The 144,179-nt window shown below is 44.9% G+C and overlaps 2 protein-coding genes across 3 annotated transcripts; one reads left to right on the top strand and one right to left on the bottom strand.

Annotated features, from left to right (window-relative positions):
* The first annotated feature begins 28,303 nt into the window (after positions 1-28,303).
* Positions 28,304-49,501, top strand: MSH6 (mutS homolog 6). The gene is made up of 10 exons (XM_066595525.1): positions 28,304-28,570; positions 30,967-31,169; positions 31,531-31,694; positions 32,834-35,354; positions 37,680-37,945; positions 40,106-40,223; positions 41,886-41,975; positions 43,540-43,694; positions 43,770-43,969; positions 49,341-49,501. The coding sequence occupies exons 1-10, from the start codon at positions 28,377-28,379 to the stop codon at positions 49,411-49,413; spliced, it is 3,984 nt and encodes a 1,327-aa protein (XP_066451622.1). The 5' UTR covers positions 28,304-28,376; the 3' UTR covers positions 49,414-49,501.
* Positions 49,468-140,954, bottom strand: FBXO11 (F-box protein 11). 2 transcript variants are annotated; one of them, XM_066595526.1, is made up of 23 exons: positions 140,600-140,954; positions 90,016-90,140; positions 82,548-82,629; positions 78,211-78,355; positions 74,835-74,964; positions 73,021-73,104; positions 72,814-72,946; positions 71,442-71,548; positions 68,592-68,703; positions 68,385-68,491; positions 68,166-68,303; positions 60,450-60,667; positions 57,574-57,659; positions 57,399-57,493; positions 56,989-57,111; positions 55,250-55,335; positions 55,077-55,153; positions 54,856-54,999; positions 54,530-54,640; positions 53,553-53,660; positions 52,741-52,849; positions 50,935-51,033; positions 49,468-50,845 (listed from the first exon to the last, which is right to left on the bottom strand). In XM_066595526.1, the coding sequence occupies exons 1-23, from the start codon at positions 140,688-140,690 to the stop codon at positions 50,716-50,718; spliced, it is 2,640 nt and encodes an 879-aa protein (XP_066451623.1). In that variant the 5' UTR covers positions 140,691-140,954; the 3' UTR covers positions 49,468-50,715. The 2 variants fall into 2 exon arrangements, 1 of the variants encoding a protein (XP_066451623.1); XR_010791162.1 differs by lacking the exon at positions 52,741-52,849 and having other exon boundaries at positions 50,707-50,845.
* Between the last annotated feature and the right edge of the window lie 3,225 nt (positions 140,955-144,179).

Genomic DNA, 144,179 nt, shown 5'->3' with positions numbered 1-144,179 from the left:
TGTGCCCTATGGGCAGAAGCAGGGGGCGGGAGCACGTGTGTGCCCAATGAGTAGAAGTGAGTAACCAGAGGAGAAAAGGTCATGGTGTCTGCCATGTGTACGGCAGGGACCCCAGGAGTAACGGCAGCAGAGACAGAGCGGAGCTCATAACAGCAAGACAGCAGTGTGTAGTGAACACAGATGAGTGGTGCACCCTGAGAAAACAAATATGTAAAAATAGTTATCCATGGATGCGTAATTAAAAATGTATATAAAATTTGACCCAGAGTGGGCATAACATTTTTTATGATTTTAACCCTTTCCAATCCACTGTCTGACGACATTTTGATTGAAGCCTATACAGCTCTGATGTTGGAAGATGTCCGGCAGGGTATTCTTACTGTATGTTACTGGCCACTCTGTTGTCGGGGGCCTCTCCAGCATGTTCCATACCGCAGTACTGGCTCTAGCCAGCTGATGGCGCCCATTGTATAATGGCAGAAAGAGAAAACCCTCTAGGAAACGCTGAATCTAAAATTGGATTGCAAAGGGTTAAAGTGATAAACCAGAAAACATTGGGTGCCCATTGTGTGACCACCTACACCCTAACATACTACTTGACCATGTACAACACCAACAATATGGATGGTGTGTGGTCTCTTTATTGCAGGGCCTGTTGGAATCCATTGGTTCATCCACTCGCTGATCTTGGATCATTTCAATCACAACTGATCTTTACCACATTTAGCAAAAACAATAGATTGCTGCAGAACCTAAGTAGAGGTGCCACACAATGTGAAGGAAATACCGCCATGCAGAGCATGAGAAAACCAAACCCAACTTGTTCCATTCCACCATTGATGCAGGGGGCATTGCTCTGATATGTAAATAGTAGCCAGAAAGGTCAGTTTATCCTGAGATCTATGGCATTTATGACCCCCAGAAGAGGGATTAACGTCCCAAAGGCATCACACATAGAAAATAATAAATGATGACGCTCTTAATTTACAGAACTACCCCCCCCCCCCCCCCCCGCCTGTATCAGACTTATATTCTGTGGTTTACACTGACCTGCATGTATATAATGAGCATCATTACCAGAGAACCAACATTTTTAAAGTGTTTTATTTGTGCTTTATGGATGATGCACACATTCGTTAAACATGACAATAATTGCTGTGTTTATGGAGACTTTCCAAACAGCAAATGGTAATGTCTCCCTTATGTTTACTCCCACACTGAAAGAAGAGCACGTCGCTGCCACATTACTATCAGCCCTTTCATTTACACAAATCGTAGTCAGATCCAAGATGATCTACAGAAAATCGTTAAAATAATGCGACATTATAAGTAATATTTTAAAGTCAACAAAAATGTAATTGCTATCATAAAAGATCCAATGTTAGCAATGAATATTAATATGAACAATATTAATACTTATGGCATTAAAATAACCAGTTCTAGCCCATAGAGATGTGGTTCATTTTGAAAGGCTTCCTAAGAGTCCAAAATATTGCAATACTGGTTGGATGAGGAGCATTCTCAGTCTATGGTCACCCAAAACTGCTGTTCCCTATTATCAGCTATGTCAGGCTGTGGAGAGGCGGACTGACAGAAAGTGGATAGAAATGTCCGACCCCATGATAAAAAAATAAAATAAACTTGTTATTTGTATAGCACCAACTTTTTATGCAGCCCTTTTTAAGTAATTTATTTATTACCCCCCGTCAAGCTGGGTACTCGTTTTACCGACCTCGGAAGGATGAAAGGCTGAGTTAACATTGAGTTGGCTACCTGAGCCATGCGAAGATTGAACTCGCAGCCTTCAGGTCATGGGCGAGAGCAGAGGCGTAACTTGAAGCTCCTGGGCCCCGGTGCAAAATCTGAAACAGGGCCCCCTAAGGCTCTTGGGCCCGGGTGCAACCGCATCCCCTGCACCCCCTATAGTTACGCCCCTGGGCGAGAGCTTAGAACTGCATTTTTGCTGCCTTAGCACTCTGTGCCACATGGAGCTCCACAATCACTTCTTCATAACACATATAAATCCATAGGATGTGGTGTTTTTTACCTGCCCTCTTGTATCAGTATACTAGTAAGTATATGGCCGCTTTCTGTGATTTTTTTTGCCTGCTCAATGTAGGATTCACTAATTTGTGGTGCCCAGAAACAGAAATGGACACAGTATTCCAGATGAGGACTGATCAAAAAGAGTACAGGGGAATAATTACCTCACATGATCTAGAGTCTATGCTTCTCTTAATACATTCCAGAATTGTGCTTGCCTTTTTTGCTATTGCATCATATTGTTGACTCATGTTCAGTCTGTGATCTAACCCTATACCCGTCTTTCTCACATGTGCTGCTGCTTAGCTCAGTTCTTGCCATTCTGTATGTGCTTTTTTCATTTTTCTTGCCCAGATGTAGGACTTTTCATTTCTCTTTTTTTAAATACCAATGTTAGTTGCCAACCACTGTTTAAGTTTGTCCAGATCTTTTCAAATCCTCTCTTCTCTAGTGTTAGCCATCCCTTTCTAACTTATTGTTGGTGGCAAACTTGATCAGTTTTTTCCTCAATTCCCTCCTCTAGATCATTTATAAAAATGTTGAACAACACTAAGCCTTGTGGTACCCCACTTGAGACATTCTTCCACATGGATGTGTAGCGATTTATGACCAATGGCTAAGTATTATCACTTAGCCATTTGTGAATCCACGTAACAGTTGCCTTGTTGACACCATATTTGGTCATTTTTTAAAATAAGGATGTTATAAGATACTTTTCCAAATGCTTTATTAAAAGCAAGATATACTGTATCTCCCGCATTTCACTGATCAATCCAGTCAGTGATTCTGTCATAGACGGAAACTAGATTAGTCTTGCATGACTTGTTTGTTACAAACCCATGCTGGCTTAAATATATGCTGTTTAATAATTTGTTCAAAGATCTTTCCCGGTATAGAAGTCAGGCTCACAGGCCTGTAGTTTCCTGGATCCGCCTTCTTCCCTTTCTTGAAGATAGGGACAACATTAGCCCTTTTCCAATCTTCTGAGACTTCTCCTATTCTCCAGGAATTTTCAAAGATTACAGCGAGTGGTTGAGCAATTACATTTGCTGCTTTCTTTAGTATCCTAGGATGTAATTCATCTGGACCTTGAGACTTGAATTCATGTATATTATTTAAGTGTTCGCTCACCATCTCTCTGCTTACAGATAGCATGCATTCTTTTATTCCTCAATAGCACAGCGAAGATCAGCTGATGTTACATCTACTTTTTGAAAGCGTATTAATTAATCCAAAATTTAGTGGTCGTGGTTTAATCCTGCTGATGGGTTCATTTTGAACTATATTTTTGAGATGTGTCCACTGGGCAGGTCCCTTCTGTCTTCTCCCTGCCCAGCATAGCTTGATTGACAGGTCTCTCCCTATACACAAATAGCAAGAGATCCATCAATGAAGCTTAAGGTGCATTTACAAACACAGATGATCGCTCAAAATTCGTCAGAAACTGACAGTTTTTTAGCAATCATTTTGCATAGGTACTAATAGGCTAAGTCAGCCCTTTAGTACTTCATTGCATGTGTTTAGAGAACAGCTGGTGGTCTGTTCTCTGAATACTTCGCTATCGTTCTCCAGCGGGACAGTGGCTATTAACAGCTGTTAAAGAATGTTATCAGCAATTATCAGCGCTGCCCACAGAAAACACAGCATGCGGTCCATCTTATCTTATCATCCTGAGGTACAAGGATTTCATGCGGACCTGAAGTCAGCGATGGACGAAAAGTACACGGTAAGTGCACGATGGGCACACATTTACACACAACGATTATCGTTCAAAAGGTGGCTTTTGAGTGAATTTTGAGTGATAATCGTTGTATATAAAAGGGCCTTTAGTCTGGCAAGAAGAAGCCAGAAAGAAGCCATCCAGCAAACTCTTCTTCCCTAGCCTGGCACCGAGAACCAGACTCCTTTCTCCAAGTAAAACATACTTTAATGGAATCAGGACACCTGCTGCTATATCATGCTGTCTGTGATAAGGGCAGCATAAGTGTGTTGATAGGTTGCCTTTAAGGTTCTGTAAAGCAAGGGCCAGTTACAATAAGGCAACATTCAGACCACTTTATAGAGTACCTACACTTTTACTTCTTGAGCGTTCGTGCTTCATCAGCGATTTTCAGCTCCTTCCGGCAGCTGAAGATGGCCTCATATAGCCTCGCTATTTGAGACCACCTTCAGCTCCCGGAAGGAGCCAAAAGCAGCCCACAGAGTGGGAGGGCCCCGAAGTGAAAGTGCAGGTACTCTTTAAGAAAAGTTTCTATTAGGTGCTCTTTCTAAATCATATCAACAGGTGTTGACTATTTTGGGGTGCATTATGTGGTCATAGACATACCGTGGTCAGGATAGGTGTTATCTCTTGGCCAATCAAACTGTATTTCATATATTTCTCTGTATTCACTTTATATTCATTTGTTAAATAGTAAAAACTGTCTCCACTGAGCGTAAACTATGCTGTACAAGAAATGACAAGTTCTATTCTTCCAAAGAAAAGCTATTCCATGTGAACTTATTACTACTTAATATAGCATCGTGTGCACTTGCTTGGAAGAAAGCACAGACGAATCGCCATACTATGTTCCACTGCTGTTATTACAGTATATCCCTTCAAGGGCACCGATGCTGATTCAGGAGAGAAGATGATGGAAGGCTACGTCCAAGATAATGCACAATGCTAAATTCTCCATTACATTAATTACTGCACAGGGAACATTGCTGGTCTTAGGTTAGATAGCACCCTGTGCTAAATTTTAGGCAGGTAGTCTGCCTGTATTCCGCTTCAGCAGAAAGTAGCAAGATGTCTGCATTCCCACACCAGAACAGCTCAGTGAATAAATACTGTACCTGCCCTTGCTCATAGCATAAATACAGCACCAGAACCAAGCTCATAACATAAATACAGCACCAAAGCCAAACTCATATCATGAATACAGTACCAAAGCAATCTCAGAACATAAATACAGCATGGACTAACCTCAGTACACAGATACAATTCCAGGACCAAGCTCAGTAAAAAAAAAATACACTAGCCAGACTATGAGGTTATGTTGTGAGGGAACTCATGGACTAACAGCAGTATGTTGGAACATCAGAGGGGAAGAGAAAGAGTCAGGTGGATGATGATTCATGTAGCTCCACAAGGTGCTGCAATGCAGAGGAATAAGATCATCTGGCTAGACAGATCTAAGGAGGCGATCACTACTGACCTACATTTGCCTGGTGTACTCCCCTCTTCCTCCTACAAGGTGGTAGCCACCAGGCAGGTGTAGGCTGACAGCAGCATTTAAATGTCCTAAAAGGCTCCTCCCCAATAAAAATGAAATTGTGAAATGCCGTCCAGGTATCATGTCTAAAGGTCCTCAGGGTTGCCATGGATGTTTGGCTATTAATAGAACACCTGATTAAAATATAGTATAATGCAATTCTATAATATTGCAGTATACTGTATAAACAATCACAAGTTCAAGTCACTTATGGGGACAAAAAATAAGTAAAATGAAGATTTTTTTAATTATTATTAAAACAAATTCTAAGTTAAAAAATACCCTTTTCCCAGTTTTCACATCAAAAATGAAAAGAAAAAAATAATAAAAATTTTTGTGTGGCCCAGAGGATCTTCTCCTCCCTTCAGTTCCATAGGGCCATTTTACACAGCCCGTAAAAATTATTCAGATGCCCGCATGCAGAAGGAATCTGCCCGATTATCATTCAGTATAAATGCATGCCTCAATTGAACGACGAAAGAGAATATGTTTGCTTTTCGTTTGTCGTTTAGTTACAGCATGCAGAAAACTGATTGATGGATCGCTATGTGTAAACAGGCAGTTGTTTATTTATGAACAACTGCCTGTTTATTGTGAGTGGAAGCGGGCTGGAATGGTCCCCGGCCCACTGTCGCTCCATTCACTGAGCGATGCTTATTCCTGTGTAAAAGCAAAGGTTTGTCACTGGGACAACTTGACAGGCATCTGCGACCAACAAGACCTCCCATATAAAAGGGTCCATAGAAGGCTAACATTGTTACTTAAAGGGGTTTTCCAGGGAAATAGTACTGATGACTAGAGATGAGCGAGTATACTCGCTAAGGCACATTACTCGAGCGAGTAGTGCCTTAGCTGAGTACCTGCCCGCTCGTCTCTAAAGATTCGGGGGCCGGCGGGGAGTGGCGGGGAGGAACGGAGGGGAGCTCCCTCTCTCCCCCCCCTGCTACCCCCGCTCCCCGCCGCAACTCACCTGTCACCAGCGCAGGCCCCCGAATCTTTAGAGACGAGCGGGGAGATACTCGGCTAAGGCACTACGCGCTCGAGTAATGTGCCTTAGCGAGTATACTCACTCATCTCTACTGATGACCTATTATCAGGATAGGTCATCAATAGTTGATCGTCAGAGATCCGTTGCTCGGGACCCCAACTGATCAATTGAGTGGGCACATGCCGTCAGAGACATCAATGAGAGCTGTGCCTGCAGTTACAAGCGCTGGCCACTACATGGAAGTCAGCGCGACCTCTGTGAAATTGCGGCACTGACAGCATGCACTTGCTCAGCTGATCGGTCGGGGTCCCGAGCGACAGACCCCAGCTGATCATCTATTGATGACCTATCCTGATGATAGGTCATCAATAGTATTCCCCTGAAAACCCCTTTAAATGCGCTTCTACAAATCTTCCTGAGAGAGCTTGGAGAATAAGACCAGCTGATAAAATTTCAATTACATGCAGTGGAATAATTGTACTTGTGATAACACTGAACAGAAATAAAATGTGTCTCAGATGGCACATCTGTCCTTGACATGACATGAGCAACCAGAATCAGTTTGGCTGCGATACTGTATATAAAATTCTATATTTGTAACCAGTCACCAAAGTGGAGTATAATAATGTTACACTATAGGATACTACCACAATACATCTGCTAAACTGTATTCCACCCATCAGGGGTGGAAAATGCCTCAATTCCTATGTGAGCCTTTACAAGTCAAGTGACTAATTTGTGAATAATAATAAGTGAACCCTTTGGAATTACATGGATTACTGCATTGATTACTAATACAATGTGGTCTGATTGTTTTAGACAGTTATAGACAAATGTAATCTAACCCATTATTGAGCACATTAACTAAACATCCTCAGTGCACGGAGAAAAGGTAAGTGAACCCTTGAATTTAGTAATCTGTGCATCCCCTTCAGTAGCAATCACCTCCACCAAACATATCCTGTAGCTGCAAATAAGACTCTTATTGTACTGTTGTATCTTGTCTCCACTGGAAGAATGGGTGGAGACAAGCTGCATGCCCACAAGCAACGCCCATAACTTGATTGGCTGGGCCGGAGAATCTGCTGGTCTGTGCTCCTAGCTCTACTGTCATAATTTCCCCGGCGACCTTCCCTGCCGGCGTCAGCGCTGTAATTTCCCCCTCCGCTGCATTTCCCTGCTGTCACTGCCCCCGATGCTCTGCCTTTTTCTCCCATACCTGCTCTGCCAAAGTCAGTCACCTGCTGTCAGTCTCCCCACTGGCGTCGTATAATGCTTGCAATATGTGATGGCACTGAGGAGACTGACAGTGCAGGAGCCGGGAAGGGGACAACGAAGAGCGGCGGAGTGTCACTGGCCCTGGTGTTCTGCCTTCTTCTTATCCCGTTTCTGCTCCGGCGCAGTCTAGTGCAGAAGTCGGTAAGGACACAAGGGAGAGGGGTCATGGAGTCAGTGCACGACGAAGTGGGAGGAGACATAATGGAAACCTATTCTCTGGCCCAGCCAATCATGTTGTGGGCATTGCTTGTTGGCATGCAGCTTGTCTCCACTCATTCTTCTGGTGGAGACAAGTTACAACAGCACCGATTCATACAAGGTTGAGGAACTTTGTAAGATTTCTCCCTGTAAATGCATTTTGGTTCCTCAATATAGTATTTCTGGGATGCCTTGCACGCACAACCCTTTTCAGATCATGCCACAACATCTCAATAGGGTAAAGGTCAGGACTCAGACTTGGTCATTCCATAACACAAATCATCATTGTTGTCAACCATTCTTTAGTTAATTTACTTGTGTGCTTTGGGTCATTGTCTTGTTGCATCACCCAACGTCTCTTCAGCTTGAGGTCATGGATTGCTGCCCTTACAATCTCCTGTAAATTATTTTGATCCACCATAGAATTCATTGTTCTCTCAATGATTACAAGGTGTCCAGGCCCAGATACATCAAACCAGCCCCAGACCATGATGTTTCCTCGACTGTGCTTCACAGTTGGGGTGCGGTTTTGGTGTGCAATGTTCTTTTTTGTCCCAATATAGCCTTTTGCAGTTGAACTAAAAACTTTTGTCTTATCTGTCCACAGAATATTTTCCCGGAAGCATTGTGTAATACATATAAAGTGGCACTCTGCAAACTTAATACCAGACACAACTTTTTTTTTTGGAGAGCAGCGGCTTCCTTCATGTTTGTCTTTCCATGGACAGTGTTTTATTAGTAGTAGACATATGATCAGAGGTTTTTGCAGTTTGTAGAATGTAGGTCTTTTGTAGAGATGAGCGAACGTACTCGTCCGAGCTTGATGCTCGGGCGAATATTAGCGTGTTCGGGATGCTCGTTACTCGTAACGAGTACCACGCGGTGTTCGGGTTACTTTCACTTTCATCTCTGAGACGTTAGCGCGCTTTTCTGGCCAATTGAAAGACAGGGAAGGCATTACAAATTCCCCCTGTGACGTTCAAGCCCTATACCACCCCCCTGCTGTGAGTGGCTGGGGAGATCAGATGTCACCCGAGTATAAAAATCGGCCCCTCCCGCGGCTCGCCACACATGCCTTGTGAGTTAGCTGAGGGAAAGTCCAGTTGTATTGGAGTTGCTGTAGGGAGAGTGTTTGTAGTGAGTGTAGGCTTCAAGAACCCCAACGGTCCTTCTTAGGGCCACATCTACCCGTGTGCAGGCTGCTGTTAGCTGTGTTGCATATTTATTTTTTTTCTCAAAATCGGCTGTGCAGAGCATTGCACCCTGCATTGATACTACAGGGACAGAATTGTGTAGGCAGGGCCAGAAGACATATATTATTGATTGAATATAGTCAGTGGGCCTTTTCTTTAAAAAAAAAAGGGAAAAAAGTATATTTGGCCTGCCTCTGACACTCCTAAGGGCTCTGGGTACGTGTGTGCTGCGTGGAGAACGTAAAAAAATCAGACGCAGCCAGCTACGTTTTACAGCAGGCTTGCGCCACTTTCTTTCCTGCCTGTGAAATTCCTTGCTCTGCTCTAGTTAATAACTCTGCAACACTAAAGTTCTGTGACACATTTGCAGGGGCACAACACAGTTATTAAACTTATTATTCATTGAATAGACGCAGTGGGCCTTTCCTTTTAAAAAAATGGGAAAAAAGTATATTTGGCCTGCAGGCTTGCGCCAATTTCTTTCCTACCTGGGAAATCAAATCACGTGGACGTGGACGCGGCCGAGGACGCGGAGGCCCAAGTCAGGGTGTGGGCACAGGCCGAGCTCCTGATCCAGGTGTATCGCAGCCGACTGCTGCGCGATTAGGAGAGAGGCACGTTTCTGGCGTCCCCACATTCATCGCACAATTCATGGGTCCACGCGGGAGACCTTTATTAGAAAATGAGCAGTGTGAGCAGGTCCTGTCGTGGATGGCAGAAAGTGCTTCGAGCAACCTATCGTCCACCCACAGTTCTGCGCCGTCCACTGCTGCAAATCCGAATCCTCTGTCTGCTGCTCCTCCTTCCTCCCAGCCTCCTCACTCCACTCCAATGACACATGCTCAGCAGCGGGAAGACTCCCAGGAACTGTTCTCGGGCCCCTGCTCAGATTGGGCAGCAGTGGTTCCTCTCCCACCAGAGGAGTTTATCGTCACTGATGCACAACCATTGCAAAGTTCCCGGGGTCCGGGGGATGAGGCTGGGGACTTCCGCCAACTGTCTCAAGACCTTTCTGTCGGTGAGGAGGACGATGACGATGAGACACAGTTGTCTTGCAGTCAGGTAGTAGTGAGGGCAGTAAGTCCGAGGGAGGAGCGCACAGAGGATTCGGAGGAAGAGCAGCAGGACGATGAGGTGACTGACCCCACCTGGTTTGCAACGCCTACTCAGGACAGGTCTTCAGAGGGGGAGGCAAGCGCAGCAGCAGGGCAGGTTGCAAGAGGCAGTGTGGTGGCCAGGGGTAGAGGCAGGGCCAGACCGAATAATCCACCAACTGTTTCCCTCGCGCCATGCCACCCTAGAGAGGCCAAGGTGCTCTAAGGTCTGGCAGTTTTTCACAGAGACGCCTGACGACCGACGAACAGTGGTGTGCAACCTTTGTCGCGCCAAGATCAGCCGGGGAGCCACCACCAACAGCCTCACCACCACCAGCATGCGCAGACATATGATGGCCAAGCACCCCACAAGGTGGGACGAAGGCCGTTCACCGCCTCCGGTTTGCACCGCTGCCTCTCCCCCTGTGCCCCAACCTGCCACTGAGATACAACCCCCCTCTCAGGACACAGGCACTACCGTCTCATGGCCTGCACCCACACCCTCACCTCCGCTGTCCTCGGCCCCATCCACCAGTGTCTGTCAGCGCACCGTCCAGACGTCGCTAGCGCAACTGTTGGAGCGCAAGCGCAAATACGCCACCACGCACCCGCACGCTCAAGCGTTAACCGTCCACATAGCCAAATTAATCAGCCTTGAGATGCTGCCGTATAGGGTTGTGGAAACGGAGTCCTTCAAAAGTATGATGGAGGCGGCAGCCCCGCGCTACTCAGTTCCCAGTCGCCACTACTTTTCCCGATGTGCCGTCCCAGCCCTGCACGACCACGTCTCCCGCAACATTGTACGCGCCCTCACCAACGCGGTTACTGCCAAGGTCCACTTAACAACGGACACGTGGACAAGCACAGGCGGCCAGGGCCACTACATCTCCCTGACGGCACATTGGGTGAATTTAGTGGAGGCTGGGACAGAGTCAGAGCCTGGGACCGCTCACGTCCTACCCACCCCCAGAATTGCGGGCCTCAGCTCGGTGCTGGTATCTGCGGCGGTGTATGCTTCCTCCACTAAAGCACCCTCCTCCTCCTCCTCCTCCTCCTCCGCAACCTCTGTCTCGCAATCAAGATGTGTCAGCAGCAGCACGACGCCAGCAGTCGGTGTCGCGCGGCGTGGCAGCACAGCGGTGGGCAAGCGTCAGCAGGCCGTGCTGAAACTACTCAGCTTAGGAGATAAGAGGCACACGGCCCACGAACTGCTGCAGGGTCTGACAGAGCAGACCGACCGCTGGCTTGCGCCGCTGAGCCTCCAACCGGGCATGGTCGTGTGTGACAACGGCCGTAACCTGGTGGCGGCTCTGCAGCTCGGCAGCCTCACGCACGTGCCATGCCTGGCCCACGTCTTTAATTTGGTGGTTCAGCGCTTTCTGAAAAGCTACCCACGCTTGTCAGACCTGCTCGTAAAGGTGCGCCGGCTCAGCGCACATTTCCGCAAGTCCCACACGGACGCTGCCACCCTGCGCACCCTGCAACATCGCTTTAATCTGCCAGTGCACCGACTGCTGTGCGACGTGCACACACGGTGGAACTCTACGCTCCACATGTTGGTCAGGCTCTAAGAGCAGCGTAGAGCTATAGTGGAATACCAACTCCAACATGGGCGGCGCAGTGGGAGTCAGCCTCCTCAATTATTTTCTGAAGAGTGGGCCTGGTTGGCAGACATCTGCCAGGTCCTTGGAAACTTTGAGCAGTGTACATAGGGGGTGAGTGGCGATGCTGCAATCATTAGCGTCACCATTCCTCTGCTATGCATCTTGAGAAGTTCCCTGCAAAGCATAAAGGCAGATGCTTTGCGCTCGGAAACGGAGGCGGGGGAAGACAGTATGTCGCTGGATAGTCAGAGCACCCTCCTGTCTATATCTCAGCGCATTCAGGAGGAGGAGGAGGAGCATGAGGAGGATGAGGAGGAGGGGGAAGAGACAGCTTGGCCCACTGCTGACGGTGCCCCTGCTGCTTGCCTGTCATCCTTTCAGCATGTATGGCCTGAGGAGGAGGAGGAGGAGGAGGATCCTGAAAGTGATCTTCCTAGTGAAGACAGCCATGTGTTGCGTACAGGTACCCTGGCACACATGGCTGACTTCATGTTAGGATGCCTTTCTCGTGACCCTCGCGTTACACGCATTCTGGCCACTACGGATTACTGGGTGTACACACTGCTCGACCCACGCTATAAGGAGAACCTTCCCACTCTCATTCCCGAAGAGGAAAGGGGTTCGAGAGGTTTGCTATACCACAGGACCCTGGCGGACAAGCTGATGGTAAAATTCCCATCCGACAGCGCTAGTGGCAGAAGGCGCAGTTCCGAGGGCCAGGTAGCAGGGGAGGTGCGGAGATCGAGCAGCATGTACAGCCCAGGCAGTGCAACAGTCTTTAAGGGCCTGGACAGCTTTATGGCTCCCCACCAAGACTGTGTCACCGCTCCCCAGTCAAGGCTGAGTCGGCGGGTGCACTGTAAAAGGATGGTGAGGGAGTACGTAGCCAATCGCACGACCGTCCTCCGTGACGCCTCTGCCACCTACAACTGCTGGGTGTCGAAGCTGGACACGTGGCCTGAACTAGCGCTGTATGCCCTGGAGGTGCTTGCTTGTCCTGCGGCTAGCGTCTTGTCGGAGAGGGTGTTTAGTGCGGCTGGGGGAATCATCACAGATAAGCGTACCCGCCTGTCAACCGACAGTGCCGACAGGCTTACACTCATCAAGATGAACAAAGCCTGGATTTCCCCAGACTTCTCTTCTCCACCAGCGGACAGCAGCGATACCTAAGCAATACGTAGGCTGCACCCGCGGATGGAAGCATCGTTCTCAATCACCATCCAAAACGGGGACATTTCTGCTTCATCAATCTGTCTATAATATTCCTCCTCCTCCTCCTGCTCCTCCTCCTGAAACCTCACGTAATCACGCTGAACGGGCAATTTTTCTTAGGGCCACAAGGCTCACTCATATAATTTTTCTAAAAAAATTTTATACGTTTCAATGCTCTTAAAAGCGTTGGAACTTTAACTTGAAACAATTTTTCGCTAAACTGGGCTGCCTCCAGGCCTAGTTACCACTTAAGCCACATTAACCAAAGCGATTAATGGGTTTCACCTGCCATCTTGGTTGGGCATGGCCAATTTTTACTGAGGTACATTAGTACTGTTGGTACACCAATTTTTTTGGGCCCTCACCTACAGTGTAATCATAGCAATTTCTATGTTCTTCGCCTGCACTCATGGTACAGAAAGGTGTGTGGGGTTGGCCTACACTTTAGCTACATAAATGTAACTTGGGCCTTGGCTATACTGCAGCTACTGAAATGGAACTAAGACTGCGCTCCCACTATACTGCTGCTTCGGAATTGTTCCTGGGGCCTGTGTAGGCTGCTATAATTACTTAAATGGAACTTAGACTATGCTCCTGCTATACTGCTGCTTCGGAATTGTTACTGGGGCCTGTCTTGAGTGCTACTATTACTGAAATGGAACGGAGACTGCGCTCCCACTATACTGCTGCTTCGGAATTGTTACTGGTGCCTGTCTTGAGTGCTACTATTACTGAAATGGAACGAAGACTGCGCTCCCACTATACTGCTGCTTCGGAATTGTTACTGGGGCCTGTCTTGAGTGCTACTATTACTGAAATGGAACTAATACTGTGCTCCCCCTATAATGCTGCTAGTGATATGTTAGTGGGGCCTGTCCCTAATGCTACGGCTGAAATGTTACGAATTATGGGCTCTGCCTATACCGCTGCTAATGGTATGTCTCTGGGGTGTGGAAACAGAGGCTTCCCAAAGACATGATGGCGGCAAGGCCATTTCCCACCAACGCGGTTACTGTTAAGGTGCATATAACCACGGACACGTGGAGAGGACACGTAGTGCCTCAAAAACATCCCCCGCCACGGCCCACTTAATCCTGGCCACATTCCGAAAACCAACAAAATAAAACCGCGCTACTAGGTCCGCAGTCACCACCACATTACCACCAACGCGGTTACTGTTAAGGTGCATATAACCACGGACACGTGGAGAGGACACATAGTGCCTCAAAAACATCCCCCTCCTCCTCCAACAATGAAAACATTCTTGGCAAATGCCTTTGCATTGGTTCGTCTGGTGGCAGTCCAAGAATTTCACCTTTACCGACACAACAAGAGAGCCCCCCCCACCATCCCCCCGCCACGGCCCACTTAATCCTGGCCACATTCCGAAAACCAACAAAATAAAACCGCGCTACTAGGTCCGCAGTCACCACCACATTACCACCAACGCGGTTACTGTTAAGGTGCATATAACCACGGACACGTGGAGAGGACACGTAGTGCCTCAAAAACATCCCCCGCCACGGCTAGCTTAGTCCTGGCCACATTCCGAAAACCAACAAAATAAAACCGCGCTACTAGGTCCGCAGTCACCACCACATTACCACCAACGCGGTTACTGTTAAGGTACATATTACCAGTCTGACTGGGGCATGCAGACACCTTGACAGAATGAATAGTGTGTGGCACATAGGTTCCCCATTGCTATGCCCACGTGTGCAGCTCCTGATGGCGGTGGCACAGGATTATATTTCTCGTTGCTTCTGTACAGCATTGTGGGCTATCGCCCCACCACTTTTAAAGAGGGTCGCTGCCTAGCCGTGCCAACCCTCTGCAGTGTGTGCCTGCAGTTCCTCCTCACGGCAGACGCACTTATAAATAGACATGAGGGTGGTGTGGCATGAGGGCAGCTGAAGGCTGCGCAGGGACAGTTTGGTGTGCGCTGTGGACACTGCGTCGTGCAGGGGGGAGGGGGGTTGGGCAGCATGTAACCCAGGAGAAGTGGCAGCAGAGTGTCATGCAGGCAGTGATTGTGCTTTGTTGTAGGTAGTGTGGTGCTTAGCTAAGGTATGCCATGCTAATGAGGGCTTTTCAGAAGTAAAAGTTGTTGGGAGGGGGGGCCCCACTCTTGCCGGTATTGTGGCTTAATAGTGAGACCTGTGAACTTGAGATGCAGCCCAACATGTAGCCCCTCGCCTGTCCTATCCGTTGCTGTGTCGTTCCCATCACTTTCTTGAATTGCCCAGATTTTCACACATGGAAACCTTAGCGAGCATTGGCGAAATACAAAAATGCTCGGGTCGCCCATTGACTTCAATGGGGTTCGTTATTCGAAACGAACCCTCGAGCATTGCGAAAATTTCGTCCCGAGTAACGAGCACCCGAGCATTTTGGTGCTCGCTCATCTCTAGTCTTTTGCTGTTACCCTTGGGTTGTCTCTTACCTCTGTCAGGCTGACCGTTGTGCTCTTCACAGACACCAATTCCTTGGGAGAGTAGCAGCAGTCCTTTGGTAATGTTTATATAGCCTGTCCCACTTTCATGTATCTCTAAAACACGTCTTCTGTGGTCTTCTCAAAGCATTAATCAACAATGCATTTCAGACCCAAAATGTACAGGCTGTTGAAAGGTGAACATTCACTTTAAAGAGGTTGTCTAGTTGTCAAATAACCTATTGAAGTATTCAAGTGTGTTTATAGAGCAAAGCCACAAATCTGGGACCTCCATGAATTAGCTAAAGCAGAGGGAGTTCTAAAAAGAATGTCTATCTCTCAGGAGTTAGTGCATTACTAATACAGTCCATTGATTTAAATGGGTACTATGTAAAACCCAATTTCCCCTGTGGCGATACTGAAGTAATTGAACACTTGCTGCCAAATTCCTAAATGGACTGCAGCTTGTAGAGTATGAAATGTGATCTAGCATTAGTAACCAAATGTGCAGAGGTGTGAGATAGTCCAGAGCTATAGATTATATTGTGGTCTCGCAACATACAATATAAATTGGTTCCAGGACAAACACTATGTTGAAAATACTGTATGTTGAAACCATAATTCTATGGAAAATTGCTAATTGGTTCCAAAGCATCCAAAATGTCAACCAAAAGTGCTACAAAATGCAAATTAAAGAAAATTTGGCAGATAAATAATAAAGATAAATCAAGTCCTTCCGTATAATAGTGGAAAGAGCTGCTGAAAGATATAGATGACTTTCTGTTAGGGCTTGCTCCTGGGATCTGTCGTTCTACATGTTTTCCCAGCAGCTCAACCTCACAGGTATAGTTGATTGTGCTGGCTGGGTGTGGGTTGCTTCAGTGAGCCAATCTCTCAGGTCTGTTGCTTGTATATACCAGCTCCTTTGTCAGTGTCTGCTGGTTTTCCTCTTGCAGTGAGAGTAGTCTTGTGTTCCTGCTTCTTTTAGGCCTTCTAATCTATCTGTGCTGGCATAGTCGCTAGTTCTATTTCTGTTTCTGTATCTGTATATTTGTCTGTGTGTCTCTGTGCTGGGTCTGTTTAAGGCCTTCTGATCTGTCTGTGCTGGCATTGTCATCAGTTCTGATTCTGTATATGTGTATTGTTGCTCTGTGTTGCTGTGGGCTGTGTCCTGTGCGGCTTTGATCATTTTCCATCTGGGGCTGGTTAGGTCCTTGGGTTCCGGTGCGGGGCCGTCCCTATTGGGGCAGTCACCCTGCTTGTGGGGAGGTATCCGGGAGTTAGTTGAGTTGCCTTGTTGGAGTGGAGACCACTAGGTGGCGAGGACCCTTGAAGTGGGCTCGCGGCTTGGGTGACTTGGCCAATCCACAAGCTAGTTTCTTGTATTTTATAGCAATTTTGTCTGTTTGTTCGTGCGGGTATGCTGGTGGGTGTTTTGGGTGTTTGGCAGTCTGTCTTGCTTCTGTCTGTCCGCAAGTATGTAATCTGTCGATATTCCTGTATCTGGGTTCTGTCGGTATTCCTGTACCTGAGTTCTGTCAGTATTCCTGAACCTGAGTTCTGTCGGTGTTCCTGTATCTGAGTTCTGTCGGTATTCATGTATCTGAGTTTGTTCTCAATTCCTGGCTACAGTCCCTCTACCTGAGGAGTCAGCTGCCTACCACTCCAGGACAGGTCTCAGCCTGGTTGGTTGGTCCAGTGGATCCACATTCCATAAATCTGTAACAATATTCTGAGGCCGTGGATCCCATTGTTCTCCTCTGAGAAAGACGTAACACTTTCTATGTAGAGGACAGGAGCTTCTTCAGGATCCCATAGATTACACAGTGTACCAGAAAAATAACATGGAACTGACCTCACCTTGTGTCCAAAGGAGCAGTTCATCCTGGTGCTGATAAAGAGCAGTACAGGACATGTGGTAACGCACTCTACTGTACGACGTGCAAAAGAAGTGCAATACCCCAAAGTGTCAGGTTACGCCCCACACATGTAGCGGAGCTGTGAATCGAATAGCTAAGTACAAATGTTTCATGGCTTCTGCCAGCCCTGTCGACCTAAGGTGCAAGATCCAGGAGTAGATAGCAGAAAGTGAAGGGCTTCACTACAATGCACACCAGGTAGTGTTCTTTGACTGATTTTGTTCACTTTTTTGCCTTTTCTATCCAGCCCAGACCACCATGAAGACTTCTTCCTACAAGTTTTGGCATTGCTTGTTTTCTACAAACTGAGAGACACGTCATGGCTGGAACAAGTCTTCATGGTGGTCTGGGCTAGAAAAGGCAGAGAAAGTGAAGGACTTCATTCAGAGAATGTTACCGCTTTGGTGTGTGCTGAAGTGAAGCCCTTCACTTTCTACGATCTTTGCACTGTAGTGTAGAGAGGCACCACTAGACAGCCAATCAGTGCAGGCACTTCAGTAACCCTGGGGTTTTTCCAATGCCTGTGCTGATGCGCTGAATTCTCCAGCAGTGTCCATGTGCGTCATATCTGGGCTGTCTGTGGAACTGCATGTTGAATGAGATTTCAAGTTACAATGATCCAGGAAAGTCGATTGTATGTTAAAAGCATTGCATCCTAAGGCCGTTGTAACTCAAGGGATCGCTGTATAGTTAAAACTCTTCACAGCTGTAGAGCGAAATCTCTACAGAAATATTTATTGTAGCAAATATGTTATTTTTCTGTAGGAGCAGCAGAATGTGAGGAGGTAAGTAAAGGTACTGCAAGGGCTTTCATTTACTGTTTTGCTGATGTTTGGGAACATTGAATAATGCATTTGTTATATGCTTGGATTTGATTGGGTGCAGTAAAACATTGGCTGAGCTTGTGCTGCACAAAGCTATTCGCAGTTTCTAAAAAAAAAAAACATCTGTAGTCGCTTCTGTTTTATTTCGTTTCCGTAAAATAGACTTTTCTACCGCTCACAGAACGTCTACATTCATTTATTCTGTCTGGTAGCTTTCAATAGTACGCTTGCTATGAATATGGCTCTCACAGTTATTATCTACACATTTAGCTTCCAGTCAAAACTAACTTTTATTATGTCATTACATAAACAGTTGCAAGAAAAAGTAAGTGAATCCCCTGGAATCGCACAGATTTCTACATTGTTTATCTACGTTACAAATATAGGCAAACTGTTGTATTCTTCACGTCTTTTATAGAGCACATTGAGTAATCATGCACAGTGCAGGGAGGAAAAGTAAGTGAACCTCTATGTTAATTACTTTTCCAAGAGCTAATTGGCAAAAGGTGTTTCAACTTGGGCTTTGCTCATTAAATAAAGGCATACAAAGTCTGGTTTTTGTCATTTGTTTTGCTGCTATTACACAGCAGTATTTGTCCCCTGCAAAATGCAGTTGACACCTGCAGTCAACATGGCTGAGCCAATGTTTTGCAGAAGAGAAACGCTCTTGTAAAAGCCCCCTTAGGGTTAGGTTTTCCTAAAGCTGGCCATACATTTTAGATGATGATTGTCTGTGGAGCCATTCAAGACATGTTCTAGAGTCTTCGTGGAGCACACTGCTGAAAAATGCCCTACAGGCTTTCAGGAGAGTGCTACTACAAATTTTGCAGGCTGCTATCCTTTCAGGTCCTTAGTATCTGTGGCTTTCTCAGCTACCCTGGCCCTTCTGCCTGATCTCACTCCATCTGCAGTTAGAATTGTGAACTGTCTGGACACTGTTGGAAGAAATAAAGTTTGTATTCAAGCACCAGAGTTGTTGGAGGTGCAGTATGTCTGATCCTCCCAGCACCATTGAAATCCTCCACCCTCGTAAGAACTCCACCCGACCCTACATATTTAATGTGGCGCCACGAACAGGATGGAAACATGCAGCAATGTGAGGACCTGGCACCCCAGATAACCATCTCCAGGAAAAGCCCAGCCCACTGCTACCCTATTTGAGCTGACCTGGAACCATCTGACTGCAGCAAGAGGGCTAGAAATCAGCGCCAGGAAAAAAAATGGAGTGGGCCTGGCAACAACTATCCAACTATCCACCCTTATACATTGCAGAAACCATAGCCACGGTTGGCTGACAAAATATTACATGGAGAAGGAGTTCAGCTTCATCCATGGCTACTGGCAGGGTAATGTCATATTTGTCTGCTGGATATTGGTGGCCTGGGATGTACTACATAACCATGTATGATAGGATGTGATATGACATATCACACAATGTGATATATTTCTTTCCCATGCATAATTAGAACACTGAAGCACTTACGCAGCAGGGCCTTTAGTTTGCAATATAACCAGAAGACAGCAATGCAGTATTAGGAGAGCCTGATAAAACACTATTACCTTGTTCAAGTAAAAGAAATAAATCCTCATTATGATGTAACACAGCAATAGGCATAATTAGGCTCTATAAGTTCAAGCGCAGTGCACAGACTGGCATTATGACAGCTGAATGAATCAATAACATTATGTTCCCACAGTGTTACGACTGTAATATAGAATATTAGAAAAGAAGAGAGCAACAGATTCTTTAGTTTTAGGGAGACCTCTTGTGGCAGCTGTGAGAACTGCTTTTCCGAGGACACAATATAGCATTAGCGGGGCATATTCACATCTCTTTATTACAGCTGCATGTAGATGCTATATATTTAGTACCAAGAATAAGACTAGATCACAATTGTATAAAGAGAAAGCCATAGCACAGAGGTGTGAATAAGAGTGGCTATACCCATTAGATATATATTGGCTATAACGTGCTGATTTTGGTAGGTTCAGCTAATCATTTGGATGGCCACCATGTAATACTACAATTAGCTTGGAGGAGAATACATGCAAGTGCATCTGCGTGCACCGCCCTATAGGCAGCGCAGATGCCAAGTGAAGAAATCAGTGGCCACAGACTCAGCAGTGGCTGCCACCACCGGCTGGGTGAGTGAAATGCCTGTTGGGTTACTGCCGGACCGGAGGCCAATAAAGGATACACTACTATGGAGGTTACTATTACTATTGGGGCCTCTACATGGGTCACTGTTACTACTGGATCACTGTGGGGAACACTATTACTATGGGAGTCACTATTATTACCAGGTCCACTATGTGGTTCACTATACTGGGGCCAATATTACTATTGGGGTCACTATGGAAGTCACTATTACTACTAGGGTCAGTATGGGGGTCACTATTACTACTGGAGCCATTATGGGGGACACCATTACTACGGGTGCCATTATGTGGGACATTATTACAACGGGAGCCACTATATGGTCACTATTCTCACTGGGGCCCAGATTGATGGAGGCTGCAGTGATGGTTGACCTTCTGGAAGTTTCCTGCACACAGGATCTTTGGAGCTCAGCTAGAGTGACTATAGGGTTCTTAAGGCCTATTCAGACACAACGATTATTGCTCAAAATTCGCTCATCTTCCATGTTTTGAGCGATAATTGTTGTGTCTAAATGCGCGGCCGTCATGCACTTTTCGTGCACTTTTCACTAATCGCTGACTTTTAGCTTGCGCTGTGTGCTGAGTTCTCAGTGGGATACAACTGATACTATTGTTTCAGCTGGTATCCCGCTCGGAGAACAAATCACAAGTATGCAGAAGACAAGCACTCCAGCTGTCTTCTGCATACCCCGCCCTGAGCGCTCAGCTGTATACCAGTTTTGCGCTCTGAGAAGAAAACAGCTGTATACAGAAGACAAGCAGCCATGCTTGTCTTCTGTTTACCCCACTCAGAGCGCTCATCTGTATAACAGCTGTGCTCTCCGAAAAGAGAGCAGCTGTATACAGAAGATACCGGTTCCGCTTGTCTCCTGTATACAGCGTGACCCTTCATTCACACACTAATAAGCTGTTAAGTAGCTAATTAGCTACTTAACAGCTTATGCAAAGTAAACGCTCAGAACTGTCACTCAAACTGCCGTTTGAGCGAATTTTGCGTGATCATCTTGCCATGTAATGCACACAATGATTATCGCTCAAAAGATGGAAGATGAGCGAATTTTGAGTGATAAATGTTGTGTCTAAATGGGCCTTTAGTCACCTCTCTTACCAGGACAATTATTTGCAGCCTTCTCTAGATCTGTGCCTCCACACAATTCTGTCTTTGAGCTCTGCAGGCAGTTCTTTCCTCCTCATGGCTTGGTTTTGGCTCTGATATGCATTGTAAGCTGTGAGACCTTATATAGACAGGGGCGTAACTATAGAGGATGCAGGGGATGCGGTTGCACCCGGGTCCAGGAGCCTTAGGGGCCCATAAGGCCTCTCTTCTCCATATAGGGAGCCCAGTACTATGATTAAAGCATTATAGTTGGGGGGCCCTGTTACAGATTTTGCATTGGAGCCCAGGAGCTTCAAGTTACGTCTCTGGGTATATCTTTTAAAATTATGTCCAATCAACTGAATTTACCACAAGTGGACTCCAATCAGGGTGCAGAAATATCTTCTAAGATGATCAAGAGAAATGGGAGGCCCCCAGAGCCAAAGGGTCTGTATATTTAGAGTATGTCAATGTGAAATGTTAGTTTTTAACCCTCTGCAATCCAATTTTGGATTCAGGGTTTCCTAGGGGGCTTTCTCTTTCTGCCATTATACAATGGTGCCATCTGCTGGCTAGACCCAGTGCTGCGGTATGGGACATGCTGGAGAGGCCCCCGACAATAGAGCAGCCAGTAATATACAGTAAGAATACCCTGCCGGACGTCTTCCAACATCGCAGCTGTACAGCCTTCAAGCAGAATGTCTTCAGACGTCAGACAGTGGATTGGAAAGGGTTAATTTTTAAAAATTTACAAAGCCTTCTAACATTCTGTTTTCACTTTGTCATTATGGGGTATTGAGTGCAGAATGATGGGGGAAAACTTTTTTTTTTTTTAATTTGCAGAAGGCCACAATATAACAAAATGTAAAAAAAGTGAAAGGGTCTGAAGACGTTCAGAATGCATTGGATGATGTATGCATCACATGGGACCTAATCATATTGTAAGTTGAATGTCTTTTCTGCGCTCTTTACTGACTGGAGATCACTGTATTATGTGTGTCTTGCTAGGGGGCTACATCAATGCTGACCTTAGAACTTGCACACCTGTTCTTCTGCATGGCTCCATGTACAGAAGATCTTTAACCACATTGAAACTGTTGCACCCCATATAGAAAGTCTGTGCTATTTCTATTTCCCGTGGTCACAAACCATAACACATTGTGGCATGTGTATGCAAATTAAGGGTTTACATTTATTTCATAAAGTTGGTGTTCAGAAAAGGAAATAGTCCGCCAGATCGCTAGGCTGGGTGTCATTGGTATCTTTTCACATTGCTTTTAAAGGGGTATCTGCTTCCTGAAATATTGATGGCCAATCGTTAGAATGGGCAAGCAATATTAGATTGGTGTGGGTCTGACTCCCAGTACCGCTGCCAGTCAGCTATCTGAAAGTAGCCTGGTCACACAAGTGGCGTCAATACGTTATTATCACATAACAACGCAGGCAATTTTAAAACATTGCAACTTTCAACAATATAAGGCTGCATTCCCACGAACGTATATCGGCTCGGTTTTCATATACGTTGTCCTCGTTTGCAGGGGGGGAGGATGGAAGAGCCAGGAGCAGGAACTGAGCTCCCGCCCCCTCTCTGCCTCCTCTCCGCCCCTCTACACTATTTGCAAGGAAAGGGGGTGGGGCGGGGCTAAATTACGCAAATTAGCCCCGCCCCCATCCCGCCTCTCCCCATTGCAAATAGTGCAGAGGGGCGGAGAGGAGGCAGAGAGGGGGCGGGAGCTCAGTGCCTGCTCCTGGCTCTTCCATCCTCCCCGACTGTGCATGAGGAGGACGTATATCGGCTCGGTGTGAAAACCGAGCCGATATACGTTCGTGGGAATGCACCCTAAGGGAAAGGGACTTGTTATTTGTATAGCGCCAACTTATTCCACAGCGCTTTCAGGTAATTTATGTATTACCCCCCAGCAAGCTGGGTATTCATTTTACCAACCTTGGAAAGATGGAAGGCTGAGTTAACCTTGAGCTGGCTACCTGAACCTTGCAGGGATTAAACTCGCAACCTTCAGGTCATGAGCGACAGTTTAGGAGTGTATGCTGCTGCCTTAACACTCTGCGCCGCACCAGGAATATATTGCAGTGTTGCTGAGCTATCTAATTCTATTGTGCCAGTGTGATCATCGAATAGAGAATTAGTTCAAATATTAACCTATTTGTACATTTGCAGGCTTCTGTACATTCAAGCACTGGTTAAGGGTGGAAATGCTGCAGTTTTTCGGCATCCGCAAATTCTGCAGCATTACTGCTTCCAAACCATTGTTGCGGATTTTGACTTGGTCAGCTGTGTATTTGCAGCTGATTTTGGCAAGCACAGCCTCTGCTCAACTCCCAATTCTTCACATTATTAGTTCTGACTTCAACCTGGCCATCAGTGATCGCAGCGTCACTTACCGTACTAGAGGCCGCCGGGTACCGGGTGAAAGGCTTTTGAATTGGGATGTGAGGGGGGGCGCTGTATCTGATGAAATCAGCTGCAGATTCGCAACTGATTTCAAGTCAAAACCTCCAATAGTGTTGATTTTTCATCTGTTTTGGGTAGGGAAATTCCGCAGCATTTCCGCCCCGTGTGAACATACCTTAAAAGATTTTTCCCACTATGACATTAGTGGATAAAAGTAAGATCACTGGGGGTCTAGCTTCTGGGACCCTTGGCAATACCGAGATCTCTGTGTTTCGTCTCCTCCATACGAATGGAACAGTGGTGCGCATATGTGCACTCCAGCCAATTTAAGGGATGGAAGAAGACTGCAGAGGGATTGTAATGGCCCTTAGGGCTCATTCACAAAGGTGTATGCTATTTCTGTCCTTCAACAATGTGCCACTTTCACTGTGCGTATGTGTTTTTGCTGCGTATGTGCGTTTTTTTACATTCATATCATATCCATGAGTCGTACTTTTTTCACACTAGCAAAAAAAAACCCATGAGGGCTCAAGTAATGTAGTTTTATCACAGCCTACAAAAAACGGTGCAATACAAAAAAAAACCAAAAACGTAGTGAATACAGATGCTAATGTGTGCTCACTGCGCAATTTTACGCAACCACAGACTTGATTGAGGGCAATTCTGGTCCGTGAATATGGTTCAAAATAGTGCACACTGCGATTTTTTACGGAGAACACCAGTCTGTGCAAAAAAGCCCGTCCGAATACACCATTTAAATTCAGTGGGTCCGTGTGCTGTCCGGATTCAGTCAGTAAAAGTACTGAACACCGACAGAAAATACGCCTGTGTGAATGGGCCCTAAGCATAAGGCTTATTCCGACATGCGTATATATCGGCCAGTTTTCACGCCCGGTTGATATACGCTGACCCTTTCTGCAGGGGGAGGAGGTGGGCTGGGAGCAGTGCACTGAGCTCCCGCTCACCTTTCCGCCCCTCGTCACTGTTTGTAATGGGAGGGGCGGGACAGGGCAGAGCACTATTGCAAATAGTGGTGAGGGGTGGAGAGGGGGCGATAGCTTAGTGGACTAGCTCCCGTCCCGCCTCCTCCCCCTGCAGAGAGAGATAGAGTATATCGGCCGGGCGTGAAAACCCGGCCGATATACACACGGCGGAATAAGCCCTAAAGTTAACAGCGAAAGCAGTAATGAAACAAAGAGCAAAAAAAAACAAAAAACACTTAAATGGATCGTATTGCTTCTTCCTATTAGAGGGTGAAAGTGATTGCACAATAGACTGCAATACTGAAGTGCTGCAGTGTATTTTACAAGTGTCCAATAACGGTAACGTCCCCTAGTAACATTGAAGAGAAAATGGAAAAATTGTTTAGTAACGTCTTCGAAAAAATATAAAAGAAAACCAATAAGTTCAAAAAACCCTTTTCCCCCATTTTTTACACAAAAAAATAATGTAGTTGCTATTGCTGTAAAAGTCGAAACTGTTAACATCTTATTTATCCCACATGGTGAATGCGATAATAAAAAAAAAGAATTCACAGCACCAGAATTGCTGTTTTTTGGACACCATGCCTCTCAAAAAAATTGAACAAAAAGTGATGAAAAAGTCATATGTACCCCAAAATTACTAACACAAACCCATGCGAAGCACCACAGATGAAAAAATAAAGTTATGCGGTTCACAATATGGAGGCAGAGCAGACTTTTTATAAGGTTTAGGGTGACTACCCACTACAGTTTTTTTTTCCCTGCGAAATTCGCAGTATTTTTTTTTCTGCAGGGGTCTAAGGGACTTGTAATGTTAAAATCGTGATTGCGCAAAATCGTGATTTCGCAGTAAATTGCGATTTTGCGCAATTGCGATTTTAACATTACAAGTCCAAAAGACCCGTGCAGAAAAAAAAAACGCTGCGAATTTCGCAGGGAAAAAAAACTGTAGTGGGTAGTCACCCTTATAGTAAAACATAACAAAGGCTATATATAATCGGTAGCACCGTGATCGTACTGATTTGCAGAAGAAGGGTGAATGCACACAGTGGGATTTAAATTGCGGAATCGGAGCTGGCGACCGCCTCCAGATTCCGCAGCAAATACCGCACATGCAATGCAAAAGTGATTCTTCATGCACACGGGAAGAACCAATTGCGGTTTCCTCTTGCAGATAAAAAAATCGCAGAATGGTCCGTTTTCCTGCGGATTCCGCAGGGACGGCTTCACTGGATGCCGTATGACCTGCGGCCCTGTGGAATTCCATAGCCAAATCCGTAGGTCTAACTGTGGATTTTCATATGGAATTGCAGGCAGGCTTTACGCCATTTTGAATTCTGCCTCCGTAAATTTTGGTGCAGAATTAACCACAGCCTGCGGTGCGTTGCGCGGCCTGGTGTATTCCATACTGTGTGAAAGGTCCCTACAACGCACGGACTGTGCGGCCATCTTCACATGGGCCGTAAATACTGTGGAATTTCTGGCGGTGGAATTTCTATGGAACATGGGGTGAAAAGTTTTCTGCGACAGCAATCTTTTTGCGAAACCCTGCAAATTCTAAAGCCGCGGCAATGTCTGTTCGTGCTGCGCATTTCTGCTGCAGAATTCAACCTTTGAAATACAAGGGTTAAATCTCACAATAGATCCGCAAGAAAAAACATGCCAAATCCGCACCGTTTAGGTGACCATCTGACCAGTGCGGTTTTCCAGCGTAATTGTTGCAGTGGAAAGCCTGCAGAAATTAGGTTACATGTGAAGGCGCCTCGGGATAAGTTCACACGGACGTATTTGCGTGCGCAAAATTTACACACGCAATATGCAGAAAAATAGAACCCATTGATTTTAATGGGTTCATTCACACGCGGGTATTTTTCTGCGCATCTTCTAATTTTCTGCGCATTTGCACACAAAAAAATCCCCGTAGAAGGTCATTGTGGCGTGCGCAAACGCACGTGCGATACACTAGGAGATGTGTGATACACTGTGTAACTCCACTGGGAAGAGAACACATCTGGAACTCATTAGACTAATTAGTAGAGATGAGCGAGCGTACTCGGCCACGCCCCTTTTTTGCCCGAGTCCCGCGATTTTCGTACTTCCGTACTCGGGCGAAAAGATTCGGGGGGCGCCGTGGGTGAGTGGGGGGTTGCAGCGGGGAGCGGTGCTCGATGGAGTAATTACTCGAAACGAGTACGTTCGCTCATCTCTACTAATTAGCCATTTCAATCGATTTGTCTTTGTTTGCTGCACAAAATTGAACATGCCTTGCGGGCGCAAAAAGTACAGTCAAATACGCCGATGTGTGCGCAAAAAAGTGTCATTCATTCCGCAACAGTGCTACGCTTATGTGCGTGCAAATACGCATATGATTGTGTGAAGGGGGCCTAGGGCAGGCTTCACATGGGCGAGAATATCGCACGAGATTTGCGCGTAGCGAGACACAGACATCTTGCACGAATAGGAACCCCATTGTTTTGAATGGGATCATACACACAAGTGAGGTTTTCCTGAAACCAATCGCGGCATATCGCCCATGTGAAGTTAGTCTAGGGCTGGGTTCACACGGGGTGGATTTACCGCGGAATTTCCGTGCAAACATTTCGCCTGCAATCTTAAGCCTGAGGCTAAACAGCAAAGAGGACGGGATTTCCAAGCCGCGCTAAAACTGGCATGCCGCGCGGAATTCAAAGCCGTGGCATGTCAATTGTATCGCCGTTTCCACGGCGGGCTCTCTTTTCCCTATGGGGAGAGATGGCCGCTGCGGAATAAGCCACTTCCAAAACCCGCGCCAAATATCTCGGGACTTCAGCTGTGGAAATTTCGTGGAATTGCTGTGCGGTCCCGCTGGGGGCATTTTGTGAGATTTCCACCCCGTGTGAACCCAGCCTGAGAGCATGTTTACAGCGCAGAACGCGATGTGGATTTCTCTATGCAGATTCCTCCCATAAAAACAACAGCAGAAATCCCCGCGGATCTCTGAAAGCGTGAAATTAGGCAAGTGGCATTACCGATGCGGATTCCACGTGGCTACGATGTAGTATCTGCCTCAAGAGGTGACATCACGCGATTTTTTTCTACGTAAGAATTTGAAATTAACATGCGGAATAATTTTGCGCCGTATAGACCGTATAGATTCTCTTTGTATAATAACGGTACGTGATTTCCGCTGCGAAACTCCACCCTGCGTGCGTATAATAAATGCTGCGGATTATACGTGTGGAAAATCCGTAACATTTACACGCCTTGTGGATAACCTTATAGCTCTTGGAAGGACGAAGGGGTAAAAAAAAACCTAAATTGTCACCAAAAGCGGTTGTGATGGGAAGGCCAAATGATACAAACTGTATCGCACAAAACAAGCTTAAGTCCAAGAATATGAGTCGGAAAATAAAGAGTTTGGGCTTTTTTGGAACGACTCAATTAAAAAAAAGTCTGTCAGAAAAAGGCGCTAAATTCGAATCACGTGACTTCTATTCCCCACAGACTTGGCTTTCACAACAAACCCCTCCGGTCGCCATGACAACTCCTCAGCGCTACACGTGCTCTCCACGGCCACGCCCCTCCGGCCGCTGATTGGCTGTGCGGCGCGCGTACTTCCGACGAGTGACGTCACTCGCTGAGAGAAGGATTTTTCCCGCCAGCTGTGTCCCGCGTTGCTGAGTGCGGACGGTGGTCGCGCCATCACCATGTCCCGGCAGAGCTCGCTCTTCAGCTTCTTCTCCAAGTCTCCCCCGGCTACCAGCAGCAGGAAGAGCGGCGCTTCCTCCTCCACGTCCCCCACCGAGGCTGACCTGCCCCCCAGCAGCGGACGTAAGTCCGACTCTCCTCCCAAAGAGTCCGCGAAGCATGGAGGGAAGACCCCCAGAGCCGCCACCCCGAGGTATACGGCCCCTGCGAGCGCTACAAGCACCAGCAGTCATGCTCTGCGGTCCTACAGATATCACGTGGTATAGACTGGGCATGCTGGGAGTTGTAGTTCACTGCCCCCAATAGGATTCAGAGCCCATCGGTGTGAGGAGACCTTACAGGTGCTTCTGGGCTGTTAACCCCTTGCTGTATTGATGACCACCCTTGGGATCGCCGGTGATCACCTGATCTCACCACAGCGCAGTTGGAGCGCCACTGATTTTGATGGGAGCGAAGTCTTCTATTACACTTTAGACTGCGACTGCTGATACGGACGTCCGGCCCCCGCTGCAGTGAGGTCAGGTGATCGCCAGCGGTCAGCTATCAATCAACACTTTCTAATGCTAATTATCAATACTGCAAGGGGTTAAATGTCTGCAGTGTCCCTTAAAGGGTTAATCCCATTCCAGCCAGTACCTGTCTACATGCAGCGGCCATCGGATTATGGAAACGGCAGAGCGCGTTGTGCTACCGTGTCTGTAATCCCAGCCGCTGCTTGCTGTGATGTACAAACAGCGGTGATGGGGGGAGGGGTGGATTCACGTCTGCATCAGTATAAATGGTTATCCTTACCTCCTTAGTATTTACCTAAAAAAAAAAAAAAAAAGCTACTGATGAGTATACAATCCGGAGGATGAGCTGTGATCGCCTCTATTATAGCTGTGTGACAGGAGCCTCAGTAACTGGCAGGAGTATCTATGTTCTCTAGGCAGCTTCTGTGGCAGGTCCATGTAACAGAATCACACAGACTGAGAAACTGACTAGTATCAGACATGGTAACCCCAAGCAGATCTGAGCTGCTCACATGACCATCTGGTAACCCCAAGCAACTGAGATCACATGACCATCTGAGAAGCTTGAGACAGAGAAATAACTAGCGTGCGCATATATATATATATTACACACCTGGGGGGGGGGGGGGTGGATACATCATGAAAACCAAACATGAGTGGCCTTTTAACCCTTTGCAATCCAATTTTGGATTCAAGGTTTCCTAGGTGGGTTTCACTTTCTGCCATTATACAATGGTGCCATCTGCTGGCTAGAGCCAGTACTGCGGTATGGGACATGCTGGAGAAGCCCCCGACAACAGAGCAGCCAGTAATATACAGTAAGAATACCCTGTTGAACGTCTTCCGACATCGGAGCTGTACAGCCTTCAATCAGAATGTCTTCAGACGTCAGACAGTGGATTGGAAAGGGTTAAGAGTCTTCAGAACAAAAAAATGTATATTTACCATATGTTATGAAAGTACATATATGCTTAAAATCATGTCTGTTTTAGGTTTTCATGTGTGTTTGATGTAGATGCTAAACGTAAATCTAAAAAACCGTGACCAGCCCCTTGCATGTCTGTCTGCTCCTGCCGCAGCGGGGTTGCGGTACTTTTACACGGAGCGTCTGTCGGGCCGCTGAAGCGCCTGCTCTACCGTCTGTCCAAAGGTGATCACTTCTGTACTCACGCAGGAGTGATGATGGTTCACTGAGTGGTGGCCCCGCGCAGATCTCTTCCGGCTGCCCGCCTCCTTCATAGACTAACACCTGCTGTTTACACGGACGATAGGCGCCAGATTTTTCTGCCTGCAGACAATGAGTGACAAAAGATAAACCGGCGAATTATTACCGCCCTTGTTCTTACCCTGAACGATTACCGCAGTGATGATGGTTCTGTGTAAAAGGGCCGTTGGATGTCATATACAGCTGCCGTCTGTTGTGGACGGTCAGCTGGGAGCGTTTTTTTTTGTTTTTTTACATCATTAAAAAAGGTTTGTTTTTGCTTTTTGTTTTTTAAATAGGGGCCTGAAAAACTGTACGGCTCATTTTGAATCGTCTTCAATGCATAACATATGGATTAAGGCCATGAGCTCCGTGGAATCGGCGCCAAATCTGTGCTGCAGTCTATACAGCACAGTTTTGTTTTTTTATTTTTTCCAAGTGCGGAGAACAGAAGTGACCCGTAACATCTTCATATGAAATTTTGCGCAGTTTTCCACTCGAGCGGAGTCCTGTGTGAACGCTTCCTTACACGTGAAGTCTGCATTTGGCCAACTTGTGCAGATTTGCTCCATTGAATAGGACTTAATCAGAGCGGGAATCCATGGCAGGCAGAACTCCGAGGCCCAGCCGCAAATTAAACTGTCGGTTCAGCATCTGACAAATGGCTGTCAGCGATTGCTTAGCGTCTCGTCTCGCTGCTCTCAGAGGCTCCCTCCGCAAATTTGACAGGAAGAATAGCCTAGCGTGCAGCTCTGTGCAAACGCCAGTATAAGGCAATGGCGGTGTTCCTTGTATGACTACCAAGGAGACAGAACTGCAGATTTCTTTCTTCTTGCGGCTTTTAAGACTTAAAATTTCTTTTTTCTTTCACAGCGTTGTGTGTGAATTTTCGCCAGGAGATGTTGTTTGGGCCAAGATGCCGGGTCACCCGTGGTGGCCCTCCTTGGTGTACAACCATCCAAAAGACGACACGCACCTCAGAGGAAGGGGAAAGTCACTCCATGTTCATGTACAGTTTTTTGATGAACCTCCATCCCGAGGATGGGTGGGAGCAAAATATGTGAAAAGTTATACAGGTACGTACTTAACTTGGGGGAGGGGGGGGGGTAGGAAATGTGATAGGTGGGAATTAGATACACTTCTATGGCTTCCATGTTGCAGCCCCCGTTCATCCGGATCTGTGACGTGTTTCCATCGCTCCTGTTCATTCTTATGAATGTTTGCTGCACATCCAACTCTGTCGCTGGGAGACGGAACTTTGGTTCACAAGGTTCTTGCGAACAGATGGTGTCCCGGAGAATCGTCGATTTTTGTTTACTTGAATTTTTCTTTTAATGGACTTTTGCGTCCTTCGGGGTTTATTCATTGACTCCTCTTTAATATTATCAAGCTGTTTTCTTGGCATGCTGTAATTTCAGCTTTTCCTTTTTTTTTAAGGTTCAACAGCCGCAGAAGCCCGGAAGGGAGGTGCGTTTTTCAGCACCAGGACAGAGATCGCCAGAGCCATGAAAATGGCAGATGAGGCAATGACAAGTGACAAAGAGAAGAGGCTGTCTCTGGCGGTGTGCGCTGAGCCTTCTGATTCAGAGGAGGAAATGGAGGTAAGTTGCACAGTGGTTCCTCAAGCAGCTGCGCTGAACAGACGTGCTACTTTTGGTTCACTTATAAGCAAATCCAAAATGTTGCATCTACTTTTTAGATTTACTGTTTAAAAAATGCATTGGGGAGTTGCTTATATAGCGCCTCCCTAATGGAATGACTCTGGTTAAGTTCAGTGCAATCGTACGTGCCTCGAACAGCCGTAACACTAAACCCATCTGCCTAATATTCTGTAGATGTTTTGTGTCGCCAAAACTGCTTTCACCCATTGAGACATGGACTCCACGATACTTCTGAAGGTGTCTTTGGGGTATCTGACTGCTAGTTGTGAGGTTTGGCCTCCATGGTTTAGTCTTGTTTTTCCAGCACATCCCATAGGTGCTCCATCAGAGTGATATTTGGGGAAACTTTGAGACCAAGTCATCATCTTGAACTGTTGTGTGCCTCCTCCACTCCTTAAGAGATTTTGCAGTTTGGTAGGAGGCATTATCCTGCTGAGAGGCCACTTCCATTAGGGAATACGTCCAATATTGAGGTAGGTTGGAGCAGGTCAAATTAACATCACATGAATGCCAGGAACCAAGGTTATCCAGCACAACCTTGCCCAGAGCAGCATTTGCTTCTCATAGTTTATCCTGATGCAATCTCTTCCCCAGTTAAAGGGGTTTTCAGCTGATGGACGGGGGTTTGCCACTCAGGACCATCGTCCATCAGCTGATTATCTGGTCTGCTGTCCAATGCTGCGGGCAGGACGTAGTGATCAGAGGGGGAAGTCGGAATGCCAATTTCGCTCCCATTGTTATACCAGTAACAAGATAATCTATATTATACACACAATCGGCCAGAACACAGAAACCAACAGTGAAGTGACACGTGGTTTTGGTGTTATGATCAGTTGTGTGTATATATGCTCAGTGATAACACTGAACCTGTAATGTTTCAATAACACAAGTTATTTTTGTTTGTAAAGACTATATAGTAGCATCGGCTTGTAAGTCTTTTATAATGGTGGCTGTATGCATAGCTGTTGAGATGTTCTAAATATATATCTTACAATATGGACTTCATTATTACTAAGGAGGTTGTTGGCTCTTGAAGGCATCAGCTCACACTTACGACATCTTTTTGTTTCATTAATCAGGTAGAAGAAAGTTCTGTAAGCGATGAACCGAATCCTGAGCAAAAAAACGGTAGGCCGCTGCGTGAGGCTAAAAGTAACGGAAAAGCCAAGAAGAGGAGAATTATGGTTGAACCGGACAGCGATGAAGGCTCTGATGATGAGTTCAAGCCAGACGCTAAAGATTGTGCAAGCAGTGACGAGGACAGCAGTGGCGTCGATGAGGCAAAAGCGTCTTCAGCAGAGTCTGAAACCGAAGAGGACAGCCCAGTCAAGGTCCCTGTTAAGCGCAAGCGAGGAAGTGCATCAAAGCCTCCTGTTAAGAATCTGCAAAATCTTCTTCCAGACACTCCAAAAAGAACAGTCAACGTGTCTGCAGAAGCAAAGTTAAAGCTGTCATCGTTTTCTGCCCCTGAAGCCTTTGAATCACAGTCAAACACCGGTGGCGCTGCTAGCGTTTCCGTGTGGGATCATGAAAAGCTTGAGTGGCTTCAAGATGGGAGACGGAAAGATGCAAAACGAAAGAAGCAGGATGACGCAGATTATGACCCCGGCAGTCTGTATGTTCCAGATGACTTCCTCAATAAATGTACTCCAGGAATGAGGAAGTGGTGGCAGCTGAAATCTCAGCACTTTGACACCGTCATATTTTATAAAGTTGGGAAGTTCTATGAACTTTACCACATGGACGCTGTTATCGGGGTGAATGAGTTGGGCCTCATGTTCATGAAAGGCACGTGGGCCCACTCTGGATTCCCAGAGATTGCATTTGGCCGTTTCTCAGATGTTCTCGTTCAGAAGGGATATAAAGTAGCCCGGGTAGAGCAGACCGAAACGCCAGAGATGATGGAAGCACGTTGCAAGTCCATGTCTCATCCAACGAAGTTTGATAAGGTCGTGAGAAGAGAAATATGTAGGATCATTACCAAAGGAACTCAGACCTACAGCGTGTTGGATGGAAGTCCTTCAGAGAGTCATAGTAAATACTTGCTGTGCTTGAAGGAAAAAATTAACAATTCCTCTGGGCAGCAGAGAATATATGGTGTCTGCTTTGTGGACACTTCAGTAGGAAAATTCTACGTTGGCCAATTTCACGATGACCGCCATTGTTCGAGGTTTAGGACCTTGGTTGCACACTATCCCCCAGTACAGATCTTGTTTGAGAAATGCAATCCATCACTGGATACGAAGAAAGTTCTTAAAAGTTGCCTTTCCAGTTCGATTCAGGAGGGGTTAAGTCCTCACTCTCAGTTCTGGGATGCTTCCAAAACACTAAAGGTTTTGGCTGAAGAAGGCTATTTTGTGAAAGACTCCAAGGAAGACAAAAAGAATGGTGACACATTACCCCCCGTTCTAAAAGCCATGATCTCTGCCAGTGACTCTTTAGGACTTACAGCTGGGGAGAAGTATGAGCTCGCTCTTTCGGCTCTGGGGGGTTGCGTGTTCTATCTCAAAAAATGTCTCATCGATCAAGAGCTGCTCTCCATGGCAAATTTCAACGAGTATGTTCCTGTCGATGTTGAAAGTACCCAAACCTCAGCCAGTTTCTTTGCTAAAACAAGCCAGCGAATGGTTCTCGATGGCGTTACACTAACGAACCTAGAGCTGCTTCAGAATGGGACAAACGGTTCCACCGAAGGGACTCTACTCGAAAAATTAGACACTTGCTTCACTCCTTTTGGCAAGCGTCTGTTAAAGCAGTGGCTTTGCGCTCCACTATGCAACCCGTTCTCCATCAACGATCGGCTTAATGCGGTTGAAGATCTCATGGTTATTCCGGGAAAAGTGTCTGAGGTTGGGGAGCTGCTGAAAAAACTTCCGGATCTCGAAAGACTTCTAAGCAAAATTCATAGTATCGGCTCACCACTCAAAAGCCAAAACCACCCAGACAGCAGAGCCGTCATGTACGAGGAGACCACCTACAGCAAGAAGAAGATAGCTGATTTCCTTTCGGCTCTGGAGGGTTTTAAGGTGATGCGTGAAGTCATAATGATAATGGAAGATGCATTCGATGATTTCAAGTCCAATATTCTCAAACAGGTAGTCGGCCTTAAAGATCAAAATCCCAAAGGGCGCTTTCCGGATCTGTCTGTTGAGTTAAAACGCTGGGATACTTCATTTGACCATGAGAAGGCTAGAAAAACAGGTGTGATCACTCCTAAAGCTGGTTTTGATCCAGATTACGATGAAGCCCTGAGAGACATTAAGACGGAAGAGCAGAATCTGTCTGGTTATTTGGAGAAGCAGCGGAAGAGGCTCGGGTGCAAGAGCATAGCGTATTGGGGAACCGCCAAGAACCGTTACCAAATGGAAATCCCAGAAAGCGTCGCCGAACGCAACTTACCGGAGGAGTATGAGTTAAAATCTACAAAGAAGGGCTTTAAACGTTATTGGACGAAGGCGATAGAGAATATGTTTGGCGACCTGGTAAATGCGGAAGAGCGCAGAGATGCAGCCCTGAAAGACTGCATGAGGCGGCTGTTTTATAACTTTGATAAAAACTGCAAAGAGTGGCAAACGGCGGTGGAGTGCATTGCTGTATTGGGTAGGTACCTTCCTTCTATACGGGCCATTTTACGCTACTGTTTTTGCTTTCTGTCTTGCAGTTTCGTTGTGGGTATAGCAAAACGGAAAGAAACCGCTTGCCTTCCTGCCGATTGAAATACATTGACTGTGAAGACATTCGGTTTCAATCCATTTCTCAATTTTATGTCTATTCCAATTTTTTTTTTTTTTTTATAAACTTTGTCAATGGGAGATGAGAAACAAGAGGGGAAGGGAAAAGCAAATGGTTGGATGCTTTCTGTTCATTTTTGTGTTATGCAGTTATAGGTTTATGAAACGGGATCTGTCTAAAACGCTAGTGTGAACTTGGCCTGATTGTGTTTACAGCTAGAATTCATGCCGGATCAGTAGTAATGGGTGAAACGGGTTAGAGAACAGGTTAAAAGTAGCTTTATAGTGCTGGTATACAGCTTCATGGTTGTGGGTAATGCATGTGTTCTACGGCTAACTGCTTGGCTGCACCTGCTACTGGAAACAATGGCAAGTCCAGATGTAGCCCAGCAATTAACGGTAAAATTCAGACACCCTTAGGCCTCATGTCCACGGGGAAAATCAGGCCCGCTACGGATTCTCCATGGAGAATCCGTAGCGGGTCCCTCCTGCCCCACGGACATGAGCGCTTAAAATAAGAATTAACTCACCCGCAGCAGACCGGGCAGGTCTTCTCCTCTTCACGGCCGGATCTTCTTTCTTTGGGCGGATGTGCTCGGCACGCCGGCTGCGTGCCGTGCGTAAGGGCCGGGCACATCTGCCCGGCCGAAGAAAGAAGATCCGGCCGTGAAGAAGAGAAGATCTTTCCGGTCCGCTGCGGGTAAGTTAATTCTTATTTTAGGTCTCCAGCGGATCCGGACGGCTTCCATAGGCTTCAATAGAAGCCTGCGGGAGACCCGCATGAAAATGGAGCATGGTCCAATTTTTTTATGCTCCCTTTTTTTTTAAATTCCCTTTTATTGACCATCCGCGGGTATTTATCTACCCGCGGGTGGTCAATGCATCCCTATGGGATGCGGATCCGCATGCGGGTGATCCGCTGCGGATTCTAAATCTTATTTTGCCCGTGGACATGAGGCCTAAAACTTGGCCCAGTCCCATCCTATGTACTAAATAAACTAACCTGGAACAGGTAAGTAGACTGTAGTGTTTTGAAATAAACCTATTTTGAAGAAATACTCCAGTGGAGCTTGGCGTCACGGACGTTCAGCCGCGCTGGCCTCCTACCCTGGATCAACTGCAGTGACAGATCTCTCTATACAAACAGGAAATGAGCTGTCGCTCTAACCAATCGGGATGAGGAGATGGTTGTGTTAAAGGGCCACTTTGGTGACAACACATTTTTGCATCTCTGACCCCCTCACTTGATTGCCTGTCACACCCTGGAGGTTTCTGTATTCCAGCTACTTTCCTGCAGTTTAACCCTTCCTTATCAGCCACCATCTTGATGCTGAAATATTTCACTTTCACATCTATCCCATGATGCATCAGCACAGTCATATAACTTTTCTGTAGGGGGAGTGGGGTCAAAATAATTACTGTTAGCTTCTCTATTCTTCTAAACGCGTTACAGACCTTAAGTATACAATCAGGAGGATGAGTTCGGATTCTCCTCTATTATACCTGTGTGATTCTAATCCGTAACTGTGGGAGGAATGACTGTGTCCCCCTGCAGGCATGTCCATGTAATTGCATCACACAGACTGAAAGATTTGCATGACCATCTGTGGGGGGGAGGAAGAGGTATTTCTCTCAAACTTCCAGCCTAAGCAAGGGAACAGTAGGGGGGGATAGTTACTCTTGCGCTTTAACCCAGGAGGAGTGCTAATCGCTCACTAAATGGAGGCGGAGCACGCCAGAGATTTCTTCCAGCCAGCTGCAGTCGTTCATAGACTAACGACTGTTTAAATGGGCAACAGTTGCTTGATTTTACATACCAAGTCACCCCGACAAGTGAGCGATTCTTACCCACTTGCTGTTTCGGGTCTTGTGCTTACACAGGATGTACGTCACCCTGAATTTTGAGCTGCTATTCGGGTGACTATCTGCCCTTGTAGAAGTACCCTTACACAGGGAGATGTGCAACCAGCCAGTGAGCATTTGTGGTGCAATTTGCTATAAACTGTCTTATTTAGAAAAGTAAATATTTTTTAATAACAAAAACCCCCAAAAACCTTGCACTTCTCAGTTTCCAGTACTTTTCCAATTTCCAGATAACTGAAAATGATAAAAGGCTGAACATCATATATTCATATAAACGCTGAGTATAAGTTGAATTAAAGCGCTCACTCGATATGACGGGTTTGTGTTGCAGATGTCCTCATCTGTTTGGCGCAGTACAGCCGTGGTGGTGATGGACCAGTTTGCAGGCCTGACGTATTGTTGCCTGATGGCACTGCACCATTTTTGGAGCTCCGCGGGTCCCGTCATCCTTGCATTACCAAAACGTTTTTTGGCGATGACTTCATACCTAATGATATTGTAATTGGTTGCGAGGATGGGGAGGTTGAGGACAGCAGTGCCCACTGTGTGCTTGTCACAGGCCCAAACATGGGTGGGAAGTCAACTCTGCTAAGACAGGTAAGATTTGTTATGTTTGACTTTAAAGCAAGCCAGAAACAAAGATGGCTGCACTAGCCTCTGACTACCTGATGGACACTGTGTATTAGTATGCATCATTAGTCTAAGACATTACACCTGCTTGGATTAACCAGCCAGTCGGAGCAGTATGTAGGGACTTGCACTACCAATGCATACTAATGTACATCATGTAGTTGGAGAAGCTGTACGGCCCTCTGTTTGTCCAGGCCTGGAGGGTCACTTTATAGGACCGATCTGACCGCTTTTAAAGTTACTGTTTGCTCCTCGTCGGATGCGTTTTCTTGTCAGCGGTGCAGAAATAACATTTTGTGCGCAAATGTTAACACTACAACAGTCATGGGAGTCCTTTATGACTCCTTCAGCAGTTCAGAGGCAATACAGTAAAAAGATCAGAGTCTCTAGTGTTGAACAGATGAGTTGAGGCGATGAACTATAAAGTCGGTGTGAATCTACACTAGGGTAGGAAAATCCAACGAAGTATAGTCATGGGTTAGAGTAGCCGGGGACAGGAGTTCTCTGCCAACCTTGTGAGGTTTTCCCGTGCAGCAATGCAAAGTATACAAAGAATGATGTGATCAAGGAAACGCATCCAGTGAAAGGGGATCATATGGATGTAAACCTCTCATTAGCAATAGGGGTTAGAGGAGGATGTCAAGAATTTTCTAATGAAGAGGCATTGCAGCTGACTACAAAGCTGGCGCTGCAACTAAACCATCTGAACGCACAGCTTGATGTTCCTTCATGTGGATGGGCTATAACAGCAGATAACCAGTTCTGGCACCATTGCGGTCTAAAAGAAACTGGCAAAACTCCAGAAACCTCGTGCAAACCTTGTGTGACCGAGCCGTGGAAAAGCAGCGCCTGGTCGGATGGATCCAGGTTTCTGTTGCATCAATGCTTATGATGGAAAGGTCAAATTTGTCACAAGCAGCATGAATTGATGAACTTTTGCTGTTGGGTGTCAACAGGTCAGGCTGGTGGAGTAATGGTGTGGGGAATGTTTTCTTGGCACTTCCTGGGTCCTCTTCTATCTCTGGATGGATCCCACGACAACTTGTTGCGGTTCTGAAAACAAAAGGAGGTCCATCATGCTACTAAATGTCTGTCTAGTAATGTGGCCATTCAGTGTACATGGCAGAGGCAAGGTATAGTAACCATCAGCATCCTGGAATCCTGCTTATATGGTGACGGAGAACCCACTCTTTGTGTTAACTACTTAAATGCCACAGTTGCAAACCCAGCATTTAAAGGGTTTCAGTGAGCAACATGCTAGTATTGTGGCAGATCTCAGTTGTAATATATATAGCTTTAAAGGACCGATCTGACTATGCTATAGCTGACATCGGCTGCTGATGGCTGGGGATCAGCACTTTACGATGCGTAAGAAGTATTCCCTATCAGTACCACGAAGCACAATACAGAAGAGGGTAGAGTTGGGAATGGCTGCTCATTCAATTTCCAATAAGACGTGGTAGATTTTGCTGCTAGAACAATACTACTTTGTCATCTTGGTGAGATGCAGCGAGCTGTAAGTCAGTGGGTGCAATCGTCTTGTAGTGCAAGGGCATATCCCAAAATGGGGAAACTTATTATGATAACTGACTGCGCAGAATTCAGAAGCTTGTCGGGTCATGGGGGTTTTCCACTCATAGTATTGATGGCCTATTCTTGGGGTAGGTTGATCTGGGGTCCAACATAAGCACTGCAATACACAGAGGTTGGAGCGGAAGTTGCTGCTCCAACACCCACGTAGTGGCCAGCGCTTGTAACTGCAGACACAGTTCTCCTTAATTTTAATGAGCACTACAGCTGCAGTTACAAGCATCAGCCATTACACTGGATCAGAGTGGGCATCTGCCATACCACTATGTAGCGGCACTCAATCAGCTGAGGTCCTGAGTAGTGAACCCCACCCTAGCTGGAGAATAGGTCATCAATAGTATTTGAGTATTGTTTTTTCCAGTGTGGAGTCACTGGGGACGGACCAGTCAAATAAAGAGCGATCAATGGGGTTTTATCCTGCGTCCACGCATTATAGACCAGAGCCAGTGTGATGCCTCCTCTCCGCTAGTAAATCCTGTAAACGTGTTATGTTTTTACCAGGCGCTAATTGTACTGAAGTGTAAAGTTTTGTTTCAGGCTGGTCTGGTGGTGGTTATGGCCCAGCTGGGCTGCTACGTACCTGCAGAAGTATGTAAGCTGACTCCTGTGGATCGGGTGTTTACAAGGCTGGGAGCATCGGATAGAATCATGGCAGGTAATCACATGCTACATTATATGAAGATCAGTGGCTTGTATGTAGAAGAGAGCGGTGAGCAGAAAACCCATGCAGAGCGCAGTCCACATAAGGATCTGTTGCAGAAATGCCTCGGCGCCTTCGTCAAATTCATTTATAACAAATAGTGAATTCTGTGGTGAAAATACGCATGCAGATTTTGGGGTGGATTCACTCCATGATGTATGATCGGACCCCAATAGATCAGGACTAGAGATGAGCGAACATACTCGCTAAGGACAATTACTCGAGCGAGTCTTGTCCTTAGCGAGTACCTGCCCGCTCAAGAGAAAAGGTTCGGCTGCCGGCGCGGGTGAGAGGTGAGTTGCGGCATTGAGCAGGGGGGGGGGGGGGAGAGAGAGAGATCTCCCCCGCTGCTCCCTGCCCGCCACTGGCAGCCGACTCTTGTCTTCCGAGCGGGCAGGTACTCGCTAAGGGCAATGCTCGATCAATTGCCCTTAGCGAGAATGCTCACTCATCTCCAATCAGGACCCTGAATGCAGGACACCACTTATCTTACAAATCCTAGGTTATTTGGAATTAGGTTTGTGTAAAGCCCTTTAACACGGGTTGATATAATTCGGATTTTGACTTGATCACCGGATGATCTTAAGTGTAAAGACTGCCAGCGACTGACTGATGAATGATAATTTGTTTGCTTATTCGACATTCAGATCATGCAAGCATAAAAATAGAACAGGCGGTCTTTCATCTAGGTGCTGCTGCCGGTTTACTGGGGTTGGGGGGCAGGTGATGGAGTGACCTCTGCCCCGCTCCGCCTCCTCCATTCATTGAGCAATCATTGCTCATGTGTAGAAGCATTTCTAGCGGGGACAGTTGTCGTGTGCCAGTTGTCTCATGTAGAAGGGCTTTCATGGTTTATCCACACAAACCATTTTCATGCGTGGCTTCTGTCTGATGGTGAGGACAGCACATGAAAGGAACCCATTACTTTGGGTTAATTTACATGAGGGATTTCTCTCTCGGACTAATGGCCCATTTACACACAACGATTATTGCTTAAGTTTTTCAAACTAATGAATTTAAGTGATGATCATGCAGTGTAAATGCGGGGAAAAAAAAAATCACTGTTTGCAAGTCGTTATGGTTGACTTTCAGTCAGGATAAAAACTCTTGTTCCGTGTCAATGCTTCACATAGAAGCGCTCAGCGAGAAGCCTGCGATCCAGCAGCAAACTCTGCCTGTGTAAAGGCTCTGCACGAGCGCTACTGACCATGTTGGTGACATCGGCGTTTGTGCAGTCCTTCAGCTGGCTGTCATCCCGTGTAAAAAGGCCATTAGAGTCCGATATCGAAAAATCACAGCATGTCCTATTTTTGGGTGACTCGCTCAAAAATTGCCTATTCTAAAATCGCACTCACATGTCGTGTGTTTTTGCTTACGACTGTACAGCGATGGGTTTTGTTTTGTTTTTTTTACAAACACTGAAATATATTGCAATCACAGAAAAAGTGAGTTTGATGTAGGACAGATTTTCACGGACCTACATCACACTCGCCTATGTGGAATACATTCTTATCCTGAGAACTGGAGCCCAGGGAACTACTGCCTAGACTGAAGGGGCCCGATGTCAAATGCTCTTTACCTTATTCTAGATATTATACTTTTAACTTCTTTTCATAGGTGAAAGTACTTTCTTTGTGGAATTGAGTGAGACCTCAAGTATACTGCAACACGCGACAGAACATTCCCTCGTGCTCCTGGATGAACTTGGTATGTTACAGGCGGGACGCAGCAGAGTAAGGCTGGTTCCTCACCGGGCAGAATCCCAGCGGAAATTTTGCTGTCTTCCCGCAGTCAAAAAAACACGATATTTCCGCCGTGAAAGGGCTGCTTCAAAACCTGCAGCACTTAGCCGTGGGTTTTGGAGCTGCTTGGCCACATGCTTTTCATTGTGGCCGGCGCTCCCATAGAGAGCAGCACAGCCGCAACGGGGAAAAAAAATAGATATGCTGTAGCCGGGGAATCTTGTCCACATGGCTCGCTAACGCCAGGATTGGTGGCCGCTGCGAAATTCAGCACAGAATTTCCGCGGCAAATGTGCCCTGTGTAAACCCAGCCTTAGGCTCTGATCCTAGCGGGGAAGATTTTTCAGGAGACTGGTGCATATGCAGTGTGCCAAGTTGGTTTGATGTTTTGTGCACCTCACTAGAGTTTAGCGGTGCTCCCCCTCACCTCCTCCAGAGGCTCCCCGGCTTCTGGTTTGCAGTGGCCTCACCTGACCAGGCCCCTGGGAACCGAAAGGTAGGAAGCTTTCGGAGGAGGTGAGGGGCAGCGCTGCGTAGCATGAAATCTGCTGTGGCTACATGGCGGATTTCCAGTCCAAATCCTCACCAATTGACTGCTTGGATTCAGAAATGCTGCGTAATTTCTGCTGCGAATATTAAACAGCAGTTCTGCCACATGTAAACATACCCCAAGTCAGCTTGAGCAATGGTGACCTCTGTCAGGGCCTCAGGAGCAATGGTAGTACTACAGGGGCCGATATAGGGGACACTATTACTAATCAGGAAAGAAGAGGGGCAGCAGATATTGTGCAAACAATTTAAAAGTCAATTTTATGCCTCTATGTTAAAATCAGCAGCGACGGTTCAACTTTCCAGTCTTGCTGCCACTCTTCTTTCTTGATTATTGGGACTATCTAGACAGAAGTATGGCTTTGGCAGAAGGATACAAGGGCCTCAGCAATTGTTTTGCTTGAAATTGGTGTGCTGCTAGCTATGCAGATTGGAGATGTATCACTATTACTAATGATAGCACCCCCTAAAATCCATAAACTTACCTGCTGCTTTTCTTCTTGGCGCTGCTGCGGGGACGGAAGTGTGTGCACCCAGACTCCGCCTTGCTCCTTCTCTCCCCTTGCAGAACCAAGGAGTATCCCGGTTGCACACACTGCTGTCAGTGTGTTAACCGGGATCAGCACCGCCGAGTGATTGCCAACTGGGGACCTGCGGCACAATCGTGGTGAGTGTACGTGCCATAGTTTCACCACCATGGCATATAGATCATGACCTCCCCCTATGCAGGTTGATGATAAAAATAAATTCCCTAAGTCCACTTTCACCCGGTCCACCAAACATGCCGCAGTGCAAGGCTTTCTGTAGTCAGTCTCTATTTCCTGTTTCATTCGCACCGATATGATCGCTGCCCACAGAAGTGACCACATGTTGCTCCTTGAAGATGCAGGAAGTACAGCAATTACAAAGCCTTGGAAGCAGTAAGCCCTTCTAATTATTTGGGGACTTTTCTGTGCTGATCCGGTCACTATCTTTCCTAGGTAGGGGCACGGCTACATTTGACGGCACCGCTATAGCCAGTGCGGTGGTTAAAGAGCTCTCTCAAAGCATTAAATGCCGGACTTTGTTTTCTACACACTACCATTCGCTGGTGGAGGACTACTCCCGCACGACGGCAGTTCGCCTCGGCCATATGGTAAGTTACAGCTACTGATGGGGAAGGGGTCCAGAATCTGTAACCTTGTTCTAATCGTATCGCTCTCTCGCTCAGGCTTGTATGGTTGAAAATGAATGCGAGGATCCCAGCCAGGAGACAATCACTTTCCTTTACAAGTTTATAAAGGGAGCTTGTCCAAAAAGCTATGGCTTCAATGCAGCAAGACTCGCTAACATTCCTGATGAGATTATTCAGACTGGACATAAGAAAGCGCAGGAGTTTGAAAGAAATACACTGTCTATGAAGATATTCAGGTAGGTTCCCTCTGCTGCTTCTAGATAAAAGCTTTGAGGTCTTAAAGCGTCCCTCCGATCCTGGACAAAGATGGCTGCACTGCTTCTTTGACTACCTGATGTACATTGCATTCGTGTAAGACGCTACAACAGCTTTAATTAACCAGTCCTGTCCCTATGACAAGTATGTAGTGTCTTATCAATGTATGGCCATCTTCTTCTCCACGGCCAAATGGTCGCTCTAAAGGGGATTATCCACTTCTGAACTATTGGTAACCAATGCTCGCCCTAGCAGTAGTTGATTGGTGGGGGGTTTGCTGTTCAGTGTATGAAGCAAACAGCTTTGTATACACTGGGTTGGTAGTGCAGGTGCTGATCCTAGTCAAATTAAATGGGAACATTCCCTGTAATACCGACCCAGACCACTCCCAAGTGTATGGAGCTGCTTTGTACATAGTGTCCTGGCGAGCAGCAGTGCCAGACTGTAGACCACCACTGATCAACGATCAAGTCACAATCTCTGGCTAGCCCATCATAGTACATAAGGCTGAAAAAAAGAGGTAGAAGCCAATATTCCCCATTTTTAAGGTGAAAAAGAAAAAAAATCCCTTCCTGGCTTCGCTACTAACTTCAGAAGGGTTGTTGAGCCAGGGATTATACCGAGTGCCAGAGCCAGCAGTAGTTTAAAAGTGGACAACACCTTTAAAGGTTCTCTATGAAAAAATATCAGACGATGCGAAGCGTTTTCATGGCAAAACAGCCTTGCATCACTTTTGGGGGTGCAGGGATCCTCCGGTGTGGCCGTCACAGCCGTGGCAGAGGATCATGGAGTTTCTCCCATTGCTTTCAGTGGGGCCAGCAATGTTGTAACTTGCACTATTGAAGACATTGGGTGGGGCAATATGAGGTCACACAGCTAGATAGGACATGCCTTGATTGGTTCCCTGCGGGAAAACATCGCTCATGTGTATGACCCCATTCACATCTCACAATGCACAAATCTCATGTAATTTTATCACCTGTGTGAAGCTGGCCTAACGAGGCCTGGATCATGTACTGGTTTTAATGTAACATGACAGTGGCCCTATTGTATGCAGCATGTATACATAAGAGAATGACAGGCTTGTTTACTATGCACGTTGTACTAATCCAACTTTGAGCAGATTATCTCAGTCATGTCTTTTGCAAGGAAGTGGTCTGTCTCGCCTGAACAAAGTGCCTTGAGGTGAAGGACTCTATATGGCCAGTTGATTTCAATGGGGATTGGGGAATCCTTGATTTCTCCTGAATAAATCTAGTCTCTGGAAAAGGTTGTTTTTAGCTGAAACACAACTTTTTTTTGGGAAGGGGTCACAATACATGAATGCAACATTTACTACATAACAATCACTTACTAGAAGACTTTCTTTACACTTAATATTCTGAACACTTTGGAAAGCGGGGCCCAGGGGCTCAGTCACACAGGTGTACGCAATTCTAAACTTTGAAGTGCAGTGTTTCCACTGCATGTGGTCGTTTTTCACATGTGCCAAAACCGCAAGACCAAATTGAAGTCTTTTCTCACACTGTCTTCTGGCAATAGCAATAAAAAGTGAGGTGCATACAACATCCATATTCCCTGCACATTGTTACTCACCATAGCCTTACATGGGCTACTGTGGTCCTTGCATACAGACCAGAATGGAAGATCCTATAATTGTACATGCATAAAATATGCACATATAAATATACCACTTTAATTCAGGTGCTCCCTATTTAATAGGGACTATGTACAGGAAACTTGTGTACATGAGCTCTTAGGGCTCATGGGCAGGGTTGAATTGTGGATGAGCTGCAGTTCAAGCCGCCCATAGGGTAAGTAATGTCTTCTTGCCTCGGTAAAGGTGGGATTCCACAGCGGGCTCCCGCCCACAGAATCCGACCTGTCCGTGGACATGAGACCTTAAGCTGACTTACAGCGGAAAGCCAACCTCCCAACCTGCACTGTTTGTTGGAGGACTTATGTATTGGTGTGGAATTTACAGCTTCAATTAAGAGGTCATTTCCACAGCAGAAACAGTGTTAAATAGACATCCTGGGGCATTGAATTCTGCCTGTCAGCTGCCACCGCACGTAGAGATGATTTTCAAAATTTACGTTGCAGCTACTTCAGATGCTATGAAGCTTCTGTGGGCAGAGTCCACATGGGCATTTCAGAGCAAAGCCGCCCCATCTGCATTCCACTAAGAGTGTGCCCCAGGGACTTCAACCCCCTAAAACTTAGTCTTTCTGCTGCAGCTCTGCATAGAGGTTTAGCCCCATCTTTGGAATTTGACATGCAGATTTTGCCCATTGACAGGGCTAGATCTATGCCAAAGACCGTTTGTAGAGGGTGAAATGTGTGCTCTATAAACCATACAATATGGCCCAGTGTCTATGGGTGGATTTTTGGTGCAAAATCCCGAGCAGGCTTGCTATAATAAAATGATTCTTGACGTCCGTGATCGGAAACCGATTGCAGTTTCCACTCAGTTAAAAAAAGAAGAAAAAAAAAAAAGCAGCATGTGCCATTTTGCTGTGGTTGACATATGGACTGGTTTCATTGAAGTCAAATGTTAATTGCAGACGGGCAATAGATTCTGCAGGAAAAGCAGAATTAAAAAAAAACAATCTGTACTGTGCATGTGCGCCGGCGAGCCAGACAGCTCATCTGCAGTAGAGAAAAAAGACAGGTACGTCTCGATGCTGCTAGCAGGGTCTGACCCGCCTGTGGACAGGAGTCCTAAGGGTGGTATTAAAGTGCCCTTAGCTCTTTGAGGTAATAGAGCCAGTTGTCAGGCTCTATCTGTGCTTGCAGGTTCAGCCTGGTAGTTGTCAGGAAAATGCTAATATGGTAGGAACTGAACGCAAGTACGGCTTACATCTGTTTACAAGTTACTGGAGCAAGATATAAGCATTTGGGTTTTTTTGTAATCCTTCTCCCCTGGGGGTATAAGGGCAGCATAACTAAAACTATGTGCAAATAAAAAAAAAAGGACCAAGATCTGACTTTACAGAACACAAACCTTGATAACATTTCCCTTGTGGGCCAGAGCTACACAAGCATAGGACAGGGTCTCCTTTCCATGACGGTGGGAGGTCAGCTTGGAGTATTTACTGGCTGTAGGACACCTGCCTGAGTTTCACTAATGGATGAAAGCAAAAAGGTATGGTTCACCAAGTGCACACTAAGGCCTTATGCATACGGCAGTGATAGGCTCCGTCATGGCACCTTCCCAAAGACTCCATACATGCCTCCGGATCCGCTGTGTGAAGTTCCTTGTGACGCTCCAGCGGGCATGCGCAGTACAGCGTCATGACAGTGGGCAGGGTCCATAATCACGCTATACTTCCACTGTGCTACAGCGGAAGTAGAGTGTGACGGGCGGCTTCCATTGACTATACTGGTAGCAATCTGCTTGCATACCCTCGCCAAGTAGGTCATGCTGTGGAATTCCGCAGCATGTACATTGAGCTATTAGGTTCAATAAAACTGAATAGCTCAATGCCTAAAAGTAACAGTGTGGACAGATCACATAATACAGTGGATGAAATCATTGACCTTGGAGGGGGCAAGCTGTCACCTTTCATGTAAATTTTGGGGAGGGAGCATACAAGTGCTGAAATATCCACTAGCCTGTTACACCATGAACTGGCTTTCTGTAATAAAGGACAAGTTCATAAAGCCTTCACAGTAGAAAAAAAATCCACCATGTGATAGTTTGTGCAAACCTTCCCCCCCCCCCCCCTCCCAAAAAAAACTTTTAAATGCCCTCAATGTGAACTCTACTTTGCAGTAAAAATTTGTTTACATAATTTGCATTAATGGCAAAAAGTCACTGCCATGACAAAACTGCTAAAAAAAAGTGCTGCTCTTATCAGCGTTGGGCTGGGTCACAGCTGAGAACTGTTTGAATGAGTCCTACACATGGGTGACTATTTCCCGCATAGCCCAGTGATGTGGGAAGCACACCAGGGCCTGTTCTATCTTCCTGTGTGCTCTTGCATCGCAGCCCCACCGTTTTCATTGGGGCCGGTGGAACTACGCAATCCTCTCCCGCCGTCCTGACAGCCGCGGCAGGGGTTCCATCCAGAAGTGATGCAGGGCTGTTTTCACATGAAACCGCCTCACATTCATAGGGCTTCCATGTGGTGGAAAGTGTGATATCGGGCTACAATTCAGACCTTGCACTCGCCTGTGGGGCTAGCGGTAGGCTGTAATTATACTGGCGGGAAAATTGTGAGTTTTGTATGTTGCAAGACTCACTCGGATGAAGGTAAATAGGCGATTTACCTTTCGCAACAATGCTGGGAGGTTGAAAAAACAAAATGCAGGAATCACTCCTTTTCAAATGGGTGAAGGGGGAAAAAATAAAAAACCCTCACCCTCGCATGTGAGAATGTTTTAATGTTTCCTATTAATACACGTGAATTCATGTTAAAAAAAAACACTACATATTCAGTTTTTTTTTCCCACAAATCATATCTGCATACAAAATTACAAGCGCAATCTCAGCCTTGGCCCAATTTTATTTATTCCTACATACACTGAAATCTGAGAACAATGACACGCAGGCTTCTGGTTGAGACTCTAGTTCATCCACGGCTGCCAATAGCTGCACTATCTTGCCAACCTTATCGACAAGACTGCATGCACTTTCACTGGGCAGCATCTCACCCACAAGCCGGTGAGAACGCAGCTTAATAGTCAAAGGATTTCCCACAAGGATACTACTTGTGCTTAGCTCTCCTCAGGATAGGGCATTAGTATTATGGAAAACCACTTTAACAGTTATGCCCATAAGTGTATGTTCACAACCCCCATAGCAGATTTCACCCTTGCAGTATTGGAGTGCTGTAGCTTTGCAGAACTGTGACAGCATCTGCACCCTGCAAGAACCTTCGCTATGGGCAGGACTTCCAAGTCTCACAAGGGGGTTGAGTTGCTTTACAGTTAACACTCCTGCCACAGCAGGGGGTGTATATGACCAGCAGTTATTATTTACCACTGCTCCAGGTCCCGATTTCAGTCTACCTTGTCCCCCCACAAGGCATTGCTCACATTATCAGCACCGGTAATTGTTGCAGTGTGTATTAGGTGGTTAAAGAACTGCTGCAGCCATCATGGAAGACTGGAACTGACTGCATCAGAAGAACTTGGGTCCCACCCCCCTCTTCTGTGGTTCTGGGACAATTTGTCTGTAGGTTTGTTTTTTTTAATAAGTTTCAAGTATAGACTATATAGCCAATAACTGCTTTGCAAAACAAACTCTGTAGTGTTTGCCTGTCTGCGCCCCTCGCTGTAGCAACTGTTCATCTAAACTGCCCCAATATACTTCTATAACGACGCTGTCTTTTTTTTTCTGCCATGCAGGGAACTCTTCGGCTTACTGGAACGAGGCACCGTGGCCGGCCGAGAAGTCAGCAAGCTAGTAGCAATGATTTAATAACTTGTACAACGGTGGTTTTTGGTGTTTATTCACAAGGCTGGTTTTCACACGTTATGATCTAATAAACTTTATTTTTTAAAAATGACCATATTTCCATTTTCTTTCCTAGGAAATTAAACCCCTTTTTTAATTCATACCTACCCTCTACATAATGGTTATTGAATACTCCACAATATATTAAGTCTAGATGTTATGGTACATGCATACACTTTCAGGCTGTTTTTGATTACCCACTGTCACCAATACATATAAATGGGGAGAGAACCAAACAGAAAAAAAAAAATTAAAAACAAAAAGCTATGAAACTTTATATATGCTTGTCTCAGCTTCATCAAGCAGGAAATCTCTCAAATTCCCAGCAGTGTACAAGTTCCAGGCTGTTCAAACAAAAAATGAACAGTAACATACAGGAGCGCTCGGAGGAGACTACAGTAAACTTTAAACCAAAGTCAACACCCATCACTTTCCTGGTGAGAGAGTGATAGAAGCTTTTAAACATGGAGCTTTAGAAACTCCTCACACAAAACTGTCCTCTTCCGGGGGGGAGATATGGACATGAAAACTGTTGCGGGGAAGGTACGAAAGGAAACATTCTAACTTTTTCAAAAGGATACCAGAAAAATTGCTGGATTAAGATTAGTGTTTTCCTCTTTCATAGAAAGAACATAGATACTGGGACATGAGTACAGTTTACAGCAATGCTATGGTGTGCTAACAAAACAGGACACTTTCAAGTACAATAAATTTTGCTTGAAATTAAAAAATAAAAAAAAAACTACATGAGATTAAAGCATTAAAATATCTCAATCTGAATACGTGTTAAAAAAAAAAATCAAAAGAAATGCAGAAGTGCTAGCTCACATTTTACCATGTTACAAAAAGCAATTGGTACCCATGTCCGTGTGTACGGCCGCAGCGGCGACTGCTGCCTGTCTACAGAATAGGACTACTGCACATCAGGGCGCCTGCTAGGAGTAAAAACACCAGCAGGAGGCGGCCTCTATACAAAACAGTAGCTTCTTTATTCTTCACTTCTGTCCTTCTGAAAGTTTTTTTTTTTTTTCTTTTTTTGAAGTTAATGCTTAAAGGAAAAAAAATGCCCAGTTCTTTCTTGCATCCTGAGTCAACATATTGCCTCATCCTCAGCTCTACTTCCTTTTTGGCAGGTTGAATATCATAGTTACATCGTGGTTTTTTTCCAGAAATGGGCAATTTTTTTGTTTAGCTTTTTTTGATTTTTCCAAAAGAAAAACTCTTTAAACAGTTCTGTTAGAATGGCAGGACTTCCCCTTCTTAAGTTCAGTTGTGTTGCAAAGTATTAGATTCTATAGGAGGAGCAGAGTCATATAATGTGTCTGTGTCATGTGTGGGCTCTCCGGCTAATGTGCAAGGATTAGACAGTGTTCCGGCACCACAGTCACAGAAGAACCTGCAGGGAGGAGGCAAACAGAAACCAAGTATTAATGACCCACTGCGACACTTGATACACACACACGGATGAAGGCAACGCGGACTTACCTATCGTGTCTAATAAACTCTACATCATGGCCTTGGTGACATTTCTTAATGCAGTTCACACAGATGGCGTTGCGGTCTGTGGTGTTACAGGTGTGACATCTAAGGAGCAAGAAAGTTGCAAGATGTGATCTTTCAATATTAGTAGAAAAGAACCATCAGTATTACAACCTCATGTTTTCTCATCAGTTGGAGCCAAAAGCTATAATAAGCCCAACTAGGCCTCCAAATGGTTGTACTGAAAGGGGGTCTTTTTTTCCTTTGTGGGATATGCTCTGTTATTGAGAACCTACTCCTCTCTACATGAGACAAACATTACATAGAGCCAAAGTAACAGCAAGCTTATGAAATCAGAGGAGCTGTGTCCTTTACAGTGTAGTCTTACTCCCTGCTAGATTAGGGTCCATTCTAATAAATCCAACAATAAGTTGCCAGGTCTGCCACCTGAGCCCCCCACAGCTAGGCTCTGGGACGGATGTGTTAATGCACTGAGATGATTTCTGCAGGAAGCCGATGTCTCTGTTCTTACTGCAGTGGCCAGACTTGGCATTACACACGAAAATACCAACCACTTCAACGGGAACTTTACTTGTAATGCCAAGCCTGACCACTGCAGTGTCTGCTTCCTGTATAAATCAGTTTGGCACATGTGCACACCAGCAAGATGATCAGTGGGGGTCCTGGTGGCAGACCTAGGCTGATCTACACTAACAATAGGCCTTAAATAGTTTACAACTGGACAACCCCTTTTAATTAGCATTGTCTAAATGCATGATTGTTTTCCTAACCCCGTACAACTCCAAGGTGTATCACCTTCAGACAGACCAGGAGAGACCGTTAACTTTCAGCTTTGCTAACAGCTTTTCTATTCATTATAGTCAGACAGCACTCTGGCCCAATCAGGAAAGTACATGGCCGCCTGGAACTTGCTTTAAAAAAAAACTTCTGTCCTGTGGAAATATCCTTTCATAACTGCTGTTCTTGCAATACAACCCAAATCTGCTAATGTTTAATACCTTACTAGTCGCTCTAATGAATATACATTCATGCACTTAGTTTGATTACCGCATAAAAGGCAATCACTGAAAACTGTCGAGATTAGAATAGATGTTAAACAACGAAAAAACACTAACAAAGTCTTTGATAGGGGGATTTAAATAATACCCCTATATCAGGTACAAGTGCAGGGGCCTCTCAATATAGGGCAGTGGTCCCCTATGGCATGAAGTTGTTGTTTTTTTTTTAGCAGTTTGTGTACTTTTATTGTCCACCCAGGGGTGCAGAGTCTAAAAAGGTTTGGAAACGTTGCTACAGATACTATTCCATAGATCCCTATCATCTCCACAATGTTTCCCTTGACAAATAGACCAATCATCCCTAAATACATCTGGATTGCTCAGGTGAAATTAGAGATAGGTCCAATATAAAGCTGCCCTGTTTGGGGCAACAGTCACATCTGTCAGAGAAAAAAAAAAAGTAGTGGAGAGAATAGGGATCCATGACCACTCCCTATAGTGAGAGGCCCCTGCACTTGTACCTGCTAGAGGGGTCTTATTCCTAACCCGTACTACAGCCAACTCCTGTGTCTTCACCTACAGCGGTTTAAGCTATATCTTAATCCTGCCAGTTTCAGTCCCTAACGACAAACGTAAACATTTTTCTATTGAAAGCAACGGATACGGTGCTAAGCATTCACACTACAGGAATACAGCGCTGGAGCAGGAAGTACACAATGTGGCACAGAAATGGGAATCTGCAATGTAAATCGGTTAGCTGTGATCCTATAAGATCGAAACAATTAAAGGTTACCTGTAAAAGTCATGCATGGGGTAGCTGGTGTAACTTGATATCTTATATAGACACTGGCCTCTATTGACTGCTTTTTCTATGGCATCTTGATTGTTCATTATTTTATTATCTGCAAGAAATACAAAAATAGGACCGGAACACTTAATGGCAATGTTCGCCTACTGCAGACTAGAAAAATAATGGCGCTGCTCGCAGCAGTCCATATTAACCGGAATCTGAACGACCAACATTTTATGCCAAAATCAAGACGGTCGGGAATTCTTCCTCGCTTTTCTCTGACGGGATTCTTTATGGTTTTCAGTATAAGATATTGGTATTCCAAATTTGATGCGGCCATGTTACTACTTGTATTCAGTGCAAAGCTGGATAAGTTATTTCTAGGACACTCAGCACCCAGTCACCACAATGTAGTAATATATGAAGTCTTCTACCTCCTCCTATCTTTCTGCTCAGAATACTATGTGATTAGGTCAGAAAAAAAAAAATCTTACTTCATATGAAAAAAAAGTGCATTCCAGCTAACTGGGAACGACTGCAATCCAAAAAAGCTAGGAAATTGATGAGCTATAGACTATCCCATAGCACAGCGGCCTTAAATGGGTGACAGACAGGTGGAAATGTAGAGACTACCCATCATATGGGACATTTTCCTATTCCATATGGAACAATCTCCCTGAAGGAGTACACAACTCAAACGCCTACTACGTTTTTTAAGTATTTGATTTGTGGTGAGAAATTGTGGCATCCTGTAAAGAAGGCTCCTCCCATTTAGTACCATTAATTCAGGGTAACATCCCGTGAGCTGCACATACCTTTCATAGTAACATTAACACCAGATGCCAGAAATAGCCCTCCAAATCGGTTGTTGAATATCTGATTGCCTTCTAGGGTCGCAGTCGCATGGTTTGTAATTTCAATACCTTCAAACAAATAAGACCGTAAGAAAATCTGTACTTCTGAATCCTCGGTACATTATTAGACTATTAATTGTCTATACCGGCAGTCAACAGTAGGGGTAAGTATATACAAGCACAGGCTCGAGTTTGGCGGATGGTCAATTGTAGTGTAATTGGGAACTATAGTCCCATTACCTCACATCAAGATCCCTTTTAGTGAACCACCTTGAAATCAGAAATCCCTGCTAGTTGATATAATATGGGCCACTATTTATGGCAGTTCTTGTCTAAGGTATAGCGGGCACAAGCCTGTGTCTGCCAAGCTGCCTGCTAGTGCAGATTATATATATATATATATATATATATATATATATATATATATATATATATATATATATATATATAATTTAATTTTTAATTTTTTTTTTAAATCTCCTGCTCTTTCTGCAGAATCCACGGCCCATTTGCAATGTCAACTGCAGATTAGACGGCTTCCATTGACTTCAATGGAAGCCGTCTGTGCGAGAACTGCAGTAAAATGGAGCATGCTGCGAGCGAAAACCCCAACTGGTTTTCACTTGTAAGCATGAAGAATCGTTTTTCCATAGCATGCTATGGAGAGTTATTGCTGCGTAATCCAGAGGCAGACGCCCACTCCGGATTCCGCAGTAATAATCGGATCGTGGACATGAGGCCTAAGTCTTCCACTTCTAAATGAGTCGCTATAGTTATGCCGGATCCAGTTTTCCAGTAGCAGCGAGGCTGGATGAACCCGACTATCTTGAATGTGGTCTGAGTTCTGCTATATCTGACAGCAAGATCGGTGATCTAACCCTGCTCTATTTTTGCACTTCAGCTATAATTTAGGTCAATGTTTATTCCTTGTAACCAACCTGCAGCAAATCCATCAAATATCCTGTTTTTCCGTAAGACAGGATGACTGTTGGTACTAATTAGCACGCCGGCTTGAGCGTTCCTGAAGATGTCATTTTCTTCAAGTAACCCTGAAACACAAAACAAGTTTACATCGTTATCACAATCTGCAATATGTTAGACACAAGGGACTTTATTTGCAGCACTGTGACACACTGAAACACATTTTGTGAGCATAAATTAAATCCACCACTAGATGGCACTTTAGAATATTGTACAACACATGAATATTTCGTTGGACCTGGCATGTTTGGCTTTATGTGCACTACGTAAAAACACACTTTACCTCTGCCACCATTAAATATACAGATGCCGCCATCCCGTCCATCGTGGATTTTGTTTCGTCGTAACGTAGGGTTGCTGTCTGTCTTGATCCAAACTCCAGCCATTGCATTGTCAAAAATCTCATTGTCCTCAATGAAGCCAAGCCCTGTGCAAAAGGCATAATAGTTAATAAACGAGTATAGAAAAGCCTGCGGGCTGCATACTTATCTCTCTATAGCTCACCAGAATTGTAGACCAGTATTCCACCGTTCTGACCTCCCCAGATCTTGTTGCGCCTAATTTTAGGGTTGCTTCCAGTTCTAGATAATAAGGAGTTATTTAACATCTTGTGCCATAAATTTACTACTGAGAAAATAGTTAAGAATTTCTTGAAAAAAAAAACAACTTAATCTTACCGTATCTGAACGCCAGAATACATGTGGTTATAGATGTCATTATCTTCTAGCACTCCATGCCCATTGTCGTAGAAATATACGCCAACCTACCAAACAAGAGGGTATATGTATTTGTAGGTTTGATTCTCCATAACACAATGATCTCCGTTAGACACACTTCAGGCTCTCTTGTACGGTTTATGGCCTCGGTTTAACATATACACTGTGACATATGATAAACGCATGTCTGTGACAGATGCCATAAAGTGGAATCTGTCAAGCGTAGGGTCTCATTGTAATGAAAACCCCCTTTTTAAAATAAATTGCTATTGTACGGAATAGTGCATGACTACGCTACTCCATGCTATTTTGTGGTATACTGTCGCACACCAGCCAAACAATCCAAAAGCACACCAGACCCCTTTTGGCCTCCTATCCAACGTGACCTTGATGGACACGTTTAGCAAGTACGTCGCAAGATTTTGTAGCCTACACGTTAATCGTACATTGTGAAAGTGATCATCGCCTAGGCTCCATGTATAGAAATAACTGCAAACCAAAGATAAAGCTCGTTTTTCCTTCATTTTCAAAGCTGCGTTGAAAAAATCCAAAGCTGCTCTACCTGTATGAAAACGAGTCTAAACAGGGAAAGGTCCATGGTCAACAGCTAAATGATTGATCAGTCCCAAGCAGCATTCTTTGTATTCACATTCGGATCTGGCCTGGACTGGAGGATGAGCGAAGAGAATCCACATGCAGTGGGGGAAAAAATCTAAGTGGGAACCTGTCACCAACTATAAGTGCCATATACTAAAGACCCATTTACACCAGCCAATGATCGTTTTTTGTTGTTTTTTTTTTAAACGCTAAAAGGCAATCGTTTTAGCGATAATCGCTGCGTCTAAATGTGTGCCCATCACGCACTTTTCGTGCACTGCTAGCTGATCGTTAAATTCAGTCCAACCTAAAAATCATCCTTCAGCCTTATCAGCAGTTCTCCAAGCGTAGTGCTCTTAATAGCATTGTTTCTCCCCCCTATCTGAGTGCAGATAAGAGCCCTCGGGCTATTAACTGCTTTCAGCTAAGGCTTCATTTGCACACCTAATTGCTCTTAAGTAGCTGAGTAGCTACTTAATAGTTTATGCAAATTGATCGCTCAAAGCTGTCACTCAAACTGTCGTGTAAACCAGCCTTTAGTTATGGAGGTTGTCGTTTAGGTGACCTGGAGTCCGGGGAAAGATTCTATTCACACTCACCCAGTCGCCCGTTCCTGTGGTACTCCCTGGCGAAAGAGCACTTTTCAGAAGGGTGTAAGCGCACTCCCAGAGAGATGAATGAGAATGCATGCACATAGCCTAATGAAAAAAGTCACTCTTGCTGTGCATGCGCCATGTTCACTTTTTTTTTTTTTTTTTTATTCTCCTGCTGCCCCGCAGCCACAATGACAGCTGTGGCTGTGCCGCGGATATGACTGCTTCCGCCGTCCCTGCGGAATCCACAGAAAAATGGAGCATGCTGCGATTTCTGCACACTGGGAGGGGGGGAAAAAAAATAAATAAAATTTGTCCTGCGGATGTTAATGCATCCCTATGGGCTTCTAGATCTGCAGCTCTCCCGCCCGTGGACATTGGGCCTTATACATTTTCTGTTAGAACATGAAATAGCTTTCTGTAATGTAGAGGATTCAACACATTCCAATGATGTACAGAAGAGCCATCCTGGTACTTGGATGACAACACTAGAGGTGGTTTTGGACATACCTGTTTTCCGCTGTGTATCCTGTTCCTCCGTAGCACTGGAGTACTTCCTGTTGTCACCCAAACACCAGCCAACGTGTTACTGTAAACTTCGTTCTCTTCGATTACACCCTGTCCTTTTTCATGCTGTGAGCAAAAAGCAAAACCATATAAACTGGATTCCATGTTGCAAATACTTAATTTTGTGGTTTATTTTTGTCTGATGTGCTGAACACAGGATTGTAACCACTGGTCTAGAGGACTCAGCGAGCAGTAGTGTAGCATAGATGGTCTCTCAACACCGCGAGCAGCGGGCTCATGTCTAGCCGATACAGTATTATCTATTCTATGACCATTTCTTCGCTGTTCCTTTAAATGTCTGCACGGACGTAGATTACAAATACCTATTAGGATGAGGTTTATAAAGTACTCACCACATAAATGCCGCCATGCTGACCATCATGGATTTTGTTGTGTCTGACAATAGGGCAGCTGTTTGTGCGGATCTGAATCCCCGCTAATGCGTTGCCTGGAGGAAAAGGGCAGTTAAATGACAAGATTCCTATGTAAAGTGCAAGACAAACAGACCAGCAGAGAACAAAAACTTACCGTATATGTCATTTTCTTCTATAAGGCCTCTTCCATCACCAAAGATATACACACCACCTTGGTTTCCATTAAAAATTGCATTTCCCCTGTAAAAACAGGAATAAAAACTGTGTAGTGCGGATAGTATAAAGTCTTTACCCCTTTTGGCCATGAGGACGCAACATTAGTTTTTATTTGTACCATTTTGGGGGTACATATGGCTTTTTTGGTCACTTTTGCTGCACTTTTTGCCTTTTTTTAGGGTTTCTGTCATGCAGGATAAATGGTGTGTTCAATTTATTGTACAGGTTATTATTACAGACATGATGATACCAAATATGTGGGATTTGGTTTCAAAAATTTTTTTTAATGCAAATAAGGGAATACACAAAAAGGGTTTTTACAAAATGTTAAAAAAACAAAAACACAATTGTGCCCTTTTTTGTGGGTCAGGGGGTTGTTTTTCTACAGCATTCATTGTGCAATGTTATTTTTTTTTTTTTAAATGACATTATCTTCATCTTGTGGGTCAGTAAGACTACGACCAAATTTATAGTTTTTTTGTTTGTTTTAAATGGGTAGAAAAAAAAAAAAAAATGTTGCCATCTCCCAACCCCTTAAGTTTTGTCGATACAGGTGTGTGAAAGCTCTTTTTTTTGCGCAAGGTGACCTGCGGTTTATATTAACAACACTTTGGGGCACATACAATTTGACTGCTTTTTATGCAATCTTTTTCTCTGACCTTTGCCACGATTTTACTTCCAGTTTTTAATGCAGGAACTGTCCGACAGCGTGTTTTAGCGAACCCCATCATTGTGATGGGTGATGAGGTGCGCTAAATGCTGAAAAATAAAGCAGACAGCGCCCGAAAATCGCTGCGCTGGAAAGCGCCGTCCAGCACTGTGATCGAACACATTTCTGCAAGGCCCCATTGAAATCAATGAGAGCATTATACCGGGATTAATGCAGCGTTCAAAACTTGCGGTAATCACGGTAAACACAGTTTACGTGGCCTGATACTTTAATAAACTGAACTTTTGTACATGAAAAGTTTTTTTTGAAGGGAGGAGAGGGTCCCGGACATCTCAGTCTCAATTGCGATGTTTAGCATACCACTGGCAGAATTGACTACATTGTTTGAAAGGATTAAAGTCTTTGCTCGTCCGCTCTTCCTTCACCCGGTACCCTGCGGCCTGTACTGAGCAAAGAGCCGCTGGTCAGTTGATGGCACTTCCATATCACCTGACCAGTGGCGCTGTGCTCACTAGAGACCGACAGGTACCGGGTGAAGGCATGCGCTGACAGCTGAAGACGTCGCAGCTAATTTAAAGTCAAAATCTGCACTAATGGCGTGGATTTGGTCTCTGCTTTGGATGCAAAAATGCTTCGAAATTTGCGCTGCTGACATTCAGCAGCATTTGTGTGTAAACAAACCCCAAGTGTGCGCTCACACGTTGCGGAAATGCTGCGGGTTTGTTGCAGAATTTCTGCAGCAAAACTGCAGGTTAAGGTTGCACTACGGTTACAGCACAAAATCCACAGTGGTTTTCTTCCTCTGTGCGAACAGGGCTTGCTTTAATCCCATTTATTTTAATGGTAAACATTTCCGCAGTTTTATTTAACATGCGGACGCGCTCTAAAAGGCGGTTGTAACATATTTACAAGTTATCGCCTATCCCCAGGATAGGAAATAGCCTGCTGATAAGTGAAAAATCTCAGCTGAGATCCCCAAGTTAACTCAAGAATGAGGGTCCCAGGTCGCTTGTCGCCCCCACTGCGGGCTTACTGCAACCCCTGCCTGCAGCGAGGAGACTGAACAGAGCGCTGGTCACGTAAGCGTGCGAGTGCACCATTCACTTTCAATGGGACTGTACAGGTAGCCAAGTGGCACCTGCTCAGGTATGTCAGTCAGACCCATTGAAATGAATAGAGCGCTGACTGCACATCCTCGGCCAACCCGCCATTCACAGGGACATCACTGTGGGGAAGGAAATGACAGGCAGAGGGACATGTGCGAGTCCTGTTCTCCAAAATGACCGGGGGTCTCAATGGTGAGACCCTCACCGATCAGAAAGTTATTCCCAGTCCTGTGGATAGGAGATAACTTGTAATTGTGGTACAACCCATTTAAGGCCGTTTATCTTAACATCTCGTTCGTTGACTGATCGGCTTATTCGTGTGGCAGTGAGTCCTAGTTATTGGCAGCACGTCTCCCCGTGTAATCAGGGCATGGGCTTTAGGCAGGAATGATACTTTATGGAAGAAGAACAAGTCCAGGATCTCATGACAATCCCCCATGCAGTATAAATCTGCCTATGGCCGCCTGCAGACGGCCAGGTCGGATCTACATGTCTTTCAAGCCGGCTTGAAAAAGACATGTAGTCGAAACGTTGCCTTTTACGATATGGAAGCAACAAAGGATTTTAAACTTTATTCTACTCCTTTGATGCTGCCGCCTCTGCCTTACTGTTAAGAGTTCATTTGGAGGCCTTTGGCCCAAAGAGAGGTGCCTTTTAGAGTTAGGAACCCGTCCAATAAGTCTCGGCTGGACGTGGCAGATGGGCCCACATGTTTTGATCAAAACAGGAGCTGAGAACCTTGTATATTTATGCAGTTAGCAGAAGTGTGCAATTGTATTCATATTGAATGTGTATGAGTGCTGAGGTGTGTGTTGCTGTTAATGTATTTTGTTGCAGCCATGGCTTACTTGCACCTTCACATTTGCTTGAAGTGCTGTTTGTTGCATTTGTGCAGTTCGTGGCACAAATGCAACAAAATTTAATGTTTATTGGAAGTGCTAACTTTGTAGCGCTGGTCACAAGAACGCTTTGCACAGAAAATAAACATTTCCTGCACAGGTAAGGCACATATAAGACCGTGTATGTGGATATACTTACCGTATGGTTGGGTCACTATTTGAGGTAATCCAAACACCAGCAAAATTGTTTGCATAGATTTTATTCTCCAAGAACTGCCCTCTCCCTTTTTCGTGAACGTAAATTCCTCCAGTCTGGCCGTGGTGAATTTCACATCTGACCACTGTGGGGTTGGCATAAGCTTTTACCTCAAAGCCAGCTATTCGATTTCTATGTATGTTGCAGCTTTCAAAGTAGCCCTGTAATCAAAGCATAAATTAAAGCGGATTCAGTTGACTTCCACTTCAAGATAGATTTATACAAAGTATGTGCACATGTCGGTGTAGTAAGAGAAACCACCAAGAGTAAAAGCATCTTGGTGCGACGCTAAAGGGGTTATCTTATGCATCACTGACATAAAAAAGAAATCTGTTAACAGTTCTTCGTTCACCCATAACACCACCAAGAGAGGTGATCTGCCCTCAAGGATCCTGTAGGTATAAAAAGCTAGACCCTTAGTGCTTCGATGTCTTCCTGTCTTTGAGAGATGACCTGTAGGTACCCTGCAGTAGTCTAGACTGAAGCTATTGGTAATAGTTTCTGTCTTAGAATAATAGAATGGTAGAGTTGGAAGGGACCTAATCTGTGTCCCCCTTTATGCCATGGCCCTATTACTGGGGAGATTTTTTTTTATCTGCACAGATTGGTCACTTAAAAGTGCCCCTCCGATCCTGGACAAACAAAGATGGCTGCAATGCTCCTCTGACTACCTGATTCACACTGTGCATTAGTATGTAAGACACTGCATGCTGATGTGATTGGCTTGCACGGTTTACATGGACAGCATTGGTCAGTCAAAGCAGGTGTAGTATCTTAAAGGAGTTGTCCGGCCACACAGGGTAAAAATTTTTATAATGCTGCTGCTTCCCTTTCAGTAAGGATAGTAACAGACAGCATACAGGGGCTCAAACCGGCAGGCAGATCAGCTGCAATGTCAGTTTATTACCTTAGACTCTGATCTTCTCTGCAGCTTTCAAAGATGGCGCCTCTGTGCTGCCTTCTCACATGCCCTGCGCTCTCCCTCCTCTGTGTGCGCGCTCCCGATGGTAGTAAGAGACATGAAAGGCAGGAATTCCCTCAGCTCACGTCCTAGCCCCGCCCACCTCTATTGAACTGCTCTACAGTCTCTCCCCGCCCAGGCCCCGCCCCCTGCTAAAGTAACGTAAAACATTTCCCCACACACACGCCCTCATAGTGCCCTCCCCCCCCCCCCCCGTGCACACACCCATCCATCCCTCCAACATTTCTCCCCTTCTCCCCTTTCACATACTTTACAAGTCCCGATGGTGTCTTCTTGGCTCTTGTCCAAGCAGCAGCGGCAGGCAGTCACTCACTCCGCTCTGGTATATGAAACCAGGCAGTGAGTGTACTGCGCATGCGCCGACCGGCGGCGCACGTCCCCTGCGATGATTAGGTAAAGAGCGCGGTCCCGGCGGAAGAAAGAAGGACTGCGCATGCGCGGAAGGGAAGAGGAGCGTTCCAGCGCCGACGAGAGCTGCTGCCGGCCCGACAAGAAATACAGACGATTTCTTGTCGTAACCACGGACGACCGAGGGTCAACACAGGGGGGGGCACCCCTAAAGGTAAGTGAATAACTTCTGTTTGCAACATTTTCAATGCACAATGTACATTACAAAGTGCATGGAAATGTGCAAACAGAAGTAATGAGATATGATGTTCATGGCCGGACAACCCCTTTAAGGCCCATTTAGACAACGATTATTGCTCAAAAGGCATCTATTGAGCGATAATCATTGGGTGTAAATGTGCCCATCTTTCACTTTCTGCCGAATGATGATTTTCGGTTCGGCATGAAATCCATCTTTTGGCAGAAGAGCTGATAAGAAGGACCGCACGCTGTGTTCTGCCAGGGGGCGCTAATAACATTGTCTCAGCTGTCAGCCCTGTGGCAGAACAAAGGGAATTTATTCAGAGAACAGCAGGTGGTCTGTTCCCTGATTACAGCTCCCAGTGGCTAACAAGCTACTAATTGGTACTAATAGGCATTAGTACCAAGTAGTAGTTTATGCAAAATAATCGCTCAAAAGCCATCTTTTGAGCGATCATCTTTGCATCTAAATGGGCCTTAGGAATAATAAGGAATACAAATACACATTGCATAACAGACAGTTCGAAGTGGTGTGGTCATCTTTCTTTGTCCAGGAGAAGAGGGTTGCTTTAAGAAACACCTGACTTCTGTTATGCATGATGAAAAGAGATGGGAGTCTACTACAGTAGACTTAGCAATGGGGGTGGGGATGTTTATGAGAGCCGGGCTCAAATAGTCAAGTCTCCAATAATATGGCAAGTAGTCACCAACTGTAGTTCCACATGGATCCATGCGGTTTCACTGTGGCTGTCATCTTCCTATCCTCACAGGATGTAAAGAGGCTGGAAGGTGAATGAATGTTGCTGATGTCATCTTATCACTTCAAAGTTAACAAGTTAAGCTGGTCTATCTCCCAGCCGGAAATGGGTCACCAAGTGTTCCCTTGACATCCGAAAAGTAATGCAGATTACCAAAAGGTGCCCAGCGGCAGCCAAGAGTCCACCTGTATATATTCAAGACTGGACCATGGTGCTCTAGTGGATGTATCTTCACCTACATAAAGCATCTGGATCAAGCATGGAGAGCCCAGCTGAAGCAGACAGATCGGAATCCATTACCCCAATGCCTAATCTAATAGGCTTCTGTTGCTGGGAGACAGGAAAGGGAAGGTCATTACTGCTAACACTAAAAATCAGGAGTGTAGCTTTGCAAAGTGAAAGTAACAGCCTCCTACTCTTAGCGTCTGTGCTAGTAACGCACAGACAAAACTATCTTGGAGTGTTAAAATGACGATTAGACGTGAGATTTCTAGTACTTTGAAATCAAAAAGTCTAAATATAAAGATGCTTATCTGTTTAGAGGATAAATATTTTCAAGACCAAACTGGGGAGGTAGATTCCGACAGTCTTTTCTTCGCCCTGTACCAACTAGAAAGGGTTCGATAAACCCTTTTTTTCCCTTACGGAGGGGATATGGAGCAGTTACTTAAAGGGGTTTTCCAGAACTTTTACTGTTGATGACCTAAAAGAGCTCAAAGTTGTCTAAAAACCCCATAGAGCTTTAGGCTGGCTGCACACGGCAGAGCTGTATTCTGCATGTGGGATCCCACAGCAGATTACGGCTCTGACTACGGCCCCACATATCTGCTTTTGCTGTACTGCGGATGACCGTGGACGCTCGCTGGTGGTCTACGCACTACAGGTGTTTGTTTTCCCCATGCCCTCGCTAGGCGATGACCCGGGTACCCGTGGCCCATCTGCCACGTCAATTGCAGATGGACTGCTGGTTGGACAGCTTCCAATGCCATCGATGGAATGCATCCGCAGCAACAAAAAAAAAAAAGAGCATGCTACGACTTTTTCTCCGCTCGTGGAAATCGCAATTAGTTTCCGAGAGTATGAAGGAAAAAACGAGTTTACATAGCTTTCAAAGTACGGCAATTGCTGCGGATCCTCCATGCGGGCGCCATAGATTCTGTAGTAAAAATCCGGTCCAGTGAAGCCGGCCTTTAGCCAGAGAGACAATCTCTTGCAATCTCAAAGGACTGCATTTAAGTTAAGTTTCAGAAGGTGATATAAACAGATAGTGGCTCAGGATGAATGTCTCAGAGTCTGGAGATAATATGTCAGATGATTGTCAGACTCAGGGAATGTCCAATGATAGACCTTTTCTCCACAAGGCAGGACAGAGAAGTAGGCACATTCTAGTCACCCAATCCAGTAGACTGCCTCTAGCAGAATAGTCCTAGTCAAACGGTTTGAGACAAATGATGATTTACACAAAGTTTGCTGCTTCTGTTTTTATATAGTGACAATTTGCATTAATTCTAGATGGTTATGAAGAGTACGGGCTCATGCCCACCAGCGATGTAGAATACGCCCGTGAATTTCTGCCACGGGAGTACCGGGATTCAAAACAAAAAAGTGCTAGCGAGTGATCGCGTTTTTCCCGCGGTCTCCATTCCTTGAGACCTTTCAAGTGTGGGGTTACTTTTCATCCAAGAGAGCGGTCTCATTCACAGTTTTAGGAACGCTGCCATGAATATAGAATGGCATCCATACGTCCTCCAAGACTAAGTTCTAACAATTCAAGAGCATTTTTTGGCGATGAACAATGTTTTTTCAGGCATGATGGGCACCATGTCACAAGGCAAAAGTGACAAGTAGCTCAGTGAACAAAACATTGATATTTTGGGTCTATGGCCAGGAAACTGCCCAGATCTCAATCCCATTGAGAACCAGTGGTCAATCCTCAAAAATCAGGCAGAAAAAAAAAAAAAAAAAACACAAATTGTGATTAACTCCAAGCACTGATTAGACAAGAATGGGCTGTCATCAGTCAGGATTTGGCCCAGAAGCTGATATCCAGCATGCCAGGGAGAATTGCAGAAGTCTTGACAAATAAGGGTCAACACTATAGAGTCTTTACCTAAACTGAAGTATTCGTGAAAAGTTTAAGAACTTTTTGAAATGCTTATAAAATTGTACTTCAGTAACCATAGCAATAACTAACTAAAAGATATAAAAACTAGAACTAGATAGCCATTTTAAAATCCGTGCATTTTGGGGGTTTTTTTGCTTTCCACACGCAAATGAACATACCATGCAGGGGCAAAAAGTTCAGTAAAAACACTGCAGGCCTTACGAACAGTAAAACAGGCCTCACCAAGAGCCTCTGTAACCGTAACTAATATACAGTTGTCTAAGGCTTACTACACACGGGCAAGTGCGATATCAGTCCGAGAAACGTGTCCCAATATCGCGCTCATCAACCTGCATTTTACCTACGGATGTAAGGAGATTTTCAGGCAGAAGCGCCTCGCATCTCCTCGGTAAATTTCTGAACGTCTCGCGCTAGTTCCACACGCAAAAGCAGATCGGAAGGGTTTCCCATTGACTTCAATGGGAAACAGTGCATCGCATAGAATGCGAAAAAGAAGAACATGCCACGATCCTTTTCTGTCACGACATCACCATTCAAAAGAGGAGAGTTCATATTCGCACAAGTTTTAGGAGTCACGCAATACACAAAACTTTCTCAGACGTGTGAATCTGGCCTAAGAGTAGGAAAAGCGCTACATCTAATTCGTGCTAAACTTTGTGTCACCTTCCCAAGTAAAGCAAGGTTAGATTCCTTTTCTACAATTCTCATTAACCAGATTTTGAAAAGTCTTAAGCCAGAATTTGATAGTGGTTATATAGCCCTATTACGGTTTAGGTCTAGGTCTCTGCCCTTTTAAACCTCCTCTTTGGGAGGAAGGCTTTGCAAGCAGTGGGCCTACCCAATTTCCTCTCATCTTTCCTGATATGGTCACGGGTAAAAAAAAAAAACTGAAATCAGAAAGGAGACTGCACTGCATGGAAGTGACTGCAATATAGATAGAAGGCCTTCACAGTGTGACAGGAAGTCAGGGGAAAATGTGGCCCTTTAATACACTTAACAGGTGTACAGTCTTAAGCTGGCTTCTGATAGAAAGTTCCCATTTTAGTGCCTGCTTTATGACTGCAATCCATGCATCTCCCAGGAATTTCCTGACTCTTAGATCATTACAGGGTACCATGGTAATCCCAGCTGAGTTCACAGGAGAAAGTGCAGCTAAAACTATTCAATTGGCCGATCTGTGTACACCATTAATGAGTATCTCACTTTCTTTGGACTATTGGCGAGTTATGCTTTATCCCCGGGATGCCCAGCCCGTAAGTTTGCGAGCATCTGCTGTGTGGCACACGGTTGTTTGCTAGACCTGGAATACTTGCACCAGGTCTAGCAGATAGTTGGTGCACAAGTGGATACAGTGGTAATTGCTGAGCAGCTTGTTATGGCTAGTTCAAGATCTCTCCCGGTCTGGCGCTTCAGATCACACAGAGAAGGAAGCGCAGGGCAGGAAATAGGTGGAGAAATCGTGGTCTGCATGCAGCGCTGCCCATGTGTGCGCTAGTCATGACAAGTTGTAAAATCAATGAAGTTTAGAAGTTCAGCACCCGTGGAAAGGGAGGCACAGAGGAGGCCCAATGACTTCATGTGGGAGCAGTGGTAATTGATGAGAAAATTACATAGTAGGGAACCACTGAGGAGGCCCAATCAATCCATTAGGTAAGGGGGGCATAGGGAGGAGGGGTCCTGATTAGTTGGTGCTGGAGGAGTGTGTGTGTGGGGGGGGGGGGGGGGGGGCACAGAAGGGACATACTGACTTTGTAGGGGGCAAAATTACCTTGGTGGGGACAACAAGGGAAATTAATGTATAGGGGCCTAAGGGGTATTATTTGAGGGGGACAATGGAGAGCACAGTTACTGTTGGCCAAAGAAAACTGATCATGCCAATCAGAGGTCACCTTTGATCACTGGAGGTAAATGTGCTGTAATCACCATCACGGTGTAGAACTAGTATCTGTCTATTGTACTATATGGCTCTGGTGCTATCGTTACGTCACAAGCTTGGTTCTGGTGCAGTATTATGGCTATTGGACATGTTTCTGGTACTATGCCATGAGCTTGGTTCTGGTGCTGTATTTAAGATTCAATGTCTGCTTTGAATTAACCTTTGTAAAAATCAGGATGTACAGCTAGAAGGACATTGAAATTTTAATCTAGATCCTGTTAAACGGATGAACACCTCAGTGAATGCATGCATTTGGCGGTCACCAATTAACCCTTTCCAATCCAATTTGTATCCTAGTTTTCCTAGGGCGCTTACTCTTTTTCTGCCGTTATAAAACAGCGCTATATGCTGGCTAAAGCCAGTACTGCATGAGGTGACACGTTGGATAGGCTCCAACAACAGAGATGCTGGCAATTTACAGTAAGAGAACCCCGACGGACGTCTTCCAACATCGGAGCTGTACAGCCTTAAATCATAATGTCTTATGACGTCAGACAGTGGATTGGAAAGGGTTAAGACCCAGACTGACAGAAAACACGCAGGGCCGGGTTTCACACTGAACATCCAAATTTGAAGCTTTCAGATTCATCACTGTATTATTTGGAAGAGTTTCCAATTCTTTCCCAGTTAATATAGTTTAAATAGCTTCAACGATGTCTCTACGGTGCATGTGGCTCGCAACAGACTCCCAGTGCAGGATGTGGCTCTAAAGGTAAGAAAGGTTGGGGACCACTGCTAGCCAGACACCAAGGTGTTTTATTTTACAGTGCACACAACCGGGTGTAAGAGAACTGGGGCAGATGCACCACCGCCAATGCGTCAGCATGTGGTATTGAGAAAGCGGTCTTTAAATGTGATGTCATGCATCAAAATGGTCATAAAAACGGCAGAAAGTAAGCCAACTAATATCTGGAAGAAACTTAGACAAAGGTGCCTAATAATGTGCCAGATCATCATCCAAGAGACTCAATCTGATAAATCTGGTACATTTTAAGACTATGGAGTCCAAATATGTCTTATTATCAGACAGCAGTAGTAAATCTGCCCCAGTATTTTAAACCATGAAAAAGGTGCGCCCACAGACAACCTGGCTATAGAACAAGTTTAGCCCAGCGTTACCGGTGAAGCTTCTATGGAAGAGTAGGCAATATCTGTTATGTGTAACAAACGAGACGTGTGCTATATGTACACATTATAAATGGCATATATACAAATGATTACTAACCTACTTAGAAACAAAGAGACAGAAAAGGACAGAAAAGGAAGTTACCATGCCATGGTCAAACGTGAACACACCAACATCCCGACCGTGGTGAATATGGTTTCGCCTAATAATTGGGTTGCCGTGATTTTTAACCCATATACCAGCTAGAGCGTTATTGGAGATTTCATTGTCTTCATAAATCCCCTAAGGGGAAAAAACAGGCATTAAAAGCAGGAGGAACTAATAAAACAAGCAGAATGAGCAGCTGATAGGAACAGTGGTTACCTCTGCGTGGTCTGTGATGTACAGTCCTACATTTTCGCAATCACTGATGTTACAGTGTTTGATTGTGGGACAAGCCCCCTGACCGCTCACACATACTGCTGAGCCAACTGCAAGAGAAAGGAATGAATGCAACGAGATCATTACTAGTAAAAAATTACGAGGATGTGGTTTGAGCATCTGCCACATAACAGGAACCGAGCCTCATACCTGTGCAAGTGCTGCGAATGATACAGTGATCGATGACCGGACTGCAATTCACTGTGATCTCTAAACAATGGTGGGCGTTATGGTGCTGGGCAGATTTATCATCAGGATTAAACTGTGTGAGAAAAACAAAAACATTCAATGTAAATCAGATATTACTTTTATTTTCACCACACTGCTTAAATCTATGGATAAAACTATATGATATACTGTAGTATGTAACGGGAAGGGTTTCTCACATTCCCTCGTTAAAGAAAAAAAAGACATAAAAAATAAATAAATAAGTTTTTAGAGTGTTATTTCCATCTTGTGACGTGATGACACATTGCATTCACTTTATTGGGGCCGTGCTGCAGCTTCCTGCGCTGCTCTCCTGGGTGCGTTTTACTGAATACTTACAGCCCCCATTACAATTATTCTGGAGCATCTTTCCCCAGAACTCTACATTGTGCCTCTGTCATTCTTACTAGAAATGCATGAATAGATTGATAGCCGTGTGTTCCTGTTGGGTGGACTTGGCCATACACACTGCTGACTATGTAGGAACGCACCGCTTTAACCAGGTGAATGGTAACACAAAGTTATCAGTTTATTCATTAAGCTTCTAGGAGGAAAAACTGGGGAATGCGGCAGAAGAGAGTTACTAGAAACGTTGTTGAAGACTTGTTGTTTTATGGGGACTACAGGTATTTACTAAAGCAGGCATGCCAGGAAAGTGGACAGATCCTCCAACTCCTTTCTGTTCTGCAGCTCCCAGAAGCCACTGTAATGTTACAGTAACGACGTCTCTACAGGAGCTGTGCTATGGCAATAATAGGCACGTGAAAGCCGTATTATTAAGGGGGTATTCTCATCTTGGCTATTCATGGCAGAGCCCTGGCGCTCTGTTCCGATCACCTACTGGAAACAACAGAGCGCCTCACCAGCCCGGCGCTGTCTTTGCAGCTCTCACTAAAAGGAATGGGAGCGACAGAAACAGCATCACACAGAATGCTATGCCGTTTCCATAACTAGGTAAGTTATGGAAAAAGTGCAGCATGCTCTACTACACCATTTCCGTATCTCTCATTCACTTCAATGAGAGCTATGGAAATAGCCTGGGTTGAAGCGCTTGGGTGTTCCCATAGGCTCTGGCTGGGTGGCCAGTAACCATAGCAACAGTTTCCCATCTCAGTTTTTGATGGGAATACCCCTTTAAGTCAACAGCCCTTTTTAATAGGCATGATTGCAGCTATAAACCTGGTTAACTTTTTAAATGCCACAGTCAATGGCTGCAGCATCTAAGACAGAAGGAGAGGGGCATCCTCTGCCAGCCCATAAGCACTCATAAGTTTGCAGATGGGTCACCACAGCAGCCAGAGGCCTCAAGGTCTATCATGTACCTATACTGCAGTGTATTATGATTGACCAGAGGACTAAATATACCATACGGGTCTCCGATATACCTTTTAGACGTTCTAACCTGCCAATAATGGGATCGAATGACTGATGTGTATAGACACCACTTAAAATCTTTCCCTCGACAGATGCCGGGTGAAAGAAAGATCATAGATATTGAATTCAACACCAGATCCTTTTTTACGAAAGATTTTCATTGTGAAAATGAATAAATTGTATATATTTGGTATCGCCGTAAGCATACTGGCCAACAGCAAGAAGGAAATGTCATTTATATTGCACTGTGATCACCATACAAGATAATGGCAGAATTGCAGTTTGCTTTCTTTCTCACAAACTAAGTTGTGTTGTTAAGGAGTTAATGAGCGGGTACAGCGACGGGCGGCCTTGTGTGTATGGGCAGCTGTAGATGCACACAATGAAAAGCACATTTTGCAGTCCTAAGAAACCATAGAAGTAGGAGGTCATCATGACACGCTTCCCTTTTTCTCTTTGAAAAGCAGCCACCTGAAGGGTGATCGGTACAGACGAGTAGCTTCCTAAATGTCATCTGACAAGTGACTGAATGCACATGAGGGGGTGCAGTGAACAAGGGGGCCAGTTTGTGTGGGTAACATGTTCACATAGGCTTACACTGTCAGGATTTTTCCAATGTGGGTCTGCCAGTGTCATTTGCGGCAGGACTCTGAGGCTGAGCATCAAAGTTCTGCCATGGATTTTCACGCAGATCTGGTGCTGCTGCCCGACATGGTATCCATGTGAAAAATTGACATTTCAAATGATTTCCCCACCACACGTATCCCACAATCCGTGTTGTATGAACTACAGCTGGAATTTTCAGAGCATTAAATAGAATGCTAAAACAGGGAAGATCTCACTGTGGATTTGGACACCGAATCTGTCACACATTTGTGTACGTGAGGCCAAAAGCCCCAATTAAACAGGATGAATATCGGGCAAACAATGCCAGACACTCGTTTCCGCTTATACTTGCTCCCGTGCTCCTGAACAGGAGCTAGTATCGCTAGCTCACAGAAGGGAGGCGGGAGATTTCTTTCCTCTCACGCCCCCGCCCCTCTCCATTGACATAACATAGCAGCTGTTCAGCACTGAACGGCGGCTATTTACACTGAACGATGAGCAATCAGCTCCTTGCCCATAGTTTATGCCGCTTATCCCTCAGTGTAAATAGCAGCTGTTCAGTGCGGAATAGCCTCTATGTTATGTAAACGGAGAGGGGCGGGGGAGCGAGAGGAGAGAAATCTCCTGCAGCCTCCCTGCCCGCCTGCTGGCCGCTCTGTGAGTGAGCCAGCGATACTAGCTCCCATGCAAGAGCACGGGAGCGAGGACACATAGGAACGAGTGTCGGGCATAGTTTGCCTGATGTTCGTCCCATGTGAATGGAGCTTAAGGCTCTAATAACGAATGTAAGACATCATAAAAGTAAAATCTCACCCTGATTGTCATATACCCAACATAAGCATCTTCTGAACCTTCCATGAAAACAAACGTGGAGTCTCTAGTGTTTTCAATGATCACTTTGTCAGCAACTTTTCCTGGAGCTGTCCAAAAACATTGATATAGTAATTATGTACAAAACTTTTGTAGAAATTCACTGTTAAAGCAATATACACTTCCCGCTAGATAGTATTTAAAATAACAGCATATATTGGAGGCAAAAAAATCTATGCTGTATAATTCACGTCTTATCGTCCACACAGACTTCATAATGTAACAGAATGACAGGTTTCAGTTTTGCTTAATATCTACAGCTACATGCGGTAGAAAAAAAATATTTCTGGAAAAACAGACCAGAATCTTTCATTTTAGAATATCATAATTCTTTTTTTTTTTTTTTTGGAGGGTGGGGGATATGGAGGGGAAAGATAGGGGAATTTCAGGGATTCTGTCCTTGCAGTAAAAATGCAAAAAGTCAAAAAAATGTAAGTTAAAACACACAATTAAAAAGATACTATTTCCATTTTAAAGTGATGGAGATTTTTTTTTTAATGTTTTCTCACTCTAATTTAAAGCAACTCTCCGGTCTACGAAAAACAAAACCGGCTGCACTGCTTCTCTGACGATCTGATACACACTGTGCATTAGTATGCATTGCTAGTCTAAAAACCCTACACGGTGCTGACTGGCCCATGTGGACAGCAATGGTTAATCAAAGAAGGTGTAGGACTAATGATTTATACATTGTGCATCAGGTAGTCAGAATAGCGGGGGCGGCTACCTTTGTTTGTCCAGGCCCCGAGTATAGGTTCCACTCAGACCACCACTTCATATATTCCACTTGGACACAAACTATATGCAGTCTTGCGCCAAATCTTATTTTTTCAAACTCACACCTTCCAGCAAACTTGCTGTGCGTTCTGCTGATTCTTCAAGGCATTCGCTTTACATCAAATAATGTAAGTGACCATTTAAAAAGAAAGCCTCCCAGCAAAGCGAAATGAAGTGACTGTTTAGATTCATTAGACTCTCCTCGGAGCCCCTGCTGCCAATCTGTCAGAACATCCCACATGAAATAGTTCAGCATGCTGCACTATTTCACTCAGGAAATTGCCAGGGGGCATCACAGCAGCATTCGGTTCCATCATAAGATGGATCCAGTTTTTCTCTTCCTATGACTGAACAGAAAGCAAGACAGCAATATGACTAGAGCCTTCCACCAACAATGTAAAGAAGCGGCCTGCTAGAGAACCATACGACACTTCAATGAAGCACAGTACGCTTTCTAGCATGCGCAAAATAACCAATTAAGGTTCCAGTGCATGCCATATATCTCAGATGTTCTCCTGATGTACTGCTCGGACATTACCTGCACCGATCATGGTAATTGGAGACTCTATGTAGATCCATTCATCTGTGTAGATGCCGGAATGGACAAAAATGAGTCCATCAAAGTGGGCCTCCTGTACGCCACCCAACGCATCTTCAATTGTATCATAGTACTAGGCAAAAAGAAACAAAATGACTTAGCCAACATCCAAAAACAACTTGTGTACATACGCAGGCAGATACTCACCAACATGTTTTCCCTGCCTTTATATCTGGTTGGATTGCTGTAAAAATGTTCGGCAAAACCTGGTTTAACATGTGCTCCTTTGTACTGTAAGGGAAACCCACACTTTAGTCATCTACAAAAGCCCAACATTTTGCATGTTATTAACAAACTACTTTTAATAACCCGTGTCTAAACTTTTTTTTCTTATGACATGGAAAACCCCTTTAAAGGATGTAAAATGAAGAAAAATGAAACAAATCTCCTATTCCTGCAGCTCCCCGTCCAGCATTGCAGTCCCGATGTCTGCCGCACGGGACCCAGAAGTAGCGCGCTCACGTGCCGTACATTGTGCAAGTGACTGCTCTGCCAAAGGCTCAACCACTCCAGGACCGCCAAACAACTATAAACGCCCTGAAGGGTGTATGGAGCGCTCTCAGAAGCAGAGTCTACCCCAATAGCCGACAGCTGCTGCTAATTGTTGGGATCATAACAGTTACCTGTTTAGGTGCTGCTGTCAAAGCTGAATACGTATCTCAACAGTCAGCAGGAGGGGTCAACCCTTTCCCATATCCCATCAGCACCCTCCACAACATGAACAGAGGGTGCCGATGGACCAATATGGTAGTCCAGAGCTTACTGAAGGCTGCCAGGGCTGCCACCCATAGATGCCCATCAAGCTCTTCCCCAGGTAGGACTTGAAAGGCAACGTCAACAATCACTATCTACTGCAATACTTAAATATTGTAGTATATAGTACAAGCGCTTAAATGATCACAACTTTAAGTCCACTGTGGGGACAAAGTAAAAGTCTAAAACAGATTCAATCAAGTTTTACAGTCAAAAAAATACATTAAAGTTTTTAAAAAAAACCTTTTCCCTTACAAAAAAAAAAAAAAAAACCCTCATATTTGTTTGGGTTCTCAGAATATCGTGATGGAAAGCAAATTTTAAGAAAAAAAATTTACTGTTTAAAAATAGTTAGACATTAAACTGTATACGTTTGGTATCAACGTAATCCCATAGAACAAAGCTCAGGTCATTTTACTGCACCGTGGACGCTGTGTAAAAAAAAACAAAAAAAACACCACCAAAAACTGCACAATTGCCGTTTTTTGCCATTTCTCCCCACCTAAAAAGTTTTACGTTTTTCCGGACATTATATTGTACATTAAATAGTACCATTAACAATATAACTTGTCCCGCAAAAAGACAATTATGTCAATAGAGAAATTTTTAAAAAGCTATGGCTCTTGGAAAGTGGGGACGAAAAAAAGAAAATAAAAAGTGATGAGCCTCTGGTAGTAAAGTGGTTGAGCGGCCATGGAAGAATCACGGCTGAAGCCTGTGAGTGGCTGAGCGATCACGTGCCTAATAATGTGATTGGCTGACGCTTCTGGGTTTCAAGCAGCGGGCACCAGCGCTGCAGAGCTGGATCTTAATTTTAAGTCCCTTTAATCATTTGCTGTATACTACAGTTTTTTGCCTACATGGATACGAAATAAATACTTCCATGTAGGCAAACAGCTTGGCCGGATGGGATCCACATCCCCAGATCACTATCTCTGGCACTGAAAACAATGGGTTCATTTGTTTAGCCGGATTCCCTCTGAGTTTTTTGGTGCAGACGGAGGGGTGAAAGCTAACCCCATTTGTGTGTATATGGTTCAGCTAAACATGTACATGGATTCCTATGAAGCATTAAAAGGAGTCAGCAATGATACGTCTTCATCAAAGGGGAAGATGGCATGGTTGGATATCCTATAAAATCACTGCCTTCCTTTACGGCCAATAGTACCACCACAACCGTACAACTATCAAGAGCGCCATCCTCATACCAGCTGCTGGAAGCTCTCCTTCCACGGGTTTGGATGCTCATATTCCTCAGGGTTAATCTGATAAAATTTGCCAGGTTCAGGATGCATCATCGGGCGTGTGTATTCAAACACTTCCATATATAAGCGTTTCCTGCAAATAAAGCAGCGGCATTAGTACAGACCTCTTATAGGAGGAGACAAACTTCAAGTCATTTAAAAATCAAATCCAATGCAAGTCGCATTGTAGCAGTTGGCAGTGGGAAAGGTGTACCTACAGGTGTATTCGCACTGCGGACGTTAACCCACCTTGTGTGACACCACTTTACTAGAGTTTGCCTTAAGAGACCCTTGTCCAAATATACAGGAAAACCAAGTCGAACAGTTCTGCCACTTATTTAGGTGCAAAAAGAAAGCTTATGGCCCGTTTACGCCAAAACAAGAACCTCATGATTCTCGTTTGCCCGAGCGGATGAGGTCATCACCAGCATGTTTGCTCTCGTGCAACCTGTTTAGACAGGCAAATATCATTGGGAGTCGTGAACATCTCGTTCAGGGTTTCACATTCTTATGAGAAGTCAATGAGCCGATGATTTTTATGAGAAGTGCACGATCCTCGTTAGTCATTGGCTCGCATTTAAACTGAGCCATTATCGTTCCCTCTCGTTTGAACGATTTTTGGAACGATAATCGCTGGTCTAAACGTACCTTTAGGCCTCATGTCCACGGGGAAAAGAAGAATTAAAATCCGCAGCAGATTTTAACTCTTCTCCCGCCCGCGGATCCGCACCCCATAGGGAAGCATTGACCACCCGCGGGTAGATAAATACCCGCGGATGGTCAATAAAAGTGAATTTAAAAAAAATATATATATATGGGAGCATGAAAAAATCCGGACATGCTCCATTTTCGTGCGGGTCTCCCACGCGGACGGCTCCCGCAGGCTTCTATTTAAGCCTATGGAAGCCGTCCGGATCCGCGGGAGACCTAAAATAAGAATAACTTACCCGCAGCGGACCGGGCAGATCTCTTCTTCCCGGCCGGATCTTCTTGCTTCAGCCCGGCGGATGTGCCCGGCGCATGCGCGCGGCACGCCGCCGCCGTGCCGAGCACATCCGCCGGCCGAAGAAAGAAGATCCGGCCGCGAAGAGAAGACCTGCTCGGTCCGCAGCGAGTAAGTTATTCTTATTTATTCTTATTTTCAGCGCTCATGTCCGCGGGGCAGGAGGGACCCGCTACGGATTCTCCATGGAGAATCCGTAGCGGGCCTAATTTTCCCCGTGGACATGAGGCCTAAGTCTTGCTTGTATATTGCAAAAAGAAAAAATAAATTACGCTTGCCGTGGTTAAGCTTTCCTTTCATACCTAAATGATATCTACCGCATACTACAGCTCTACACATTTCTCTGATAAATGCAATATTCCTAGAGCTCCAAAAGCTCATTCACTGCATGTGCATATTTAACGCGTTTTTGGTACATATGCATTTTTTAACACACGTGTTGCATCTGTATTCACTGCATTTTTTACAGGCGCGAAAAAAGAAAAAAAAAGCGGCCAAATTGATTGAAAATTTTTCTCATGGTCTCCTAGCCACATGCACAAAAATGCAGCAAATACACATTTCACATGCGTATTCCCTGGACTTTTTTTTTTTCCTTTTTTTGCGCTCTCATAAACTTGTATGGACGATTTTGGTCTGTAAATACTGCAATATTATTCACATGCGTTATATGTGTGCTTTAAAAAAAAACAAGTCTAAATACACAAATGCAAAGCAACAGTGTTTGCTGTCCATATTATGTCCACTAAAAAAAAAAAAAAAAAAAAAAAAAAGCAGACTGAATACGGACAGAAGTTACCCGTGTGAATGAGGCTTAAGTTTCTAGTTTTAATTCCACTGTAGATTTTGAGGCCAGTTGTTGATAAAGCAACCCTCCACCTGAAGAAAGATGGCTGCGCCGGCCTCTCTACATGATACACACTGCACTAGCATACATCATTAGTCTCAGACACGACGTGCTGCTTTGTATAACCAGAGCTGTACATATGAGCCGGCCAGTCAGAACAGCATGTAGTGTCAGACTACCAACATGCATCAGGTAGTTAGAGAAGCACTTCAGCCATCTTCACTTCTCCGGGCCCGGAGGGTCACTAAGAGATTTAAAATGGTTGGGCCAATAACACAACTTATGTTCATATGTCCTATTATGTAGAGAAGGGGTCTCCACTCGGAACCCCCACCCCTCCATAAGCCTGAGCAGAGCGGCTCCCAGTTGGGTGGAGGCGTTTTGTTTTTGCTTCGTTTTTTTTAAAAAGGAGCGCCATTTAGGTAAATCGTGGCCATTTAATACTTACAGAAATGACTGGGTAGTTGTGGCTTCACCCAGGAAAATCAGCTGTCTGCCCAGAATTCAGCCCCCGGCAGACAGCTGCTCATCCCACAAGTCATATCAAGAAAAAGTCTCTTAGGGCTCCTTTTTTTTTAATTTTTTTATTTTTTTTTAATCTCCCATATTTTCCTATGGAGCTTCTTTTTTGTCGCATCGCAAAGTGCGAACTTGAGATTTTCATGCAATGTGTTTTTAACATGAAAAACTCCTATTGTCTATTGCGATAAAATCGCAAGCGGGGGCGATGTTTGCAAGAAAAAGCACTGCTGACGCTCAGACATCTAATGAACATAATTGCACAGCAGTTTTCTTGCGGCAAAATCAAAATCGCCAGTCTGAAGGAGCCCTTACACAACAACCCCTTTAAGAAGCTCCCTTATGATGCAATATCAGGAATGTAGATATATAAGCAGCACATTAGATGATCGAGTTACTGGGGCGACTTAAGAAAAAGCCTGAAGAGTCTCATAGATGGCGCTTTTATTCATCTCCCTCTTAAAGACGGATCATGTACAAGACTCTGGGGCTTGGCATTGTTGCCTTCGTAACATGAACCCCACATTACGCTCCCTCCATACCTCCAAGCTCAATCTTCAAAAAGACGGGAGAATAAAGCAATATGGACATTTCAAAATATCCCCACCCCCCCACCCCACCCCCAACCACACCTCAATCAAATGGATTGGTAGATATAGTTGGTTACCAGGTTAATCTTTGGAGCAACATTTAAAACTACTTTTCTAAAAGAAAACTGGAGTAGTTGCAGATAGTAATCAATCACATATTTTCATGCCCCCGGCTGTCAGATATAAGCAGTTTTCTTTTGCACCATCTTGCCCATTGGTTGCATCTATATAACAGCCAGCAGGGAATTCTGAAAATTCAGCAGAATTGTACAGAAGACATTAATCCAAAACTCTTAATCTCCTCCCATGATGGTCCCACCTGAAGACCTTCCCCAGATCTGGACTACAAAAGTTTCTACCATTTTCTTTTCTTAAACTTACCATAAAATAGGATCGTTAGCAAGTTCACTAAAGCGCTTGCATACACAAGCGGCTCTACACAGGTCCTGCTCCAGGAGGTAAGAGAAGATCTTCAATACCACCTCATCTGGCAGCTTTTCTTGAAGATACTGTTCTGCTGGCGCTGCTGTAGTAACATTAAATGAAAAGTAAGTTTACGTATTTTATACACAAGTTACTCAGAAAAGTCAATAATGAAATTCAAGAAAACAAAGTTTCTCCAAGTGGAGCCAGCTGCATATAAGGAATTTTTTTTTTAATACACTAGTTTCAGTGGTTTTTGAGTGGTATTTTTGGCCATCCTCCCATTCTAACTTTTGGACAATATACCATAAATCAGATTATTGCTGCTCATCCCTATACATCTCCCTCTTGTAGTCCTGACTAATTGACATGGCTGTCTTCTTGAATGTCTCAAGACTGCCTGCGGATCATGACAGAAAACTATATCTGCTCCCGAATTCCCTCATAGCGGACTTCATACATTGTAAATTTGCCCTGGATTCACATGGACTTTATTGGTGAAGTAACGGCCCAACGAGGAGACAATTCCCCGTGACCACAAGAACGTTTCCCGAGGGGGTTGTCCATTTGTAGGCTATTGATAGGTCATGAAAAGAAGATTGGGGGAGGGTGGGGGGGTCTGTCGCTACGGATCCTGCCGATCAGCTGTTCGGCAGGCTGATGCCTTTGTACACAGAGTTGATATCTAGAAGATAAAGACAGCTCTGTTCCCACTGCAGTGGCCAGGTATTGTATTACATGCAAAGTGCCCACTCACTTCAATGGGAACTTTGCCTGTAATGCCAAATGTGGTCACTGCAGCGGGAGCTGAGCTGTCTACAATCTGTACAAATGGGCTCAGTGCATGAACCCACCGGGTCGGCTGCTTGGTGGGGTTCCAATGTGACAGATCCCCAATGATCTAAGCCATCAATAGTTTACGAATGGACAGCCCCTTTAAGGGTTCTGTACAACCACACGACTACATACAGAACCCACAGACTTCTGTAGAGCCTTACGGGTACCTCTATATGCCTCAAATTTAATACAAAGGCTTTTCTGTCCAATTCCATTTCATTCTTACAGAAAAAACATTTAACCGCTGTATGCGCTCACATTCCACATCAGACCGCTGTTCTCTCCTAGAGCCAATGCTTGTAGAGGAGAATAACTCCGTAACCTGGGAATGTACACAACACCTTTTGTAGGGACTCTGGGAGGATGCAGGGAGGCACCCATACATGTCTCTGCTGCATGCATCTCACATATTGTATCATGTGAATATTGCATGGGTGGTATGAAAAACAAATGCCACCTGAGAGGTTTTCTAAGACGTACATTAAAGGGGTTGTCTCGCGGCTCCATTGAACACAGCAGAAGACCGCACAGCGCAAGCGCGTCTAAATGGAAGGAGAAGACAGCGTTAGACGGCACCATGGAGACGGGGACGCCAGCAACGGAGCAGGTAAGTGAATAACTTCTGTATGGCTCATAATTAATGCACGATGTATATTACAAAGTGCATTAATATGGCCATACAGAAGTATATAACCCCACATGCTGCCGCGAGACAACCCCTTTAAGTAGTAAGCAGAAAAAATGTAATGGTGGGCTACTGTGTTTTGCCCACAGATTTTACTGCAGGTGTTGCAATGTGTTTATTAGCCACACCATTTTTTTATTACGAACACTAATTTTTGTTTTTACATATATTTCACTTGTAACTAAAATCACGCCCCATTCTCATATCGTAAAACCCTGGCAATCTGTATTAAAAAGTGTGCAGTCTTGGCTTCACGGCACGTATGAACGCAGCCTAATATTTGGAATAGGATATTCATTAACAAGTAATAATCAAGGAGCGGCACAATATAAAAGTGTAAAGTGGCTGCAGTGTCAGATTGTGAAGTACGAGTATAACCTGCACCCATCAGACGTGCTCACACCGACTGTCACTTCTGTCCTACAGAACAGCAGCGAGGATCTCTCACCGCAGCGGGAACAACATCGTGGCCTCAAATTTTGGAACAGTGAGATGGCATTTAAAAAGACATGAACCATAACATTTCTCTCTCACCTCATGAAGTATAATGTGATCTATTTTCTAGTATCAGGCATTTCAGGAAGGGGAGAGTCACTACAATGTTCATCAGTGGGAAACTGACAGGAAATTTGGACACCCTAGGTCACTACTTTGCCACGTTTCCAGATCGAAGGCCACCCATACACACAAGTGCTGCTGCCTGAACACTGGTTCAATTGTCAGCTCTCTCTCCCCCAATCCTTAGTCAGGTATGCAAATGTTGAGAGGTGAGAAAACAGCTGTGGTAGCAGCTTATCTCCCGAGAACAAAAAGGATTGAAATGCAACTGATTGATCCTTATTTCCTGCAACACACTCATTGGATAATCGACTGGATGCACCAAAATCGATGGTTTTAGCTCATTTTTGAAGTGTACGTTCACTCAAGGTACCTCCACAGGTATATATATATATATACACACACACACACACACACACACACACACACACACACACACGAGAGTAATCCATAGCAGCACATTTGAAAGGTTTCTATATATCCTTTATTGGCCTTTTACGGGAGTATATAAGAATGTAGTGGAATCATTAAACTTTTTAAAAGAGGTTTTCAGGGCAAATTCCATTGCTGACCTATCATCTAGATAGGTCATCAATTGTTAAATTGCCACTGACTCCGCACTCGGGATTCCCAGTGATCAGCTGATCGTCCAACCCCCTGTCAATACGGTGGAGCTGGACACTGTCATCATGGTCTGAGGCAGAAGTGTCATACATGGCTTTACCCCACCTAAATCAATGGGGAAGCAGAAACCAAAAATGGCAACAGCACGCAAAATACATTTACTATCAGAGATATACATGCCTATAATCTATACTCCACCCACATTAAATAATGCAAGGTTCTTGGTATATAATTCGATCAAATTACATTGGCCCATCTACCAACGTCCAGGTGTCCAGCTGACCTATTTTATCTTTTTTTGTACAAATACTGTTAAGTTTTGGCTGCCTTCACTTGGTCGTGCACACCTGCTGCCCATTTACCTTCTGCCCCTCCTACTGGAGCATATGAATGGTATCCTACCTTCCCTGGTTTTATTTGTAGGCTTAGTCCCAAGACAGGAGCATTCTGAGAGGTAGGAACCCAACTTTCCCAGGTTGAGATTTACCACCTGGTATTAGCGTTCGGACCCATCTGAGAGTTTGGTCACCTGGACGTTGGTATATGGGCCAATGTACTTCGATCGAATTATATACCAAGAACCTTGCATTATTTAATGTGGTTAGAGTATTGATTATAGGTATGTATACCTCTGATAGTAAATTTATTTTGCGTGCTGCTGCCATTTTTGGTTTCTGCTTCTACTGAATGTTGCGGCCATGGTTTAACGTGCACCTATAGATTTCTATTGAGATATATTTCTATTGGGTAATTATGACCAAAATCAATGGGAGTGCTGCCTATCACACATTAGCATCTTATCCCAGTATTGGAGGTGGAAGGGCTGGAAGTGTAATAGGAGGCCTATGTACAATATTTAAAGGGGTTGTCCCGCGAAAGCAAGTGGGTCTATACACTTCTGTATGGCCATATTAATGCACTTTGTAATGTACATTGTGCATTAATTATGAGCCATACAGAAGTTATCAGAAGTTATTCACTTACCTGTTCCGTTGCTAGCGTCCTCGTTTCCATGGAGCCGTCTAATTTTCAGCGTCTAATCGCCAAATTAGACGCGCTTGCGCAGTCCGGGGGTATCTTCTTTTCTCAATGGGGCTCCGTGTAGCTCCGCCCCGTCACGTGCCGATTCCAGCCAATCAGGAGGCTGGAATCGGCAATGGACCGCACAGAAGCCCTGCGGTCCACCGAGGGAGAAGATCCCGGCGGCCATCTTAAGCAGGTAAGTAAGAAGTCACCGGAGCGCGGGGATTCAGGTAAGCGCTGTGCGGTGTTCTTTTTTAACCCCTGCATCGGGGTGGTCTCGCGCCGAACGAAGGGGGGGGGGGGGGGGGTGTTGGGAAAAAGAAAAAAAAAAACCCCCCGTTTCGGCGCGGGACAACCCCTTTAAACTGGTCTCCTGTGAAAGCATTGCTGCTTACAGAAACACTATAGATTCTTTGAGAAGCTGACAACTCGTTTGATATGTCTTGATTCAATTTTTGTTTGCAAATGTTGACAAAAGTCCTTTTCAGGCGTGGCCAATTGAAACACAGATGAGACTGCATAATAAAAGAATGAGGGGGGGGGGGGGGGGGGGGGGAAATGGCCTTACCAGGCAAATCTTGGGATTTCCCAGATACTCTTGCACGTTTTGCTCTATGGCCAAAGTTTTCAGTTGTCGACGTTGAAGCACCCTAGGGAAAAAAAATAGGAATGTTATGAATGATGCGATCCAAAATATGACAGCCCCCAATGGGGACAGGGACCAATGCGAGTGACAATCTTTGTACAGCACTGCAGAATATGTATGCATTCTAGAAATGAGAAACTAAAATTAAAGATGCAGTAATCATATGGCCATATTTAGCTACCGTATCTATATGCAGTCTGGAAAGTCTTCAGACCCTTTTACTTTTTTTTTTACATTTGGTTTGGTTATGGCCTTATGCAAATTAAAAAATAATAATTCCTCCCCCTCATTCTGCACTCAGTACCCCAACAGGACAAAGTGAAAACCGAACACAAGACATACTTGTAAATGGTTTTATGGGCACTTTCTCTTCAGTCCATGTACTTGAGTTATTCGCGTGTGCGGTTTCATAAAAAAATCTCTCTAAGTGTCAGTCGTCTGTTATAAATTCTATGGGGAGATTTGTTAAAGCGAATGCATTAAGATGTTGGAACTTGCAGCTATATCCCACTCTGTTCCTGTGTGAATTGTGGGCAATTTTAATTGTCTGGATCCCTGTTTGGATAGATTTAATAAAGGCCCAATAGTGGCTTTTCCTTCCCCAACTACTTTCACAGGTTTATTAATGGACTTTGGTTTATGTGATCTGTGGAGAGTGAAGAATGCAGAGGTTCTACAATATTCTTGTTTTTCCAGTTCACATAATACACTTCCTAGAATAGATCTCCCGATAGGTACCCGGTCTGTACTTCGTTATGTTCGTAGAGTTGAATATCTACCACAAACCGTGTCTGATCACTCTCCACTCTAGTAGTCGTTGATTATGAATGGTGGGGACTTGGTTTGGATAGAGTTCGGAGGTTAAGTCCCTTTTGGTGGAGCCCGAGTGAAGGTGATGCTAGAATGTAGGAGACTACTGGGATTTCTTCAGCTTAATACTGGCTCTTCCTAAGTGTCTGTAGTGTGGGATGCTATACAGGCATTTATAAGTAGTCATTATAGCCTGCATAAGTCTAACTCTTGGGATATCATTAGGGCTCTCCAGCGATGGGCTTTGGATGCAGAATGTACATATATATATTTCTCCCACTAATCAAGTGGAAATGGAAAGAGGCATAGTCTCAACTAGTGGATCGTCCGAGAGATATTGCAAAAAATAAGTGTCTTTATGAAGCGGAGGGTCACTTGCAGACGGCCGGGTCTGATCCGGCTGCGAGAATTCTCGTAACTGTACGTTCTATAGTGGGAAGGGGTTAAAATCATGGAGAAGGTACTTGCAAATAGATTACTTTTAGTAATAACTCATTTATTACATTAGGATCAGTCCAGCTTTATGCCAAACAAGTCAACTGCTATTAATGTAAGGAGGTTATATCTGAATCTTCACGCGGATCATTGAGTTTGTGGAAGCAGGGTTGATTTTTCACTCGACTCTTCCAAAGCTTTTGACTATCGAGTGGAACCATTTCTGGGCTGTTCTTCATATTATGGGTTATAGTGAGAATTTTTTGGAATTGGTTGAACTGCTCTATTTAATGCCAGGGGCAAGAGTGAGGGTAAGTGGTCATATTTCTTGATGGATAGTGTTGGAGAGAGGAACGAGGCAGGGGTGACACCTGTACCCACTTCTCTTTGCCTTGGAAATCAACTCCTGGCTGGTTTGATAAGGTAAATCACCTGATATGGTTGGATTGTAGCATGGAGAAATTAAGGAATGTATCTGCAGGTCTGTTGTTGCATGCTATTCATTGGAACACATGCAATTATAAATAGTGAAGGAATTCTAATATTTGGGAGTTGTGGCATCTTCTAGGAGTGCAGACTATATTTCTGCTAATTTGCTTCCACTGGAACTAAAGTTTGAGGATCTGGAATTGTCTCCCATTGTCATTAATTGGCATGGGAAATCTTATTAAAATGGATCTGATGCCACAACTCCTTTATGTACTTCAAAACTCTCCGGTTTGGATTCCATCACAATATTTTCTTAGTTTACATACGATATTTAGGAGTTTATTGTGGAATGAGAAATCTGTTAGGATTAAATTAGAGACCCTTCAAAGGGGTAAACAGTTTGGAGAATTGGAAATTCCAAATGTTAGTATATATTTTCTGGCACCTCAATTACAACAGTGGAGGGGGTGCGGAGAAAGAAATGGGGAAATGGGGGGGGTGGGGGCGTCTGAATGGTGGATTAGTTTCTAAAATTACATGTAGTCCCCCTATTGGGGGGAGAAAAAAAAACACAGTATGTGAGGGGGACGAGAAGGGGAAAAAACTTGAATAATTACAGCAGATTTTGCAATTAGATGGATTAACCTATATACACCTTTTTCTGAAGGATCCCTTTTTTTTTTTACGTTTGAGGGAGTAGAGACACATTTTGCGTGTCTTTTATAGTTTTGAACAACTTAGAGAACTTAATAATGTTCCCATAGTTATTTTTTGCAGTTTCTGTTATGAAAAGTGTTTGCTGCTCAGACACGGTCAGTATCTTTGCTTACTGTGAATTTTCTTGGGTGATCTGGAGCTATGATGGGTGTAATATCTAGTTTATATAGACAGATGCTTTCTTACTATTTACAGCAATTCCCAATAAAGAGGTTTTGAGATAGATAGTTCATTTTGAGTGCTGGTTGCATTGAGGTATTTTAGAACAGTTGATGGGATTTAGAAAGGGTGATGGACAGAGGAGGAAGAGTGAGGACAATTTTTCTTTGGATAAGGTGGGGGAAATTAGAATTTATTTAAATATAGCTATGAGTTATTGCATTGTTTGGATGGGGAAATTGTTTTATGTATATTATGCTTATACATGTAGAAATGTGTAGAATTTTAGGGGCAGTTGTGTTCACAAATATAAATAAATATAATCCAATTAAAGAGAAAAAAAAATCTCTGCACTTTTTTCCATTCAGTTTTCTATCAACCCTGACCAGTCTTTCTGCCCCAGCCACTGGAAAAACACCCCACAGCATGATGCTGCCACCACCAGACTTCGCCATAGGGGTGGTATTGGGCAGGTAATGAGCTGTGACTGGTCTCCTCCAGACTTAACGAATAAAATTGAGCCTAAAAGTATGTCAATGTTTGTCCATTTTTTTTTTTTAAATATGAAAAAGATTTCTAACATTTTGCTTTTACTTTGTCATTATGGTGTCTAAAGAAATGTTACACGCTTCAATATGAAAAATATCTGCATAAAAAGCTTTATTACTAGATTTACATAGATCTAAAGCCTCCTTCACACTGGCGACAAAGTCGCACGATTTTGTAGTGTTGCTACGATGCTACAAATCACATGTATGTGAAGCCCACGTTTTTCCTATGGGTTCCTTCACACATGCGATGTTTTGTAGCATGCAACAACCAGACACAAAAACTTCCCGACTCGGCGATATGCCCGCGACTCGCAAGGTTTTGTAGTGCATGTTTCCCTATGGAGCCTTCCTCTTTGTTGCATCGCATGAAAACGCGGTTTGCTTGTGATGCAATGCAACTTTGACAGTAGCAAATGCTACTGTCAAAGCTATAATCTAAGCCCTAACTGCAGGGGGAAAAAAAAAAAAAAAAACACATACGTCTCCTTAGACGTCCTGTCAGCCCGGCCACATCTTCTCCCCGAGTCCCAGCACTGGTCTTCTCTTCTGGCCAGGGATTCAAAAATCCCCGCCTCCTGGAAGCGCTGGTTGTGATTGGCTGAACCAATCACAGCCATTAATCAAGCACTGGCTGTGATTGGCTGACGTTTAGCCCGGAAGCGGGGATTTTTGAATCCCCTGCCAGAAGATGAAGCACAGAAAAAGTGCTGGGACCTGGTGAGAAGCAGCAGCGGCACCCTGGACAACGCGGGAGAGGTGATGTACACTTTTCTTTTCTTTAGCTACAGCTTATTTTTGGGTAGGGCCTAAATTTCAAGCCCGTCCCTCCCCCGAAAATCGTTGCATGTGATACTACAAAGTCATGCAACTTTGTAGCACTACAAAATCGTGGTATTGCTGCGAGAAGACACAGCGATATCGCACTGTGCAGCGATGAGATATCGCTGCGATTTTCTCACGGCAAGAAGTGGAATTTCATATTTCTTTACAAATAGAGCCCCAATATCAAATAACACTTTACTCACACGGGGTAGTTTGAGCGTAGTAGGGGGGGGGGGGAAACCCACAACTGCTACTGTTTTCTACGCAGTAGCTCTTATTACTAAAACTGCAGCAAAAACAACATTTGTTCTTTTTTTCCAATGCAGTTATTAATCACATCCCAACTGCTCCGACATGTATCTGACAGTTTAATTGGCAGCAGATCTCCGAAACTTCACTTGGGGTTTCTGACACCGATTTTGAAGCAGATCAGTATGTTCACATAGACCCAGTTAAAAGGGGCAAATCAGTGTGTGGCCGCCAAATGCGGTTTAAGCACAACTATGCCAAGAATTGACATGTCAATGCCCTTATTCTGCAACACAGATTTCAAAATCTGCCTGCAGAAAAATCCACCCCGTAGGACCTATGGCATAAATTTTCATAGCATTCAATAAAACACTAAAAAGTGCAGAAGATTTTGCCATGGTTGTGTGTGCAAAAACCACACCCAAATCCGCAGCAAATCCAAGTCCTATAATGCATGAGGCAGTTTCTACCACTTAGTACCTGATGTAAAGAGGACACTTCCTATAATACAAACTTCGTCTACAAAGGAATACTTGGAGATTTCAACTCTGATACAGAATTCTGAATATGAATTTGTAGACCAATATGCAATGCAAGAACCTAAGTTAAATTTGATCCGCTGTTCAAGACGCCCATAGGGAACTATGGGCGTCCACACTGGAATTTTGACATGCAGATTTGTTTTCTGGATTCTGCATGAAGAAAACAAATTGCAGCATGCTCTATTTTGGTGCAGTTCCCTCATGGACAGCTTCCACTAAAGTCAACGGAAGCCATCCAATTTGCGGCCCGTCCGCAATGGACATTGCACACATCCGCAGTGCAGACCCGGCCAGGTACGTGCGGTGGCTGGCCGCGGGTAGGGTCAGATTCCGCTGCGGGCTTTCACATGCAGAATCCGACCCGACCGTGGACACAAATCCTTATTCATTTTCTACTGTCCCTAAGCGCCCTTTTACACGGAACATTTATCGTTCAGTTTATTGTTGGATCATGCAAAACAATCGTTCAGGGTAAAAGCTGCCAGCGACTGAACGAATGATAATTTGGTAAGAGCAGTGAGACTGTGGAACTCTCTGCCTGAGGATGTGGATGGCAAAATCCATAGAAGAGTTTAAAAGGGGACTTGATGTCTATCTGGAGAGAAGGGACATTATAGGTTATAAATCTTAGGTTAATTGTTAATCCGGGTATACAGGCAGGCAGGAACTATTAGGGGTTGGTCCAGGGAATAGTCTGATTGCCATTAGGGAGTCGGGAAGGAATTTTTTCCCCAAAAGGGCTAATTGACTTCTGCTCTTTGGGTTTTTTGCCTTCCTCTGGATCAACAACACAGGAGGATAAACAGGCTGGACTAGATGGACATTGTCTTCATTCGGCCTTACAAACTATGTTACTTGTTTGCTTATTATTCGTTGCTCAGTTCAGGCCAGCGACGAATGGCCGTATAAAGAGGCAGTCATTCATCTATGAACGACCTCCTGCATACTGTGCATGGAGGAGAGTGTCTAAAAGATCTCCAACTCGCTCCGCCTCCATTGCTAAATGATTACCGCTCCTGTGTGAAAGCAAAGGAGCGATGATCGATAGGACAACTGTCAGGCACTTAAGTGTCTGACAATTGTCTCGAGTAAAAGGACCTTAAGTTAGGCCCCCTGCACATGGGCGGAAATTCTGCGGCGGGATTTCCCGCAGAATTTCCGCCCGAGGCCGTTGCCATAGGATTGCATTAGAAAATGCAATCCTAGGCAGACGGCCGCTATTTGTCCGTGTGAAATCACACGCGGAAAACAAATCGCGGCATGCTCTATTTCTGTGCGGGGCTCGCAGAGCCCCGCACAGAAATGTCACTCCCCGGCCGACGGCTCCGCTCTGCGCATGCACCGGCTGGCCGGCACATCAAAGAGCTGGAGCCGCGGGAGAGGCGAGTGCCGCGCTGGTCCCTGCAGGGGCTCTGGTCTGGTCCTGCTACGAGAATTCTTGCAGCGGGATCCGACCCGGCCGACTGCAGGCGGCCTTAGGCTTTGCAATGCAAAATTTCGACAGCAAGGAGTACATCACGTTCCATGCAACCATTTCTTTGTGGCTGTAGCTGCACAGCTAAAATATGAAGTTTATTGCAGCTTGGATACACATATATCTGAAAGCTATTCCCTTGACCACTATACACATGCATACTGGGCCAGGTGGTCAAATGGGGAGAAGACTGCGCTAGAGGTGGTCAAATGGGGAGAAGACTGCGCTAGAGGTGGTCAAATGGGGAGAAGACTGCGCTAGAGGTGGTCAAATGGGGAGAAGACTGCGCTAGAGGTGGTCAAATGGGGAGAAGACTGCGCTAGAGGTGGTCAAATTAGAGATGAGCGAGCATACTCGGTAAGGCGATATACTCGAGTACCGCGGTTTTCGAGTACCTGCTGGTACTCGGGGGGCGGGGGTCAGGAGCGGTGCGGGGCAGCGGGCCGGAGAGTGAGAGAGATCCCTCTCTCTCCCGATTCTCTCTGCAACCCCCCCGAATCTTCAGGGACGAGCCAACAGATACTCGAAAAAGGCGATGCTCTCTCGAGTATATCGCCTTACCGAGTATGCTCGCTCATCTCTAGTTCAAATGGGGAGAAGACTGTGCTAGAGGCATCTGGTACCAGCTTATCTCCCCTGAAGGGAAAAAAAAAGGGTCAGGCATATTGAAATTCAGCCTGTTTTTTCTTCCCTGCACTTGGACCACCAGCTATTTAGGCACTTGACAGCTTCAGCCTATCCTAATAGCACCTTGAAATAGCGATTTTCGGCAACAGTCGTCCAATGTCACTGGCACTACGCAAGAAATCGCTCAGCCTAAACAGGGAATCCTTCAAGCTTTGAACAAGTGCCTATAAGCAGTCAATGGAGTTAGGTGGCTAGAAGGAATATGCAGCACGCTCCGCCTACATTCACTGACCGACTATCATTCCTGTGTGAAAACACAGGAGTAATAGCCATCCTATGTAAAAGGTATCATAACGATATGCCATCAATATTGTAATACTGAATACCACTTTATGTCTATATCTTGGCAGCCTATGTGTAGCCCTGTGTCTTAACCACAATAATGATGAATTAATAAAGTCAAAGAAAGACTTCTAGACGTATTTGCAGAATGAGGCGGCACAAAGTGGTGTTCAAAGGGTGGACTGACCAATTTAAAAAAAACAACAAAAAAAAAACACAACTTATTTGCATACCTCCATACTGTTTTTTGTTGGACAAGCTGTTCTTTTAGGGACGAGAGTTTTTCTGCGAAGTTGATATGGACTATTCTGTGCACCAGGACCTGATTCTTCTGCAACCATGTCTGCAGGCACTTCATCTGAAAAAAAGACAAAACCTGCATCAACAAGCTGCACACCATAGAGCATCTTCCAACCAGCCAGATAAAAGTTCCACAAACTAGGCTACCAAGTAAAGGGCTCAGGATACATTTGCTTTAGTGAGATTGAAGAGTACTGATGGGGAAAACAAGTGTTCTGTTACTTTTTATTGTCAGCTGTTTTTGGTAGCCTGTATTCTTTGACTGTTTGCCAACTCATGTTCTTCCCATCTTGTAAGGTGAAGGCATATCACTACAATGTGTGATCACTTTATGATCAATTGGAGTCTGATTGCTGGAACCTCCACAGGTTGAAGAGGCAACACTGCTGGTTTAGTGTTGTGTGCCCTTTTTAGCATTCCCTCAGCGCTCCCAAGCATCTTCTTGAATGGAGTTGGGCTGCAGTTTCCTGCACAGCCATGTGGGGCCAGGAGCACCGCTGTGCACAGAAAAACATTAAAGGAATGCAAGTGCTTAGGCTCCGTTTCAAGTTTCCGCCTTCTATACATTGCAGATTCAGTCTCTGGTTTCCACATTCTATTCAGAGCAGGAAATCAGGAGTTCAATATGCGAATCAGACACTTCTACATGGTTTCCTTTCAATCTTTTTAGCTGGACAGAAAAACTCAGAGGATGACGCTTTTCTATCCAGCCTAACCCTTTTAAGAACTAAGCGCCATAAATACACAGTGTTCGGTCTCTGGCTTTAATCCTGGCAGATAGCAAAAATACAGTGTGGGATGAAAACAACTGCTCCTGCAATCTAGCAGGAGGTGGTCAGGTGCTCGGCTGTCAGACAGCCGAGGACCCAGAGGAGCAAGCAGACAGAAGCGGTTTATAACAGCTTCTGCTTTCTATTTTGCTGGCTACACAGTGCTCAATGAGCCCTATGTAGATGGAAGTGGCAGTTCCATTTCCTAGAATGGACCCGGTGATCACATGAGCAACACGGTGACCCCTGGCATGGAGGTGCTGCTAGGTCTGAACCCAGACCTGCCAATGGCTAGTGTCACAATATCAGGATGATTTCCTCTATAACCGGGGCTCCTATGAATATTTGTCCCAGTTACAGTGGACAGCTGTAAAAATTAAAAAAGAAAAAAAAAAAAAAGTTCAAAAGGACATTGTTAATGTCCCCCTAAAGTTTTATATAACGTCATATGACATACATGTTAAAGTGAAAGAAAAAATAATTTCTATATAGCTGTATAACTATAACAACCTAAACCGCCTCCATACCAGCCCAGCAAATTATGCAAATTATATATCAAAATGTCAAAAACAAAATGAGGAACACCTGTTCCTGTACTTTATTTTAGCGTAAATATACTAGTTTTAAAAATAAGCGATAAAATTAAAATCTAATTTTCGTACGCATCAGCCCTAACAAAGCACAAAACTAATTTGTGAACAAAGTTATTAAAAACAGCCCTGGATGTCACAAGCAAAATGTAGCAAAAATTATTTTTGCAGCCCATAAAAAAAATTAAATAAAATAATGTCATGCGTAACATTAATAAAAAGTGTGTAGATACCCAGCAATCAAAGCAATGGCGCTTCTTAGCACTCGGCCACGACTATACAGATGGCTATGACTCTTTACTTTTTGCCAATTTGGTATAATCTCGGACGGCGCGGCTGTCACTAGTGAACTCGTTTATCCCCCACATAAAATACTGTAATGTCTTGAAATGATCAAGTGAATATTTGTGTAACTGTCTGCTAACACCAGAAATGAACTGCTGTAATTAAGATTTCAAAGCTGTCCTGAAAGCAGCAGGGGACATCTTCATATTAAAAGCCATTAGAAAGCGTGCTGCTAGCTGCTTCATTTAGAAGCCCGTAATTGGCGGCGTCAAGTCTACTTCTAATTTATTAAAACACGGATACAAATGTTGTGCTGATGAAAACTCCAAAGACAAAACCAAGTATCGGTTCATTTTCTGTGCCCATTAGTTTCATAACACAGATCTATGGAGGGTGTTTTTCTAAAGCGCTCCGGTCCGCGGCTTTCCTCAGATAGATGATGTATATTACAGGTTGTCCAGCCGCATTAAAGGTTTTTGCAATGGCTTACAACGCTGTAAAATAAAACTAAGAGTACCTCGGTGGCTCCTCCGCTGCTGCAGCTCTCTGTTCACCCCGGTCCAGCGAGGTGTCAACACAATGTGACTGGTGCAGCCAATCTCAGACCTCAAACCTCACCGCTGTGGTCACCAACTGGCTGCGGTGGTCACATCGTTGGAGCTAAGTGAACAGACTCCAGTGAATGATCCCTGGAGCAAAGGAGAATAGGCAAGGCATTACCATTACAGTTGGGGAGCAGGGGTTGGAGGGCACAACCTTTAATATGCGGCTGGATAACCCCTTTAAAAAGGAAGTTTGTCAGCTCACGTGAGCCAGATAAAGGCATAGGCTCATAGGAGCTGAAATGCAGAGTCCAGGCATGTGTGCATCATACTTTCCACCCCTACGGCTCACCTGATGACTGCATGGCGCATGCATATAATGAGTAGCACGGTGGCTCAGTGGTTAGCTCTGTTCCCTCGCAGCATTATTGCCTTTGGTTCCAATCCAACCAAGGGCAACATCTGCATGGAGCTTATACAGTGTGTAGGTTCCCTCTGGGGACTCCAGTTTCATCCCAAAAACATAACAGGAACACAGAATATGTACGTGCTACAAAGTGAGCATAATAACTAAGAGGACTTAGGGGAGCTTATTAAAAGAAACCAGTTATGATTTTGAGCCCCATAAACTACGTGGGACCCTCTATTGGACAAGAGGCACATCATGAGGTTTCCAAACAGGAAGTGATGGGCACCAATGGACGTGACTTGAGACATAATTTGGGTTAACTAAAGGCTATCAGAACACCCCCTGGAATACGACAAAGTGTGCTGCCCTAACCAATTTTATGGGGTCACCATGGCTCACATTAACCCTTTCCAATCCAATTTGTATCCTGGTTTTCCTAGGGGGGCTTACCCTTTTTCTGCCGTTACAACGGCGCTATATGCTGGCTAAAGCCAGTACTGCATGAGGTGACACGTTGGATAGGCTCTGACAGCAGAGAGGCTGGCAATATACAGTGAAAGAACCCTGATGGACATCTTCCAACATCGGAGCTATACAGCCTTAAATCATAATGTCTTCAGAGGTCAGACAGTGGATTGGAAAGGGTTAACATGCACATATACAAGCAGTAGAAATATGTTTCTGATCCTTGTTAAAGGACTCCTCTGGGACTTTTTCCATTGATGATCGATCATAAATTATCAATAGTTCATCAGTGGGGGGTATGTCTCAGGATACCTGCTGGAAGCCAACAGTGCTATCAGCATTGCAGTGGCCCAGTGTGGTACTAAAGGCACTGAATTCAATGGGAGCGGTGCTGCAGTACCAAACTGGGCTGCTGTAATATGGACAGCACTATATTTCAGCACTGTCCATACTGAAAGTGGGCCCAGCGATCAGCAGATTGGTAAAGATCCCGAGTAGCAGAACGCTGCTGATCAACTTCCAATCACCTATCCTAAAAGTAGGACGTCAACAGTAGAATTCCAGGACAACCCCCTTTTAAATTTGGTTAAAAGTCTAGGCAATTTATTAAGGATCCGGACTATTTTCCATCTACGATCATAAGTGTGAACGTAAAGTTAGGAACGTGGCTGAACGATAAAGTCAGCCAGATTTACATATTTCTGGGAAAACTTAGTATATAAAAACCGACACACCCCCTGTATGCGAACACCACCCATCCACAGCAATACTTCCCACAGTTTTCTAGAGATCAACGTGGAGGGTAAAACTAATGGCTTCTGTGTAATAATGCTTTAATTTTCCTCCACTTAGCCGCGTTACCTCAGGAAGTCCCAACTGCAGTGGAAGCCACAATTCCTGGGAAATCATAGAGAATATAACCTGCCGCCGTCTAGGATAAAAGCACCACTGAACGCCGCGCTACATCAGTCCGCTCTCAAGGTTGTTGATGAAGCCGACAGCTCAGGAAAATGACAGAATGGAGAGAGAAAGGAGAACGAGATGACAAAGGGCATCACTGGAGGTAAAAGACACAGAGCCTGTGAGCGGTGCCGCAGAAAGATGCCATCACTGCAGAAGGACACCGGCTCCTGCCCATGCCAGCTCGTTAACCTCCTCTCTGCCAGCTCACACACTGCCCTACGAACAGCAGTGAGGATTTAGGTCTTCAAAGTCCCTAATTAACATACAGTCCTAAGAATCTAGGAAGACATAAATCATGACAAGCAATACACGGGGGCCGCCCCGCAAGTCTGCAGAAAAATCTGCCATTCTATCCCGAAAAGCAGCAAAAAGCGTCCCCAGATGGCGATTTACAAACTTTTAGCGCAAAGAAAATATTAATGTTAAGGTGACATTAAACCAAAAAAGGGAAAAAAAATAGTTTTAATATTGAAAGCCGCTTCAGGGTCCGTTTACACCATGATTATCGACGTAATGTGCGAACGACCCGCAATTGGACAACCCCTTTAACCCCTTCACGACCAAGGACGTACCGGTACGTTTTGTGGCCGCAGGGTATGTATGAAAAGAGGTTGCGATGCAACCTCTCTTCATACAGTGCGGGCGTCAGCTGTTTATAACAGCTGACACCCGCGGGCAATAGCCGCGAGGGGCCGCACGGCCGATTGCGGCTATTTACCATTTAAATGCCGCTGTCAATTCTGACAGCGGCATTTAAAACGATGTTCGGGGGTCCCGCACGGCCCCCCTGCAGTGAGATCGGGGGAGCCGTGCAGGTGTCATGGCAGCCAGGGCCCTAATGAAAGGCCCCAGGGCTGACTTAACAGACTGCCTATCAAGCCATCCACACAGGGTGGCTTGATAGACTGCCTGTCAAAAAGCAGTATGACGTAATGCTATAGCATTATGTCATACTGCAGGAGCGATCAAAGCATCGCATCTTAAAGTCCCCCAGGGGGACTTCAAAGTAATGTAAAAAAATAAATAAATAAATTTAAAAAATCAATAAAGTTTTTTTTTAATCAAAAAAAAAAGGTATCGCCGCGTCCGTAAAAGTCCGATCAAAGTAGCGCATTATTTTTCCCGCACGGAAAAAAATAAAGAACGCCAGAAATGCACTTTCAGTTACCCTGTCTCTCAGAAAAAACGCAATAAATAGCGATCAAAAAGTCATATGTATTCCAAATTGGTACTATCAGAAACTACAGGACACCCCGCAAAAAATGAGACCTTGCTCAACTACGTCGACGGAAAAATAAAAAAAAAGTTATTGCGCGCACAAAATGACGGCAGAAATTTAATGACTTTGAAAAAAAAAAAAAAAAGGAGTATAGTAAAAAAAGAAACTATACAAGTTTGGTATCGTAGTAATCGTACCGACCCGTAGAATAAAGTTATCAGGTCGTTTTTGTTGCCGTTTGTGCGCCGTAGAAGCAAGACACACTAAAAGATGGCGAAATGTCGTTTTTTTTAAATTTTACTCCACTTAGAATTTTTTAAAAGTTTTTCAGTACATTATATTGTACTTTAAATAGCACCATTGAAAAATACAACTCGTCCCGCAAAAAACAAGCCCTCATACAGCGACGTCGATGGATAAATAAAGGAGTTACGATTTTTTTAAAGGGGGGAGGAAAAAACGAAAATGGAAAAAGAAAAATGGCCGCGTCATTAAGGGATTAATAGTGTAAGACTACATTAACAGCGGTTTCAATCCTGGTCGTGAGTTCGGTCCCAGGGCTCCATCAGGGGAGAGAGAGATCTCCCCCTCCGTTCCTCCCCGCTCTCCCCCGCCACCGGCAGCCGAATCTTTTCTTCCGAGCAGGCAGGTACTCGCTAAGGACAATGTTCGATCGAGCAATTGTCCTTAACGAGTATGCTCGCTCATCTCTAGCTGTTATTACTAAAACGCAGACTAAAGCTGCAAGTTTTGGTCTTCGCTTTAACAGGTTTCCACTGGATTCCAGAATTTTAGCTGCACATAACCCAGAGATGAAACCCCCCAAGCCGGGCTGAAGTCTAAACCATCCTAAATGTAGATATGGCTCGTATGAAGTATACAGTCCATATATTGCTGAGATCGAATGCGCGCCCACAAGTGAAAGCACAATGATAACACTGTTCAAAAAGTTTACTCTTTCGTCAGCCTTTTAAACAAAATTCCCAATCTGCATACAGACCCCGCGTGGGATATTACTATAGGGTGCCTAGGAACGCTCAGCGGTCCTGACGGGACTTAGTAAATGACAGTCCCCATGAAACAGTTCTGGGAGAATCTAGTTATTCCCCCTAGACACGTCTGATCTGACAGCTGAGTGTTGGCAGTCGGTGGGGGTGCTTTGACACTATCAGTACTGAACGCGTTGGGTCGCACTCCGCTGACAAGGGGAATGGTAACGACCCGTTTCTAGGAGGAATAATGAAGGAACACAATCCGGAGTTTTTAAGAAAAGATGCTCCAAGGTAAAAACAATTATTTACTAAAACAGACACGTCAGGATAGCTGACAGATCCTCGATCAGAGCAAATGTATTGAAGGCCCTTTTTTCATGCATACAATTACTCCTATCCACCTGCTGTGCACTGCAACATAGCGCCATGACAGAGACTGGCAGTGCGCCACCATGTACTGTAGTAGTACCTCAGCGACAAGGCTATTTTTTTTTGCTTTAACCCCTTAGTGACAAAGCCAGTTTGCGTCTTAATGATTAACTTTTTTTTTTTTGTTTTTTTATCGTTGCGTTCCAGGGCTTTTTTTTTTTTCCATAGTCCTAGCTGTGGGAGGGCTTGTTTTTTGCAGGACAAATTACCTTTTTTTAATGGCATGATTTTGGGGTATGACTTGAAAAAAAAATTAGCGGATTGGGGGGAAAAAATGGAGCCATTAGTTTTAATGGATTTCACTTTTATGGCATTCAGTATACAAAATAAATAATGTGATAACCCAATTCTCCTAATTGTCCGCACGGTTCTGGCAAAATCTAGGTTTTGCTATTTTTGTACGCTTATTTTATTTTTTAATGGTTTGCTTTCGTGTCGCCGCTTTACAGGAGACAGAACATTTGTATTTTTCCATTGACCGAGATCTATGAGGGATGAACTCAAGTCTTCGTTTACCCAACTCAGGAATTCCGCCATTGTTTTAGGGCTTTGTTTCTGTGGTGTAAAACTAGCATAAACTTTCTTATCCGGATCGGAACGATTTGCTGCGAACAAGTTTATATGGTTTTTTTTTTCTACTACTTTTGCACAATAAAAACACATTTTTAAAGAAAAATAACTGAATCTGCATTACTGTATTGTAAGAGCGATAGCATTGTTATTTTTCCAACAACGGACCTGTGTGCGGTCTTCTTTGAGGGTAGAGCTGTAGTTTTTATTGGTACCACTTGGAGGTACATGTGACTATTGGATTGCTTCCATTATGTTTTTTGGGAGGCAAAGAAAAGAAAAATAGCAATTCTGGCTTTTGTTTAAAGTATTTTTACAGCGTTCACCAAGTACTAAAATATTTTCATTGTTTGGTAACTGCAAAAACGGTAAAAGCTTTTTTGTTTTGCTTATTTAAAGCTTTGTTTGGCATTTTATTTTGTAGGGAAAAATGTGTATTTTTTTTATAACTGGAATTTTTTTTACCCTTAAATTAAAGGGGTTGTCCCGAGGCAGCAAGTGGGTCTATACACTTCTGTATGGCCATAATAATGCACTTTGTAATGTACATTGTGCATTAATTATGAGCCATACAGAAGTTATAAAAAGTTTTTTACTTACCTGCTCCGTTGCTAGCGTCCTCGTTCCCATGGAGCCGACTAATTTTTGGCCTCCGATGGCCAAATTAGCCGCGCTTGCGCAGTCCGGGTCTTCAGCAGTCTTCTATGGAGCCGCTCGTGCCAGAGAGCGGCTCCGTGTAGCTCCGCCCCGTCACGTGCCGATTCCAGCCAATCAGGAGGCTGGAATCGGCAGTGGACCGCACAGAAGAGCTGCGGTCCACGAAGACGGAGGATCCCGGCGGCCATCTTCAGCGGTAAGTATTGAAGTCACCGGACCGCCGGGATTCAGGTAAGCGCTGTGCGGGTGGTTTTTTTAACCCCTGCATCGGGGTTGTCTCGCGCCGAACGGGGGGGGGGGTTTAAAAAAAAAAAAACCCGTTTCGGCGCGGGACATCTCCTTTAAACTTGAACTTTTTTGGTGTCTTTTTTTTAAACCCTAAAGGGGACTTGAAGATCTGTTAGTTCGATCACTAGGATAGTACACTGCATTACTTAGGTAGTGCATTGTAGTAAGCCTACGACATCAGCCTGTTTGACTCTGCTGGAGGCGAGGTCTAATAGACTGAACTAACATGACAGAAATGGAGGCCTTTGTCAGGCTTCAGTCTTCCTCTGCATCTGCTGGTTATAGCAGGAGTCTGGTTGTAAGTAGGGTCATTCCATGCCAAGTGGACCAGTGGTCCCCACTCGGCCATCTCCGATTTTGCTGAAAATTTATAAGGATGTACATGTATGTTTGAAACGAGGTTCTGTAAAGTTCTAGGGCCAGATATCAAATACCTGGGACACTGTTGCCCTTTCACTGGAGGTCCCAATGAGCGCGCGGCTTCAGCGGATTTTGCAAACTTAAGCCATACTTTGGTTAAATATATCTCAAAACCAAAAACCATTGGTAATTTGTGCTTTGACCAGTACACCAAACAGCTATATGGCTTTGCACTGCTGCAATATCACGGTCAAAGCATATGTATTTGTGAAGATATTCACACCCACATATGATGAAAAATGTTAAATGATCAAATCTGACCTATTTTTAAGGTCAAATATCTAAAAAAGGGTATCCCTCAAATCTATTTATTTTGATATCAGTCGAAAGAGCAAATTTTTCTCTACAAGGATCATCATTTTATTTTTTGGAGTCTTTCAGTTTAAGAAAAGAAAAATGCCACTGAACATGGCGTTTTTAAACATACGCAATGAATGATAAATGCACTATTCAAACCCTTGCGTTGGTCCATGGTGGTTATACCACTACCAATTCCCTAAGAATTGGTATTATAATCCTATTAAAATTGTAATAATGCCAAATCTTTTGAGAATTGGCAGCCCCATCGCCTAGGGGCCACGCCCGATAGCCGTGCAAGGCCAGCCACGGGCGGTCTCTTTATCACAGGTTCCGAAGCCTGAGGGTGGGTGTCTTAGCCTAGGATCCCAAGCCTAATATTGGGTCTCTTTTGTTGGTTCCCAAGCCATAATGTTCAGTCTAAGTGGTCTGGAACTGTTGCTGAATTTGCAACATAATTGGCTCCAAGAAGCTGTATTGTCGTATTAGCAACAATATGACTCTGCTAAGAATGTGATAAGAATCTGAAAATCAAATGCAAAAACAATGCATTACGCGCGTAAATAGCACCATGTTTAAAGGAGATGTCCCGCGCCGAAACGGGTTTTTTTTTTTTTAAACCCCCCCCCCGTTCGGCGCGAGACAACCCCGATGCAGGGGTTAAAAAAACCACCCGCACAGCGCTTACCTGAATCCCGGCGGTCCGGTGACTTCAATACTTACCGCTGAAGATGGCCGCCGGGATCTTCTACCTTCGTGGACCGCAGCTCTTCTGTGCGGTCCACTGCCGATTCCAGCCTCCTGATTGGCTGGAATCGGCACGTGACGGGGCGGAGCTACACGGAGCCGCTCTCTGGCACGAGCGGCTCCATAGAAGAAAGCTGAAGACCCGGACTGCGCAAGCGCGGCTAATTTGGCCATCGGAGGCCGAAAATTAGTCGGCACCATGGAGACGAGGACGCTAGCAACGGAGCAGGTAAGTATAAAACTTTTTATAACTTCTGTATGGCTCATAATTAATGCACAATGTACATTACAAAGTGCATTAATATGGCCATACAGAAGTGTATAGACCCACTTGCTGCCTCGGGACATCTCCTTTAAAGTCATTTTTCTTACCTTAGCCTAAAAGACTCCAAAAAGAAAAGAAATGATTCCAGTAGAAAAAAATTTGCTCTTTCGACTGATATCAAAATAAATAGATTTCAGGGGTACCCTTTTTTAGATATTTGACCTTAAAAATAGGTCAGATTTGATCATTTAACATTTTTCATCATATGTGGGTGTGAATATCTTCACAAATACATATGCTTTGACCGTGATATTGCAGCAGTGCAAAGCCATATAGCTGTTTGGTGTACAGAGCAAAGCACCGGTTACAAGTGGTTTTTGGTCTTGAGCTATACTTGGCCAAAGTTTGGTGTAAATGTCATGCGGCGTGATTTTCAAGCTACTTTGACACAAAATTGTGGCCGATATATTCTTTTGTGATAGCCGGTACTAATTTTTTTGTGTTCACCAGCAAAAGTTGAGCTAGTATGTCCAATTTCAGCATCATAGCCAGTATATTTCTATAATGCCTATGTGCCAAAGTTTGCAAAATCCTTGTAGCTGAAGCCGCGAGCTCAGTGGGACCTCCAGTGTAAAGGCGACAGTGCCACAGGTATTTAAGATCTGGAGCTAAAACTTCACAGAACCTCGTTTCAAACATATACATATATCTGAGTAAATTTTCAGCAAAATCGGAGACGGTCGAGTGGGGACGATTTTGAAAATTGGTCCAATTGATGTGGAATGACCCAGTAGTCAGCTAAGCCACCAACTTAAAAAGATATACAAGCAGGTTAAAAGTCTATTACTCAGTAAGGCCTCAATCAGATGAGCGTGTTATGTGTGCGCAGAAAATGATCGCTCCTGAAATAACCAGTGGGTTCTTATAGAAGCGTTCATATGCGAGGTATTAGCAGCGCAAAATGGCGCACACCTAAAAAAAAAGATAGAACATGCACTGTGGTGCACGTCGGCAGGAGTTTGCATCGACTCCTATGGGAACAGGATTTAATTGAAACTCCTGCACTGGGAATAGCATTCCTGCTGCTTACAGCAGGGCATTTAAATGGTGCTCCTGGCCAGAAGCACCTTTTAAATGTCCCGTTGTTAACCCGTTAGTCACCGCGGGGATGAGGGGACTCCTTGAGGGTTCTGTTAATCACTGCGGGGACTAACAAAATTTTACAATGGGGCTTTTAAAAGGTGCTTCTGGGCAGCACCTTTTAAATATTCAGCTGTAAGCAGCAGGGTACTAATCCTGCCCCTCCACTGGGCGATTCCCCAGCAGCAGGGGGCCATAGGTGACTCCCCACTCCCCAAGGGAATTCCCTATAGCGGGGAGGGGCAGGCGGGTTTCAGGGCTTTCCCCAAGAGCGTAGGAGGAGGGGCCAGGCTAGAGAGATCCATCTTCTGGCCCCGCCCATAACACCACCACCTCCATGGTTTGCTTTGGGGATTCTCTGAGAATTACCATAGCAAACCATGGGGGGGGGGGGGGGTGTGGCTAAGGGCAGGGCTTGGGATGACAGATCCCTCTAACAATGGGGTGGGGGGTTCCCCATAGCCACGCTCAGTCTTTCTGTGCTCTGGGGAAACCCCCCATAGCTCCGCTCACTGTTCCTGCTCCGGTGAAATCCCGAAATCTCTCTATTCCTGAAGCAGCTGCACTTCAAGCGCAGCTGTTCCAATGAACAGGCAAAGTTTCAGGTGCTGCACGTATGAAAATCTGCCTGTAAAATAGTTTTCCGCATATGCGAGCAGGGCAGTTTTTATTCGCGCACATAGGCACGCAAAAAAACAAACAAACAAAAAAAAAAACACGCTAGTTTGACCGAGGCCGTGCGCACCTGTAGTTTTCTTCTTCTTTTCTGTTCTGCGTATGGTCCACACGGCTCGCCGACGGACATGTGCAGTACAGAATTTATTTTTAAACTCCTGCTAGTCCCGCGGGTTGGACAGCTACCACGGACTGAAATGGAAGCTGTCCGTGCGGGACCAGCAGTAAAAAGGAGCATGCTGCGATTTTTCATCCGTGAGCGGAAACTGCAATTGGTTTCTGCTCATGTGCATGAAGAAGCTTTTCTGCACTGCTTGCTATGGGTGGTATTTTCTGCGGAATCTGGAAGCACCTGCTCCGGATTCCACAATTATAATCCACCTATGTGCATTCACTATAAGGCTGGGCTCACATGACCGTAAAATACACTGCGTAAAAATCGTATGGAACTGCGTATCCTTGGGTATTGTCGCATTTTTTTCTCATGTATCAACTGCATTTTGAACGCACCCATAGAGAACAATAGGGTTCTTAAATCACAAAATGCGGTAGAATAGAAAACACTGTTCTTTTCTGGTTGCTAACATGCAATATATGCAAGTGTGAGTGAAACAATGAAAATCAATGCACTTTCATTGACGCCATTTATCACGTATTATCCGCGTGTTATACGCAATGCAAATAAGCTTGTGTAAGCCCGGCCTAGTCCAAATTGCATTAAAAAAAATGCAAAAAAAAAAATTCCACAGTAGATGTAATTCTCGAATTCAGCATTTGTTCACAAAAAAAAACAAAAACTGAGCAATTAAGACCGGGCTGGACAAATCCAGGTAAAGGTGGTTTCATATTTACATCGAAACCTCCGGCCGAAGCTTCTGTCGCAGCTCCAGCTGCAAATACTGGAGGAATGAAGCTGTTTCTTCGGTCCCAAAATTGGTCAAGCTATGTGGAAAGTGGTTAGACCCCATTATAGCTAATCGTGTTCGTCCGGCGCTGTTCGGTTCGGTCCAGAAATTCCCGGACAGCCTGTAAAATAGGTGCCTTTTTCCCCCAGCGTGAATTCTTTGGGGCGGCTTGTATTGGAGCGGGTTATGATTGTTAATAGAATTTTATAATTGCTGGTAACAAATTCATATTGGTATCAGACCTGCAGACATATTTCTTTAAAAATGCACTATTCACTATGGTTCTCAGAGTCCGCAAAAAATATTGGCCAGTGATTTTTGCACGAGTTGACCAAAAAAAAAAAAAAAACACAAAAAGAAAAACACTAAAAATTCCACTTGCAACGGTCTACAGGAATTCCCCTCTCAGGATCCCGGTCCTTAAAGCCTGGTTTAGACACAATGATTATCTCTGAAAAATGTCATTTGAGCGACAATCGTTGTTTGCATTTTAAGGGCGAGGTGATCGCTCAAATGGCAGCTTGACAGTTTTAAGCGATTACATTGCGCTCTAAGCGGGGTATGCAGAAGACTAGCAGGGCGACTTGTCTTCTGCATCCAGCTGTTCTCTTCTAGGAGCGCTCAGCTGTTATACAGCTGAGTGCTCCGAGCGGGGTATGCAGAACACAGCTGGACCGCTGTGTTCTTCATACACCGGCTGTTCAGAGCGCTCAGCTGGTATAGAGCTGTGTGCTCCGTGCGTAGTATGAAGAACACAGCTGGACCGCTGTGTTCTTCATACCCCAGCTGTGTTCACTGAGCAGGATACAACTGAAACAATAGTATCAGCTGTATCCCGCTGTGAACTCCTGATAAGGCTGATTATTCTCTTTCAGCATGTTGAAAGACAACAATCAGTGATTCGTTAATGAAAACTGCACGATGTCAGTGCAGTTAGACAATGATTCTCGCTCAAAAGACGGCTTTGAGCGATTTTTGAGCGAGAATCGTTGTCTAAACCAGCCTTTAGCTGATCGTCCGGGCCGCTGTTGGCGGTTGTCATAATCAGTGGTTAGGGCAGGAAGTGAAAGAGTCTGAATGGGAGTATCAATGGGAGCACCGTGCGTCTGTTACACTTCCTGCTCCTCTTACAGTTGGGGGTCAGACATACTATCCAAAGGATAGATCAGTAGCTGTAAAAGCCTAATAAGGGAAATGGAACAATACCTGCACAGCGCCACCTATTGGAAGGCAGCATTCTTTTTAAAAAAATATATTAGACTCTTTATACAAGACTTGTAACAATGACCGGAAATTGAAAGCAAAGCCAGAACTCATGCAGGCAATTGTTTTGGGGCGTTTGCCTCTCATCAGTGTGCAGTAGGTTTCTGGCTTTGCTAGAGAGATGCCCATGACGTGGGTCAACAGCCTGGAATACCCTTTTAAAGTGTCAAGCTAAAAATTTGCTAAATCTGTACAAAAATAAGCAAAAAAAAAAAAACGGTCTGTTAGAGCAGGGCTAGACAACGCCAGTTTGACCATCTCATCAGCCAGGGGAACTACAAGCACAACCCAGAACTATAAGATGCAAATTATACTTCTAGATGCACTTGCTACTTGGCTACTGGGATCCATGTGGGAGACAGACTAGTCACGGTGACTACTTTACAGCCAGGATCATCCATTAAACTTTCTTTTAGCACTATTTTATAAAACAAACCATAAAAAAAAACATTTTTTTTTGTATCACAGAATATGCAGTAAAGGTCTAGCCTATATGTGCGGGTAAAGGACCATACCAAAAAAGTGACATGGCGAGGTTTACTACCAAAATCTTAATAGCGCTCTAGAGGAGAAAATGGTATTTTTTATTTTTTTTTGCAAAAAAAAAAAAAGGGGGGGGGGGGAGGGGGCAGTCCAAGATCTAGGTTTCTATTCTCCTGAAACAGGCGCCTTTTTAATGTGCGGTATTGCAATTGATATACATTTAGGGCAATGGGGCCGAGCTGCAACACCAGGCTCTTCGCTTTCAGACGTGTCACATTAGATCTGTGATGAGGATGTAACATCCAACCACTGTGGCAAAATAGAACAGCGGCCAAGAGGCAGCACAAACATTGCATCCACATACCTTAAATGTTTAGCCTGACATCTGTTTGACTCATTAACGGGAGGAAAAGTATTTAAAAAATGTTTCATACAATTAAAGGAAGGAGAATACATAGGAGCCCAAATGTAAATAGTTGGATGAGTCATGGAGGGATAAAAATGACTTGCTAGATTAGGACAAATACTCTAGAGGAACTCGCGAGGGCGGTCAGTATTATGGAAACTTGCACGGTTTATTCACGAAGGGAATTTAGGCAACAGTTCAAAAAGTATGACGTCGCTGCCTCACGAGGAAGTCAAACCTCTAATACCGGTGTGCAAGCGCTCAGCATTGACTAGTATACCCAACAAATAAAAGGGCATTACTTGTATTTGCAAAAAATAAAAAATAAAAAAAAAAACAGAACAAGGTACATAAAAAAAAAAAATCTTATGGCACAAGCCACTGAGGCATGGACTACAGAAGACTTCTGAAGAGGTCTATAGCATACCAGGAAGACCCCACAAGACCCGCTCTGACCAATCGTCTAGAGTCAAACTCGTGCAGATCCTTATGCTTACCCATCAGCTTCAAGAACTACCTGGTCACTGGCTGTGCAATATATCCCACCCCTGACAGGTGCTACTGGAACGAGACAATCAATGCTATTCACTTCACCTGTTACTGGTTTTATGGCGCTTTCACAAGTGAAGAATCCCACAATTTTGTGATGTACTTTTGGGCCGTAGAGCTCCTGCTCTGAAAGACTCAATGTAACCATGTAATACAATAACGGCTGATTATTGGGGTAGACAAGTCGTTCGTGCGATTTGCCGTCATAGGATTATTTTAGATTTGCAATGTCGGTTTATTAAAAGCCAAATCGCAAAACATGTCCCACGTATGTCCAGGCCACATGCGACTTGTGTTGTGGATGATGAGGGTAAAGTTTTGTGCAAGTTGCAACCAAAAAAAAACAAAACATTGTATTACTATAATTTTTTTTTTCCTCTTTAGCTCAACAGTGGTGTCAACTGCACAAGGTCACGGGTCACAACACAAGCCTACTGACAATCATTAGATGCAAGCTATAATACAATACCATGTCTATGTCCGGGGATCAGAGTCACCGTGTCACAGAGTCATCAGAGGGGGTATTCATGGCTGACATTTATGACAAATCCATGCCATAAAACTCAGACGTGGGCTCTACCTCTGATACCCACACATACCTCTCTCAAGATCTAACCACCTATGACTAGATCCTGGCTGTATGGGGGTGGTCGGAAGGGAGTTTTATGCAGTTTCCGTCACTCCTATAGAAGTGAATGGGAGTTACAGAAACAGCATTGCCACTCCTATTTCTACTATGAGTGCTACAAAAACAGTGTAGCACAGCCTGCTTGGCTGTTTCCATAGTCCATCATCCTAGCTGCAGTGGAAAAAGGGAAATTCTCATCTTGGCAGGATGGGCTGGGGAATCTTCCCTCTTCTCAAGAGCACAATGTAACACGTGAGCAGACAGGCACTTGTTTCCCTCCTACAGCGTCTACACTGATCATATGGATTTTTATCATCCTGAACGGTTTGGCAATCGCTGTTATTGGACCGTGTTCACACCACTGGTGAAGTTTTGTCTTAGAAAAAAAATTAAATAAAAAACAATACACATCTTACTAATGCCTAATTTAGACAATGATTATCGCTCAAAAGACATCTTTTGAGCGATAATAGTGTACATTTACATGACAGTTTTGAGCACTCACTTTGCGCAAGTGTGTAAATGAAGGCTCACGCTGTATGCAGAAGACAAGTGGGACCGCTATCTTCTGAATACAGCTGTTTTCTCAGAGCGCTCAGCTGATATCCAGCTAAGCACTCTGAGCGGGGTATGCAGAACACAGACAACCCCGCAGTGATTTACAGGGAGGAGCTTTAAATATAATCATCCATAGCATGTGTAAAAAATACATCCTCACACCTCTGCCGGAGCTCCGCCGCTCAGCCATTCATTGAATTCAATGAATGGCCAAGCGCTGCCTATGATTAGCTGAGCGCTGTGACCAATCACAGGCAGTGCCCAGGTGTCATTTATTGAATGGCTGAGTGCTGCCTGTGATTGGCTAAGCGCTCAGCCAATCTACAGCTCTTTCAGCAGACGGGGATTTAAAATCCCCACCTGATGAAAGAACTTCAGAGCAGTGCAAGGAAAAGAAGAGACTACATGTGGCTGAGCCCCAGCAGCGGCGGAGAGGAGAGTATTTATTTATTTTTTTAATATCAGCTAGGGATGATTTTCAGGGAAGGGCTTATATTTAGTTCACGGAGCGCATAGCTGGTATACAGCTGAGCGCTTCAAGCGGGGTATGCAGAACACAACTTGACCACTGTCTTCTTCATACTTCGGTTCTGTTCTTCCGAGCGGGATACCATCTGAAACATTAGTGGTATCCTGCTGAGAACTCAGCGCGCGGCACTGATAAGGCTCATAGTTCTCTTTCAGCTTTCGTTAACAAAAACTGCACGATGTCCGTGCAATTAGACCCAACGATTCTCGCTCAAAAGATGGCTTTGAGCAAGAATCGTTGGGTCTAAATGGGCCTTAAGTCCATGCAGTAAAAAAAATGCACTTATTTAATTTTGCATGGAGTTTTCCTTCTCATGCATTTAGAAAGCATCATACTTTGTTTGCAGGCTCTCCTACAATCAAATTTCTGGCTCTGGGGTATTCCCAGCACTGATCAGCTAGTCTCTCAGCTCACCCTCCCTTCTTTCAAAAGCTGTGTAGCGTAACCACAATACTACACAGCTATCTCATCCTCTCTCTGAGTAGCTTCTGGTCTATTCAGCCTCACTGCTGATAAGAGCAGAAAATTTGCCTGAAAGGAATTACAGGCCTCTGTAATAGTAGCCCTCTCTGCTCAGTCTTCCTCCACCATTCCCAAATACTGTCATACAGTCCTCTGTAAGAGTTGAGTGTAAAGGCAGTGAATGTACGTTCACAAGAGGGCAGCAGCTAAGGGCAACAGTGAGACAGTTTACTCTGACAAAATTTGCTAGAACTTCAGTCCTCCAGTCTGCAGGGCCTTGGAAATCTATACAAGCACAGCAATTAATCAAAAATGTTTAAAGGGGTTGTTTTACAACTGGACAACATCCCTTTAATAACCTCCCTTTAGTAAAAATAAACTGAGGTGTACGTACCCCTCTGGGATACAGCGCTGCAGCCCTGCTATGGACCCGGCCTTTGTTGTGACAACTGTCATCAACAGAAGTCATGTGATGGCTGCGTCACATTCCAAACTCCTGGCATCCTGGCGCTCAGGATCCGAGTTCGGATGCCAGGAGCACAAGTGGTGATGCTGCAGCCTCTGATTGGCTCCAGTGGTCCCCAGATTTCAGCAGCAGATGAAGTACAGCTCAGTTTATTATTTTATTGCAGGCTGCCCTATTAAAGAGATGGTCTGGTAATCTGACAACCCTTTTAATCAAACCAAACTACAAAAACTTCATTTCCAAAAATGCATTGATGAAAAGAGGAAAAGAAAAAGTGTGAAGACATACCGGCCCTTTAAATTCATGCCTATGTAACCAAATCGACACTCGTCAGGTGAAGTTATACATACATGAAAACCGATAGCATGAGCTCTTCCATCAAACACTTTTAATGTCAATTAAGCAGTAGAAGCGTCATATATAATGACAATAATAAGCGCCACAAATAATGACATTTTCCATGGCTAAAGTTTTAAATAACTTCATGAGTCATTAAAAACAAGTCTGGCCAGGGGTGTCCGTAAAAACTGCAGCAGAAAGCATGCAAGCGATAACTACTGCGCAGACTGTAGCATAAAGTGACCAACTCTACAGGTCATATGCGGTTTAGTCCGCATGCTCAGCTTTACCCAGTATCACTTAAGCCAGATTCACACGAGCGTATGTGCATGCATATGTGTAGCGCTTTTGTGAAAGGATGTTTTTTTTGCGCATTGGCATAAGCCTACAAAGCATGACCATTTGCGTGCGGTAAAGAAAGCCGCCCCGATTGAGATGGCCAACTCATCCAACGAGTTCCAGATGTATTCTTTCCAGCAGAATTATGCAGCATATCACGCCTTTCCTTCTGTATTGCATGCACATCTGCGCACCCCCAATGGCTTCTATGGGGACCTTTGGTGCGCAAGTGAGCAGAAAAGTAAAGAATGCTGTATTTATTTTCTTTTACTCGACTGAAGTGCGCACGCAAAATACAGAAATGTGAACAAACGCGCTGAAATCAATGGGTTCTATATTCTCTGCGCACGTAAATTTTGCACACACAAATATGTTGGTGTGGCCTAACTTGTAAAAATATGCAAAAAATCATAAGCTTCCTGGATAAGTCTCACATTAACGAGCATGGAGCTGTAAGTACGCTAGGAGTACAATGGTGGATGGAAGTTTGGCTAGATATGAAATCGGATAGGAAAAGAAACTCCATTTACGTTTATTTGCAAATGAAAAGGTCCGGAGATCCAGTAGCGGTCCCACCCATATCTACAAATACCAGATTACAGGTCTGCAGAAAGCGTGTGTGTCAGAATAGAGTACTTGGGAAACAACTTTATGAGACAAAGGCCGCCTGCAGACGAGTGGGTCGGATCCGGCAGCAAGAATTCTCGCCGCGGGACCCGACCTGAGTGCCTGCAGAGACGAGTGCGTACTCACCCGCGCCCGGCGGCCCCGGCTCTTTCATGCGCCGGCTGCCGGCGCATGCGCAGACCGGAGCCGGCGGCCGGGTGAGTGACGTATCTGCGAGCCCCGCACAAAAATAGGACATGCCGCGGTTTGTTTGCCGCGCGGCCAAACCGCGGCCGTCTGCATAGGAGTGCGTATTGTAATGCACTCCTATACAGGCTTTGAGCGGCGTGTGCAGGCGGCCAAAATGAAGAATGGCTACAAAGTCTTCCCCTCTGAAGGATAGTCATGTTCATGTAAAGCACAGATGAACCGAGCGTTTGTGTTTAGAGAGGTAAGCTGCAGCCAGACAGCTATAGAAATGCGCACGGAAAAAAGGAAATGGGAATAAATGCACTGATATCAATGGGTTCTATTCTCTGCGTATTGTGCCCTAAGAAGGAATTGAACGAGTCCTGCCCTCCAATCAGGGCACGTAGTGAAGAGATTTCAGTAAGGATGCTTCGAAGCCCATTCCTTTGACAGAGTATGATGATCCCAGAAGCCGCATGCCGGAGAGCTAACACATTCACCTTCCACAGAAATGAATGGGAGGCAACCACACAGTCCAAGCCAATCCCGGGATTATACCTTTATACCAGCTGCAATATAAAAATTATCCAAATCCATATTGAAAATTAGTTTGTAAATCTTGGCAAATAAACCATCCGGCTGTTTGCAAACAAGCAAGCAATGTAAATAGCTCAACACAATAATAGTCTCTCCAGATTCACCCCAAAATGCCACAATGACTACTGCAGTCTCAGAATAAGGCCGCCTGCACACGGCCGGGTCGCCTTCGACATGCAGGATTGCGCAGCAGAATCCAACCCTGTTCACGGCTGGTGACCCATGCGTACATATCCGCCGTCTTCTAATCTGTGCTGTGGATGTGCCGGCTGGCGCACATGCGCAGTATAGACTGTGGCGACCTTTCTGCAGTGATGCGGGGCAGTCTGCTTCTATTGACTTCGATGGAAGCTATTTGCACGGAAGCGGACCAGAATCGCTGCATGTGGTAATTTCTTTTCTGCCAGCGGAAAATAACAATCGTTTTCCACTCATGTAAAGGAAATCGCGTATTGCCATAGCACGCTATGGGCAGCATTTGCTGCAGAATCCGGAGGCGGACACCCACTCCAGATTCCGCAATGCAAATCCACCCGTGTGCAGGCAGCCTTATGCAGCCCCCTGAATACACAATTACCTCTGTACAGATCAGAGCATGCTCACAACACTGTCCCATAGAAGTCAATGAGTCCCTTCTAGTCTATTGTGTCCATGGTTCTTAAGTCTGCTGCACAGGATTTGAACTGTGGCACCCGCACAGATGATCCACAGTTTAAGCCACCCGTAGGGAAACACGGACGTTCACACCTGAATTAAAGCCTGTGGATTTCATTTGCAGATCTTTCGGTGCGGAAATCAAATCGCAGCATGCTCCATTTCAGTGCGGTTCCCGCATGGATGCTTCCATTGAAGTCAATGGAAGCCGTCCGATCCGCGGCCCGTCTGTAGTTGACACTGCGAACAAGCCTTTTGTATCGTTGAACTGGAATTCAAACATACATTTCCGTTTTTTTCGCCCCAACTGATTTTAATGGGTTTGGGTAGGTTCACAACCGAATTTTGCCTTTCAGTCATGATTCAGTCTGTCTTTTCCATTTTCTGACCAAAGGAACTGAAATACAACAAACAGATCCATTTTTCTCCCCATTGGATTTCAATAGTTTTGAAAATTATTTTTTTTTAAAACAGAGCGCAAAAGCTGTCCGCTCCAGTTTTTTTTTTGTTTTTTTTTAACTGAAACGATAACTCAGCCTGCTGACAGCCGGAATGGAAGCAAATCTGAAAGCTCTCCATTTGTAATCCGGTTTTTGAAAATCCATTGAAACCAAATGGGAAGGGGGGGAAAAAAAGGATCTATTTATTTCAGTTTTAATTCCATTTGCTCAGAAAAAGGAACAGACTGAATCATTGCAAAGGCGACACGGAGGTGTGAATCACGCTTTTCAAACGGAATGCGTTCTGTTTGATTCCATTCTGTTACGGTTTTGTTTTTAAAGCAGAATAGCGCTGCAGACTGCGCCAATTGTTTAAAAACGTAATCTCTCCCTCTCCCCTACATGTTAAGGCCACATAAGGTTTCTGGGTTAGCTGTGTAGGAGGGCTAGGAAGAAAGACAGCGACTGAAAAGGTGAAGCCGACCCCATAATCCCTTCTAGACAATGGGGCATTGGAGAAGAGGGGTCTGAAAAGACGACACAGCAAAGGCCAAGACTCTGTGGGGGAAGGGAAAGTGGTACAACACAAACAATGGGAGGCTAGAAAGAGGTTTGTCTCATCAGATCGCTTGATAAAAGCTCAAATACCTCCAGAAATTTTAGGGGAAAAAAAATGGTTTGTTTTTTTTTGCTGCCTTCCAAAATTAAAAAAATAATGCAAATACTTCCCTTTTTAATACAAGGAGGATACATGTAGATCCTTGTAGCCGTGGATAGACCGGAGCCAGAACAGCTGTGTCCCTAAACTACAACCACCATTATTTCTAGACAGTGACCGGCCGAGGAAGATGGGGTACGAACCAGCGACAGCTGGAGTGCAGATGGTGGCCAACTCCTAATATAGGAGCTCTGACACTTAGCATTACTCATCCGCACTTCCTTTACTCATCGCATTGAGATTTATGGAAACAAACCCTTTGTTGCAAATATAAATTAGCACTTCCTTATTCAACAGACCAAAACCAGAGATGTGAAGCTCATTTGTTCCTTATGTTGTATTTCTTTTTCCAGTCCTCGTTTTCTGGTGGCAGAACTGGACGATAAGGTGGGCCACAAAGTAGATGCGCCTCAGGCCACCGGCACAATTTATGAGTCTTTATCCATAGGAGGCTCAAGGGACAGAACTGGCCTACCGTAGAGTCCTGGGCTATACCTATACTGAAGCACGCAGCCCCCTCTGTCCTGCAGGCGCATAAAAGGTTTTCCTTCTTATGAACCATGATTAACAATATATATTATACACCTCAGCAAACAGGACTATAAAAGCAGTCATCTCACCAGAGAAACTTCAAGCACCTCGATCCATGTCTGCTCATAAACATCACCAGTGTGACCCCTCTGTAAAAGGAAAGGGCCCCAAGACCACCAACTCTAATAGTTAGTACCAATCATTCTATAACCGGCGGCGGGTGAGTGATGTACAGAGCCCCGCACAGAAATAAAACATGCTGCGGTTTGTTTGCCGCGCGAGATTTCGCGGCCGTCTGCATAGGATTGTGTTTGTTAACGTAATCCTATGCAGGCTTCCAGCGGCGGAAATCCCGCCGTGGAATTTCCGCTCGCGTGCAGGTGCCTTTATTCTAATTTTTATGAAAATATCCAAAATTTATTTTTTAAGTTCTGAAGAGACAGCGAGAGGTCTATATATTAAAATCCCCCATAAATAACCCCAATTTAAAAAGTACAACCCTCAAAGTTTTCAAAATGGCATTAACAAAAGCTATTCACACTTTAGGAGTTTCACAGGAACAAAAGCAAAGTGGAGGCTGAATTTGAGATTTAAATTTTTCTTACAGAAAAAAAAAAAAAAGTAAAAAAAAAAAAATTATAATTCGAAAATCTGCAAAACAGAAGTTATCAGATAAACAAAAAAAAAACAAAAACATTTCTCTCTAAATCTGCAGTTCCCAGAAATATCCCCTATGTGGCCCTAGTGTGCAACATGACTCATAAGACAGGCCTCAGAAAAGCAGCACCTTGTCAATTTTAGGGCCTCCCTTTTATTGGGCCAATTCTTCTTTGACATATTCTTAGAACTACAATTTACGTATTTTTCCATCTACAACGCTGCGTTAGTCCTTTTTTTTTTGCAGGAAAAGGTGAGGTTTTTATCAGTACCATTTTGAGGCGCAGAAAACATTTTTCATTGCATTTTTACGAGACAAGCTGTCAAAAGGCAAAAAGACCCCACAATTCTGGATTTTTTTAATACCCTTACTATGCAGTATAACTGCGGTTATCCTTATTCTGCAGGTCAGTGCAGATACAGCAATACCAATATATATCTAAGCTCCATCTTGACATCTGGCATAAAAAGTCACAAATGTTTGCTCGAGCGGGGTTTTGTACAAAAATTTGCAACTTCAGCTTTTTGCAGCCGGCCTCTGTCCTTTTTAAAAAATAAAAAAAAATTCCCACAAAAGTGGGCGGGGCTTGTAATGAGGGGGTGTTGCTGCTCAGGACCGAAAGAAACCGAAGTAAATAATGCCAGAAATGTATGCCAGGTCGTATTTTTAACAACCTTACCTTTGTGTTTTTTGTTTTTTTAATAAACCTGATTTTTTTCAAACTTCGCCCCACAGGAGGAGATGCATGAAAAACAAAAATACATATCTACTTCATTCTGCATCTGGGAGGGGGAGACACAAAACACTGAAGCACACAAAGACAATGTCTGCATATGCCATCTGCATGCGCTATTCTAGTCAGAGTAAAAAGGACATGCTTTAGTTTTCTTCTTACATACTCGTGTGATTGCCTTATTGACCATTATGGGTTTCTGTGCCATCTATAGGTCAGAACCACTATCTTTTCTCCTTAGGAAGAGCACCTAGAAGGTGAGTGAGGAGACTTGTAATGCTATCCTTGTTCTTCTGGGAAATATGCAAATAAGGGAGATGGAACAATACCTCTGCAGCGCCACCTATTGGAAGGCAGCATTCCTGCAAGTCAATGTTCAACTCTTTATACAAGCCTTGCAACAATGCCTTCCAATAGGTGGCACTGCAGAGGTATTGTCCCATCTCCCTCATAGACGAGAAAAGTGTCTGTAAGAATAGGCTCTTCGGGTAGGTTGACACTGGAAATAACCAGACAGCATTCCCCCTGTAGGGTCCAATGTGCTAAAACAACAGGAGTAATACTTACCCCTTTCCTCACCACGGTAATCCAGCACAGCAGCCTCGCAGGGATCCCAGTGTTTGTTGTGGTACATGACGTCACCAGATGTCACCTGACAGCTGCAGAGTCATCGTTCCAAACTCCTGGTATTATGGCGGCGCACAGGATGTGAGCGCTGATGCCAGAAGAACAGGCGGTGACCCTGCAGCCTCTGATTGGCTGCGGCAGTCAAGTGACTTCTGCCACAACAAACACTGAGCCCACGGTCATACTGCAATATTGGATCATGGAAGCAGAGGATGAGTAAACATCGTATAAGACGGCTTCACGTGGGGTAATCATCTTTATTACTGTTACTTTTAAAACAGAGACATGACAACCGCCAGGGTGCCAGACATGTTTCAGCTGTAAACGCATTTGGTGCAGATTTGGCCACTGTTCATTTCCTTTAGGCCTCATTGTCCATAGGCGGGTCGGATTCCGCATGCGGAGCCCACAGTGGAATCTGACCCTGCCTGCCTGCACTGCGGATGTTGGCGTGCCGGCCGGCACAGTACAGTTTGTGTGTTTTATTAAATTTTTTTTAAAGCTTCTGCTTTCCTGCAGAATCCACGGCACATCCGCAATTCAATTGCAGACGAGCTGCGTATCGGGCGGCTTCCATTGAAGTCGATGGAAGCCCTCCGATCCGCAGCCCATCCAATCTGCAGGAACCCGCACTAAAATCAAGCATGCTGCACTTTGTTTTCCGCACCAAAAGGTCCGCAAAACACATTTGTATGCTTTAATTTAGCTGCGGACGCCCATGCTTCCCCATGGGCGGCTTGAATTGCGGATCATGCGCGGATTTCACAAATCAAATCCGCCCGTGGACATTGGGCCTTAAAAAGCCCTGTGAACATATCCTTAGGCCAGACTCACACGAGCGTAATTTCACGACGTGTAACGCGGTGAATGGAATCAATGGAAGTATATTCATTTTCATTGACCCCCCTCACACTAGCATTTTTTTAATTGTGTATAATAAGCACATAAAAAAAAAAAAAAAAAAGCGGAAATGTTCTATTTTGCAGAGTATTACGTGCGATAAACCCCAAAAATAATTTATATTCTGACACGCCATGGTGCAATTACCAGGCTACCTTTCAAGCCACACTACACCATCCCAGCACTCTATATAAACGCCAAGTCCAAAAACACTCCATTTTTTATTTCTTTACATTCATATATGCTCCAAGCTGCCGTTAAGTCTACATTTAGCTTTGCTGATCGTTTCTACAATGAAATCACAAGACGAGAAGAAGGAGCTATGATCCGGTGAATAGACATCAGCACCAATGAATCTGCATTAAACTCCTTCAGAGGGATCAATAACAGATTAAGCATTCAGAGTCTGTCGTCAGGCCTCTGCCGAACATGAAACGTTAACATTTTCCATTATGTATTATTAGAACTTCTCTTACACAGGCTTAACCCATAAACGTCTATATAATTAGCGCTCTCGTGTCGCTTGTATCTGATACCCAGTTCATAAAAGCATAAGATGCGGATACCTGGCATAAAAAGGAGAAACGGCAGCAAATCCAACAACGAAAAATCCAATCAACCTTTAAAGAGACACTTACGTTGCAGCTCCCGGAGCCCGAGTACTAGATTGTTTAGTACGTGTTTGTTTCCAGTTGCCTTTGGTTAGCTGGTTGTACAACACAAATGATAATCTGTCCCCAGCTCCCTGTGGCTACTACTCCCATAGCAATGTGTGGGTATAAACAGTTACTAATAAAGTCGGATGCTAGGAGCTAATTGTTGTTAGTCGATTTGTAATTAAACAGGGAATTTATAATTAAAATAAAAGTGTTAAGCTGAAGTGTTCTTATAAGTATTATATCCATCATTCACCCAACGAGGCTGTCACTGGATTACTACTGCGGGATACAAAACAGGGCAATGTAGCAGAGGAAGGTTCCAAGGCGACGGCGAGTCATGACAACCTCGGCTCCCTCGGTCAAGCAGTAGGAAACAACAAACACGGAGGAGTTTTCCATGCGGACAGTTGGACTTTTTAATATTTTATCTATATTAATCGATTTAAAGTCTGCCGGCTATTCGTTATGTTTTGACCTCTTAGCAAGTCCATGTAAAGGCCCTCATACACGGCAAGGTGAATAGGAACCGGCATGCAATGAGCAAAGAAATGGCGATTGCATATCGTTCGCCTGATACACATTCATGCCGAATAATTAGTCAACATCGATCGTTTGTTGGATGATGACTGCACCTCTAGCCAACCCATCTGACACTTCTAGCCAGCAAATCGTTACAATTTCTACAAAAAAGGATTTGTAGTTAATGATTTTTAGGTCCGCACCAGAGATCCAAATCAAAGAATCTAACCATTTATTACTGGTTGTTGGGTGTCAATGCGTGCAGCGACCAATCATGAAGCAAAAACATTCCACCGAATGGCTGATATGCAAGAGGCTCTTAACACAAGCGATCAAAATACTAACGACCACCTGTCCGTGAGTGACTGAGTTACATGCTCCGCCCCTGATCACATGACTGTGATCTCACAGGTTTTTCATCCCAGCCACGATTTCACCTCAGCGAGCAGCTGAATCCCCAGATGTCTGAGCTCCGCCCCTGATCACATGAATGTGACGTCATCACAGGTCCTTCAGTGAGTTACATGTGATGATGTCATTCACTTTATTACAAGTGGCGCATCGCACCAAACACACTGGTACTATAAATACTAATAACTAGTAAAGTTAAAGAACTTCCTCCTGTCACCCTGAGGGTGGATGCTCACTGGTGATTTTTTCTTTCTTGCGCTGCGAGAGCACGAGAAAACTCTCGCCTCGCAGCGCAAGAAATACGGCGGTATAGAACCGGCATATCGCTAGTGGTTTCAATGGGGCCAGCGGCAGCAGCGCTAGCCCCATTGAAAAAATAGGAAGAATGAGCTAAGGGCTATGTGTCATTGGCTGAGCGCTCAGCCAATAACTAAGCACTAGCTGCTATTAGCTGAGCCCTCAGCCAATCTACACAACCCTTTCAGGAGGCGGGGATTTTTAAATCCCCGCCTGCTGAAAGAGCTTAATAGCAGTGCAGGGGACCAAGCAGGAGGACGCGTCTGAGCGCCGGAGAGGTGAGTAATTTTTTTTTTTTTTTTTTTTCACACTTATTGCTGATTATCAGGGAAGGGCTTATATTTCAAGCCCTTCCCCGATAATCTTACTACGGGGCTTGGCATAAACCATTGAAAGCAATGGAATAGAATGCTGTGGACTTCTGCCACAGCTGTGACAGCTGTGGCAAAGGATTCCTTCATCCCCGCAGTCCCCGTGGGGATGAAGGAAACTCCTGCCACAGCTGTCACAGCTGTGGCAGAAGTCGCCGGCATTCTCCATCTCTTTTCAATGGGGCTAGCGCTGCTGCCGCTGGCCCCATTGCAAAGACTGGTGTTATCCCGGCGTGATGCCGGTTTTTTTCTCGCACTGCGCTGCGAGACTTTAACTTTACTCTCGCAGCGCAGTGGAGAAAAAAACGCCAATGGGTGTCCACCCTAAGGCTAAGTTTACATCTGTACAAGGAATCTGTGTTCGGAGTTTCAGTTGCAGATACGGCACAGAGTGCTAGAAGAAAGAGTCCTGCATGAAGGAATTTTCTTACCTGTAAAATGCCAGAGGGCTGAATGGAGATCAAACTGACAGAATGCAACACATGGATCAGCCAGACTCACATATGCTATGAGCGTACCAGAGGCGTGACCCACATCTATCTCTAGAACTGCAGAACAAGGCGCGTCCCGTAGGTGCAGACCCTGCTTTTAACAGACAATTCCCTAATGTCTAATGATTATCAGAACTAAATAGGACAATTCTGATAATACTTATCAAGGATTACCTTATGTATATAAATGGGGTAGGAACTTTAGTTATATACACAAGACCCAAGGCCCTCATTTACTATTCATACACACCCATCATCCCAGCCCCCACCCCCATGTACAATGCACACACCACCCTATTACAGCCTTCATATTCTGTCCTCCTCACCCCTCATCACAACCCAGCCCCACGGCGAGCCGCACACCTCCCTTTCCCCAGACCAGATAGCCTCACCCACAGGGGTAGTAAGGGCTAATTTTGATTTCACGATTCTGATGAAAGTACGGCTCAATGTCCATGTGCGGATTTTATTTATAAAATCCGGGGCGTGGCGCCCACACGGGAGACCTGGTCGTTTGGTGCCCATAGGGATGCATTAGCATCCGTAGGGCAGCTAAAAGCATATTTCTTCACAGCGTATGGGTCGCACGCAAGGGAAGAAATTACAGCATGCTCCATTTCCCTGCGGGTCTCCCGAACAGATGGCTCCCGCGATTTCCATTGAAGTCGTCTGTATCCGTGGCACAGCCATAGCTGTTTTTGTGCTGTGCCATGGATACATGGGAGAGCAGGAGTTTAAAGAAAAAAACGCTGTGCATGGCGTATGCGCTTGGCACGCTGCCGGCACATTTGCCAGCCAGAAGAGAGAAGATCCGGCCAGCACGTCGGAGTCCCGCAGCGTCCAGAGAGGTAAAATAAATGTATTTTCCCTCTCCATGGCCGCGGGCACGCACGGATTTCCCTGCAGGATTTGTGCGTGCAAGAGCACATGAGGCTAAAGGCCAATTTAGACAACGATAATCGCTCAAAAGCCATCTTTTGAGCAATCATCGTGTCTAAACATGCTGCCATCGTGCACTGTTCATGCACTATTCGTTCATCGCTGATTTCTAGCAAGCTAGAAATCACTGATGACTTAGCGCCACATGCTGATTTTTTTCAGCAGGCGGCACAAATAGCATTCTTTCAGCTGGTATCCCGCTGGGACTTCTCAGCAGGATACCAGCTGAAAGCTCTGAGAACAAAGCAGCTGTTCGCATATACAAAGCAGCTGCTGTTCTCAGCGTTATCAATGGTGTCCTGCTCCACCTGCATTGAACTCTAACTTAAGTAGCTAATTAGCTACTTAAGTTATGCAAAGATGATCGCTCAAAACTGTCACTCAAACTGTCATTTGAGCGATTATCTTTCAGTGTGAATGCACATTTAGAATTGCGTCATAGCAAAATGACAATTTATCACATTAATTTAATTGGCCAGCCCTAACTGAATACCACTCTAATGTAGATATGCCATTAGTGACTACGGTGGGAATAGCACTTTGATACTGCTTCATTCCATAGCTACAAATTAAAGGAACCAAATAAGGGCAGAAACAGGAATCAAGAAGTCATGAAAATGAAAAGAAAAAAAAAAACAACTCCTGTACATAGAGAATGTTGTAGTTATTAGAAGCTAGACAAACCCAGGAGGACCCATACAGGATCCTCTCTTTCAATTCTGTACCGCCCAATGTTTAGTTGCATCCTTCTGCCCACGATCTAAAGATCAGCTAGGAGAGCAACACTGGAGGGACACCAGACCGTAAGTATAACAGAAGCCGAACAGACCCAGTAAATCCAATTGGGTCTGGTTGGCACCATTCGGTTTGGTCATAGGACAGATGCGTTTAGGCCAGGGATTCTAGTCCCATGACAGATCATGGAAATAGGATCTACAGCAGAGATGTGAGCAAGTCCTTAGTATACCACGTGAGCGCTGCAGTGAGTCAGAGATTGCAGTGCTCACATTTTGGACTGCAGTGCTCGCGTTCTGGCATGGTACATCATCAATGCAAACAGAAACTGGATGTGGCCCAGGGGATTTAAAATGTCACAGTGGACATATTTAATATTCTCTACAATAACCTGCTGGCATAAGATTTTTTTTTTTTTGCTAAAGCTGGACAAAGCACCTTTTGACCTGGTTGGACAAGGAGGCCGACAGAAGATAACTGCCGGGAACCAGGTGGGCATATTAATGTAGACGTCGGGACCCGGTCAGTCCTCCCTCCAGAAGCCAGTGTCATTCTTTTTCTAGTAATGTGGTCAGGAAAAACATCCACACAGAACGCAACACATGAAACCAAAATGGTCAAGCTAGTTATACACTTTAGGGCAGCTGCACACGCGTGTTATTCGCTACGTGCCACCCACGCAGCAAGTACGCGATACAATTGCCCAATCGCCAAGCACTATTTTGACGTGTATGCATGTATAATATGCGCCAAAATACAACATGCTGCAATCTTTAATGCGTGCGCATTTCATGCAATATGTGTGATCGGCAGCATGTGAGCCTATTACAGATTGGTACAGCGTATTGTACACACAAAACCCACATGCAGAATACGCTATAACAATAAGTTTGCGCGACAGAGCCATTAGATAGCGGTCAGCCAAAAGTTATTCCTCCCTAACCCCAAATACATGTGCACACTTGGTATATGTGCCGAGTGTGCATGTGTTCTCAATGGGATAGAGAGGAGCAAGCCAAACACTTCTGGCGGTGGTTTACCTCCCTTATGAACAAGAGCATTAGGCATGTTGGACACCACCATACACATCTGATGGCTGGCAGTTCTCACTGAAATGAGTGGGTTCAGCCAACATTCATCTGAATGTGTATGTCCACCCCTAGGCACCACTCTTGGGCTACCTAATTCCTGTGACTCTTCAAGGCATAGTCACTAGCATTATGTTGCTTTAGACACTAGCACAATGCTCGCTGCCCTCATCTTCTGAGATGCATGGTGGAACTTGTAGTACCTCCTGAGTTTAAGGGGGAAGTCCTAATAGTTAAAGCCCCGTTCCCCATGCAGCAACATTTGTAATGAGATATATACTCGCCTCCGGTGTTAGGTTTATAGGCTGCTGCAGTCTGTAAGTAAATGGAGCGGAGGACCGAGCAGTGGTGCAGGACGGAGCAGGGAGAGGGGAACTATGCTGGTTAGTTATGTTACTGCACGGGGAACAGGGTTTTAACATGAAACAACTCTGATAACCCCTTCTGGTCCCAGGACAAAATCATTCCAGGGACCAAACAGGGTGTGGGGACATTATGTTACCTGTTGACATACTCTTTCCGGCTTAGCCGCTGACCCGCCTGTTCCTGGGGCCCCCCTCTTCATACAGACCGTCAAAGATGGCCGCTGTGATTCTTCTACCTAATGCATACTGCACACTGGTGGACAACACACGCTGCTCACCTGAGCAGCACTGGCCAATCAGGAAGCAGAATGCACTGACTACTGAGGAACAGAGTACATCAAGTGGTAACCGGAGTGCTGTCACCATGTTGCAAGGATGAAGAGGGACCTCAGGAACAGGCAGATCGGCAGCCAAACTGAAGAAAGGATGGCAGTAGGTAATAGAGCTCTCGCACTCCCTCTGAATTCAATAGGAGCTGCGTTGGACAGTGTGATTTTATTCTAGCGCTGAAGCACTGACAGATGTGCTGAGAATCAGTTGATTGGTAGGGATCCAGAGTCCGGAACCCTCGCCAATCATCTACTGATGACCTATCCTGGAGTCAACAACAGAAGTAAAAAAAAATAAAAATACCCCGAATCCCGGACAACCCCATTAACTACAAAATTAGTGACCTGGGTAATTGTGTCCACTGTCAAAAAACACATTGGTAGCAATACAAGATATCTGAAGCCAGAGAAATAAGATAAAGACGGTCAGTGGACTAGGAGTAAATTATCCTTAATGATAAAAATTAGCTTGGCATAAAAATAGAACTTGTCTTAATTATAGAAACATGACAAAAGAGAAGAACGTGTTCACGTGCCCGGCTACCGAACGTGAGAAGCATCTCCGTGTTTTGTGCTGCTGCCCCCGGTTGTGCTAGGATTATCACAACACGCCGTTATGCAAAACAGTTATTTGGTTGCTGCTGTCCTCAGCTGCCCTGGAAATAAAACACAAAGACGAGGCGAGGTACAAATCTAAACCGAGCACAAATCCCTACAGTTCTCCGGAGATAATTTACACCCAACATTTAAAAACAAAGTTTCAATTTTGGGGGGGAAAAAAGAAGGAAAAAAAAAAAAAAGGCGCCAATGGGAGTTACTAAATCGTCCTCCTTCAGACAATATCTGTTCAGCTGGGCGACAACCTGGTATCTATACTGGGGGACCAACTACCATCACAAACCCATCAATGGGCGACCCTCTTCTTGAACAGCGAGCGGTGTGGACGCCCACTTGACAAAGTGACAGAGCCAGAAGACGGACATAAGAACCACCCATCTAGGAGAAGGAAGCCATGTATGGGGGAGTGGGTGTGGAGGAGGAAATTTGGGACAGAGTCAGCCCCATCGATTGTATCCCATGACATCCTCTAAGAACTTGTATTTGCTTTTGAGGGAGATCCAGGAATAATACTGCATATCTTGTGAATAGTTGCCATAGTCCAGGCATGACCTGTGTCCGTTTTTCCCCTACATTGCCTTTATACAAAGAACAGACAAATTATGAATATTGCGCAGGAGGGTGGGGAGTGGGGGCGGATTTATCCAAGGGGTTGTCCCATCTCAGCAATTCCTGACCAAGATGGGAAGCCCAGCACAAACCACCAAAAGTTGCAAAACATTTGTGCTAGCAAGTTATACTTAAAACTTTGCAACTTTGCTTTGTACCAGAAACAGGCGTAAAACATTTAATAAATATTTCCCATGGTGCCCGCATCAACTTTTTTAGCACACAACGACCTCTTATCACACAAAATAAATAAAAGTACAGATCTACTGAGCAGCCCCGACCGTCCCTTTTTTCTTTTAAAGCCTAAAAAGTGGGTCCAAAAGGCATGGAGAAACAAATAGAAAGGACACTACTTCTTGTTGGATTCGCTTTTGGCTTTGGTTCCAGAAAGAAAAAAAACCCTGTGTATATAGAGTTTTTCCAAATAAGCACTGCAAAACTAATCTTAGAGCTAATGCCCACAGGCGGATTTTCGCTGCAGAATTTGAAGTCAGACACCCGCCGCGAAAAATCGCACGGATCGTTTCCATTGCAGTCAATGGGAGCCGTCCGTCCCGCGATACTTCCGCTGTGAGCACTGTGGAAGTACCGCTAGAATCGGTGTCACCGCCGATGCATCGTGCGCACCAGGTAAAACACTCACGGCAGATGCGGAGAGGCGAGTATGGGGTCTGTAAGGGGCGCAGGGTCTGATTTTGTGGCGATTTCACAGGCGGAATCTAACCTGGCCGTGTGCAGGAGGCCTTAACCCCTAAAAGACCAGCCAGTTTTGAGGATTTGCTTCTTCATTCCCACCTTTCTTCCATAAGTATAGCCATATGCTAATGTATTTGTTAATCATATAATTTAACGAAAATCTTAGTTTATGTTTTAGCATTAAAAAAAATAAAATAAACCTTGGAAGAAAAAAAAAGTTTAAAAAAAAAATGCTTTTTTTTTGGTTACTATACACCGAATTACATAACTTTTTCTGCCTATGAGCCCTGTTTTTTGCCAGGTCAGCTATAGTTTTATTGGTATGATTTTCATCGGCCTTTTTATTCACTTTTCATTCAAAAAAATTGGGGGAAGACGATTCTGGCATTGTGCAATTTCTTTTTCATGCTATTCACCATAACTATTAAAATATGGTGTTTTATTTTGTAAGACTTTTACAGATACAGAGATACAATTTTTTTCCCCCCCTCTTGTCCTGGAGAAACAAAGATGGTTGAACCGCTTCTGTGACTACCTGGGCCTATAGACATCCGTACACAGCGGACCGGGGAGCCTCCTATAGCCCCTGGGCTGTCATGATAACCAATCAGGAGGCTGGAATCGACACATGTGACGGGGGCAGAGCTACGCAATGACGCATACAAGGGGGCGGAGCCAAAACGCCGCTGCTACCGAGCCGAAGGGAGAAGACCCATCTGCGCAAGCGCGTCTAAAAAAGCAAGACACCAAAATTAGACGGAGCCATGGAGACGGGGACGCCAGCAACGGAGCAGGTAAGTGAATAACTTCTGTATGGCTCATATTTAATGCACGATGTATATTACAAAGTGCATTAATATGGCCATACAGAAGTACTTAACCCCACTTGCTTTCGCGAGACAACCCCTTTAATGTGACCCGTTATCAGTACAAACAATAAAAAACTAAACTAAAATAATATGGTTGCATAAATGTGAACACCCTCTTATAACTGGGGATTTAGTTGTGTTTAGAATTAGCCAATCACATGTAAACTCCTGTTACATAGTAGTCAGCACTCCGCTGCCTTTATATACAGTGATACTGATTTCCTTATATAAAGGTCCGCTCTTCCAGGAGGATTTTCCTGACATTTTCTTAGTTGCTCCGTAAAGAGCTTACAAGGATCTGATTGTTGAAAGGTGTCAATCAGGAGAAGGGGACCAAAACATCACATATACCAGGAGACACCATGAAGACGTCACCAAGAAGTGGATTCAAATTTGCCATAATGATGACATTACCAAAACTGGACGTCCCTCTGAAATTGATGAAAAAGACCAGAAGACAATTGGTCCAGGAGACTGCCAAGAGGCCGACAGAAAGGAGCTGCAGGAGTTCCTGGCGAGTGCTGGTTGTGTAGTGCATGTGATAACCATCTCCTGTCTTCTTCATCTTTCTGGGCTGGTGGCGGTGGGCAATATGGAAGCCTTTTCTAACAAAGAAAAACATCCAAGCCCGGCTAGGTTTTGCCAAAACCTACATCAAATCTGCCAGAAGTCAGTGGGAGAACATGTTCTGGTCTCGATGAGACCGAGGGGGAACCTTTTGTCCATAATTCCAAAAGATATGTTTGGCACAATACCAACACTGTGCATCACCAAAAGACCGCCATACATGATAGTGGAGGCAGCATTAGCCTTTGGGGCTGTTTTTCTACTGCTGGGACCTGAGCCTTAGTCAAAGTAGAGGAAACTATGGACAGTCAAAATATTAGTCCACTTTGGCACAAAATCTTCAGGCCTCTGCTGAAAAGCTGAAGATGAATTTCACTTTTCAGCATGACAACGACCCAAAGCACATCACCAAAGGAATTGCTTCGCCAGAAGATCAAAGTTTTGAAATGGCCCAGCCAGAGCCCAAGCTTAAATCCCATTGAAAAAAACAAACAAAAAAAAAAACGGTGTGTTGACCTGAAGAGGGCGCTACACACAAGATGCCCCCGCAATCTAACAGATTTTGAGCATTTTTGCAAAAAAGAACATGCAAAGATTGCCAAGCCAAGACGTGCCATGCTGATAGGCACCGACCCCAAAATACAGAATGCTTTCATAAAGTCAAAGGGTATGTCAACAAAGTATTAGTTTTAGGGTGTATGTATTTATGCAACTACATATTTTTTACATTTTTTCCACCCTAAAAGATGTTTTTTTTAAATGGAATTGTACAGATAATGAATCATTTCAAATTTTTACCTTCAATGTGACCCATCTGTCGAATTTTTTAACCATGGCATTTTAACGGGGTTGTGTAGACTTTATGTCAGAATGCCCACGGACAGATTATCGCTGCGGAATTCACAGTCAGACACCCGCCGTGAATTCCACAGCAACGTCCGTCCATAGACATGCTGTGGTAAACGATTCTCCGCTGCCCACGAGCAGAAATCAACTACGGTTTTCCACTCGCGGGTGGAGAATCGCAACATGTTCTAATCTGTGCGGAATATCGCTTGGACGGCTTCCATTGCAGTCAATGAAAGCCGCCCGTCCAGCGATACTTACCGCAAGAATTCACGTCACAGCCAAGCGCCGGCACGTCATGCACTGCACCGCGCCGGGCGAGACACTTGCAGTGGATCCGGAAAGGCGAGTATAGGGTCTTGGAGGGGGGGTGAAGGAGGGGGGGGGGGTGCCGGGTCTGATACCACTAATATTTCACAGGCGGAATGCAACTGGCCGTGGGCATGAGGCCTTAGTGATTAAAAGAGCCACGACTTGAGCTAGCTACGATTGGAACCATTGTTGGTGAGTGTCAGCCATTTCACACAGTATGTACCCATCAGGTATGGTGCTAGCTCAGCTCCCAAGTCCACTCCATACCACCTTCTAATGGAGCGATAGGCGATAGGTTTCCTTTAAAGTAGCTGTGTTCCCCCAGCATACCTGGACCCATAAAGAAGGCTACATGGAATACAAGAGGTCATACACACGTATAAGTGACCACATCTTGAAGCCAATGAACAATACAGCATACTTAACTGAGCAAAGAATAAAATAAATCTGCTTCCTAGACCGGTGTCTACCAATCCCATTCTCAAGAACCCCAACAGACTTGATTTGATATGAGCTCTGAAAAAAAAAGTGACTTGTTGGGGAAACTTAAGGACAGGAGTTGAGACGCTACTATAAATGTTCCTGTCTCATTAGATGCAGACTAACCAGCCTTGGAGTCACTTTGTTAATAACAGGGCGCCTTCTAATGTTGATTATATTGGCATCACTAAGCCGTATTTACTAATGAAGAATGTATATAGGAAGAGGATGTCAGGAGCAGTGCTGGAGGACGACGCAGGGATTCACTGGGTCACATGGAACTAGCTGTCATCTAAAACATTTTGGCCGGTAAACAATATGCAAATGACGGTAGGCAATCAGCTGACCGGGCGAAAATCTGACTACAACCAGAAATATGTCACCACAGATTAGGTCATCAGAAGTCGCTTCCACGTACAATAAGCAGGCCAAATATAGTAAGCAAGGCTCAGCTCACACCTAATAGGTTTTTCCTTTGTTGTCAAAAGACTAAATAGACAGACACAAACATAACAACCAATCCAATTGACTTCAACAGGCTTTCGTTTCGCATAAAGTAGTCTCAAGGCGCATCGTTCGCATACTGTTCGGACAAAGAACATTAGTACGGACATTAGGACAGTCACTTTCAGAGTTTTTTTATTTCGACCTTGAAGTGAAAAGGGGCAACATATAAAACACTGGTCGTCACTTATTTGTTAATCGGTCTTTTTGAGGGCGGGGGGGGGGGGGGGGCACCAAAAGTATCCCAAAAAATAAAAATCACCTAAGTAAAAGATGTTGGACGAAGAGCTCACAACAACACTGCAGACATATGTCCAGCTAATAATGAACGGAGTGCAAGGAACAGCTGTCAGTGACAAGCCCAGGAAATACCTAGAAAGCAGGAAATCCAGCACCTTCGCAAACGTCACCTCTCAACGCGTTTCAAGCCAACATACTGTGAACAAGAGCCATGCTGGCTCAAAGCACGTAGGAATTTTTACTGCCCTTGTGGACCCTGATCTATGCTAATTTCAACTAAACGGAATGAAGATTATGTCCCATTGACTGAACGAGTGAAGAATAGGTCACCCTACTTCCGCAGTGACATTGGGTCAGATTATAAAGTACAGAAGTAGAAGTAGTTTTATTTGTGGCAGTATTGGATTTGCTGCTTTCCAAAAATCACAATTTAATTACATTTTTTTTTTTTTTTTTTCACAGTAAAAGCAAATTATTTTTTTTTGCCCATTAGTCCTCTTTTCATAAATGAGTAAAAAAATAAATAAAGTTTCTAGTACAAGCATAGCCTTAAGACCCTTTTACACACAATGATTATCGCTCAAAAGCCATCTTTTGAGCAACAATCGTTGCATGTAAACGTGTGCCCATCGTGCATTTACTGCGCACTTTTCGTCCATCACTGAGTTCAGCTCAGCTTAAAATCAGTCGTCGCCCATAAGAAAGACCACATGCCGAGTTCTCTATGAGCAGTGCTAGTAACATTCTTTCAGCTGCTGTCCTGCTGGAGAACAATAGCAATGTATTTAGAGAAGAGACCACAGGCTGTTCTCTAAATACATGCAAATTAAGCTAGTTAGCTTCTAATGGGCTGATTAGCCTATTAGTAGCAAATGCAAAATGATCTCTCAAAACTGTCAGTTTCTGACGAATTTTGAGTGATCATCTGTGTGTTTAAATGTGTTTAGGTGAACGTCAGCAGGAGTAGCCGACCATCTAATGTCTATGGCCAGGTCCGAACTCTCTGCTAGATAAAAGGAATAGAGTTTTTTGCATCTCAACAAGCCTAATCTTTTATTCTCACGGAAGATAAACCACTGCCGAGGGTGTACGGCATCAGCTTATTCTCCTCTCCTTATGGAGAACATGCGCAAGCTTGCGTTGAACATGCAAGTGTATTAGAGGTGGGGAGGAAACGCTTTATTGTAAGTGTAGTACCACTTTAACACATTGCAGCACTAGTCTATTTGTAAGCAGGTCTCTTCAGGCGAGAACTCCATAGAGTTACATGTGATTCGTTGTTAAAGCGTAACATCACCGAGGCTTGTGCGCGACTCCCTATGTAAGAGAAAGATGCAGACGGCCTTGCAAAAAAATTTAACAGGTAAGTGAAATGTAACCATAGGGAAACATTTACTACAGTTTAAACACAAATCGCAGAAGATTTCACATCACCATGGAGCCCTCGCCCACAGATTGTGTCTGGTTTAGAAAGCTTATATTCAATATACCCATAGAAAGTAAAGGAGGATAGCGGTGGATCTAACGCAAAAGTCAGTTACTTCTAAAATAACAGACAATAGGATAAACATATTTCACACTAATTAAAAATTCCCTGGTAGTCTAAAGAAGTTGGGGTTTTAGTTTCAAGTGGATGTGGACAATGGCTTCAATAGTAAACATGCCCCCTATCAGTGGCTCTACAGTAATTGTGCTCCCTTTCAATGTCCCCAGTAGTCTCAGAGGTAATAGAGACCCCCAGTAGTAACAGTTTTCCCAGTGCATCCGGTGGAGCAGCAACCCCATCGGGATGTACTTTACCTTCCCTCTGTAGCTCCGGGCGCCACCGAGTGTCACAGGCTCTGACCTCTGACACTCCTGGCGTCTGCATTACTGCACTTCCTGTACACGCAGCCAGGGGGAAATGTCAGAGCCTGTGATATTCAGTAGTGCCCAGACCAGAGCTACACAGGGAAGACTACGTTATTCCTGGTCTTAAAGATCAGTTACAGCGCTTTTGCACTGTAATTGATTATTACGGAAGCAGAGGGGTCTGGCAATGCCAGACCATTGCAACATTGGAACAAAAGATGTGCATTCATTTTGTAACCAAATTTTTTTTCTTTCTAAAAAGTGTGTTTCTTGGTCCGAAAAATACAGTATTATATCAAGCTAGGACGACTATTGCAAAGTTGGCTGCACCCACTATGAAAAGGCTGAAGCAGCTTGAACTCTGTGATATTCCTGGGATCCTGCGCCCCAGTCCCACTGTGGCCCTGCCATTTGTAACAGATGAGGTTAAAGGAAATCAGGTGACTTGTGCAGGAAGTGAGAGGCTGCAGTGTCACATTCCCTGGCATCGCGGTGCTTAGGATGCGAGCGCAGATGCTAAAAAAAAAAAGCTGTGACAACTCTACAATCCTTTCAAACAGTTGATCTTTGAGGATGTTGGCAGTCAGACTCCCACTGATCAGCTAATAATGACTATCCTAGTTGTTAAGCCATCATTATATGCGCCCTGGAAAACCGCTTTAGAGGAATTATGAATTTATAGAGGGAAGCCCCCTGTGCTGCAACGCATCTATTTGGAGGATCTCCCCTTGAGGAGGACCCAACACTTTCATTCATTACAATAACTTGCGATATTGCTATAAAATGTGATTGTTTTAAACAGTTACGCTACATTTTGTCTGAGGTGGCATTACGGAAAAATTAAGGCTGCCTGTCCACGGGCGTTGCGGTATCCTGCGGCGGATCATCGCCACAGGAGCCGCCGCCCAGGAGCCAGATCTCCGCTGTCAGCCTGACAGATGGGCTGACCGTGGAGAATCGCAGCATGCTGCGATTTGCTGGCCGGGAGTAGAGAATCGCAATGATTTTCCGCTCGTGGACGGGGGGGGGGGGGGGGGATGAGCGCTCTCCATAGCAACGCGCGGGGAACACAATGAAAACCTGCCTTAAGGGGCTGTCCGGTTATAACATATATGGCTTTAAACTTTTAATAAAACAATTTGTTACTTGCCCTCCTCGGCCCCGGTGATCCATCGCTGCAGCCCCGCGACTCATCTGGTCTCTGTTGACAGCGGACATCAGTCACCTGCCAATCAGAGCCCACATCGTCAACCACCGTTCTCCCGATATCGGAGCTCACATACTGGGTGTCATGATGCCAGGAGTAACGGAAGGAGATGCTGCGGTCTCAGATTGGCAAGACGATTTCTGCTGTCAACAAAGACCAGGAAAATTGTGAGGCTTCAGCGCTGGATCATCAGGGCTGAGGAGAATATGCACTATTTTAATTGTTTTAAGTGATCTGGCTCTAAATTTAAAGTGACTTTCTGACCACACAACCTCTTTAAAAACTTGCTACTGGGCTCATGTATGGATTGCAGATCATTTCTGAAAAAGCCAGAAGTAGGACACCCTTTGATCATGATAGGGAAGTTTGTTGTTTTTCTTTTTTTGTTTTTTTTTTAAGGCAAGTTCAAATCAGACAACCTCTTTAAAATATTTGCTCTGCATTCCAATTACTACCTGCAATGCAAAAAAAGACTAAAGAACAAAAAAATCCTTTTCCTACAAAGCCAGAGAATATTCGCTTCTTCCTAACCCCCAACCGCAGACGGAAGACTTATTCTGCTGTGGATTTCCCCCAAGAAAGTTCCACAACGAGAACCGCATTAGTTATGTGCGGATTGTGCTGTGGATTTTCCCTTACAGAGTGTGGAAACTTAAAAATGAACCTGCTACATGTGGAAAGGGTTCTGAAACCCCTTGCTCTGTATATATTGTTGTGGATTTAGGACGCGGATGCCCAACTCTGAACGTAGCGGCACATACAAGGGTCATTCACTGTAAATATAATGGTTCAGTGTAAACATGGGCAAATATTGAACAAGCAGCGATAATTGTGTCACCGGTCATTCATTTCATACAGATCTAAAAATTAGACGTTTTCAAGTCAATACGTATAAAAAAAAAGCAATCTTTCAGTCATTCCCTATAATAGAAAAAGCAACGATCGAGTGAAGCAAAAAAAAATAAAATAAAATTTTTTTTAAATGTAAACTATTGTCTGCGTATGTAAACTGACTGCATTTTAAAGCCAACGACTGTCATTGCTCGCTCATTCCAATGATTTCTCGCTCGGTATAGAAGGACTCCATTCTACAAATTGTTTATTCGCTTACTACGGTTTGCGCTGTCCAATTGTGTGAAGTGCTGTGGATTATTATGGCGCTCTATGAAGCCTTATTACTATTAAGGCTGGTTTAGACAACGATTATCGCTCAAAAAATATTTTCAGAGATTTTTCAGCAATAATCGTTGTGTTTTTTTTACAGCGCAAGGTGATCGCTCAAACGTTGCGCGATCACCTTGCGCTCCGAGCGGAGGATGCAGCTGTTCTGCATCCAGCTGTTCCCCACTCGGAGTGCCCGGCTGTAATACAGCTGAGCGCACAGAGCGGGGTATGGAGAACACAGCTGGACCGCTCTGTTCTTCATACCCAGCCTGTGATCAGGGAGCAGGATACAGCTGAAACAATAGTATCAGCTGTATCCCGCTGTGAATTCCTGATAACTGATCGCAGCACTGGCTTAACGAAAACTGCACGAGGTCAGTGCAGTTAGACAACGATTATCGCTCAAAAGATGGCTTTTGAGCGAATTTTGAGCGAAAATCATTGTGTCTAAACGGGCCTTTACTGCTCTGATCTCTCGCAAACACATAGAATAGGTTAGCTTGGAATTTAGATCGCAAGCCCCAATGAAGACGGATGGAAGCGATGACAATCTGTTTATGCGTGCTATACAAGAGGAAAACAAATACCAAACACTGTTCACTCACGTCTACTGAAGCAGCCAGAGAGATTATTCAACTTTATTTACTTAGCGCTCCTTTAAAATCCCATTACAACACATGTTCTCCAGCCGTTGCAATACATGACGTACTAATGGGATACCATGGTTAGTTTTATCAAGTGTTTACAAACGCGGAGACGACACACTTGCTCTTTCAGCTGCGGCCGGTATGTCTGTAAAGGCCCTATTACAGCGAATAATTATCGACCAAAGAATCATTGAAATTAGCAAAAAGGAGCAATTTTCAGTTTAAATGCAGCCAACGATCAGGCATAAATATCATCGCTGGCTCATTCACTAATCGTTCGGTTTCAATACCGATTAATCACTCATTCCTCTATACAGCGAATGCGAACGACTAAACGATTTCTCGTTTGAATGAGCCAACGATGTATCTGCCTGTATAAACAGGCTTCATTTGCGAACTCTGATATTCTCTCGTTAGATGTAAACCGCCTCTTTGGCCGCTTTCACATCTGCGTTAGGACTCCGTTCAGGGTTTTTGTCTTTCTGCTTTGTTTTTCGTGGAGAGAAACTGAAACCAAAAAAAAGAAAGTGAAACTTTTTTCTCCTCATGGATTGCAATAGGGTTTCAAAAAACGGAAAGCAAATCGAAAGGCTTCCATTCCAGATTACTTTTTTTTTTTTAATGGAAAAATAATGCTGCAGGCTGCGCTATTCTCCCCTCGAATAAAAACGGATGCCTAATGGAACACAAACAAACTGAAGACTTTCCATTTGCTTTCTGAATATTTTTTATTTCTTTCAACCAATCAGTGAGAAATAAGAACATTCGCGAATTGCATCATTTTACATATTGTTCACGGAGGATCATTCGCATGGAAAAAAAAGCTCCAACTTGAGCAAATGTCAATAAAAATAGTAAGGCCTCCTTCCCACGAGCGTGACGGGGTCCGCCGCGTAAAATTACGCAGTGAAGCCCGTCACGGCGCCCCCCAGAGCCCCTATACTTACCTGCGGGAGATAGCGTGAAATCGCTTCCCCGCCCACCACCGCCGCGTCACCGCCCACCACCGCCGCGTCACCGGCCGTGTCACGTGCACGGCCGGCCGTGTCACGTGACGCGGCCGGCCGCGTCATTTGGCGTCATATGACGCGCGGCGGTGGGCGGGAAAGCGTTTTTTCACGCTATCTCCCGCTGGTTACAGCGGGAGATAGCGTGAACGGACGGCTTCCATTGACTGCAATGGAAGCCATCAGTGCGTACAGCCCGTCCTCACCCGCAGAAAATAGAGCATGCTGCGGGTGAGGACGGGAGAAATCGCGGTGCGTAATTCCGCGCTGGAATTACGCATCGTGAGCATTGTGCTATTAGGTTCAATAGAACCTAATAGCTGCGGGCAACGCAGCGGATTTTCGCCGCGAATTACGCGGCGGAAATCCGTTCGTGGGAAGGAGGCCTAACTCTTAGGGTCCATTTGCACGGGATGAATGTCGGGCAAACGATGCCCGACATTAGTCCCTGTGTGTCCCCACTCCCGTGCTCCTCCATGGCAGCTAGAAGCGCTGGCTCACTCAGAGCGGCATCGTCCATTGTTTATGCTGTATAAATGATGGAGGATGAGCAGATCGATGATCGTTCAGTGTAAATAGCGGCCGTTCAGTACTGAATAGCTGCTATGTTAAGGTAATGGAGAGGGGCGGGGGAGAGTGAGGAGAGAAATCTCCTCCAGCCACCCCGCTGAGAGGTAACGATACCAGCTCCTAAAAGGGCCTTTACAGTATCCTCCTTCCATCTACTTTTTATTTCTTTACTTAGTTTCTACATTCTTTTTTGGAAACTCTTGTCCTCTCTATCATGAGGTCGTTTTAGAAGACTCTTAGCTCATAATGCCCCTGGAGGTCTACATAAGGGAGGTTTGGGGAGAGGGTAAGTCAAGTGAATACGTCTATTACAAGAGATGGACCAGGGGTTGTTTTGCCTTATGGTCGGGATTCCCTGTCCCTAGCTTGCCCAGCGGTCCCCTCAGTTTCTCCATTAGGTACCATTCTGTATACCGTATATACCGGCGTATAAGACGACTTTTGAACCCCGAAAAATCTGCTCTGAAGTCGGGGGTCGTCTTATACGCCGGTAATACCAAAAAAAAAAGTGTAAAAAAAAAAAATCATTACTCACCTCCCCCGGCGTTCTGTCGCGCTCCGGCAGGATGTTGCTCGCTCCTCGTCCCCGGCGCAGCATTGCTTTCTGAATGCGGGGCTTGAAATACCCGCCTCCAGAAAGCTAATACACACGCCGTCAGCCAGTTACAGCCATTCAATGACAGCATTGAATGGCTGTGATTGGCTGAAGGCGCACGTGGCTTCAGCCAATCACACCCATTCAATGATGTCATTGAATAGTGTGATTGGCTGAAGCCACGTGCGCCTTCAGCCAATCACAGCCATTCAATGCTGTCATTGAATGGCTGTAACTGGCTAACGGCGTGCGTATTAGCTTTCTGGAGGCGGGGATTTCAAGCCCCGCATTCAGAAAGCAATGCTGCGCCGGGGACGAGGAGCGAGCGACATCCTGCCGAAGCGCGACAGAACGCCGGGGGAGGTGAGTAATGATTTTTTTTCTCCACTGTATTACCGGCGTATAAGGTGAAAGTTGGGGGGTCGTCTTATACGCCCCGTCGCCTTATATGCCGGTATATACGGTAACTAAAAGGTGTTACTATAGCGGATATTTCCGCCTCTGAGAAGTGGAAAGTGAGAAATCCTTTCAATTTTCGAAAGTGTTTTTTTTTAACCCCTTCCCTTTTGCCTCTCTACTTCTATTCTTTCCAAGGTCATTATGTGAGTGAGTTGGGCCCCCACTTCTGCCACCTCGGGGAGCGACTGTGAGAGCCAGAGTTTTAGGATTGCACGTTTGGGTGCAATAAATGGGTGGAAGGGGGGGGGGGGCACTTTTTTTTCTGTTTTATTTCCGTTTCTCTCCTAACAAAAATGGATCAGGGTGTAGACCCTGGACTGAGTCCCAATGCAGGTGTGATAGCAGCCTCAAAAGGTCGATACAGCGTACACTCTCTCAATACTGGTGTCCTATATAAAATAACAGTAGCACACGTGAATAGGAAGGCATGGATGAGCTATACAATGGGATGGTGCACGGACCCCAGGAGGCACTAAAACCTGGGTTTCAATTTTGTGTTGTAGCCCCTGGTTAAACCTAATTGCAAAGTTGGAGCAGCATGTGAGGCAGAAATCTGCTTTGTGTCTCATACGTCCCATGGGACAGCAGCTAGGACTGAAGTAAGGAAAACGTACTAAAAGTGGCCTCCTGCTTCAGTACGTTCATGGAGCCGTTGTTAGACCCGTGTTCATTCCAGGGACTCAACACTAATCGGTACCTGAATTTCCTGCAGACGATGGTGGATGACTTCCTGGATGATCAGCCCCTATCGTAGCAGGAGGAGGCCACTTAAAATACGCTTTCCTTACTTAAGTCATACCAACGATCCCATGAGACTTAGAAAGGGGATTTCTGCTTCTCACATTCTAATTTTTAACTTTGCAATTGGGTTTTATTCTTTCTCTCATATGGGGCCACAATACAAAACTAAAATGCACGTTCCGGGGCCTCCAGGAGCCCGTGCGCACATCCATGTCTTTCTATACAAATGCGCTATTCTTATTTCATAATAGGTCACCAGTACTGCGGTATAGCGCCGGCTCAGTCTCTCGGACTACACCCTATATGTGAAATAGATATAAAAAGCGTGTGCGCGTTTTTATGTGCGCTAAAATTATTGGCACTGGAAACATAATTTATGTTATTTTTAGAGGAAAAGATGGCGTTACGAAAAATTTAAAATCCTCTTTTGAAAAATGAAACCGTGCATAAAATACATTTATGTCCTTAAAAAAAAAAAAAATGTAAACCGGTTTAACATCAAAGTCGCGTTATGCCTTTAAGAAAATTCGGCCTTGTACCGTCTACAGCACAAAGGGATCCCATCCTTCCTACAAACAATGCAGTACCCATAATGTGCCATTTAACTGGGGGCCATTGTTCCCCTGACACTACCTGCATCGTCCTCAGCACAAGGCTCAGCCTGCGGTGGGATTTCTCTAGTCATTAGTATATGCTAATGAGCGACATGACGCTTGTTGTGATGGTCGCATCTGAGCAGAAGTTACCCTGTGATATTCGAGAGATTACCAGAAAACCGCTCTGACAGAGGCACGGTGCCAAAATCATTATCAAAAATTATGAGGCGAATACAAAAGAGCTAAATACTAAATTTTGGCTAACGCTTACTACACAAACAAAGACTTGGCACCAGTAGGGCAAAAGTCCTGATATGACCTTACAGAAGCGTCTACCTACATATAAAACAAAAGTGTCGATATAAAGAAAGACAAAAAAAAAAACGGTAATCCCAAAAATAAAAATATCAAGCACAGCCAATCGTATCAGAATCATCCCCAAAAACTGGAAGACCTTGAAGGACGTCCAACAGATCTCTAAACAAGTAGAAGCAATTTGCATTGGTTTGATCACCACAGGCGGGCCAATCGGTACAAGATCCAATAACCAGTGGCTGCTGGTCCGCCATTGTGTCAGAGCTATGAATGCTCCATAGATCAACTATAAAGCCAGCGTCACACGGGGCAGATTTGTCATAAATTTTCTACACACAAAATGCAAAGCCTTTTCAGTAGCTGCAATGAAAATTAGTCAAAACATCCTCCAGACTGCAGGGAGACAATCTGCACTAAAGGCCCTTTTACACGCAACAATTCGTGTTCAAAAAAATTGTTCATATTAGCAATAACTAATAATTCAATGGAAACGCAGCTAATGATTGACAGGTAAATCGTTCGCTTTTCTGTCATTTTAAGCAGGCATAAATACCATCGTTGGCTCGATCACTAATCATTCGGTTTAAATAGCGCTTGTTTAATCATTCACTTATACAGCGAATGTGAAGGATTTCCTGCTTGAATGAGCCAAAGATGTATTTGCCCATTAAACCAAAAATCGGCAGGTCTAAAGGGGCTCCTAGGCTGGGTTCACACGGGACGGATTTGCCGCGGAAATTCTGTGTGCAATTTCTGTGCGGCAAATCTGCCCGCGGCTCCTAATCCCAGGATTAGCCAGCCATGTGGACAAGATTTTGCAAAAATCTCGTCCACACGGGCCGGCCAATGCGTCGCAGCAAGTCAGATGGATGCAGTGCGGAATTGACAGCCGCAGCATGTCAATTTTTTTTTTTTTTCCATTGTGGCCTCACTTCTCTCTATGGGGAGAAAAAAAAACGCAAAAGAATGCCGGCAGGCGAACCGCTCTAAAAGCTGCGGCAAAACGTTGCGGGTTTTGAAGCTGCAGGTCTCCGGCAGAAATCTCACGGCTTTTCGGTGTGGCCAAGCCACGAGATTTCTGTCCCATGGGAACCCAGCCCTAGTGAGGAAATGGACATGCAGTTGGCAAATATCAATTTTAGCTGCAGATTCCATCTCTTCAAATGCAGGGGTGATAATCACACCAAAATCTGTGTCACAAATCACTATTTAGTATACATTTTAATGCCAATTTGTGCTGCAAGAGCATTCTGCAGCAGATCGGTTTCATGCTGACATACCCATTTAGGGCGCCTTCACATGGAGTTGATTCGCTTAGGATTTTGTTGCAGATATGTAGCAGATTTCACCCTTTCGATTCAAAGGGGTGAAATCTGTGGCAGATCTGCAACAAATCATCTGCCTGTGTACACACCCTAAGGATCTGTCCACACGGCAAGGATTTACTGCGGAGCATCTGCAGCATAAAATAGGCCTTAAAACACAAATTTTGGCGCAAATTTTGATGTGGAATTTACCTGTTATTTGAAGAGATTGATTCTGCAAGGTAAACCCACCGCTATAATTGTCCTGCTGCGGGTTTTTGCCGCAGAGTGGATTCGATTTTTATTATCTTATTCACTTTACTGCTACTGTAAATGGCGCACATTTTCCAGGCGAAAATCTGCGGCAAATCAGGCCCATGTGCATATACCCCAAGGGTGTAAGCATATTTATGCGCGCATTTGCACAATGGTCTTGTGTTTTACGGTATTTTTTGCGAAATGCACAACCAAAAACCGCATACGTGACCGAACCCATTGAAATCTATCGGTTCTATTTGCTGGTGGGGTTGTATGCGTAATACGCAGTGCAGTGTATTCGTGAGCATGACCCTGAACAGCGCGTTAACAATGTAGCAGATTTGCTGTGAATTTTTCGCAGCTGGAAAAAGAAAAAGAAAAAAACTGCAAGTACGCGCCATTTTTTGCATATTTTGGTACGGCTCAGCGGATTCTACCCCTTCAATTTAAATTGTGAACAACAAACCTGCAACCAAAACCACTGCTAACCGTGCCAATTTTGCCGCAGAATTTGATGCGCATATGTGACAGATTTATTTCAACCGTGGAAAATCCGCTGCAGATCAGCTACGTGTGAACGCCCCCCCTAAGCCGGCTTCGCACGGGCGTATTCGCACACGCAAAACGCACTGAATGGAACAAGTTCATTGCAATAGATTCGTTCCTATAAGCATATTTTCCTGCGCATTTGTGCACCTAAAGGCCTCGCACAGGTCAATACGGATGGGCAAATATACGCGCAATATGCTAGGAGATGCATAAAACACTGCAGAATTGCGCAGAAAAAAAAAAAAAGCTAATTAGTCTGAGTTCAAGAAGTTATTTCAATGACTTGGAGTATCGATGCCTTTTTTGTCACGGGCAAGAAGTGCAGTAAAATACGCCAAAGGCCTGCAAAAAGGCAGCGTTCGTTCGGCAAAAACATGACGTTCGTGCGCGCGAATACGCATACGCTTGTGTGAAGCCGGCCTAGGGCTGCATTTACACGAGTAATTTGTGCATAAACCCTCACATGTGAATAGATCCCATTAGGCACAGGATTGGCGCATGAATAAAACCATTATTTTTAATGGGTTAATTACGTGCGCGACTTTCCGCCCGCACCCAAACATCGCAGAACGCCCCATCTTCGGGAGATGCCAGGATTGCCAATTAATTCCTACGGAAGACAAAAAGAAACAAAAACTCCTCCTCGCTCTCCTATGCAAATGCGACGGTCATGCGAGTACGACGCGTTTTTCCTTCATTTTTAACTATTGGAAATCACGGACAGATACAAACACGATTTTAACGCTAAAATGCGGGTTTCTGATTGTAACATCCGTCCACTTCTCTCAGACCGGTATTACACTCGGCCGTCTAAACACAGCGCAAAGCCGGCTTAACACGTGCGTAAGCGCAATTGCGCACCCCTATGAGCGAGACATTTTTCCGTGCGCCTCAGCGTATTTTACAGTATTTTTTTCCGCAAGTTCCTTCTGCCCGCGGCAAGCGCGCCGGTGGAAACGGCTACTTCGTTTCAGGCGCGTCCTTTTTCCAGCAGAATTCCGCAGCGTTTCCCGCATCACCTTACGCATTTCCCATCGTCTTCTACGCGCAGCTTTGGTGCGCCAATAAAAAGCAGAAACATACAGCATACCCGCTGGTGAGCGAACCCATCCAAATCTAAAACTGGTTCTAATCAACGTGACGCCATACAGCCGCCTTCGCACCGGCGGGGAAAAAAAACCGCTTCCGAAATTCCACGTGAAGGAAATTTCCGAAATCCCTTCTGTACCGTTCACAAATTTTCTGCGCCGACTCCTTAGTGCGTAAAAAAACAAAAAAAAAACCTGCGGATTCTAAAATCTGACGCTACTGCGACTCGTCTTGAAATACAAAGGGTTAATCTGCGCCACCGCTTCGCAATAAAAATAGAAAAAAAGCATCCAGATGCAAATTTGCCCGTCGCGTATTTCCTCTGTAGAAAGCGGCAGGCGATTCCGCCCGGTGCGAAGCAACCCTAAATAATACACCGCGGGGAGAAAAAAAACAAAAAAAAAACATAAAAATCGCACAACACGAATTATACCAAAGTCGTCATTTTTTTATTCTTTTTATTTTTTTTAATCGCAGCGCTATGTTTCCGTTTCCCCAACGATTTAATCCTGAAGACAATCGCATTCGCCATCGACGGCGAAAAATTTTTAATTTTTTTTTTTTAAAAACCCGGTTGGTTGGCGAACGGCGATGGGTTGCGCGGCGGTTGGCGTAGGATGCTGTGATGTCACTGGTAGTAAGGCTAGCAGTGAGGGGGTCATTGTGTAGTGATAGGGGGGGAGGGGGCTGCTCTTTGTACATGGGGCTCCGCGCTGTGGCCGCCGCTGGGGACATTGGACGCCGCTGCGGTGACTGGGCCGCGGTCTGGACTAGACAAAGCGCGGCCTGAGGCCCAGGACAAGCCGCGCACTTTCCTGGCAGCGCCCCCCGAGGCGGCTGAGGGAGTAGGCCCGTAGCTCCCCGTGCGGCCTGTAGTCCCCTCCTCCCCCTCCCCCCGCCGCCCCCGGCTCTCTTACCCCGCTCCCCGGCGTTGTTTCTCTCCGGCTGCACCGGGCGCGGCCTCGACACTCGCCTGGGTCTCCTGTTCGCTGCTCTGACCGAGTTCATTTGCCGACTGTCGGGGGGTAGGAGGGCCGGGCTCCTGGCTGCTCCTCGCAGAGCTGGGCTCGCCCCTGGTTCGGTGAGTGCGCGACTCGCGGTTACCTCACAGACCGCCGCCGCTGCCGCTCGTCCTCCTCCCGGTGACTGGAGCTCTCACAGGAGCCCCGACAAGATCCCCTCCCGTATGCCCCGTCTGTCCGCGGCAGGAGGAGCCATTGACACCGCCAGAGACACAGTCACACAGCTGAGGGGGTGAGGGAGGAGGGCAGACGCGCAGTCACAAGCTGGCCCCCGCCTCAGCCAATCACAGGCGGCGACGCAGCGCGCTGACTGCCAACGGACCAATGGCGTCATCCGATACAGAGCTCGACCTCCTCAGCGGCCAATCAGCGGCGGCGGCTCTCTCTTCCCTCACACACTGAAGGAAGATGGTGGTTGGGGTGGAGTTGGCCGGGGCTGCGCTCGTTCACACTGAAGGGAAGATGTCTTTACAGTCACTTCCTAATACACCGCAGCCTGCTCGTCGTGTAGATAGGCGGCTGTGGCGGAGAGGGGGGGCCTGAACATGCCCCCCACCCTCCTCTAACAGTCATGGCTGGCAGGGTGAAGGTCTTTCTGGTGACGCAGTGCCCGAGGACGTGACTCTTCCTCAGTCCTGAGCGTTGACGGCTGTCACAGCCGGGAGGGAGGCACACCAACTGTCACTTTTTGGGGGGTTAGAGGGGTTCTAGTTGGGGGGCTCCTGGAATTCAGTACTGCTCAGTTCTTGTCTTCGTGCCCGTAAACTGCGACTTGTAAAACCGCGATTTTTTTTTTTACGCACGAAGAGGTAGCGTTTTGCAAACGCATCGCGGCATCTGCAATTTACGTGAACGGAAAACGTAGGTTGTTCCAATAGTAAAAAAAAATCACCTTTGTAGGAAACGCGTGGTCACATGTGCGCGCAAATTTTTTTGCTCCCATTAAGAATAATAAGCGATTCTCGAACACAACTGCCGCCACTGTGACAGCCGGGCCGGGGGATTCCTTCAGCCCCGCAGGGGTTCTTTTCACATGAATGGCCAGCGCGATATGGGGGCGGGATTCGCGGCCTGATATCGCGCTCGCCCGTGTGAAGTAAGCCTTAGGAATTGTTGCACTACCCCTTTAATGACCGAGCACTGTAAATTTACGGCGCTTGGTGATAGTAAAAAAAAAATACGGCACAAGAGTAAAGCTCTGGCAATCACACAGGTTAAGTCCTGGGCTGTTTGTCACAGCTGAGGACCCGGAGGAGAAGGTAGAAGCGTTTTTTTTTTTTTTAACAGCTTCTGCCTTCTCCTTTAGGGCGCCATAAAATTGCGCGATGCGAGAGTGAGTTGAAACAGAGATTTATGAAGCCCATGATTTTCAACAGTTTCATTCCCATTTGCGATGTTTTCACTTATGCGATGTGGAGTGGAAAAAAAATGGTGGCATGTCCTATCTTTCTGCGATTTGCAATTTTTTTTTATTTTTAATTAATAATTTATTTTTTTATATACACTACCGTTCAAAAGTTTGGGGTCACCCAAACAATTTTGTGTTTTCCATGAAAAGTCACACTTATTCACCACCATGCGTTGTGAAATGAATAGAAAATAGAGTCAAGACATTGACAAGGTTAGAAATAATGATTTGTATTTGAAATAACATTGTTTTTACATCAAACTTTGCTTTCGTCAAAGAATCCTCCTTTTGCAGCAATTACAGCATTGCACACCTTTGACATTCTAGCTGTTAATTTGTTGAGGTAAGCTTGTGAAATTGCACCCCACGCTTCTAGAAGCATCTCCCACAAGTTGGATTGGTTGGATGGGCACTTCTGGCGTACCATACGGTCAAGCTGCTCCCACAACAGCTCAATGGGGTTCAGATCTGGTGACTGCGCTGGCCACTCCATTACCGATAGAATACCAGCTGCCTGCTTCTGCTGTAAATAGTTCTTGCACAATTTGGAGGTGTGTTTAGGGTCATTGTCCTGTTGTAGGATGAAATTGGTTCCAATCAAGCGCTGTCCACTGGGTATGGCATGGCGTTGCAAAATGGAGTGATAGCCTTCCTTATTCAGAATCCCTTTTACCCTGTACAAATCTCCCACCTTACCAGCACCAAAGCAACCCCAGACCATCACATTACCTCCACCATGCTTAACAGATGGCGTCAGGCATTCTTCCAGCATCTTTTCATTTGTTCTGCGTCTCACAAACGTTCTTCTTTGTGATCCAAACACCTCAAACTTGGATTCATCCGTCCACAACACTTTTTTCCAGTCTTCCTCTGTCCAATGTCTGTGTTCTTTTGCCCATCTTAATCTTTTTCTTTTATTGGCCAGTCTCAGATATGGTTTTTTCTTTGCCACTCTGCCCTGAAGCCCAAAATCCCGCAGCCGCCTCTTCACTGTAGATGTTGACACTGGTGTTTTGCGGGTACTATTTAATGAAGATGCCAGTTGGGTACCTGTGAGGCGTCTGTTTCTCAAACTAGAGACTCTAATGTGCTTATCTCCCACTTCTTTTTCTACTCTGGTTAGAGCCTGTTTGTGCTGTCCTCTGAAGGGAGTAGTACACACCGTTGTAGGAAATCTTCAATTTCTTAGCAATTTCTCGCATGGAATAGCCTTCATTTCTAAGAACAAGAATAGACTGTCGAGTTTCAGATGAAAGTTCTCTTTTTCTGGCCATTTTGAGCGTTTAATTGACCCCACAAATGTGATGCTCCAGAAACTCAATCTGCTCACAGGAAGGTCAGTTTTGTAGCTTCTGTAACGAGCTAGACTGTTTTCAGATGTGTGAACATGATTGCACAAGGGTTTTCTAATCATCAATTAGCCTTCTGAGCCAATGAGCAAACACATTGTACCATTAGAACACTGGAGTGATAGTTGCTGGAAATGGGCCTCTATTCACCTTTGTAGATTTTGCACAAAAAACCAGGCATTTGCAGCTAGAATAGTCATTTACCACATTAGCAATGTATAGAGTGCATTTGTTTAAAGTTAGGACTAGTTTAAAGTTATCTTCATTGAAAAGTACAGTGCTTTTCCTTCAAAAATAAGGACATTTCAATGTGACCCCAAACTTTTGAACGGTAGTGTATATATTTTTTTAAATCTCCCATGTTTCTTTATGGAGCCTCCTTTTTATCGCATCGCAAAGCAGGAAATCGCGACGCGTTTTCAACATTAGAAAGTCCTATTGACTTTCGCACAAGAAAATCGCCAGCGGTGGCAATGTTTTTGCGAGAAAAAGGAGCGCCGAAGCTCAAAAATCGCAGGAAAAAAGACACAATTTTCTTGCGGCAAAATCGCGATCACCGGAGTGAAGGAGCCCTAACAGACTACACAGCGCTCAGTCAGTACTATATAGTGAACGGAGAATATGGAACTGTTACTTCCGCTATTCGAAGCGGCGACCCCGAGCTGCAGGGTCCTAGCAGACCCATATCAGCTCTGTTAGTGACTACTATCACTGCAGG

This window comes from Eleutherodactylus coqui, chromosome 3, assembly GCF_035609145.1.
Source record: "Eleutherodactylus coqui strain aEleCoq1 chromosome 3, aEleCoq1.hap1, whole genome shotgun sequence".
Lineage (NCBI taxonomy): Eukaryota > Metazoa > Chordata > Amphibia > Anura > Eleutherodactylidae > Eleutherodactylus > Eleutherodactylus coqui.
The sequence above is the reverse complement of the archived record's forward strand: the minus strand, read 5'-3'. Positions and strand labels throughout refer to the sequence as shown.

Excerpts from the sequence above, each read along its gene's own strand:
- FBXO11 (XM_066595526.1), bottom strand. The coding sequence starts at position 140,690 with ATGAACTCGGTCAGAGCAGCGAACAGGAGACCCAGGCGAGTGTCGAGG. Across the intron at positions 55,336-56,988 it reads GGATACACAGCGGAAAACAG|GTTGGCGTATATTTCTACGA; the intron begins GTATGTCCAAAA and ends CTTGTTTGGTAG. Across the intron at positions 54,641-54,855 it reads TATATTTAATGGTGGCAGAG|GGTTACTTGAAGAAAATGAC; the intron begins GTAAAGTGTGTT and ends TTTGTGTTTCAG.
- MSH6 (XM_066595525.1), top strand. The coding sequence starts at position 28,377 with ATGTCCCGGCAGAGCTCGCTCTTCAGCTTCTTCTCCAAGTCTCCCCCG. Across the intron at positions 37,946-40,105 it reads AGTCAACTCTGCTAAGACAG|GCTGGTCTGGTGGTGGTTAT; the intron begins GTAAGATTTGTT and ends GTTTTGTTTCAG. Across the intron at positions 43,970-49,340 it reads CTGTCTATGAAGATATTCAG|GGAACTCTTCGGCTTACTGG; the intron begins GTAGGTTCCCTC and ends TCTGCCATGCAG.